This window comes from Kogia breviceps, chromosome 7 (genome assembly GCF_026419965.1).
Source record: "Kogia breviceps isolate mKogBre1 chromosome 7, mKogBre1 haplotype 1, whole genome shotgun sequence".
In the NCBI taxonomy this organism is placed as follows: Eukaryota; Metazoa; Chordata; class Mammalia; order Artiodactyla; family Physeteridae; genus Kogia; species Kogia breviceps.
This window is the reverse complement of record NC_081316.1, coordinates 21,925,387-22,057,554: the sequence shown is the minus strand read 5'-3', so window position 1 is coordinate 22,057,554 and position 132,168 is coordinate 21,925,387. Positions and strand designations below refer to the sequence as shown.

The 132,168-nt window shown below is 59.2% G+C and overlaps 2 protein-coding genes across 2 annotated transcripts; both read left to right on the top strand.

Moving 5' to 3' along the window:
- Positions 1-44,056: 44,056 nt before the first annotated feature.
- On the top strand, positions 44,057-77,856 carry MUC5AC (mucin 5AC, oligomeric mucus/gel-forming). Its single transcript, XM_067039396.1, has 60 exons — positions 44,057-44,129; positions 45,711-45,785; positions 46,766-46,825; positions 47,006-47,261; positions 47,581-47,695; positions 48,064-48,154; positions 48,904-49,013; positions 49,136-49,349; positions 49,447-49,572; positions 49,797-49,914; positions 50,208-50,346; positions 50,579-50,689; positions 51,088-51,157; positions 51,252-51,389; positions 51,470-51,634; positions 52,025-52,119; positions 52,657-52,783; positions 52,959-53,214; positions 53,284-53,336; positions 53,599-53,699; positions 53,872-54,023; positions 54,171-54,309; positions 54,433-54,546; positions 54,695-54,874; positions 55,641-55,880; positions 56,097-56,253; positions 56,648-56,776; positions 57,025-57,187; positions 57,645-57,688; positions 57,781-57,969; positions 58,626-59,680; positions 59,734-59,912; positions 59,961-60,056; positions 60,249-60,488; positions 60,633-60,803; positions 60,849-61,015; positions 61,070-61,364; positions 61,408-62,024; positions 62,241-63,679; positions 64,406-68,027; positions 68,313-68,521; positions 69,039-69,213; positions 69,600-69,850; positions 69,955-70,138; positions 70,569-70,776; positions 71,243-71,421; positions 71,778-71,865; positions 71,975-72,078; positions 72,261-72,292; positions 72,672-72,843; positions 73,197-73,298; positions 73,456-73,493; positions 73,879-74,001; positions 74,083-74,181; positions 74,496-74,615; positions 74,747-74,810; positions 74,916-75,030; positions 75,411-75,686; positions 75,848-75,976; positions 77,721-77,856. The coding sequence occupies exons 1-60, from the start codon at positions 44,057-44,059 to the stop codon at positions 77,854-77,856; spliced, it is 14,685 nt and encodes a 4,894-aa protein (XP_066895497.1).
- Positions 77,857-98,708: 20,852 nt separating this feature from the next.
- MUC5B (mucin 5B, oligomeric mucus/gel-forming) lies at positions 98,709-129,863 on the top strand. Its single transcript, XM_067039395.1, has 48 exons — positions 98,709-98,800; positions 99,348-99,398; positions 99,732-99,993; positions 100,098-100,212; positions 100,334-100,424; positions 100,644-100,750; positions 101,426-101,627; positions 102,064-102,189; positions 102,316-102,433; positions 102,532-102,670; positions 102,968-103,078; positions 103,179-103,248; positions 103,622-103,759; positions 104,102-104,266; positions 104,629-104,723; positions 105,706-105,832; positions 106,060-106,315; positions 106,862-106,914; positions 107,037-107,137; positions 107,265-107,416; positions 107,993-108,131; positions 108,252-108,365; positions 109,273-109,452; positions 110,084-110,323; positions 111,240-111,396; positions 111,691-111,819; positions 112,101-112,248; positions 112,362-112,405; positions 112,480-112,677; positions 112,900-121,686; positions 121,819-121,994; positions 122,273-122,444; positions 123,203-123,450; positions 123,840-124,026; positions 124,290-124,515; positions 124,598-124,785; positions 124,856-124,925; positions 125,159-125,259; positions 125,551-125,582; positions 125,855-126,035; positions 126,434-126,538; positions 126,629-126,666; positions 127,070-127,186; positions 127,569-127,655; positions 127,767-127,889; positions 128,050-128,095; positions 128,255-128,363; positions 129,034-129,863. The coding sequence occupies exons 1-48, from the start codon at positions 98,794-98,796 to the stop codon at positions 129,254-129,256; spliced, it is 15,051 nt and encodes a 5,016-aa protein (XP_066895496.1). The 5' UTR covers positions 98,709-98,793; the 3' UTR covers positions 129,257-129,863.
- Positions 129,864-132,168: the final 2,305 nt, after the last annotated feature.

Here is a 132,168-nt window from a genome sequence, read left to right as displayed (position 1 = left end):
CTGTGTGCGTGCGTGTGTCCACGTGTCCACATGCCCGCGTGTGTCTGGGGAGCTGCTTTGTGTGCTGGCTGAGATACCAGAATGGGAATTCTAGGGAGGGACCCTCTGGTCCTTTTACGGTAGAGTGAGGCTGGCGGCCGTGGAGACCCACGAGGTTGGGAGGGGAGCAGTTGCTTCTCTCTAACTAGGTGGTGAGGGAGGGGGAGCCCTGGGCTCCTGGGCTGAGGACCCCCAGGTGTAGTAATCCAACCTGTGAGCGTCCTTGGAGACCTAAGAGGAGGGCACTCTACCTCCAGGGCCCAGGTACAGTCTGCTGTCACATTTACACCTGATACTTGTCTGCCACATTTACACCTGGCTGATGGGTGCTGGATGAAGCTGCCTAGGGCCCAGCCGGGCTTGCACAGGCCGGACCCAGGCCCCCTACATCCCCTCCACCCGCTGCCTCCTGCCAAGCTGGGCTGAGGCCACTGCCCTCCCCTCAGCCACCTGACTCCCCTCCCCCACCTGACCCTCACCTGATACCAGGTCAGGACACCCCAGCACAGCAGTACCACCCTGGATCCCGGGCTCCTGGTGACTTCAGGAGCTCACATTGCCCCCGGCCCAGCCCGTGGACTCCTCAGTGGTCAGTTGGCCTGGGCTGACCTTGGAGTCACCTAGTCCCCTCCTAAAGCAGAAGGTTTGTTAAGGGGACAGAGGGGTTGCCCACCCCTGCTTTGTGGCCACGTGGGGTCCTGGGTACATCAGAACCAGCTCTGCCGGTAAGCGGTCACTGAGCCCACCCCAGGCTCTCAGTTGTTCCTCTGTCCCGCCTGGGCCATGAAGGCTGTGAGCTCCATTCGCTCAGTGTGTGGCCTGTTGCCTGGACCTGGACCCGAACCCCAGGCCCAGCAGCTCCAGCCCCGGCTGTGGAACCTGTAGGACAGGACCCGAGGGAGGGCGCTGGGGCCGGCGCCGGGTCAGGGGGAGGTTTCAGGCTCTGGCCAGCATCCTCGTCGTTCTCCCAGGTCCACATCTGTGAAACGGGGGCTCCCGGGTGACCAGGGGTGTGCAAGGGTGGGTTGCGCCCCCAGGCCCGCTGATTAAGCAGAACAGCCCTGGCTTTTTTCTCTTGGACACAGGGTTTCCATGAGGTTTTGCTTGGAAAGAGGTTTCTGGCTTAAAAATAGTTTGACAGAGACTTCCCTGGTGGTCCAGTGGTGGCTAAGACTCTTGCGTTCCCAGTGCAGGGGGCCCGGGTCCCATCCCTGGTCAGGGAACTAGATCCGGCACACCGCAGCTGAGTCCGACTGTTGCAACTAAGACCCGGTGTGGCCAAATAAGTAAATAAATAAATATTTAAAAAATAGTTTGACAAATCATCGGCAGACGGCGGGAGGCCGCGGCCCTGTCCCCCAAGAGGAACCCGCAGGCGCCTCCCGCCCACCCCGCACGTCTAGCGATCGCGGACGAATGAACCAGGGAGTGCGTGAGCGGAGGAACAATCCGCATGTCGGCCTCCGCGCGCGACCCCAGGCCCACGAAGACCCAGGCGGGGCGGGGGTGGGGGGAGGTACTGATTCATTGTTTTGCTTCCGCCAGGCCAACCGTTCCTGCCCCACCCCACTTTTTAGATGCGGGCTCTGAGGGCTCTGCTGTCCGCCGGGACACCTGTACGGTGCGGAGCAACCCAGCCCTCTGCTCTGAGAGCAACCGCCTGGGCCCTGCCCCTCTCTCCGCGCTCCCAGCCCAGCCCCTCTCCCACTTCAGCCTTCCGATCCTGTGGAGCCCCCCAGGCCCTGGGGCTGCTCCACAGGTGTTCCTCGCCTGCCCCAGACCTGGTTTCTAGCTGGGGACGGGTCCCCATGGAGACCCCAGGCCGGGTCCGCACCGCCGATGGATGCAAAGCCCGGATGACAGGCGGTTTCCTGCTCCCCAGTCCGGGGCCCCTCCCCTGGTCTGGGTCTCTGGGCTGAGCTCCCCTTCCCACTGACGCCTCTGGGGCCGATCTCTCCTCTGACCAGAGGCAGAGAGGCCTCCACCTGCCTCCACCTCTGCCCCCCCAGGCTCTCAGGCACAGCTGTGCAAGGGCAGAGGCAGCAGATGTTCCCAACCAGCTGGGGGCCCGGGGGACACCTTCTGTAAATGGGGACTTGGCAGAACAGGTGCATCCCTGTCCAGACAGCCCGCCCCCCTCCCCCTGCACATGGCCCACCCAGGCGGCAGAGGTGTTGGAGGGCAGGGTGGGGGGGCGGGCGGCCTGCAGCCCCCTCCTCTCTCCAGCTGCTTCCTCTTCTTCCTCACCTGGCTCACCACCCAGAGCTGTGTCCTCCTAGGGCCCCCTAGGGGCTCCCACCTGGCGCCACGGCCACATCTGCTTCTCCCACGGCCCATGGTGGGCTGTCCCCTGTCTGGGGTGCCCCCAGGGCACAGGAGACAAGGACCAGGTCAGCCAGGTGGGCGGCCCTGCACCCGGGACATGGAAGCTGGCCAACAAGGTCTCCGCCACCGCCTTGGGTGCCGTGGGAACAGGGCCAGGCTTGGGACGAAGCAACTGCCCCTCTCCATGCTGCTCCTGTGACCCCCACCAGCCCTGGGTCATCACAGCTCCTCCCCGCTTCCCCCAGCCTGCCCACCTCTGCCCCTGGCCAGGAGGCTACGTAAGAATAAAACCCCTCACTGGTGGCTAAGTGCCTGTTTCTCCTGCTGCCCCCATGGACCCTCACCCTACAAGGGCCCTGACACAGGGCTCACTCCAACCCCATTTTTCAGTGGGAAAGCTGAGGCCTGGAGGGCAAGGGGCTCCCAAGGCCACCAAGTGGGCCCCGGGGCAGCGTTGGCCAGGCTGTGGGTCCTTCTGCAGCACATGCTGCCTTCTCCCCCCACCCCCGCCACAGCAGGTGCCCCCCGCCATTCCCTGGAGCTCACTGCTGCTGGACCTGCCCCAGGGCAGGGCCCACGAGTTCCCACCTGGCCTCACAGTACTGCAGCTCAGCTACGCTTGACCCAAGGGGGTGCCGGTTGGCCACGCCGTCCGGGGAGGTGGGCCTGCAGCGTGGCCTTCAGGGGCGTCCGTGGCCGTGGTGCCCACTCAGGCTCCAGCTGTGCAGGCTGCCTCCGTGCCTGCTGTGCCCCTCCAGGCCTTCACTTCGCAGCGGGATTATGACCGTAACAGCCAACAGATAGTGCTTGGCTGGCTGCCGCCCAGGCCTTCCAGAGGCCACGCTCACCCCCAGACGCTTACCCCCCACCACAGGGGAAGGCGGCAGAGCCAAGACCCCTGCCTGGGCCCCGGAAGGGATGGGGTCTCCCAGGCACCCTGCAGGGTTGCAGGCCATCAACTCTGGTGCAGCACTTCTCGGGCTCTGAGGGGCTCCACTGGCGAGGGGAGCCCTGGGCCCACAGCCTGGCCCTCGATCGCAGGGCTGCGGTGGAGACCCCAGTGGTGAGAATGCAGCCTCATTCTGAGACGCTGCCCGGGCCTCGCACGGTGTGATAGCCCTGCCCACACCCAGAGCCTGGACATTAGATAAGGACCGGGCTTAGGGTTCCTATCACGGGTCCCCACCTTGCTTTTCCCGGGGCACCTTTTATTTTATTTATTTATTTATTTCAATTAATTAATTAATTAATTAATCTCTCTAACATCACCTCTTTATCACAACAACGCTAGCTGAATCAAATATCACAAAGTAAACCCCAAAGGCTTCTCAAAAATCATATTTACACAATATTTTACAATATACGGAAATGCTTATTCTACAGTAAGTTTTTAAATACTAAATTTGATCTGACGTCATATGCAAAAAAGTATGCATAGAAAAAAAATGTTAACATATGTATATATGTGCATAGAAGAAAAACAGAAGAAAATACACCGAAATGCTAGCAGTGGTTGTTTGCGTGGTGGGATGCCGCCAGGCAGGCGGGCAGCCTCTACCTGGGAGCTGCATGGAGGGCTCCCTGTCACATCCTGCCCTGGATTTCTCTGCACAATCCGAGTGTTCTACCATGAGCATGCATTCTAACAGCAGAAATTCTTTTCAAAAATCACTGAAGATATGGGAATTCCCTGGCGGTCCAGCGGTTAGGACTCCTTGCTTTCACTGCCGGGGGCCCGGGTTCAGTCCCTGGCTGGGGAACTAAGATCTCACAAGCTGCACAGTGCGACCGAAAAAAAAAAAAAAATCACTGAAGGTAGAAATCTTTTATCTTCACCTCTGCCTTGGTTGGGATGGTTACACGTGTGTTGACATTGGTCATGACCCCTCAAACCACACACTTAAAGTCTGTGCATTTATTATGTCAAGTATGCCTCAATTTTAAACTGCAGCAGGACAAAACCAGTCGCCGTGGAGCAGGGCTGCTCCGCATCCACTCACTTCTGGAGCAGAAGCCGTCCCCAACTGCGCCTGTTTCCCCTCCATCCCGACTTCAGGAAGCATCCTTGTTCTGAACAGGATTCCAGGTAACGTAGGAAACTGCTCTCTATACCAGTATTTTAAAGTTGAAGAAATTGACAGGAAAGGAAATCTGTGGGAATATCGAGGTAGTCATGGGATAAGTTAGCACACAGAGGAGGCACAGTCATGTCACCACGGCCAAAGTGGGGGCAGGGCAGGGGCCTCGTGGCCACAGGCCACCACAGGGCTGTGTGTCCCTTTCGGGCTCCAGGCACAGGGTCACAGTACCTTGGGGAGGCGCAGCCCAGCCTTCTCTGTCCTCCCCGACAGGTGTCTGGGGTGCAGAGATTCTGGCCCCTGAGCTGTCCCGAGTTGGAAGTTCACTGGGGCCCTGGGTGGGCATGGCAGGGGCTGTACTGGCAGGAGTGGGGTTCTCCTTAGACAAGGTTCATGGAATGAAGGAAGTGAGCAAACGAACCAAGGTGCTTTGCGCCAGACACGTGGGCCTTGTCCCAGGCAGAGCCATTGCCTTTGAGAAGCCATCAAGGCCACCTGCCAACAGCCAAGAGCTGAGTCTCCTGGCTGACTCTGGCCCTCTCCAGGCCTCCCTGCTCATTCCGGGGCACCTTTTAAAACGACCGCTCAGAGCTGAGCCTTTGAAAGTTAGCGACCTCTGCCCCAACAGCCTTATAAGTACTAGATGCTCCACTGTGACCCGGGACAGACGACCCTACGCAGCAGCCGCCCCTTGTTTCTGGGCTCTGTGGGTGATAAACCTGGTGACTTTACTTCCTTTGTGGGAGTGTGTTGGAACTGCACCGGCAATCGAAATGGCCCGGGGGTCTTCCCTTCCCCAAAGCGGGAGTTCAATGCTGAGGGGCCGGGGTGGCCCCCACTTCAGCAGATAGTGCTCTGCATATCCCTAATATACCGGTTCCTGGCTTTCCAGCTGGAACTCCAGAAAAGAACCTTCTCTGAGAAGCAGCTCTGGGCAGGTAGGAAGGGGGTCCGGGGAGGGCTGCTCCCTTCTCAGGGGACCCCAAGCCCCTCCATGGCTGTCTCTTCCCTTCTCTTTCCAGGTAAGCACTTCCCGGTGTCTTAAATTGGAAACGAGCCTGATTGACGTAGAACATTCCACCTGACACAGCAGAAAGCACATTCTTTTTAAGTGCACATGGACCGTTCACAAAGATGGGCCACACTCCAGCAACAAAACAGAAGGAAACATGTTTAAAACAGTAAAAATCATACAAAGTATGTTACACACATGGAACACATGGAATTAAACTAAAAATCAACAACAGAGAGATAGATATCTGGAAAATTCCAAATATTTAGAAATTAAGACACACTTCTAACTAATTCATGAACGACAGAGGAGACCACAAGAAATCAGGAAATATTTTAAATAGAATACAGATGAAAACAAAACCTATCAAAAATTGTGAAATGTAGCTAAAGCATGTCTTAGATGGACTTTTATACATTTAATGTTTGTATTTAGTGAAAAGGAAGCTCAAAGCAAATAGAAAGAAGCAAATAATAAAGAGCATAAATAAATAAAATTTAAAACAACAAAACCAAAAATCCAATGGAGATTGTCAATGAAAAAAAAAACCTGGCTCTTTGAAGAGATTAAAAATAAAACTGACAAATCTCTAGTGGATCATGAAAAAAAGAGCAAAGACATGAATGATTAATATCAAGATAAAAAAAGGGACATAACTACAAATCCTACAGACATTAAAAGGATAGTAAGGGAATATTATGAACTACTTTATGCTAATGCATTTGATAATTTAGATTAAGTAGACAAATGTCTTGAAGGAAACAAGTTAACAAAGTTTGTTCAAGGAGAAATTGAAAACTTGAACAGCCCTATGTTGATTCTAGAAACCTAAAGCTCAAAAACTTTTCCACAAAGTTCAGGTTCAGGTGGTTTCACTGGTGAGTTCTATCAGATATTTAAAGAAAAAGCAATATTGATCTTACATAAATTCTTTCAGGAAATAAAGAAGGAGGGGACACTTCTCAACTCATTTTATGGGGCTAGTATTTATGTTGATTCCAGAACCAAAGATATCATAAGTAAAGCGAATCACAGATCAATTCTTCTCATGAAAATAGGTGCAAAAATCCTAACAAAATATTAGCAAGTCAAATCCAACAATACATACACAGGATAATACCAAGTGAGGTTTACCCCAAGAATGCAAGATTGGTATAACATATGAAAATCAATCAGTGTAGTTCCCCATGTTCATAAAATAAAGGAGAAAAACAAATGATCATATTATATGCAGAAAAAGTGTTTGAAAAAAATCACAACACTTTAATGATAAAAACTCTCAGAGAGCTAGGAAAAAAAGAGAACATTTTCAACCTGATTGGGGACATTTACAAAAATCTGAAGCTAACATCACACTCAGAGATTAAAGCCTATTTCAAGATCAGGTAGGAGAGTAGGCTGTGTGCTCTCACCACTTCTGTTTAACATTGTACTAGAGGCCCTTGCCAGTGCAACAAGACAAGTAAAAGAAATGAAAGATGTTCAAGTTGGAAAGATCTGAATGGTATATTTTATAAAGATGTCTATATTTGCAGATGATATACTTATGTATGGCGATAACCATAAGGAACCTACAAAATATCTACTAGAAAGAATAAATGAATTTATCAACATTGCAGGATATAAGGCAATGTACAAAAACCAATGGCATTTCTATATAGTATAAATGCACAATTAGAAGTGTAATTAAAGAAACCAGCTCAATTTACAATAGCATCATAAATAAAATACTTAGGAATAGATTTAACAAAAGTTGTACAAGATGTGTACAGTAAAAAGTACAAAATAGTACAAAGCAAAAGATAAAGGCTGAAGTAAATGGAAAACTATACCATGCTCATGGTGGAGGATTTAATATTGGGAACATGGCTGCCCTTCCCAAATTTATCTAAAGATTCAATGCAATACCAATCAATTCCCTAATAGGCCTTGTCGAAGAAATTGACAAGATGATTTAAAATTCATATGGAAAGGCAATCTGGTATTGTCAAAACAATTCTGAAGAACAAAGTTGGAGGGCTAGCATTACCTGATTGCAGGAAAATGTTATATAAATATAGTTTTATATTATTTATTATTTATATTATATTAATTATATTATTATAAAGATATAGCCTATATAATTAATAGGGTTCTATTGGCATAAAGATAGACATATAGGTCAATGCAGCAAGACAGAGAGTCCAAGAATACATAAAGGTAATTAATAGGATAAAGGTAGTCTTTTTTTAACAAATAATGCCAAATGTCTGTGTGGAAAAGAAATAAACCTTGACCCTTAGCTAATACCATATACAGATACAACCTAAGTGCAAGAGCAAGAACTATTAAAGTTATAGAAGAAATACAGAAGAAAATATTTATGACATTGGAATAGGCAAAGACTTCTCAAACCAGACATAAAAAACACAAAATATAGAAGAAAAAACCAATAAAATAGACTTTATTAAGATTAAAAACTTCTGCTTTTTGAAAGACATGGTTACCAAATTTTTGCAAAACATATGTCTGAAAAGGAACTTACATCCAGAATATATAAAAAAAACTCTTACAACTCAATAAAAATAAGTTAACGCAATTAAAAATAGGCAAAAGATTTATAGGATCCTTCACAAAATATGATATAGGATTGGCCAGTAGGCATATGAAAGGATGTTCAACGTTACTCGTCCTCCAATAAATGCACAAACTACAAAGATGTGTCGGTCTCCACACACGGACAATACAAAATGTTGGCAAGAACATGGAGTAACTGGAACTCTCAGATGTTGCTGGAAGGAACGTGAAATTGTACAGCCTTTTGGAAAACAAAACGTTACCAAGTTAAATGTATACTTACTATGTGACTCAGCAGTTCCACTCGTAGATGTTTACTCAGGACAAGAGAAACCACATGGTCGCAAGAAGACGTATGTGAATGTCTGAGACACCATCATTCAAGATTTCTGAAGATGAGAAGTGATGTACTTGCCTGTCCACTGGTGAATGGATAGACAAATGGAAATATTGGATTGGCCAGAAAGTTCGCTCGGGCTTTTCTATAACATGAAAAACTCTACGAACTTTTTGGCCAACCCAATATATCCATATGTTGAGATACTGCTCTCCAATAAAAATGGACAAATATCACTGTATGCAACTGGGATAACTATCAAAAGCTCTGTGTTAATTGAAAGTAGTCAGGTATAAAAGACTGCCGGATTTTGTACCACGGAATTCTAAAACTGACAAAACTGGGGGAATGGAAAGCACAGCGGTGGTTTTCTGGGGCCAAGGATGTGGAAAGGGACCAGCCGCAAAATGGCACAAATAAGCTTTTTGAGTTCCTCCATCTTGATTTTGGTGGTGGGTACATGATTGCACAGAGTTATTAAAAGTTATCAGGCTGCTTGTCACGTGTCTGCTGTCAGCTGGTGGGTCTGCAGGACTGGACATGGCCGGAGTAGCTTGGGTCACTGGCGCCTGTATCCATAAGTCCCTCCTTCTCCAGAAGAAGGTGGCTATTCCCATGGCGGTCACTGTTCTCAAGAGCCACAAGAGGCCCCAGGGCACAAGCTCTTTTCATGCCTCCACATGTGTCGGATTTACTGCTGTTCCAGTGGCCAAAACTATCCACGGACACAGCAAGCCCAGATCAGTGAGGATGGGATACAGGGGTGTGAACAGCTGGGCCTTTGACCACACCTTGTCACACAGACTTTCCCAGAAGGCAGAAAAAGTGGGAAGCTTAGGCCTCTCATTTCTGAAACTAGGATAACGGTGATACCAAAATCTCTCAAAAGCGGCCCAAGGAAAGGAAATTGCAGACACCCTGAATAATGTATTAGTCCTTGTGGGGCTTGCCTTTTTCTCGGCGGCCACATCTCTTTCCACGAGGAGCTGGTCCTCCTGTCCCCGCCCCTTTGTCCTTTACGCCCTCCATCTCAGGGAGAGCACAGTGGCGAAAAGGCTTAATCCATACCCGAAAAGAGAAACAGGGCGTGGGCATCCCTCCTCTCTTCTCTACCTTCCTCCCGGGCCTGACCCGTGCTCTCCTTTGCTTCTCCAAGGAGGGGGCTTGTCTGGGCCAGCACTGCCGCCCATTGGAGGTTTGTCTGTTTAATCCGAGGGGTCAGAGTCAGGAAGCCCACAAGCGCGACCCATGGTCTCCGGCCAAGAAGTTATAATTTACGCAACTAGGCTTTGTCCTGCACGCGCCAGCTCCCCTTCCTTACTTTTCAATTGGTTCAAGCCTTCAGGTGGCGAGGGCTGTGTATGAAGCTCCCCTAAGATCCCCAAAACCGTGAGCAAGGAGGCTTATCCAGCAAGTCAAGTATTGTTCAACACCAGAAAATCTACTAACGCAATGTCTCAGTCAGAATAGCTCTGCTGTGTTGCAGTAACAAGAGACCCCAGATCTTGGTGGCCTGTGACAACAGAGGTTTCCAGGCACCCTGGACTGGTGCTCTGCTCCCATTTTCTCTCCAGGACCTCGAGTGATGGAGCAGCTGTCATCTCAGAGATCACATCTGTCACATAGAGCATCCTGCCCGGTGTCTAAAACCCTCAGAACAAAGGGTCACCTGGTTGCTGGCAGCTGCCAGGGCTGGGATGTGAGACATGACTTTGCCAACAGGAGGGGTGCCAGTGACGTTTGGTGATCTCCATGGACAGATTAAAGGAGAAAAACCCATAAGAGATGCAGAAAAACACCCCATGAAAGTAAACAGCTTGTCTTCATTTTTTTTTAAAGCAAACTAAGACTAGAAGGAAACATTCCTCATCTGTTAGTGGGTATCAGTTAAAAAATGGCAGCAAACATCTGATTTAGTACTAGAGCTTTAGAATCATTCCATGAAAGTCAGGGAACATGGAGGTTGTCTACAATGACTACTTTATTTTTTTTTAAAAAATTTTATTGATGTATAGTTGATTTACAATGTTGTGTTAATTTATGCTATATAGTAAAGTGACCCAGTTATACATATATATTATTTTTCCATCAATCTATGGGGTCTAGAAGTTCTTGCCAAAGCAACAAAACAAGAAAAAAAAAGTATCAGGATTGGAAAAAAATAAAGCTGTCCTGATTTAAAGATACGGTGATTATCAAGATGGAAAAGCCAATTAGAACTCAGTAACATTGTTGGATACAAGGTTAATGAAAACAAATACACAAAACCAGTGGCATTTATTTATGCCAGTAAAAACCAAGTAGAAAAAAATAATAATTAACACAGCCACAAACCCACACAGATTCCTAAGAATAAATCAAAGAGAATATGTCCCAGGCTATTAAGAGAAAATTACTATAGTTACTGGAAGGTAAATAGGAAGACTTTATTAAATGGAGAGAGATGCCCTGCTCATGAATGATAAGATTCAATTTTGAAAAATAAAACCAATTCTTGGCAAACAGCTGTATAAACCTAACAAAATGCCTTTCACAATCCCAGCAGAGTTTGTCATGGACTTGTCAGGCTTTTCAAACAGCCCACACGAGAGCAAAGAGCCAAGAAGAGCCGAGCATTTTCAAAGAAGCACGAGGTGGGAGGGCTGGTCTTTTCTCACGAAGCAGCGTGGGCTCGCACAGGGATTGGCAAATGGACAGGTGGAACAGACCACATGCCAGGACGATGACTCTTCATATGCAGGGAGGAGGACCTTCAGTAGAAGCTGCTGGGACAGCGTTCTCTCAGTGGGGAAGCAGGAATGAGGTCTCCACCTCATGCCCCAAACTAAGATCAGATAGCAAGTGGCTTAAATAGCTAGATGTGGAAAGCAAAACTTTTAAACTTTCAGGAGAAATTAAAGGCGTAATGTTTATGACCTCAGGGGAGGGGAGGATTTCTTAACCAAGTCAGTAAAATCACAAGCCATCGATGCTGCAACGGAGATACTTGACAATCCTGTTTGAAAAAGGACAACCTAACAAAGTGAAAATACAGGCCAAAGAGTGAAGGAAGCTTCCATGAGGATGACTCACGAGGACCATTGTCCAAAGAGCTAAGGAATGTCCGTGATGTCCACCACCTGCAGGACCCTCAGGGAGTGAGGGGAGGAGGAAGAAAGGGGGAGGGGAGGATGGGGGGGGAGAAGAAGGGGGAGAAGAAGGAAGGGGGAGGGGGAGGAGGGGGAGGCTGAGCCCACCCACGGCCTAGACGGAGAGTCCAGGGCGCCCACTTGCTGCCTTGGGGCAGAGGGCAGCTCACCTCCTTTCAGGCACAGATGACAAAAATAAGCAACAAGCAAAGAAGCTTGACCGCAGGGATCCAGGAAACGCAAGAGAAACCCCCCTTGGGACCCGCATTAGCCCACCGGCGCTTCTGCCTGGGCCGTCCTGCCACTAGCTGAGCCGGGTGTGCACAGCCCTCTCGCAGGAGTGAGACCCCCACCCTTCCCCGGAACGCAACATGGCAGTTAAACCTGCAGGAACCGGAACCACAGCAGACTCATGCAGACCCTGATTCCATCACTGGGGATTCACGCGTTATCCCTGCTTTATAACGTGCACATTTACAAACGTGGTAAAACTATAAAAACCTTTGAGAATCATGGAATTCAGGATTGTGGCCACTTCTGGGGAGGGGGTAGGTGGAGAGAGGCACCCGGTTCTATCCGTAATATTTTATTTCTCGACGGAAAGCATATCTGAAGCACAAAGGTCAAGGAGCTAATGTTAGTTGAAGCTGGATGGAGGGTATGCGGTGCCCACGTGTCAGTCTGTTCTCCATGGTATGTTTGAAATCTTTCCTGGCGAGGAGGATGGGAGCTGGTGAGTGGGCCCTGCAACGTCCAGCGCAACCCCTGGGCCCATGGTGAGGGGAGGGCGTCCCAGGTCTCAGGCAGCTGAGGGCGTCAGCGGTGTGGTCAGTCCCTCCCTGCCCAAGCCAGCCAGGCTCAGCCCACAGCCTGCGACCAGGAGGCCAGAGCAGGGCCCCATGGACGTCACCAGGCTCTGAGAACCTCATGACATCCTCGGACCCTCAGGAGAAGCTCCGCCAGGGTTTGCTGATGGCATCAAATCAGAGCCTGTCTGTTTAGGGTTTTGCTGGCCGCTCCCTGCACCCCACCTGCTTGCTGGTCCCTGAAAGGAGCCGGGGATTTTCTCCCTGTGCAGTGAGTTTTGACTCACTCTCTCCCTTTTTGTTCATATAGGTCGTCTTGGGCTGAACTGTGTCCCCCAAATTCATACATGGGGGTCCTGACCCCCAGCACCCCAGAATGTGACTATTTGGAGATGAGGTCTTTAAAGAGGTGGAAAGTAAAATGAGGTCACGAGGGTGGGCCCTGGCCCAGTGTGACTGGGGCCCTCATAAGAAGAGGAGGTCAGGACACAGCCACACACAGAGGGACAGTCATGTGAGGAAACAGGGAGGAGACGGCCGTCTACACGCCAAGGAGAGAGGCCTCAGGAGGACCCAGCGCTGCCCACACCTGGATCTGGAATTCCAGCCTCCAGGACTGGAGACAAAAAACAACAAACAATGTTTCTCCACCCAGGAAACACACCCTGATCAACCCTGCGGCTACACGGAGGGAGGACCCAGGTGGACAGGATGGGCGCTCAGAGAGGACATAGGGCTTTGGGGCCATCACCTGTTGGCATTCCCCCTGAGAGTCCACCCCCTGCCAAGCTGGGGGAGTGACAGGGGAGGTGCCGTTGGCTCAGTGCTCCCGGCCGAGGGCGAAGCAGCTTCATCTAGGGGACAATCTTGGTGGGGGGGGGGGTTGACTATCACTTCATTTAACAGACGGCAAAGCCGGCCGAGGTGGGCCAGCAACGTTGGGGGTCACGCAGCACCTCACCACGCTGATACCCCGGAGACCCTGGTCGGGCTGGGCGAGGGAGGGGGCCCTGGGGACAAGGCCAGGGCCTCCCTAGCTCCCCTCCCGGCCCGGTCATGCCGCAGAAAGCGCCTGCTCTGTCCTGGCTGGAAGTGCTTCCGAGCCCCGAATTCCCGCTCTTCCCGTGGTCAGGGTGCCACCCGCCCACCACAGAGCTGGGACCCGCGGCCACCCTGGCACCACGTGGCTGAGAAACGGGTACCCGGGCCCTGCAGCCAGGCCACCTCCTCCTGCGCTGTGGGGTGGGGGGTAGCTGGGCATTTTCCATCCCCAACATCCTCGGCATCAACGGGCCTGTTAACAAGGCCCCAGGGAGATCGGGGACGTAGCCACCTGGCATCGGACGTTTGCCCCCCACCGGTGGCATGGCGCCAGCGGTGTCCTCTCTTCTCGGCTCTCCCTGGGCTGCCCTGAGGACCAGGAAGTGGCCGTTCCCTGTGACTCACAAATTCCAGGGCAGTGAGTGAGCCGGTCATCTTCCCGCTTCCTGCTCCGGGGACAGCGGCTCTGGGCCAGGCTGCAGGGCAGGCTGTGGCTCCAGTGCCCGGCCAGATCCCACCCCAGGGAGCCTGGACGCCGCCCGCCCCCCAGCACTGGCTGGGCTGCCCTTTACCACCTCTGCTTGAAGATGGGGCCCCACATGGAGAACTTGCAGGGGGAACCCCACAACATGGGCCCCGGGCGCTCCCTTCTCAGTGTCAGCTTTCAGGACCCTTCCTACGAACGATGCCTGGACAGGGGTCTCGGGGGAGGCATCCTGGAAGGACAGCAGCGTTCACAGTGGCCTCCTGTCTGTGAAATCAGGGCTCACACAAGCCCAGCCCCCACACAGCAGGTCTTGGCCAGACCTCAGGCATCTCAGAGCCCTTTGGCCTGTTGGTCAGAGATGGACCAAGAGCCAGGCCACGGAAGTTTACCTTGGAGTGGGGAGTCTTCTGCCCTTCCTCTGTGGTGAAGCGTGGCCGTACTTTACTGATAGGTCCAACAGAGGCTCGCCGGGAGGGCCGGTGCTGACGGCACCTTTGAACCTGAGGGCCGGCGCTCGGTTGGATGGGGGACGGCTGTCTCCTCTGTCGCTTCCCCTGGGTGGCTGTGCCGGGGGCAGCTCCAGCCACTCCCCAGAGCCAGTCGGGTGTCCAGGGATGGTGATGGGTGAGGGCCCCTATAGGACAGCACAGCCCGGCCACGGGTGGAGGTGCCCTAAGCGGCCCGCTGGCCACGAAGCTCAAGTGTCTGGAGTTGCAATCGCAGCTCACGTGGGTCTAGCTCTTCCTTGCATTTGGCTGCGGTGTCCAGGACGTGGTGAGCACTTCTGGGGTGTCACAACCCCCACCCCTCACCCTGGCTCTCAGCACCCACACGTCTGCGGCGAGCTCTCCCAGGACCCCCGAACCAGAGGGTCCTTTAATGCCCTCGAGTTGGAGCAACAATTTTGGCTCAAATATCAAATAAAGTTCAGAGTTCTTTTCTTTCAGTATTTAAATGTATCACTCCTTGGTCCCGCAGCCAGTGCGCATGAAGAAGTTCAAGGTCGACCCCATCTCTCTCAGAATCCTACCATCTTCTACCCCCGCACCCTGGTAGTTGGACGGAGGCATGGTAACAAGAGGCCTGAGGAATTTGCCGTCCCCCGACCCAGGACCCAGAGCCCCTCGGGCGCGCTGCAGGGTCCTTCTGGGTTCTCTCACTGTCTCCCCTGTTCTTATGATTCACGCCGACAGATTGTAAGTAAGTACCCTTTGTCCATGAGATTTATGCGTGTTGTGAGTAAGCAGGAACTCATTCTTTTTATTACTGAGTGGTGCTGTGTTGCAGCTTTACCACAATTTTTTATTTTATTTTATTTTTTAACATCTTTATTGGAGTATAGTTGCTTTACAATGGTGTGTTAGTTTCTGCTGTACAACAAAGTGAATCAGCTATACATATACATATATCCCCATATCCCCTCCCTCTTGCGTCTCCCTCCCTCCCTCCCACCCTCCCTACCCCACCCCTCTAGGTGGTCACAAAGCACCGAGGAGCGGATCTCCCTGTGCTATGCGGCTGCTTCCCACTAGCTATGCACCCTACATTTGGTAGTGTATAGAAGTCCATGTCACTCTCTCACTGCGTCACAGCTTACCCTTCCCCCTCCCCGTGTCCTCAAGTCCATGCTCTAGTAGGTCTGTGTTTTATTCCCATCCTACCCCTAGGCTCTTCATGACATTTTTTTTTCTTAGATTCCATATATACGTGTTAGCATACAGTATTTGTTTTTCTCCTTCTGACTTACTTCACTCTGTATGACAGACTCCGGGTCCACCCACCTCACTACAAATAACTCAGTTTCATTTCTTTTTATGGCTGAGTAATATTCCATTGTATGTATGTGCCACATCTTCTTTATCCATTCTTCTGTCGATGGACACTTAGGTTGCTTCCATGTCCTGGCTATCGTAAATAGAGCTACAACGAACATTTTGGTACATGACTCTTTTTGAACCATGGTTTTTTCAGGGTATATGCCCAGGAGTGGGATTGCTGGGTCATATGGTAGCTCTATTTTTAGTTTTTTAAGGAACCTCCATACTGTTCTCCATAGTGGCTTTATCAATTTACATTCCCACCAGCAGTGCAAAAGGGTTCCCTTTTCTCCACACCCTCTCCAGCATTTATTATTTCTAGATTTTTTGATGATGGCCATTCTGACCGGTTACCACAATTATTTATTCATCTTCCTATTGGTGGACATCTGGTGACCCCCAGTGCCATGGGGTCACTGTATCCCCCCGCAAATTCATATGTCAGCTTCCGAACACCAGGTACCTTGGAATGTGACTTGTTTGGAAATAGGGTCTTTCTGGAGGTGATTGAGTTAAAATGAGGTCATTTGGCTGGACCCTAATCCTGTGTGGTTGGTGTTTATTAAAAGGGGAGGGCTTCCCTGGTGGCGCGGTGGTTGAGAGTCCGCCTGCCAATGCAGGGGACACGGGTTCGTGCCCCGGTCTGGGAAGGTCCCACATGCCGCGGAGCGGCTGGGCCCATGAGCCATGGCCGCTGAGCCCATGTGTCCGGAGCCTGTGCTCCGCAACGGGAGAGGCCACAACAGTGAGAGGCCCACGTACCGTAAAAAAAAATAAAAAAATAAATAAAAATAAAAGGGGAGATTTGTAGACAGACACATACCAGGGAGGATGGATGCCACGTGAAGTTGAAGGCAGAGATCGTGGTGATGCTTCCAAACGCCAAGCACACCAAAGGTGTGAATATTTCTGTCCACCTGCTGCCCACCGGGGTGTTCGGCCGTGGGCATGGCCATTGTCCGTCCATGTCCACCCTCCATCCTTGATGCTTGGGCGGGAACGTGTTCAGGGCCACTGGGAGCAATGTGCCTCACCCTGACCTTGATCTGTCCCTGCACGTCTCCTTCTCTCCCGGAGATGGGCCGGGCGGGGCCCACCTCACCACATTTCAGGGGCCGCTCAGCCCCATGTCTTGCTGGGAAGGGCCGGGAGCCAGGAGGAAGGGTCACAGTGCCACGTCACCGCGTCGGCTGACATGCAGAGCCCTCCTGCAAGGCCGCAAGGAGGGGAGGGTGCAGACAGGAGGGGCCGTTCCTCTGAGGGGACCTCCCGGCCTCAGCAGGTCTGCTCGCACCCCCTCCCCTGGGACCCCGAGGAGGTGACCTGACCTCAGAGGGCACGCAGCTTTTGGACCTGCCGTGACCCACGGTGTTCCCAGTGGGGCGCAGACACAACCGGCTGGGCGTACAAAGCCCTCCCTCAGCCCTCTTGCAAACCACACACCCCGATCTTGCAACCTCCGTCCTCCCTGTCTCCGGCTGTCCCGCCAACGCTGCATCCTTGAAGGTGATGGGGGGCCGGAGAGGTCCTGCCCTCTGAGGCCCTACCTGCGGGCCTTGCCATAGGAGGCCCTGGAGGACAGGCATGTTGCCTGTGGGGTGGACTGACGGCCACCCTCCAGCTGCCCCACGGGAGCCTCGGAGGCAAAGGGGGAGCAAAGCCGCGGGGGGCCGATCCCCCGTTCACAGGCACCCACTCCGGGTGGGCCAGCCAGGCGGCTGTTGGAAGTGCTTGGGGGCTGCAGGACCACTACCCTTAGCCCAGTGTCCCACCAGCACAGGGCGGCTGTAATCTGAGACTCTGCGCCGACTGCTCTGCTCAGCACCTGTTTGCCGCGAGGTCTGGGAGGGCAGGCCGTGCCCATCTCATGGCCCCCGAGCCGCCCCCCTCAGGCATGTGCTGTGGGACAAGAAGAGGTGTCCCCATGGGGCAGCGGGCCAGGCATGGAGTCTCTGAAGCCCTCAGAAGTGGGGGCCTCAGGCAGCTGGAGGAGGCCGCGTCCTCAGCTTGCCGGTGGCTGCCACCCTGTCCTCTGGTGCCCGGGCCGGCATTGCTAACTGATCGGGTTCCCTCCTGCCCACACAGGCCCGGAAGTGGCCTGGGAGCCCCGATGAGCACCCTGCGCCGGGCAGCACCGTGCCCAGGGCTGGTGCGTAAAGAGCATCCCCACCGTCCGGGAAGCCTGGCCTCCTCACCTGACGCGGGAGCTGCTGCCCAGAGAGCCTGGTTTGCCAGGAGGGGTCTTTAAGAGCGGGGCACTTAGAGGCCCCCAACCCCGTTGTTCCTCCCCCTCCCACCACCAGCATCCCCTTACAGGACAGGAGCAGTGGCTGCAGAGACATCTGGTTGACCCGCAGGCGGCCTGGTGCTTGGCCGTGTTCTGACCTGTGTTTCCCTCCTTCTTCTCCTGCCTGAGGACTTTGATTTACCGGGGATGAGGGGACCCGAATGGATCTCTTCCTTTCCTGTGAATAGACTGCCCTTTCACTGCCACCGAGCCAAGTGCATGGCTCCCTGGCCCACGAACCCCACGGGAGGCTGCCTGACTCAGGCTCCCCAGACGGGAACTGCCGCCCCTGGGCTGAGAGATCCTTGATTCGTCCCAGAGGGCAGGCAGCTGCCTTTGTCAGGGCTGTTCTCAAATTCTCCTTCAGGGAAGCAACACCCCACTAATCCCCGAGGCAGGTCCTCTCCTCCCGTAGTGCCCGCCTGGGCCCCTCCCTGTGCGGCCCTGGGTTGGTCAGCAGGTTTCTGGCAGACAGCGGTATCCTGCACACAGTGGGACTTAATAAATGTTTGCTGCCGGAGAAAAGGAAAGAATGGTTCCACCCCCGGTCAGCTTGACGCGTGTCCACTGCAGCCCCAGGAAGGCTTCAGTCCTCCTGGTCTAGAGCTGCACGGTCAAGTCCTTCGGTGTGGAAGGGGCAAGGTCTGTGCCAGGAGCAGGGCGTCGGGATACAGTTCCTTCCTTCCCTCCCTCCCTCCTTCCCTGCGGGATCTTAGTTCCCCAACCAGGGACTGAATCTGGCTGCCGCGGTGAAAGCGCAGAGTCCTAACCACTGGACCGCCAGGGAAGTCCCCGCTTTCTATAGGTTATGCTGCTTGTGGAGGGGGGTGGGGTGGGTGGGTTGATTTATTTATTTATTTATTTTAAAATTTATTTAGTTTTTTGTGGTACGCGGGCCTCTCACCGCTGTGGCCTCTCCCGTTGCGGAGCGCAGGCTCCGGACGCGCAGGCTCAGAGGCCACGGCTCACGGCCCAGCCGCTCCGCGGCACGTGGGATCCTCCCAGACCGGGGCACGAACCCGCGTCCCCTGCATCGGCAGGCGGACTCTCAACCACTGTGCCACCAGGGAAGCCTTGATTTATTTTTTAAATGATTTTTTTTTGAATTGTGGCAAAATACACACAACATAAAACTTACCACCTTAACCACTTGTAAGTGAGACTTCAGCAGCTCTAAGCACATTCGCATTGTTGTGTGACCATCAACCCCATCCACCTCCAGAACTTCCTCATCCTCCCAAACGGACGCTCTGTCCCCGTGAAACACTCACTCCCCTCCCCTCCCCCAGCCCCTGCCCCACCGTCTACTTCCTGTCTCTATGGATGGGAGTCCTCTAGGGACCTCACGGGAGTGGAATGCAGGGTCCCTGCTGCCCCTCCGTTCTGACCCCGCATCTCCCCTTCACACTGCTGTGTTAAGACCTGTGAACGGTCAGTCCCCCAAATCGCAGTGTGCTCTGCAGGGAGGGGCCCCATAAACACTGTGCAGTAAATGGGTGAGAGAAGGTGAACAAGTGAAGGTGAGTACAGGTGAGCGCGGGGGAGCGAGTGGTGTCTGATGAGCGGTGAAGCAGCCGCACGCACACGGCCCTGGCTTTCCTGCAGAGCCTCCATGTTCCAGTGGGCCTGTCGGCCACGGAAGCTATGGCAGGAGTGTCTACCGGCCAGGTCTGCCCGCCTGGGTGATGGGGCCCCCCCAGCACTGACCTGTGGTAGCACGGGCTGGCGGAGGTGATGGGGGACAGCAAGGGGGTTAGACCGTGGCCAGCTCCCTTGCTGTGTGGCCTTCCGTGGCCTGTCCCCCGTTAGGGTGCCTGCAGCTGCTTTGCATGGGACCAGCCCCTCCCGGCCCGTGCACCTGGAGGACGATGTGTATCCCTGAGGGTCCTGGGCCTGGGAGAGCCCGTGGAGGCCCTCAGGGTCAGAGGTCAGGGAGCTGGAGCCCCCGGGGATGTCGCTCCAGGCCTCTCTCCCAGGCCTGGGGGCTCCGGCGCTGCTGGGCTCATGGCCTCATTCCTCCCGTCTCTGCTCCCGACTTCATGGCCATGTCCCCTGCGTGGTCTCTGTTTCTCACATCTCACTGGGACCCTTGACATTGGAGTTGGAGCCCAGGATGAAGGCCCCTCAAGGTCCTTAACTTAATTACACCTGTGAAGATCCTTTTCCCAAATACACATACAGCTTCTGGGGGCTGGGGTGTGGGGCATGTATTTTGGGGGCCACCATTCACCTGGCTTCACCTCAGGACCCACAGCCCAGACAGCACGGTCCCCGGCGCGGGCAGGGCAGATAGTCCATCCAATCCAACCACCAGGCAGGATGGGAGGGAAACCCACCCTGGGGGCTCGGCCCCTCGGGCAGTGAGGCTTCACACTCTGAGGACCTGCAGGCTCTGCTCCGAGCAGCTCAGGGTATCGCCCACCGGTGCCCTGGCCCATGCATGCCCCTGAGCCCGGGCCAGGCAGGGTGCACCTGACTCCCACGTGGGGTATCCTGGCAGCTCCCCGAGGCTGGCACGTGGTGAGCACAGAGATCTACCCCAAGCCGGCCCCTGAGCCAGGTCTGACTCAGGAGGATCCACCCTCTAGGAGAACATGCCACACAGCCTGGTGTGAATAGAGGCCCCCGCTGCCCCAAGGCCTGACCCTGCCAGGTCACCGTCACAGCCCTCCCGGGACGCTGGGCACTTCCCGCAAAGTCCCCAGGCCCCGCCCCTTTGGGACAAAGACCCTGGGCCGTGGAGCTGTGACAGGTCTCTAAGGTCCTTCAAGCACTGGAGACGGAGCCACGTCCCCCGCTCAGCCCCGGCCCCCCTTCACTTCTGCATCTGCAGAGTAAATCCCTGATGGACATACCCACAGCCTCTGGGAGCCGGCAGGCCCTGCTCTGGAGAGGGAAGAAGCACGGTCCCCGGAGACCCTCAGATGCCCGTTCTCCAGCCCCCTCTCCATCCCCCAGACCAGACCCAGGGGCTGAGCATCCCTGGGACTTCCTGGCCATCTGGGGAGGGCACTGTCCATGCCTGGTGGCTCTGCCTGTCTAAGCCCTCCCAGCCAGGTGTCTCAGGCCCCGCAGTGCAACAAAGGCTCTGTGCACGGCCCACCTTCCCACCCGGCCCGCGTGCTGACCCGGCGCCACCACTGCCTGCCCTGTCAGCTGTGCTGGGGGGAGGGGCGTCTCCAGCGCTCATGCCTGGCACCTGCCCTCTGAGCACGTGTCCCATCCCAGAGGCCCTGTGACTGTGCTTCTGAAATCGCCCACCTGCCCCACACCACCCCGGTCCAAATTCTTCGTAGAGTTTGTCACTGGCCGACATAGTCCTGTGCGATCACCGGTTTGTGGGCTGCCCCCTGCCCCCAGCATCAGAGCCACGAGGGCGAGGTCTGCTTTGCTCTGTGCTGTGTCCCCAGTGCGGGAACACGCCGGGCCCAGAGCAGGCCCTTGGCTGAAACCCTGAAAGAAGGAAGCAGAGACTCTTCCACACGCCCTCCCCACTTAGCCTCGAAGTAGCCCGCAGGGGCGGCCGTCGGTGTCCTCACAATGTAGGACAGAGTCTGCCCCCACGGGCAGCCCTGAGCGGGGCTGACCGCTAGCACCCCCAGTCCTGCATCCTGCCATCTGAGGAAACCTCGGCTGCGCTCGGAGCACCTCTGTGGGCCATCTGTGCCCGGGGTGGGGGTGTTTTGGACTTGGGCTGGGAGGATCTCTGGGGGGGCGGTTCCCGGGGACGAATGGCCGAGTCCTTGCAGCCAGCACTCCTGGTGGCCAGGGGCAGGGGGAGAGGGCGTGGTCTTTGAGGGGCCCAGGTGGCACCCCGCAGGCCGCCACGCAGGCCTACTGCGGCCGCGGGGGTCCAGCCTCTCAGGACCTCTATCCACTTGCACTTAGCCCCCAAGTGCGGCCCTGCTGCCCCCTCGACAGCTGCCCCCAGGACCCTTCCAGCTACCCTTTCAAACCACTTCCGGCCCACCATCCTGCTGGTCCCCACGGGAGGGGCTGGCCCTCAGTCTCCCAGCACCCCCCACGTGGCAGGCAGCCCTCACTCCTCTGCCTCTGGGTACCCAGTGCCCGTGCCAGCCGGACCTGGCCCTGGGGTGTGGGTGCTTCAGGTGCACCTGCCCCGATGCTCTGTGTGCACCCGGGCCCTGAGGCCAAGTCACCCGTGAGCACGCCCTGCCCAGAGCTGCCCAATGGGGAGGGGCACAAGCCCGGGCTGTGCGGACACCGTCCAGCCATACAGGAGGGGGTTAGGACGTCCCGAGCCTTCCCTCCCACAAACAGGCACTGCCTGGCCCGGGTTCTGGCCACTACCATGGACGGCGGTCACTTCCTGGCCCAGCTGTCCTGCAGGTGGACATGGCTGCAGGTGTGGGGCACAGGGAAAGGGGGAGGGGAACATGCTGGACCCTCGGCTCTGGCCTCTGCTGGACAGGATAGCCAGGCTGGGGCAGCGGAGAGAGCCCCTCCCCTTCCCCTATCAGGCCCAGGGGGCCCCCCTCAGGTGTGGCCGGGCGGCCCACAGATAAGCAGCTTAGCGCTGTGTGCGCCAGTGGTGACATCAGTGAAGTCAGCCTTATCAAGCGGGGATGTTGTCTCAGGTGGAGCTGGACAGGCCCAGGTGAGGAGGGTGTTCCCTGCCCCACCCCATGGCTGGGAGGTGGCGGGGGTCAGGAGCCTGCACCAGGGTCCGGGAGGGCCAGGCTGTGGAGGACAGTAGGGGGCCTGCTGCTTGGTGTTCCGCCCTGGTCTCCAACGGGCCTGCCCTTCCCTGATCGCCCTCACAGAACATCCACTCACGCGTCTCCTGAGCTTCTGTGTCAGGGGCACCGACAAAGAGACTGGGAGGGCGAGGCTGGGGTTTGGGGGGCCCGGCCTGCTCAGGGCACCCGGTGGGGAGGGGCCTCGGGCGTCAGCTGGGCAGTGTCTGCAGTGGTGTTGGGGGCACCTGGGGGGACCAAGAGCACCCACATGCCATCTGGATGGATTCTCAAGAGGGGACCACCACCAGCAAAGGAGGAAGCAGTCTCGGGAATTCGGCTGTCGAGCTGGGAAAATATAATAAACCCAGTGGGGCAACTGGGGAAAGAAACGCAGACGCCGGGACTTGGAGGGAGCCAGGTCGGCGGCCGGAGAGTTGGTGCTCCTCAGGTGGGCCCTGCTCGCAAGCGGCAGGGTGTCGGCGCCCAGCCTTCCTGTCGTTCCTGGCTGGATGGGAGGAGAAAGGCCATGGGGAGGGAGGGGGCAGCCAGGGTGGCTTGGGGGGCCTGGGGGAGGGGCCGAGCCCTGGGGGGTGTTTGCAGAGGACGCTGGTGTGGGCACAGACCCGTAGCCGTTGGGGCCCTCCCTGTCTGCCCACCCCGGCCAGGCTGAGCCCCGTCCCCCACTTCTTCACTCCCTGAAAGTCCTGTTCTGGATCTGCCCCCAGGACCCCTGCCCGCTCCCAGCCCCACATCCACCGAGTGACGTCTCAGCCCGCAACCAAGCCTTGCCGGACGCACCCTCCACGAAGCCCTTCCATGTCCTCTGTCCGTCCTCACCCCACCCGCCCCTCGTCCAGAGATGGGCAACAGGCTCTGAGGACAAGCTCCCCGGCCAGGTCCTCAGCCGAGCCCCGCATCTGCGTGTGCATCCCGGGAGACTGCCGCAGCCCTGTATCACTCTGGGAGGGGGTGCCGAGGAGCCTGCAGTCTAGACCGCCCACCCACAGGGGAGGGCAGAGACGCAGAGGCTGTGGGAGCCTGGAACCCACCGAGGGGCCAGTGGAGGGAGAGCCGAGACCGTGGTTCCACCCTGCCACCCTCCTCCTGCCCCTGCTTGGCTCTTCCTTCTCTCACGGTCACCTCCTCCAGGAAGCCAGCAGGATGCAGCCCCCCTCCTGTCTCTCCCCACCCCCCACTAGCCTCAGAGCTCCTCCAGGGGGGCCACGATGGGGGAGCCGTCTGCGGGGCCTGCTAAGGGCTTGTGAGGTGATGCAGCCACCCGGCGCCTGGCTGCCATCCGCTGTGCTCCAGTGGTGCCCAGCCTCTGCCACAGGCAATTCAGACCCTCTGGTATGGCAACCGGCGCGCACCACACCAGCTCTGATCTCTCCCCCTCGCATGCCCTCACTTCCTCACTGCAACCCAGCCCACCTGGTCCTCACCGTGCCGGGGTCTGCCTGGCGTTGCACAAGGAACTCCTTCCATGTGCTCCTCGCCCAGCTGTGCACGCACCGTTGGAAATTCTCTGCGGCCCTCCGGGCCAGGTCTGCCTTTCCCACAGAACATCGTTTCCCTCGCATCTCAACCGTGCTGGCTACGCACCTCTAGACTTTCTGGAGACCCCACGTCATTATCGCCCACATTCTTGCTCCATCTGGTCCCACCTCAGCCCCCTCAGGGTTTAACCCTTCGAGGGCCATTTCCTCCCTGGCACCCGAGCCTTCTCATTCATGCACAGATCTCCACTTATTCAGGATTACTTTACCGCTCCGGGCAACAAAGATATGGAAGAAGGAACATCTTTAGCAAAACTGTTGGACCAGGCTTTGTCCTCTGCCACAGCACGTGGCAATGCTCCACCAGCCTGGGTCCTGCAGCAAGGACAGTGAGCCCACGACAGACATGCCCCATGGGTCCCGAGTGAAGCTTGGCTAGTTTAAGCCTCAGACTTTTAAGTAACCGACTGATACACTAACCAACTGGTGAGCCCAGAGACCAGTAGAACCTGCGGTCCCCTCAACCAGAAAGTACCAGAGGCCTGGAGAAGCCACTTCATAGCAAGCAAACAACAAACAAATAAAACCAACGGAAGTGGGGCCCTTGGAAAGAGTCATTAGCTAGAATGAAAGAAACATTTCTGCTGAGAGACAGGAGAGACACATAGTTTTGTAAGAAAAAAATTACGACAGGGAAATAAAGTATATTTTAGAAAGTATCTATTAATTCAAGAAACCATTGACTCTGAAACAGGAAGGGAAAGACGGACGATTAAAGACGGCTAAAAAGGGGACTCCCCTGGTGGCGGAGTGGTTAAGAATCCACCTGCCAATGCACGGGACACGGGTTCGAGCGCTGGTCCGGGAAGATCCCACATGCCGTGGAGCAACTAAGCCCGTGCGCCACAACTACAGAGCCTGTGCTCTACAGCACGTGAGCTACAACTACTGAGCCCGTGTGCCACAACTACTGAAGCCCGCGCGCCTATAGCCTGTACTCCGCAACAAGAGAAGCCACCACAATGAGAAGCCCATGCACTGCAACGAAGAGTAGCCCCCGCTCACCGCAACTAGAGAAAGCCAGCGCTCAGCAGCAAAGACCCAAAGCAGCCAAAAGCAAATAAATAAATAAATTTATTTAAAAAAAAAAAAAAAAAGACGGCTAAAAAGAATCCTCCTAAAGATCAAGTGATCCACCAGTGGTTTAACTCCTTGCTGACCCGGAACAGAACTGTCTCCTGGGGACGAGAACAGAATCTAGATTCTCAGCCATGTGTCTTTTGCACAAGTTTCCATGTGCAATAAAAGCCACAGGGCCTGATAACGTGACCTCCACCCAGAGGAAGAAGACAGCCAAAGAATTGCACTCACAGAGACCCATGGGATGGAATTAGCACAGAAACATTTTTTAAAAATTTCCTTCTCTGTGGTATGCGGGCCTCTCACTGCTGTGGCCTCTCCCGTTGCGGAGCACAGGCTCTGGACGTGCAGGCTCAGCGGCCATGGCTCACAGGCCCAGCCACTCCGCAGCATGTGGGATCTTCCCAGACCGGGGCACAAACCCGTGTCCCCTGCATCGGCAGGCGGACTCTCAACCACTGCGCCACCAGGGAAGCCCAGCACAGAAACATTTTAAAGTAACCATTAGAGGGACTTCTCTGGTGGTCCAGTGGTTAAAACTTTGCCTTCCAATGCAGGGGGTGTGGGTTTGATGCCTGGCCGGGGAACTAAGATCCCACATGCCATGGGGCAAATAAGCCTGCACACTACAACTAGAGAGAAGCCTGAGCGCCACAAGGAAGAGATTGCGTGCCATAACAAAAAGATCCTGTGTGCCGCAACTAAGACCCAATGCAGCCAAAAAAAAAAAAAAAAAGGAAAATAAATAAATAAAACTAAAACTAAAAAAAAAAGCTCTGCATTAAGAAAACACAATGAGTTAAAAATCTATTTGAAAAAAGTATGTCTACAAAAAGGCTTGCACAAAAATGTTAATGGCAGCATTATTGATAATTATAAAAGACTGGAAATGATGAAAATATTCATCAAGAAGTGGGTGAAATAAACAGATTGTAATTTATCTGTGCAACGTGATATCACGCAAGACTGAAAAGAGGGCTTCCCTGGTTGCGCAGTGGTTAGGAATCTGTCTGTCAATGCAGGGGACATGGGTTCAAGCCCTGGTCCGGGAAGATCCCATGTGTCGCGGAGCAACCAAGCTCGTGCGTCACTACTACTGAGCCTGCGCTCTAGAGCCCACGAGCCACAACTAGTGAGCCCACGTGCCACAACTACTGAAGCCTGTGCGCCTACAGCCCGTGCTCCACAACAAGAGAAGCTACCGCAGAGAGAAGCCCATATACTGCAACAAAGAGTAGCCCCCCGCTCAACGCAACTAAAGAAAGCCCACGTGCAGCAGTGGAGACCCAATGCAGCCAAAAATAAATAAATAAATAAATAAATAAGTTTAAAAAAAAAGACTGAAAAGAACTATGGGTACACACCACAGCACAGGTGAATCTCAGAAATATCCAGAAACAAGGAGCTAATCCTTATGATTCCATCTGTATGACATTCCAGAACAGACATGAATAAGGTACAGGGACAAAACTCAGACCAGCGGTTGCCTGCATCAGGAATAAGGGTGGAGTTGACTGGAAAGGGGCACGAAGTAATTTTTTGAGGTTATGGAAATGTATCTTGATTGTGATGTTGGTTCTGTGAGTGTAAACATTTGCTAAAACTCACTGACTATTGACTTGAAGTGAATTAATCTTATGGTGAGTGAATTATATCTCAATAAAGTTTACTCTAAAAGAGAAGAAAAAACTGATTAACTGAAAAGAAATCAGGAAGAGGAACAAAGAACAGGTGGGTAAAACACAAAACAAATTTCAAGATGATAGACTTAAACCCAACCGTGCCAATCACATAACTGGATTGAAGGTATGATAAAAGAAAACATTTTTGAGCTGAAGCAAGACGTCAGTTTTGCTCATTTATTTAGCTATTTGAGAACCTCTCCTTTTCATTGGACAAAGGTCACAAAGACAGGCAAAATCCTTGCTCTCATGGGAATTAAAGTTTAGCAGGATCATCATTTTCTGGTTCTATAGTCTCATTAATCAGTGTATAATTGCAAAAGGCACATAATTCTGTGGGAATATTCATCCTGGGGAGGTGAGCCTGCCTGGAGCAGAGAACAGCCAGAGACAGTGCCCCTAAACAGGTGATGGAGGTCAGCGGAGAATGGATGGGGGTCCAGAAACAGGCATCAGACACAGGTGTTCAGAAGCGTGTGCAGCCTGGAGTGGGAGGGAACAGGCCTTCTGAACACTGTTAAGTCTAAGGATTAGAAAGAATATTTCCCACATACTTTTCCTGGAAACTAAAAGGACTTGAAGACATACTTTGAGATCATACAATCAAGATACAATCTCAGTAGCATGCTCAAGAACGGGAAAGTCTTGACCTAAGAAGCCTGGTGAGAGCCCTGGAACTGTCTGGTTTAGGGGCTGCTCCAGGTGACTGCGTGCTGTGGCAATAGCCCTGAGTGCAAAGATCAGAAGTAACTCTTGCAGGACAGACACAGGGGTGAAATTGTTATTACAATCCAGAATGAACATTCCAGAACAAGTCCTGGAAGAATGGAAGGGCGGTGGTTTCTTTGCCATCCACAGTGGTGATTCAGTATTGCTGATAGAAAAAGATAGTCTCTATGGTAACATTACTCAGTGAATATCCATGGGGCAAAAAAGGCAAAGTAAACATGAGCCAAATGGCATGAGAAGGGCAGGCCAACGAAAGAGGCAGAGGGATGCATCCAACAGGGTGGCTGGAGAGCCGACACTTACTTATGGGAATAAAGGCACATCCAACTTCCCCTGAACACAAAGCTGTAGGTGGAGTGAAAAAGGAAGAAAAATACTTACAGACTGACTACATGTTTATAAGAGACATATCTAAAAATCATGCCACAGAAGAGTCAGAGGGGAAAGGCAACACCTTCCCCCAGAGTGTCAGTGGAGATTGTGCAGGGGAGCACTAATGAGGAACACCTGTCCCCCGGCCAGGGAGGCCTCATGGGGAACCAGGACTCCCACCTCACCCAGCAGTAATGAGAAGGCCTCTTGGGTGTCAACAGAGGGATGGACCCCCATCTGGTGCTCCCCTTCCCTTGGTAAATCTGCGCTAGAGAAAGCCAACTAAACAGGCTTAAATAAGGTCCAGAATCTCATGACAAAACCCAAAATGTCCAAGTTTCAATAAAAATATTGCTCATCATGACAAGAAGCAGGAAGATCTCGAACTGAATGAAAAAGGACAATCAACAGAGGCCAACACTGATGACACAGATGTTAGATTATCCAGCAAAGAGTTTAAAGCAGCTGCCAAAAAATGTTTCAGTTATGAACACATTGAAATGAATAAAAAATATAAAGAGCCAGCAAAGAAAGAGAAAATATAAAGGAGAACCCATGGAAACTTTGGAACTGAAAATTACAATAAATGAACTAAAAACCAAACCAACAAAGAAAAACCTCTCAATGGATGTGCTCACCAGCAAAATGGAGGGAAAGGATCACTGTACTGGATTGTAGAACAATGGAAATTATCCGATCTGATAAACAGAAAATAAATGGGGAAAAAAATGAACAGAGACTCAGAAACCTGTGGGATTATAACAAAATATCTAACATCTGTGCCACTGGGGACCTGGAAAAAGTACTCAAAGAAATAATGTTTTAAAACGTCCCAAATTTGGCAAAAGACCCACAGATTGAAAAAGCTGAGTGAATCCTAAACAGGTTTAAAGCCAGAGAAAGCCATATCAAGACATATCATAGTCAAACTTCTGAAACCTAAAGGGAAGAAAATTTTAAAAATGAAAGCAGTGAGAGAAACAGCACTTTACCTTTAGGGGTAAACCAATTTGAATGACAGCTGATTTCTCATTAGAAATCATGAAGGTCAAAAAAGCATGATATCTTCCACATGTTGAAAGAAAAGGACTGCCAGCCCAGAATGCTTAACCCAGTGGACATATCCTCCAGAAAGGAAGGGGAAGACAAGCCATTCTCAGATGAAGGAAAAGTTAGAGAATCTGTCACCATAAGATATACCCTAAAAGCTGCAAAATATGTGAACTGAAAACTGATATAACTGAAAGGGGAAATATATAAATTTACAATTATAGCTGGAGATGTCAACCCCTGTCTCTCAACAACTGATAAAACAACTAGACAGAAAATCAACAAGGATGTAGAAGAACTTAATACCATCAACCAACAGGGTGTAATCAATACTTACAGAACACTCCACCCAACAGTAGCAGAATAAACACACTTTTCAAGTGCCCACAGAAAATATACCAAGACGGACCATATCCTGGGACATAAAACAAATCTCAACAGATTTAACATAACTGAAACCACACAGAGTTTGTTCTCTGACAACAATAGAATCAAATTAGAAACTAGTAACTGAAAGTTAACAAGAAGATCTCCAAATACTCAGAAACATATTTCTAAATAATCCATGGACCAGTGAGGGAGTCTTGAGGGAAACACAAAGATACACTGAACTGAACAGAAATGAAAACTCAACATATCAAAAATTGAGGGACAAAGCTAAAGCAGTGCTGGGGAAATTTTATATCAGTAAAGGCATATTCTAGGGAAGAGGAAAAGTCTCATATCAGTACACTAAGCTCCCACCTCAAGAACCTAGGAAAAGAAGAGAAAAATGGACTCAAAGCAGAAGGAAGGAAAAAGCAAAGACAACAGCAGAAACCAGCGAAATTGAAAACAAGAAAATGGGAAAGAAATGAATGAATTTTAACTCATTCAAATGAAAGAAATGAAATGAAAGACAGAAAAATATCAATAAAATTGACAAAACACTAGAAAGGCTGAAAAGAAAAAAGAGAGAAGACCCAAGTTACCAATATCACGAATGAAACAGGGGATATCACTACAGAACCCACAGTTGTCAAAAGGGTAATGAGCAAATGCTAGGAACAACTCTACACACAGAAACTTGACAACTTAGATGAAATAAAACAATTCCTCAAAAAGCACAAACTACCACAACTCACTCAATATAGATAATTTGTGTAGCCTTATAACTATTAAGGAAATTAGATTCATAATTTTAAACTCCAAAAAGAGAATCCAGGCTCAGATGGTTTCAGTGAAGAATTCTATCAAACTTTTAAAGAAGAATTAACACCAAGTCTGCACAGTTTCTTCCAGAAAGGAGAAGAGGAGGGGACACGTCCCAATTCATTTTATGACGCTAGTATTACCCAGTTATGTTACCATAATTATAGAGACAGTACAAAAAAATTAAAAGCCAAAACCAACAACTACAGGTTAACATCTTTCGTAAATATAGATACAAAAATGTTTTACAAAGTAACGGCACACAGAGTTCATCAGTACATAAAAATAGGGCTTCCCTGGTGGCGCAGTGGTTGAGAATCCGCCTGCCGATGCAGGAGACATGGGTTCGTGCCCTGGTCCGGGAGGATCCCACATGCCGCGGAGCGACTGAGCCCGTGAGCCATGGCCGCTGAGCCTGTGCGTCCGGGGCCTGTGCTCCGCAACGGGAGAGGCCACAACAGTGAGAGGCCCGCATACCGCAAAAAAAAAAAAAAAAAAAAAAAAAAAATTATACATTTTCACCAAGAGGGGTCCATTCCAGGGATGCAGCCTGCTTCAATATTCAAAAATTAACGAAATCAGGGCTTCCCTGGTGGCGCAGTGGTTGAGAGTCCGCCTGCCAAGGCAGGGGACACGGGTTCGTGCCCCGGTCCAGGAAGATACCACATGCCGCGGAGCGGCTGGGCCCGTGAGCCATGGCCGCTGAGCCTGCACGTCCGGAGCCTGTGCTCCGCAACGGGAGGGGCCACAACAGTGAAAGGCCCGTGTACCGCAAAAAAAAAAAAAAAATTAATGAAATCAACTATATTAACAGGCCAAAGAGGAAAAATCACATGAGCATATCAATTAATGCAGAAAAAGCACTTCACATGACAAAGTTCAACATCCATTCATGATAAAAGCTCTCAGAGAAACAGGAATAGAGGGAGTTCCTCAGTTGGATGAAGACCATCTACAAAAAACCCTACGGCTAACATTGAAGTTCTTGGGGAGAGATGAGTGCTGGAAACCAGGCAAGGATGTCCACTCTCACCACTCTTATCCAACAGGTCTAGAAGTTCTAGTCAGTGCAGTAAGGTAAGAAAAGGAAATAAAGAGCGTCCAGTTTAGAAGAAATGAAGCTGTCCCTATCTGCAAATGACACAATTGTCTACACAGAAAATTCCAAATAATCTATTAAAAAAATCTAAGAATAAGCCAATTCTGCAAGCTTCAAGGATACAAGATAAACATACACCCATGAGCTGTATTTATATATCTTACCAATCACCACGTGGTCACTGACCATTGTATTAAGAATATAATACTATTTGCAATTGCTCAAATAAATTGAAAAACTTAGGTATAGATCTAACAAGGCATATATAGGACTTGTGTGCCCAAAACTGCAAAACACTGATGAAAGGAATCAAAGAGGACCTGAACAGATGGAAGTGTCACCGACCTCGGGTTTGGCTGCTCGTCAGCTCAAGAATCCAATACTGAGAGACAAGTGTTGGCTAAAAGGAAGGTAGCTTTATTGAGGAAGCCAGCAATCCTGGGGAGAATGTGGACTCGTGTCCCAAAGAACCAACTCCTCAGCTGCTGATCAGAGGGCAAGAGCTTTTAAAGGGGAGTTTCGGGGTTGTATAGGCAGAGGGAGGGGCTAAATGCAGAAACAGCAGAGTCAGCTCTGGCAGTCATTTTGAAACTGGTCTGCAGTGGTCTGGTCAGCATCATCTTGATTGTTTTAAGTACAGTTAATCTTCAACTCCAGGGTCGGTTTGTTCCCATTTCCTTGAGGCCAGTTCTTGGAATTGTGCAAGATGGAGCAGCTTATGTCATGGCTACAGTCTGGTCACCATGCAGTCAGCTTTTTCCATTCAGTGCCAGTTTCTGTATCTGCAAAACAGCTCAAGGGATATGGCTCAGGATATTATCTATAGACCTGGAGGAGGAACTAAATGTCCTTGACTTTGTTTAATGGCTAAACTAATATTATTTCATCTTGTTTGACTGTTTTCCTTTGTTTTTTCATTTTCTCACTTCTCTGATTAAATTTATTATTTGGAACTCAGGGAAGGCCTAGGAAGCTAGTTTTCTATAAACAAGAGGCAGACAGAGGACAGGGCAGGGTCTGTCCCAGGAAGGCCCCACAGGGTCCCACTCGCTTAAAGACATACCATGCTCATGCACTGGAGGATTTGACATAGTAAAAATGTCAATTCTCCTCAAATTAACATACAAGTGCAATACAATTCCTATCAAAATCCCAGCAAGAATTTTTGTAGATATAGACAAGATTATTCTAAAATTCATATGGAAACATGAAGGAACTAGAGTAGGCAAAGCAACTGTGAATAAGAAGAAATTGGGAGACATCAATGTACCTGATTCCGGGTCTTCTTTTGTAGCTGGATAACCAAGACTATGTGGTACAGGTAGAGGGTAGAGGTAGGTCAGTGGGACAGAAAAGAGGCCCCAGAAACAGACCCACACAAATGTGCCCAAAGGTGCCAAAGCAATTCAGTGGATGAAGGGTTGTTTTTTCCACTAGTTGCTGGAGGCATTGGACATCCACAGAGAAAAAAAAAAAGGAGAAAAAAAAAAAAGAATATGGACCTAACTCACACGTTATGCAAAAATTAGCTCAAGATAGATCACACACTTAAAGGGAAAATGCAAAACTCTAAAATTTTTAGGAAAAATGGGAGAAAATCTTCAGGATTTAGGATTAGGCAAAGAGTTCTTAGTCTTGACACTAAAAGCATGATCCATAGAAGGAAATAAAAGGTAAATTTGACTTTATCAAAATTAAAAACTTCTGCTCTGTGAAAGACCCTGTTGTGGAATAAACAGAGAAGGTACTGACTGGGAGAACATATTTGCAAACCACACATTCACCAAAGGATTAGTATCTAGAATATATAACAAACTCTCAACATAGCAACATTAAAAACCAAACAATCCAATTAGAAAATGGGTAAAAGACACGAAGAGTCACTTCTCTGAAGAAGACATAGAGAAGGCAAATAAGCACAGGAGAAGACGCTCGACATCATTAGCCTGGAGGGAAATGTAAATTAAAACCACAAGGAGATATCATGACATACTTGTCAGGATGGCTAAGAAAACCACAATACCAGACGTTGGTGAGGATGTGGAGAAAGTGGCTCACTCATTCAGTGCTGATGGGAACGCAAAATAATACAACCACTCTAATAATAATAACAGGTTGTCGAGTTCTTAAAAATCTAAACACGCAACTATTGCGCGGCGCAGCAATTGCACGAAGGCATTTATTTATCCCGGAGAAATAAGAACTTATGTTTACACCAAAGCCCGTGTACACAGCTTCACAACAGCATCATTCGTAACAGCCAAAACCTGGACACAACCCAGATGTCGTTCAACAGGTGAACAGTTGAACAAGCTGTGGTCCATCCGCGCCCTGGGATCTCACTCGGCAGTAAAAAGCAGTGAACACGAAACAATCCGAGCGAATCCCCAGAGAATTACGCGGAGTGAAAAAAGTCAGTCCCCAAAGGTTACACACAGTCCCTGAAACAACACAATTGTAGAGCTAGAGGACAGATTTGTGGTTGTCAGGGGTTAACAAGGTGGTGAGAGTGAGAGAAAAGGCAAGAGGCAGGATCCTGGTGGGGCTGGAAATGCTCTGTGTCTCGGCTGTATCAATGCCAACATCCTGGTTGAGATGTCCCACTATTGTTTTGTAAGATGTCACCATTGGGGGATGCTGGGTAAAGGGTACCTGGAATCTTTCTGGATTATTTCTTAGAGCTTCATGAGAATCTACAATTATCTCAAAATAAAAAGCTTCATTGAAAAAAAACCCCATAGCATCAAAATATGTTAAACTGTCTTTTCAGCAAATGGTGCTGAAGTAATTGAACATCCACATGCAAAAAAATGAAAGAAAGAAACCCAATCCATACATCACACCTCACGCACAAATTAACTCAAAATGGATGAGGATCTAAATGTAGAACCTAAAATTATAAGACTTCCAGAGGAAAACAAGAGAAAATCTTGGTGACACCGGTGTAGGCAAAATTTCTTAGCTATGACACCAAAAGCAAGACCCATAAGAGAAGAAATTGATAAATTGGGACTCATCACAATTAAAAACTTTTGCTCTTTGAAAGACCCTCTGAAAAGTGAAAAGATCAGCCATATGGACTGGGAGAAAATGTTGACAAATCATATGTCTGATAAAGGAATTGTATTCAGAATACACAAAGGTTTTTCAAGACTCAACAATAAGAAAGCAAACAATTCAATTTAAAAATTGGCAAAAGTGTTGATGGTCACCTCAGCTAAGAAGACACATGCATGAAAGGCAAAGAAGGACATAAAATATCCTCAACATCAAAAGCTGTTAGAGAAATTCAAATTAAAGCTACAAGGAGACTCACTATGAATCTGTCAGAATGGAGAGGGTACAGAGTGGCCAGGCTACCACACGGCCGGCAGAATCAGGTCGGCACAGCTGTGCTGGAATATGGTCCAGGAGTTTATTGTAAGTTAGACGTACTCTTACCGTAGGGTCCAGTCACACATGCCTGGGTGGTGGTTGTTAGACATAACAGTATGTGTTCATCAGAACTCCCAGAACTCTGAACCAACAAGAGAGAATTTTACTGTGTATAAATTACACCTTAATAAAAAATACACAGAGAGTTGATGTCAAAAAGAGCACAGAGGAATTGCGAAGACGTGGTTGTTGTCTCCCACCCCGTGACAGGTGCAAGATGGACGGACAGACAGACATAGAGGCAAGATTTGAATTATGTGATCCATAAGATTTATTTCTTCATACATTTCTAACTTTATTCCCTAATACAGATGACATTCATTCATTTCTAGAGTCCAGAAGATAGTCACAAAAATTAATCTATATTAGTCTCCAGGGGAAACTGCAACTCCTTCCATAGATAATAAATGTTACTTGTTTATGAAATGTTAGCCATGGTCCAGCAAAAATTCAAGCAAAGCAAAACAGTGTAATTGGCGAGTTAACGGTGTGGTTAGCCCCCAGCCCCTCTCCCCTCCTTCTCTTTCCCATCCTCCCCCTCCCCCCTCCCCTCCCCCTTCCATCAACTGGGCAGAATGGGGAGCCCAGGAAGAGACCCACACATGTGGCTACTTGGCTAATGACGAACACACCATGAACAGCAGTGCTCAGGCCCTTGGACATCGGATGGAAAAACATGAACCCGACCAGGCCACACCACACACAGACAGGATTCCAGCTGGATCACGGTCCTTTTTGTGGAATGGGGAACAAGAAAACTTCCGGGAGAAAACATGGGAGCATGTCTTCAGGACTGTGAGTTAGATGAAAATTACTTAGAACACGAAAACATCAACTAAGAAAGAAAGAAAAGGATAATGGTGTTCCATCAAAATTAAGAACTTGATCAAAACACACTTAAAAAAGGTACTCACAGTACGAGCTTCTGACAAAGAACTTGTATCAGGTATATATAAAGTACTCTTACAAATCAATAAGAAAAGAAAAACAAACCAACTTGGAAAAAATGGGCATTTGAAATGCCACTATTTACTTGTTTATTTTACTGTATGTGGGGACATTGGGTTGTTTCCATTTGTTGACTATTATGGATGGTGATGCCTTGAAATGTATGATTGTAAATTTCCTAAATTTTTTCTTTTAAGTTTCTTCTATTGCTTTTATGCTTCTTACGTTTTTCTCTATTTGAGAATTATAAACAGATTCACCTATATTTTTCTAGTTACCAGAATAATTTTATCTTAAATATTCAAATATTAAATACCTGTGATGGAATTAGTTTAGTGAGTCATATCTTATGGGTACAACTATTTTTTTTTTCATCCAAATAGTTAAATAATTGAACCTTTAAATGATTAATTGATTTTTGAACATTTGACCTTTCTGCAAACTTTGTGATCTGATAAATTATTAACAGATGCAAGTGTTTACATGTGATTGCTCTATTTTGACATCCCCAGTGACTTCAAACCAAAGACTTAAGGTTTAAATAAAAGACTAAAAAGATTCATTGAAAAAACAAAAACAGAAATAGGCAAAGTCTTGCTGCGCTGCAGCAGAGGGGGCTCCAAGAGTCATAGCACGTGTGGGAAGAAGCTCAGCTTGGCGGTCCTGGGCCCCACCCTGCTCCCAGCAGAATGGCCCACGTTGGGGTCACTGACGGGAACACTCCCAGAGCAGGCTCTGTGGGTCAGCCAGCCATGACCAGTGGCTGCTCCGGGTCAGTCCTGGCCTGGCCACGTGCAGGACAGAGGGCTCTTCTTGTACCCTGCTACCCCCCAAGACCCCCAACCCCCGCCTGCTCCCGCCCCATGGCTTTCCGAGTGGTCAGGGGGAGTCCTGCCGGCAGGGCGAGGGTGACCAGCTATCCTGGTCCCCGGGGACTGAAGGGTTTCTTGGGATGTGGGATTTTTAGCTTTAAAACCAGAATGGTCTGGGCAGACCGGGACTGTTGGTCATCCTGAGTGGAGCAGATATCCTGGGGGAGAGGGTGCTGGGGTCTGGCCCAGGCTGTCTGCAGAGCAGGAATGTCTGCTGGATCCAGTTTCTAGCTGGGACACCTCCTTCCCCGAGGGGGCCCTTCCGCTCCTTCACTGGGGGTTGCTTGTCATCCCACAGGAAAGCCAGGGGCAGGGCTGAGGGGTCGTGGACGGAAAGAGGGGTCTTGTGACAGAGGCACGTGGCACGTGGAAGAGGAGAGGGGCCTGAGCAGGGAGTGAGGTCGCCCGGTGGGAAGCAGATTGGGGTCGCTTCCCAAGGGACTGTGGCCCATGGGTGAGGGGGCGGGGGCTCTAAGAGGCTCCCAGTCTGCACGCTGAACTGCCTCAGCTCCGGGGCGTGTGGTCCCGGGTGACTGCCACACCCCTGGCCGTGGGGCCTGGCCCGAGCTCCTGGCCCGGCCCTTGGGGGCCCCAGAATCTGCGCTGCCTCAGACTCCGGCCCAGGGCTCGGAGGGGGTGTCCAGCCTTGGGAGTGGAGCCTGGATGCACCGGGCTTGGGAGGGGCCTGTGTTGCCCCTGGGGCTCCCGAGAGCTCTCTGCCAGGGTCTGTCCAGGGAGGATGTCAGGGGTCCCTCTGCACGCCCCGGCTCTGCAGAGCAGATGAGGGGAGAGAGGCGGCCTGGGCTGTGGGGACCGCGTCACTGAGGAGCCCTGCTCACTGCCTCCCCTGCCCTCTGTGTGTGCCTGTGTGCGTGTGCATTTGCACACGTGCTCCTGCCTGTTTGGTTGGGGTGTGTGACTGTTTGGACAGCTACCGAGACAATGTTTCAGTTCCAGCTACAATGTTTCAGCTCTATTGTTTGTGCACTTGTTTTCAGAAGGAACACCCGCCCACAGCCCCACCGACCACACCAGAGCAGTCACTGCAGTGATTTCCTTCCGCATCTTCCTGGTCTTATCTTTGCAAATCTGGGGTAGTGCAGGCACCAGTGTGATGCTCGGGTGAGCATTTCTCTCCAGATCACTGCCTGGCTGCTTGGGCCCCTGGCGTTCACGTCCCTGGTCCCTCTGGGTGCAGACAGCATTGTCGCTGTCCCCCTCTGGGCCAAGCGTGTTGGGGCCTTGGACCCTCCACCATTCCCAGGGGCCTGGCCCAGGGAGGTGGGGCGGTGGAGTCCAGGCTGCATCAGTGCTGGAGGCTCGAGGCACCCCCGCAGCTGGGCCTGGGGGGCAGTGATTCACAGCAGGTGCGCCCGGGTCAGCGGTGGCTATTTGCCTGCACATTCCTCAGAGATCCCAGGTGTGAGGGAGTGGACGCTCCCGGCTGCTGTTTGCCAAGTGGGAGCTCCAGGTAGGGCGGTTCCCCAGCATCTCTGGGCTTCCAGCCCCAGAAGTGGGTGCCAGGCACGTGTGCTCTTAGAGGTGGAATCCCGCCAGCCGTGGGAAGGCTCAGCTCCACCAGTATTTCAAGGGTGCTGGCCTGGCCCCGCTGTGGGTCAGCTCCCCTCCAAGCCATGACTTTAATGAATGTTCCTGGAGATGTGTCTGATCTCCTTGTATTTATATGAGCCAGGAAAAGGGAGAGGAAGCGGTCCCTTGGAGGGAGGAGGGGGCTGGCCCGCCACCCACGGAGGCTCAGAAGAGTATGCTGTGAAAAGCCTGCTTTCAAGATCTGCACACGCGGACACCAGATTATTTACAGGTATTTTCTCAAGCTGAGAGTGGCAACTTTTGCTTCACGTTTTTTCCCATTAGAAAACTGTGTTAACAAAATGTACCATCTTAACCATGTCTAAGTGTACAGTTCAGAGGCAATAAGCACATTCATATCGTTGTGCAAACTTCACTACCATCCACTGCAGAACTTTCCACCTTCCCAAACGGACACTCTGTTCCCATGAAGCACTCACTCCCCTCCCCTCCCCCAGCCCCTGATCCCCACCGTCTACTTTCTGTCTCTGTGGATGTGACTCCTCCAGGTACCTCCTGTGATTGAATCATGCAGGACTTGTCCTGCGTCGGGCTTATTTCCCTAAGCATCTTGTCCCCAAGATTCATCCTGTGTAGCCTGAGTCAGATTTCCTTCCTTGTTAAGGCTGACGAATAGCTCACTGTGTGGACGGACCATGTGTACCCCTTCATCCATCGATGGACACTTGGGTGGCCGCTACCTCTTGGCTGCTGTGAGCACAGGTGTGTGTGTGTGCAAATATCTCTTGGAAGCCCTGCTTTCACTTCTTTTGGGCTACAGCCAGAAGTGGTGCTTTAATTTTTATGAGTGTGATTTCACACTGTGAAAAATACCTTTTAAACGTGCTGATGGTATTAGACAACCCCCAGCCCCCCGAGTGCTGACGTCCTTTTGTCCTGGGGTCAGAGGCACCCGCTCCACGTCAGGACCCTGGGGGGCCACAGTCAGTGTTGTTTGGACGGTATCTCACGTTGGTTCCATCCTCCCCTCACCCTAGAGGCTGACAGGACAGTCAAGGGTGACTTTTCCTTGTCCTAATGCAGGCAGGAGGGCCGGGCAGTTCCCTGCCTGCAGATGGCGGTGTTTGGGGGAGGGGCTGGCACAGGGCTCCTAGGGCAGAGGAGGGGGATTCTAGTAGTGTTGGCTGCTACCTGACCCCTGGGTGCCCAGGCTGCCTGGGAAGCTATGAGGGACACAGGTGCCGTTGCCTCCAGGGAACAACCTCAAGGGACAGTCCCCTCCGGCCCCCCAGGGAGGCTGAGGAGGAAGGCATGGTGGGGAGGGGCTGAGGGCCTTTGTGTTTCCTGGGGCAGGAGGAGGCGGGGGCGGGGGGGGGCTCCCAGGAGCTGAGCTGGGCCCAGGGAGGTGAGGGACTCTGGGGGCCAGCACTGCCCCTCCCAGGCCTGGGCGGAGAGGGGCTCAGCTGTGGGGGGAGGGGGGGAGCCACTGTCAGCAGCAAAGGGGGGTCTCACTGCCCTTCATCTGCAGCCGTGGATCTGGGGGACCAGGTCAGATCTCGGGAGGAATTCTGTTGGCCCAGTGATGCAGATAAACAAACACGTGCAGGAAGCCTCCAAATCAGGGCAGCCCTGCCCATAAAACCCAATTTACTCTCCACTCCCTTCTCCCGCCGCTCAGAGAGCGTCCCCCATGCCCCGCCGCCCCTGCCGCCGGTCCCGGGAGGGTCTTGGCCCCTCGGCCGGGGAGGCTGACCCCACACATGGGCATCTTGCAGATGGCTCTCTCCCCCTCGGGCCCCGTAGCCAAGCAGGAGGGATTCCGGCTTGGAGCAACTCTGAAGCCACCGTGCCCTTTCCGTCAACAGCATGATAGTTCCTGCAAGCTATCAGAGGTTCCCAGCGCCTCCCTGGCAAGGTGGAGCCCACTTCCTCCTCGCGGGTCAGGAGGGTTCCATCTGCCTTTGTCCTGAAATCATTCTCTGTCACGCGAGATACGTGGTAAACTTTCCCCAAACTGCTGGTTTCCGCATCTACGACATCAGGCCGCACCCTCGGCCTCACGGTGCCCCCTGCGTCAGGAGTGACTGTGGGTCACGGATGCTAAGCCAACATTGATGGGAAACTGTGCTGTGATTTTAGGGGCAGCCAAGAGAGGAAGGTGCTGCCTGTTTGACTGTCATGGTGCAGGTTAGGCTGACAATGCCCTGAGATGCCAGATGTGTTAAAATGTGCAGAAAGTCGAAGGGGTGACCCAGCGCGGCCTCATCGCCCCGTTTCAGGAAGAGAAAGCAGATCTTCATGAGGTCCCTCAGCTGGCCTGAAGTCTCCTGGAGGTGACCGCTGTGAGGGCGGCAGGGGCTCTTCCGGGGGACAAGACGCAGCTCAGAGGATGCTTCCCAGAGGCACCAGTTGGTTTTGTCCTTGGGGCAACGGTCCTCTGATCAACATTTTCCAGATGAGACGCCCGAGGCCCAGAGAGGGTGATGTGCTGGCCCAGGGCCACACAGCTGAAGGGTTTCAGGGCCAGGATACCACCTCCTCCCAGTGTCTGGAGCCCCAGGCCCTGGGTTCGAATGCCAGTTGGTCCCTCTGAGGTCAAGTGCCTCCCATCTGTGTCATCCAAAAAGCAGGGATAACCACAGTTCCTACCACTCAGGAGTTTTTGGTTTTCTATGGACTGAATTATACAGTGAAGCCTCCAAGAAGTGTACCCGGCCCACCAGGGCTGCCACCAGGCTGGCGCCCGAGGCGGGGCTGGCAAAGTGTCCAGAGGGGCCTGGAGACAGCCGTCCACTCTGCAGTCTCGGCAGAAAACGGGAGCCACAGCTGACTGTCTGCTTTAAGACATGTGGCTGGTCCAGGCCAGGCTCTTTTCCCAGGGCAGGGGGTGGGAGGGACCTGGCGTTTGGGGTGTGGGTGTTGACCTCCGGATTGGAGATGTGCCCCAGGCGGAAGGGTGGAGGTCAAGTCTCCACCCACTGCAGCCCCTCGAGGGCACCGGGCTATAGGGGAGGGAGGTCTGGGTGCGGCTGCCTGGCCACCCCAGCCGGACTGTCTGCGCATCCAGTCAGACCCCGCTGTGCTCGCCTCCTCGCCCTGGAGGGGGGGAGGCCAACCCCACAGAGTCCCACGTGGGAAGGGCCGTGAAGCTGCCCCCCTTTTCTGCCCCTAAGCTGTGCCTGTGCCCCAGGACAGAGCCTCTGCCCTGCAGCCTGCATGGGCGGAGGCAGGTGGGAGAGTCGGGCCCGGAGAAGGCTACGGGGACGGCACAGCCCCCAGGTCCTGCGGCTGCAGCAGAGTGACCCAACAGCCCTGCAGGTCACCTGCGTCGGGACCTCAGCCATGCCCAGAAACTGGAAAGGAAGGGACAGGCGTGGGGGAGGAGTGCCAGCCCTGGGCAGGCAATGCTGAAGCCAGCGCCCCCTGCCTTGGTCACCTGGGCCAGGAACAGCTGGGCTGGGCTAGGCCAGGGTCAGGGTCAGGCAGCCCAGGGTCCTGAGGGTCGTGGGGGTCGCTTCTCCACCATGTCATGCGTCGAGGAGAGAGCCGTGAGGAACATGCTGCCCCCGGGGGTCCCAGGACACCACCTGCCCCAAGAGGAAAGCGCTGGACTCCCACCTCCCACCCATAGGCTCCTTGCCCAGCCGTGGGACCCTGTTCTTGGCCGGATCCGGGCTGGTGGGCGTTTCATCCTCAGCTGGGTCCGTCCCTCATACAGATAGGAGCTATCTGATGTCGCTTCCAGTCCCAAATCAGAGCTGCCAGAGTGAGTCAGCGGCTTGGCCTGCATCTTATCCCCACGTCCGTCCCTCCACCGTCCTCCTGTTGCCATGGCAATGCTTGGGCGATCCGGTCAGCGCCCAAGAGGACGCTGAGACCCCAGCCCTCTGTCCAAACAAGCACTGCCTTGCTCTCCAGTAAACCCGCTAGTTTATCAGGTCCGGGTGGGGGGCTGGCAGCAGTCAGCGCTGGGCTGCACCTGGGGCTGGCAGCAGCCCAGGTGCAGGCTGTGTGGCTCCCCGGGAATTCGGGGGAGCAAAGGCTTCTGGGGCCACCGCCCTGGGCGAGCCACATCCCCATGTGTGGCACCCGCTTCCCACACACAGCACCCTACTGTGAACCCCTGGACATGAACCCTCTTCCTGCAGGGGTTTTCGTAGACCCCCTTTTTAGATAAAGAAACTGAGGGTGGCGAAGTCTCACCCCAGCCGTGCCCCTTCCCCTGTGCTGTCCTCACTAAGCGTGAAGGCCTCTGAGAGCAGGAGGGTGGAATCACTGCTCCACTGCTTTAAGGGACCCCTTCCAGCCCCCCACCCCTTCACAGCCCCCACTGGGCTCGGGGAGGTCACAGGGAAGAAGGCCCCTGGTTTTCAAGGCTGGGTCACTGGTCCCCACACCTGCCCCGACTCCAGACCCCCTCTCCATGGGTCCCTCTTATGGGGTTCCCCCACCCCAGGAAGGGATACTAACCCCGGCGCAGGGCGTGCCTGGTGACTCAGATGGGTCGGGGGTGATGTGATCACCCACCCACCCACCCGCTCACTCACTCGTTCATCACTCACTAACTCATTCATTCACTCTCTCACTCATTCACTCACTCATTCATTCACTCACTCATTCATTCACTCATTCACTCTCTCACTCATTCATTCACTCATTCATTCGCTCATTCACTCATTCATTCGCTCACTCATTCATTCACTCCCTTACTAATTCACTCTCTCATTCCCTGACTCATTCATTCACTCTCTCACTCATTCACTCTCACTCATTCACTCATTCATTCACTCACTCATTCATTCACTCACTCACCCACCATGTCCCTCCCCCACTCTCCTGTTATGTGTGAGGCATTCTTTCTACCAGGTACCAGGGCCAATTTGGGGCATGAAGAGGGAATGGCTCAGGGATCAAAACCAAGGTGACCAGAAGGAGCTTGGGACAGGCCCCAAGTGAGCCAGAAGCAAATGCTCAGATCAGCCCCTGGGTGCCCCCTGAGCCCAGACCCCTCCCCAGGATGGTGGGGACCCAGCCCAGTCTCTCCTGCCCACTTTGCTGCTGCTGTGCCCCACATAGAGCCTCCTGGCTGGGCCCACCTGTGGCAGTGGAGCCGCCAGCCTTGGTGGGGGTGAGTGGACCCCTGGGACAGAAGTCCAGCCGCAGCGCCTGGCTCCCTGATAGGCTCAGGGCTCGCACACCCACTGTCTGAGGCCGGGTGTCCCTCACACCAGGGTGCTTTCTCAAGCAGAGCCCATCGGGCCAAGACCACTGGGCCAGTTTCTGGGCTCGTTCAGTCGGCACCTGTCCAGCTCAGTGGCCTCAGCCACCCCTGACCCTCAAGGCCACAGGCCCACTTGTGACAGGAGCTGGCCTGGGGTCACCCGCCCAGCTGGAGCACAGCCAGGCTCCCAGGCAGTGCCGGGCGGGGGGCTGCACTGTGGGGCGGGGTCCTGTCACAGGGGAGCCATGCCCTGAGCCCTTCTCCAGTGAGGGTGGGGCTGGCCCCAGCAGCCCCGGCAGCAGGGAAGAGGCCAGTGACCACTCCAGGTGCCAGGAGCTCAGGGGTCCGGCTGCACGGGAGAGTACCCAGGGAAGGTCCAGGGGCAGGGGCGTGGTGGAGGATGCCTGAGCCCAGGACCGGGGGACCCTCAGGGACCACATCCCCCATGGCAGACACACCCATCACGGACTGTCTTCAGCTGCCGGCCAGCCCGTAGCCAGTGCTCACTGTTTACCTGGGTGAGGGGAACCACAGGCCCTGCCCCACCCTCCCACGTGAGGCCAGTGGGGCTGGAGCCAGCTCTGGGACTACAAAAGGCTCCTGCAGACTCACAGCCCTCCTCAGAGGCTGCCCTGGGGACTTCTCCCCGCACACACCATGGGTGTCGGCCGCAGGAAGCTGGCCCTGCTCTGGGCCCTGGGCCTCACTCTGGCCTGTGCCCAGCACACAGGTAAGGCTCGTGCTGGCTTTCCCAGGCTGGCCCTGACCGTGGCCTGGGACGCCGGTGGCCCCCCCAAATCCTAGGGTGGCCCCGGCCCCCAGCGGGCAGCAGGCAGCTCTGAGGCCTCATCCTGGGCTCTGGTCAAGCTGAGTGCATCCGTGAGCAGCTCTTCCAGCTTGTGGGGTTGGGGGTGGGTTCTTGGGGGCTGCGGGGTCCATGTGGGGGTTAGGGAGTGGGAGCAGCCCAGCATCTATGAGCCCCCGGCTGCAGGATCTCAGCCACACATGCGTCTCTGCTGCCCTCTGCCCTCTGCCCCCTGCCAAGCCTGGTCTGAGCAGACTCTCGAACTCCTGCCCAGCTGCCCGGGACCCCCCCCCCCCGCACCCCCGTTTCACCAGCTCACTTTCCCTGTCTGGTCGTCTATGGCGGGCTCAGTCCCGGGTGGGCGGTGTGATGAGGGAGGCTCACAGTCCCCATGGTCCTCGGAGGCCCCTTCCCATCTGGGCCTGCACCTCCCTCCTCTGCTTCCCAGGAGGCAGCAGGGCCCTGGGTGGGTGAGGGGTGGCTCCCAGGCTCCTGGAACGGCAGCTTGGGGAACGTGCCATGTTAGCCAAGGTCCCCACTGCCCCAGGCGGCCCGCACATCCCGGTCCCCAGTTTCCTGCTGCCGCCAGACAGTCCCAGAACTGGAAGCTCTCCCTCGAGTCCTCCGGGCAGGGCTGCCCCACTGGGTGTTCCCGGGACACACGGTGAGGATGAGTCCAGGTTGTCCCGGGTGATCTGAGAAGTGGGGCCAGAACACCAGTGAATGAAGCTGTGCGCTCCCTGGGTCGGCCCCCGATCCAGAGGAGGGCTGGGCCTACCCTTCTGGGTGGGGTGCTGGGCACCCTCCTGCCATGCCAGCTCTGTGCAGGGTCATGGCAAGCCTGTGTCTGGTGACATTCTGCACCTTTGGAGCAGCCTCTGAGGACCCCAGAAGTGAGGTTCTTGGGGCGGCCTCCGGGCCGACACCGCCCGTCCCTGGGCCCTGCCTGCCTGGCCTCCACGGCGCCGGGCCCTTACCTGTGCAGTGGCCCTGAGCACCCAGTTTGGGGTGCAGCGCTGTCCCCACTCTTGGCTCCAGATCCCCAGCAGGCTCTGAACTTTCCTCCAGAGCTCTGGTTGCCTTTGGACCAGCTGCAGCAGACCCACGACTTTCCTGTCTGCTCCCTCGGTAGATGGGAGGCTCCCGGCCGGGGGCTGCCTGCCTGTCCCACTACGTCCTGAGCAGGGCACCAGCGGCTGGGCCCTGGTGGATACTTGGCGGGCATGAATGAACAGTGAACGAAGGAATGGCCCCTGGAGAGACCAGCCGGGGTCACCCCTACATGCTCATGGGGCCACCTGAGGGGGAGGTCAAGGGAGTGGCGGCCCGGCCGTGGGCCCGGGTGACCTCAGAGGCTCGGCAGCCTGGAAGGGATTCTCCCAATGCCCCCCTCCGCACAGAGAACCCCGCCATCCGGACCCCCCGCCCCTCCCTCTGTGCATCCTCTGAGGGGACGTGCCTGTCCTTCGGCCGGCTCAGGCCCCGCGCCCTCTCCTCTTCCCAAAGGCCAGGCCCGGGACAGCGCTGCAGAGCTCGGCTATGAGTACCCGGACCTCCCTCCCGCCCCCCAGGGGCCTGGCGGTGAGTGGACCCCCCACCTGTCAGAGCCCCCGCCCCGCCCCAGCAGTTAAAGGGCCCTTGAGGGGCCACGGGCCAGTCGCCTTGGGCCTTGCAGGCCGCTTGCCATCCCCATCCGGCTGAGACGGGGTGACAGGCTGGCTGGGAGCTCACAGAATATCCCTCTCTCCCTGGGGTTAACACCTGATACTCCAGTGGCGGCAGGGCGGGTGAGGGTCAGCCCCCAGCGCGGCCAGATGCCCCAGAGTAAGGGGAGGCTCGGGGACAGACCCAGCCACCTCAGTTTGCATGTCCCCAAAAGGGGCTCCCAGGGAGGCGCACCTGTGCCTGATGTCAGCACCCAGGGGATTGTCGTTAGCTGCTGATGTGTTTGTTTGTTTTTTTAATCGGGGTACAGTTTTACAAGGTTGTGTTAGTTTCTACCGTACAGCAAAGCGAAGTTGAGTTCCGTGTGCTATCCAGCAGGTTCTCAGTTGTTACCTATTTTATACATATTAGTGTATATATGTTAATCCCAATCTCCCAATTCATACGACCCCCCTTTCCCTACTTGGTGTCCATACATTTGTCCTCTACGTCTGTGTCTCTATTTCTGCCTTGCAAACCGGTTCATCTGTACCATTTTTCTAGATTCCATGAATATGCATTAATATACGATATTTGTTTTTCTCTTTCTGACTTACTTCGCTCTGCATGACAGTCTCCAGGTATTGATTCAGGCATTTTTGAGATTCTGGGAGCAAGGAAGCCCCAGTGCAAACAGCATTCTGGGCCCCTGGGGTGCTCTGCTCTCAGCCCACAGTGGTCCCCGCTGGCCTTGGTGTTCACAACGGCCAGGAGGCTGTATACAGGGCAGAACCCGGAGCGGGATCTGGAGTCCGCCAGATCCGAGCAGTCGCGGAGCCGCCAGAGCCTCTCGTGGGGCTGAGCTGTGCCTGGGCGGTGGGGGTGAGGGCTGTGCGTCACCCGCCCTGTTTCCACAGGCAACTCCCTCCGTGGGGTGACCATCCACCCGCCTCTGAGGAACACCCCCCTCGTGCGAGGTGAGACCCCGAGAGGGCAGGCGGGGGACTGTGTTGGCCGAGCTCTGCCTCGTCAGACCTAGTGGGGGCGGGCGGGCAGGGAGACCGCAGCTTCCCAGGTGGACAAGGGCCGGGTTTCGGGACGTCCGGGTGTCCCAGACTCGGCGCCCTCGGAAAGGCCCTGCTCCATTCGGCCCGCAGCCCTGAACGCGGCGCACGGCGGGCGGGTGTGCAGCACGTGGGGCGACTTCCACTACAAGACCTTCGACGGCGACGTCTTCCGCTTCCCCGGGCTGTGCAACTACGTCTTCTCCGCGCACTGCGGTGCCGCCTACGAGGACTTCAACCTCCAGCTCCGCCGCGGCCCCAACGCCACCGCGCCCAGCAGCCTCACCATGAAGCTTGTCGGCATGGTCGTCAAGCTGACCAAGAGCTCCGTCCTGGTCGACGGCCGCCCGTGAGTCTGGGCCCCGGGCGGCGAGGAAGCTTTTGGGCTGTCGCGGGAGGGAAGTGCAGTTGTCCCAAGAGTGGGGCCCGGTGCGGTGCCCCCCAGGCCGCTGTGCTCGGCCCTCTGCCCCACCCAGGGGCTCAGGCTCTCTCTCTGCCCCTGGAAGTGGCCCCTTCCTCGTTCTTCTGATGCCAGAGCTGCAGGCTCCTGTGGGCATGTTGACCTTGTCACACGTGTGACTGAAGGGACCCTCCCTGCCTGAGGTCCAGACCTATGTTGCCCGTCCCCTCGTGCCCTGTGGCGCCTCAGCTGGGCCCTCTCTCCGCAGAATTCAGCTGCCCTTCAGCCACTCCGGAGTCCTCATTGAGCAGAGCGGCAGCTACGTGAAGGTGGTGGCCAGGCTGGGCCTGGTCTTCATGTGGAACCAGGATGACAGCCTCCTGGTGAGGCGGGGGGCCGGGGTCGGGGGACCAGGCACAGGCCTCCAGCCTGACAGCCTCCCCAGGGAGGGAGGAAGGTGCTCTGGGCGAAAGAGGGTGGGAAAGCCAGACTTCCCCGGCCCCGTGGCAGTGAGGATGGGGGCCCAGATGCTAACAGGGCCCCAGGGTCCACACCCCTGATGGAAACCCTGCGTGTGGGGGTAGTTTCCTCCAGGACAGACCCCCTGCTCCAGGTCCCAACTGAGTGGAGCTAATGGGGGAGGGTCCTCTGTGAGGAGGCCCAGCTGCTCCAGCCTTGGGAACCTCGTCTGTCCTTCTGGTCCGGGGGTGTCCCTGGCACGGCTGGAGTCTGATGTGTCCTCTCATTGCAGCTGGAGCTGGACGCCAAGTACGCCAACCAGACCTGCGGGCTCTGCGGAGACTTCAACGGCGTCCCCGTCTTCAACGAGTTCTTCGTCCACAGTAAGCCCCGGGGCGCGAGCCCCGCTCCCTGCCACCTGCTCCATCTCTGTGCTCCCTGGAAGCCTGCCTTCCAGGGTCTCAAGTCAGAGGTCTCAGTCTTAACACATGTGCACGCAGACCCACACACTCGAGGTCCGGCACGCACGCGCACCTACACCACACACATGTGCACAGACTCTGGCACGCCCCAGCACACACAGACGCACGGCGAGCGCTCACGTGCACTCCCACCCCATCCCACCCAGCACACGCTCTCAGCGGGGCAGCCCCCGCTGAGCCCTCCTGTTCTCAGTGCCCGTCACACACCCTCCTCTGAAATCGAAGACCTGCCTCCATCCAGACCCTGTCCCTGCTTCTTGGTCCTTGAGACTTTGCCGAGCAGTGGCCTTTTATGTGACCCACACCCACTGCAGCCCCGATCCCAGGGTCCCCACTGTCAGGCCCGTGAAGGCCCACACAGAGCCCATACGTAAGGGACGCCCTCAGGGGAAGCCTACCCGAGTGCCCAGCAGGGGCCCAGGGTCACTCTCCAGCCCTGGGCCAGCGCATCGTCGGTTAACGGACCTCAACCCGCTGCCCTGCAGCCCCAAGTGCCCGGGAGTTCCTCGTTTCATCTCCAGACTCCCCGAAAGTCCTGCGTAGCCGCCACTTAAACTGGCAGGGTGGAAGGGGAAGGCAGGCGTAGCCCGGTAGCCCCGAGCGCGGGACGCTGGGAGCCTGCAAAGAGCCCGGTGCTGTGCTTCCGGCAGACATCAAGCTGACCCCCACCGAGTTTGGGAATCTGCAGAAGATGGACGGCCCCACGGAGCAGTGCCAGGACCCTGCCCCTGAGCCCCCTGTGAACTGCTTGACCGGTTTTGTAAGTCCCAAAGTGAACGGGGGTGGCGTCCTGCTCCCACGGCCCCGGGGACAAGCCGAGGAGGGGGCCGTGAGCCAGGGGATGTTCCGGAGCCTGGAATGAGTGCCCCGGCTCTGCCCCAGGGCATCTGCGAGGAGATACTGAGCAGCAAGCTGTTCTCGGACTGTGCCGCCCTGGTGGACGCCAGCAGCTACCTGGAGGCCTGCCGCCAAGACCTCTGCCACTGCGACCAGGCCAACGTCAGCAGCTGCCTCTGCCACACCCTTGCCGAGTACTCCCGCCAGTGCGCCCACGCCGGGGGGCTGCCCCTGGACTGGCGGGGCCCCCAGCTCTGCCGTGAGCGCCCTGCATGGCCCCGACCCTGCCCTGCTGTCCCTTCTCGGGCCGGAGGCAGGGGCAGGGCATGACATGGGCCCCGTCTTCCTCCCCGCAGCCCAGACGTGCCCCTTCAACATGCAGTACCGCGAGTGTGGGTCGCCCTGCGTGGACACCTGCTCCAACCTGGAGCACTCCCAGCTCTGCGAGGACCACTGCGTGGCTGGCTGCTTCTGCCCCGAGGGTGAGATGGACCCCCACCCCCTCTGGCCCCCCCAGAATCACACAGATGCATTGTGGGTGCTCAGGAAGGAAGGTCCCTCTGACGTGGCCCGAGGCGTCCCTGGACCCCTGGGTCTGAGGAACCCTCTAGGGCAGGGCCACTGTGGGCAGAGGGCCTGTGCCCTCCACACACCCACGTGGTAGACCCAGTCTGGCACCCGCCACGTGGCCTGCCTGCCTCTGCAGGGACGGTGCTGGATGACATCGGCCACACTGGCTGCGTCCTGGTGCCCCAGTGCTCCTGTGTGTACAACGGGGCCACCTACACTCCAGGGACCGGCTACTCCACAGACTGCACCAACTGGTAGGACCCTGGGCCCTGCCCTCCCCTCCCCCTGGAGATGCCCAGGGACAGCCCCTGCCCTCTGGTCCCCCTAGATGCTCCCGGGCCGGCCCCTCTGGGGGCTGTGGCCCCGGGGCTGCTTGTCCTCTCCCACGCGGGTCTCCAGGCAGAGGCCAGTGGCTGTCTGGGCAGGCGCTGATGGGCTCCGGTCTATGTGGTGAGGCAGGCAGGCCTGGGCAAGTCTACCTGCCATCTTGGGGGGGGGCGGGCTGCTCCCGGGGGCCAGCACCCACATGGTCACTCCCTGCTCTCAGCACCTGCTCTGGAGGCCAGTGGAGATGCCAGGAGGTGCAGTGCCCGGGCACCTGCTCGGTGCTGGGCGGTGCCCACTTCTCCACGTTCGACGAGAGGCAGTACACGGTACACGGGGACTGCAGCTATGTGCTGGCCAAGGTACATGGCCCCAGGGTCCTCCCTGGACAGAGCGGCTTTCAGGCCGTGGGTCCACGTGTCCTTCCCCAGCCTGGGCTGCATGTAGGTGCTGCATTTGGGGCCACCTTGGGATCCCCGATGCCGAGTCCTCCAGGAAACCACCCCAGCTCTGGGCGGGCGGGCGGGTGGTGGGGAGGGGAGGATGAGGCGGGCTGGGGGTCACTGAGCTTTGTGTGAGGACCTGTGTTTCCAGCCCTGTGACAGCAGCGCCTTCACCGTGCTGGCCGAGCTGCGCAGGTGTGGACTGACCGACAGTGAGACCTGCCTGAAGAGCCTGACACTGATCCTGGGTGGGGGGCACATGGTGAGTGCAGACCCTGGGGCTGGGGGTGTCCTTCACAGCAAGGGACCTCCGCCCGAGCCCTTGATCCCACATGGGCGGCAGGTGGCCGAGGCACGGCCCGAGGACCCTCCCGCTGACTCCCTGCTTCCACCTCTTGTGGCTCTTTTGAGTGACCGTCCCCAAAGGGAACAGCTCAGAGACTGGCATGGCGCCTCCACACCTCCCCCATGAGGCCAGGAAGCTTCTCTGCTGAAGTCGACTTTTTTACTTTAGTAAATCCCTTTGGTTTTCATGTCGTCAAAAAAAGGTCCGGTCGTCGCGGAAAGCTTAGCGGAGCAGGCTGGGGGATGGGGGCCCGGGTCATCAGCCCTCCTCTGCCCTGGGGAGGCCATTGTGAGCCCTGTCATGTGCTTCTCCAGGTCTTCGTGGTAAAGGCCAGCGGGGAGGTGTTTGTGAACCAGATCTACACCCAGCTGCCCCTCTCAGCAGGTGAGGGCGCCTGCTCCGCCCCGCCCCTGCCAGCCCCGCCCCCTGCTGGCCCCTCCCCTCGCGCCCACTGAGACCTGGTTCCCTGTGTCTGCAGCCAACGTCACGCTCTTCAGACCCTCCACCTTCTTCATCATCGCCCAGACCCAGCTGGGCCTGCAGCTGGACATCCAGCTGGTGCCTATCATGCAGGTGTTCGTGAGGCTGGCGCCCCAGCTCCGGGGGCAGACCTGCGGTAAGAGGGTTGCCACCCAGCACCCGAGCCCACCCTCCGCAGCCCAGCACACAGGGGCCTCACGCCACCCCCGCCCCCAGGCCTGTGCGGGAACTTCAACCAGAACCAAGCCGACGACTTCCGGACCATCAGCGGCATGGTGGAGGGCACGGCCGCCGCCTTCACCAACACCTGGAAGACCCAGGCCGCCTGCCCCAATGTCAAGAACAGCTTCGAGGACCCCTGCTCCCTCAGCGTGGAGAACGGTATGTGTGTCCAGCAGCCCCGCGGGCCAACCTGGTGCTGGGGCCCCTGGGCCAGAGGTCTGAGCATGGGCTCCTTGGGGGCCCGGCCTGAAGGGGGAGTCAGGTGGTGGGTAAACAGGCAGACTCAACGTGCGTTGTTCTGGCCGGGTGAGCCCCGGGAGGAGAGCATCAGGGTGCTGGGGTGAGTGGAGGCCCACCCTCCTTGCCTCCTCTCCTGGGGGGACCAGGCTGGTGGGGCGCTCGGGAGGTAGCCTAGGTCTGCTCACACCTGGCACTCCTTTATACGGAGCATAAGGAATTCCGGCTAAAAGGAAAGCTGCTCACCTCCATGTAGCTCCCGCCTGACGTGACCGTCCAGCCTCACTGACTGCTCCCCTCCTCTGTCCACAGAGAAGTACGCTCAGCACTGGTGCTCGCGGCTGACAGACCCCCACGGCCCCTTCACCCGGTGTCACACTGCTGTGGACCCCAGTGCCTACTACTCGGTAATGCCACCCACCTGCCTCTGCCCTTGGACCACTCGGCCACCTCCAGGGTCCCAAGGGCTGTGGCTGGCAGCAGTGTCTGGGCCCAGCTGCTCTCTTACCCTCCAGTTTCTCCCATCCCCATCCACTCACTCACCCACTCACTCATTCGTCCACTCACTCATTCATCTGCTCACTCACTCATTCACTCACCCACCTACTGCAGTTCTGAGTCTGTCCTGTCCTCCTGCTCCACGCTAGGCACGGGGCTACACCCAGCGAGTGAGTGGCCCGCTGGCCCCGGGTGCAAATGAGAAACTGGTGTCTAAGGCTGACTACACAGGGCTGGACCGCTGGGTCACAGAGATGAGGGGCTGTGGTCCTTCCAGCACCCCCGCCCCCCAGCCCAGGGGCGTGACTGCAAGATGCTCTGTGCACGTTAGTGGGACCCCTGTGAGGCTCGGGGAGGGGTCCTGGGGAGGCAGGGGCTCTGGCAGCAGCGTGGGGGAAGCTCACCGTGTGTGGCCTGGGGTCTCTGACGTCCCGATGCCCCCGCAGAACTGCATGTTTGACACGTGCAGCTGTGAGAAGAGCGAAGACTGCATGTGTGCGGCCCTGTCCTCCTACGCGCGGGCCTGCGCTGCCCGGGGCGTGCTGCTCGGCGGCTGGCGGGACGGCGTGTGCAGTGAGTGTCCCAGGGTGGATGTCCCATGGCCCCCGTCCCCCCACCAGGCTCAGAGGCCAAGGAGCGCCCAGGCCAGCGCCCCGGGACCCCATCAAAGACGAAGGGCCTGGCGGGAACAGGGGAGCCAGGGAGGCCGGCCCTGTCCTGAGTGCTACCCCCTCCTGGCATCCTGCAGCAAAGCCCATGACCACCTGCCCCAAGTCGCTGACCTATCTCTACAACATCAGCACCTGCCAGCCCACCTGCCGGGCCCGGAGTGACGCAGACGTCACCTGCAGCGTCAGCTTCGTCCCCGTGGACGGCTGCACCTGCCCCGACGGCACCTTCCTGGATGATATGGGCAAGTGTGTGCCGGCCACCAGCTGCCCCTGCTACCATGGGGGCTCCGTGGTCCCCAATGGGGAGTCGACGCATGAGCAGGGGGTCGTCTGGTAAGAGCCCCTGCTGAGTGGGTGGGGTGGGCGAGGCTGGGGGGCTCTCTGACCACTCTCTCCTTGCAGCACCTGCACCCAGGGCACACTGACCTGCATCGGAGGCCACGCCCCAGCTCCAGGTGAGCCCCGAGTGGGGGAGGGGGAGGGAGGGGGCCCACGGTTATCTCTGCATAAAGTTACCTACGTACGGGGTTAAATGCCCACAAGTCAGCGAGGCTGGTGGGTGTCAATCAGCGTCTCTGGGCTCAGCAGTGTGGGTACCCTGCCCACACACTCACACGCTCACCCCGGGGCGGCCAAACTCTGCCGTCGGGAAACACGTCCCTCAAGCGAGCCTGGCAGGTGGCGTCAGGGTCCCCTGAACGGCCCCTCCCTCCCCAGTCTGTACCCCACCCATGGTCTACTTTGACTGCCGCAATACCACGCCTGGGGCCGCCGGGGCCGGCTGTCAGAAGAGCTGCCACACGCTGGACATGGACTGTGTAAGTGTCCCCAGCGACTCCCCCTCCGGCAGCCCCACACCTCACGGGCTCCTGTGGAGAGGCCCACTCACCGGCTCCAGGGACCCCCGCCCGCAGGCTGCTGGTCCTCTATCCCCGTGGCCCCGCTGCAGGCCCTGGGGGTCAACTAAGCTGTGTCTGCTCCCCCCCCCAGTACAGCTCCCAGTGTGTGCCTGGCTGTGTGTGTCCCCACGGGCTGGTGGCCACTGGCGACGGCGGCTGCATCCCTGTGTCCGACTGCCCCTGTATGCACAACGAGGCCAGCTACCAGCCGGGCCAGACCATCCGGGTGGGCTGCAACACCTGGTACGGGGAGGGGCTCGGGCCCCACCTGGGGGAGGGCTCCCTGCGGCGGGGGGCACAGCCCAGCCGGCAAGCCCTGCCACCGCCCAGGCAGGCAGCTGGGCCTCTGGGAGGGAGACTTGGGCCTGATGCCCGCCGCCCCTGCCCCAGCACCTGTAAGAGCAGGATGTGGCAGTGCACAGACCGGCCCTGCCCAGCCACCTGCGCGGTGTACGGCGACGGCCACTACCTCACCTTCGACGGGCGGCGCTACAGTTTCAGCGGAGACTGCGAGTACACACTGCTTCAGGTGTGTGGCCGCCGAGCTCTCTCGCCGCCGGCCCCGCAGGCCTGCCCGGAGTGGGGGAGGGGAGGGAGCGCTGGGCGGGGCTGCCCCGGGGTGCACGCTCAGTCCCGTCCGGGCCTCCCCCAGGACCGCTGTGGGGGCAATGGCAGCGCCCAGGACGCCTTCCGTGTCATCACCGAGAACGTCCCCTGTGGCACCACCGGGACCACCTGCTCCAAGGCCATCAAGATCTTCCTGGGGGTGAGCAGCGGGCGGGGGGCTTGGTGGGGAGCCCCCAGGAAGGCCGCGTCCCCACGGCCGAGCCGGGACAGGGGCCGCAGGGCCATGGACCTGTTCGACAGGTAGCCGGGGTCCTCACCCAGACACTCACTGGCCCTGCCCCGCGCAGAGCTACGAGCTGAAGCTGAGCGACGGGAACGTGGAGGTGATCGAGAAGGAACAGGGGCAGCTGCCACCCTTCTCCATCCGCCAGATGGGCACCTACCTGGTGGTAGACACGGACGTCAGCCTGGTGTTGCTGTGGGACAAGGGGACCAGCATCTTCCTCAGACTCAGCCCTGAGTTCAAGGTGAGACCCTGCCCAGGAAGGACGCTGCCCTCACCCCAGACCAAGGGCCGGCCGGAGACGGGGGTGCGGGTGGGGGAGAGAGAGAGAGAGAGAGATTGAGAGACACAGCGACAGCGTGAGAGACACAGAGAGAGACAGAAAAACAGAGAGACACAGAGAGACAGACAGAGAGAAACAGAGAGGCAGAGAGAGAGAGAGGAGGTGACAGTAGGAGACCCTCGGCCGTGTCCGGGTCCTGCAGCTGCTGGAAGAAATGATCCCTAACTGGTGGCCCTTCTCTCACAGTCTGGACACTAAGTCCAACCAGGTGCCCCAGGCCCGTGTTCCCTCCAGAGGCTCGAGGGGAGGATCCTTCCCGCCTCCTCCAGCTTCCGTGGCCCCAGGCTCCCCATCGGCCCAACCTCTGCCTACGATGTCCCTTTACTGTCTTCACTCTGGGTGTGTCCCTCGTCCTGTAAGGACACAGGCCACTGGATCAGCACCCCCGGTCCAGGGTGCCCTCATGCTAACTTGATCGCATCTGCAGAGACCCTACTTCCACTTTGGGCCACACTCGTGGGTCCCGGGTCGGGACCTGAGCCTGTCTTTGGGGGACACTCCGTAGCCACTAGCCTGCTTCTCCTGTGCCCTCCCCTCCTGGAGACTTCAGAGCCCAGTGGGGCTCCTCCTGAGGGCCCCGGGGTTGCGGGGGGGAGCGAGTGAGGTCACAGGGCCCCTCCTGCCCTTGCCCTGAGCCTGTGCCGTCTCTGCGTCCGTCCGTCCGCAGGGAAGGGTCTGCGGGCTGTGCGGGAACTTTGACGACAACGCCCTCAACGACTTCACCACGCGGAGCCAGTCCATGGTGGGCGACGCGCTGGAGTTCGGCAACAGCTGGAAATTCTCCCCGTCCTGCCCGGACGCCCAGGCCCCCAAGGACCCCTGCACCGCCAACCCGTACCGCAAGCCCTGGGCCCAGAAGCAATGCAGCATCATCAACAGCGCCACCTTCAGCGCCTGCCACGCCCACGTACGCGGGGTGCTCCTCCAGGCACCTGGGGAAGAAGGGACAGAAATGGGGGCAGTGGCTCTCTGCCACCCTGTGGCCACGAGGACCCGTCTGGCCGGCCTCGTGGGACAACAAGCTCCAGGGGAAACCGGCCAGGCCGACACCAAGCCGCACTGATTCCCCGGAGCCCACAGGGATGGCGGGCCCCCCGGCGTCTGACGCCTCCCTCTCCCGTAGGTGGAGGCAGCCAGGTACTACGAGGCCTGCGTGAGCGACGCGTGCGCCTGCGACTCGGGGGGCGACTGCGAGTGTTTCTGCACGGCCGTGGCCGCCTACGCCCAGGCCTGCCGCGACGCGGGCGTGTGCGTGTCCTGGCGGAGCCCGGACATCTGCCGTGAGTACCCACGGATGCGGCCGTCAGGGTGGGGCGGAGACACGGGCAGTGACAAGAGTGGTATTGAACGTGCGAGGGGAGGAAGGGCTTGAAGGGGATCAGCAGAGCACCGCCCCCCGCATGGAACCTGGCTGCAGTGGGTGGGCATCCCTGACAAGCCAGCCAGCCTCCCTCCCCGCTGCCCCGTCTTGCCTGCGGGCATCCTAGGCCCATGTCCTCTGAGGCTGCGTCCGGGAGGCACAGAGGAGGGATGTGTCTTCAGAACAGCTCGTGGGACTTGGTCAAGGATCGGGGTACAGGGCCGCCCCCCGGGGCTGTCCTTGCGAGGGCGGCACTCCACCCGGGCGCCGCTGGGCCAAGCGCCCGGCCCTGAGCCCGCCCCCGTCATCCGCAGCCCTCTTCTGCGACTACTACAACCCTCAAGGCGAGTGCGCATGGCACTACCAGCCCTGCGGGGCCCCCTGCCTGAAGACCTGCCGGAACCCCCGCGGCCAGTACCTGCACAACGTCGGCGGCCTGGAAGGTGCGCTGCTGCCCTGCTGGTCTGGGCGGGGCCGTGCTGGGGAGCCGGTGGCTGGGGCCGAGGTTTGTCCTGGGGATCCTGGGGCCCTTGGCCAGGCTGGGCTCCTCCTGACCCCCTGTGGTGCCTTTGCGGCCATAGCCTCAAGTTCCCCACGGCGTGGTGGGGTCCAGGGCTGGGGACTGAGTCGAGGGGGGGATGAGGCGGTGGGCAGTTGGTGTGGCATGGACTCAGGCCTCTCTGGTCCACAGGCTGCTACCCCAAGTGCCCGTCAGAGGCCCCCATCTTCGATGAGGACCAGATGCGATGTGTAGCTTCATGCCCAACCCCGACCCCAAGTAATCCCTGCCTCGTCCAGGGCAAGACCTACACGCAGGGCTCCACAGTGCCCTCGGAAAAGAACTGCCACCACTGGTGAGTTGCTTGGCGGGAACTGCGAGGACCCTGGAGCACGTGGGGGATTTGCCCAGCCCTCCGCCGCTGGGGAGAAGCCCCACCCGGCCACCCTCCTTCAGGGCCAGAGGGTCCCCCAGCCTGGGTTTTCTGTGGGGCCCAACAGGGAGCTTCCTTTATGCAGGATGAGGGTGGGGGGTCTGGGGGTGAAGGAAGGGGCCAGAGGGGAAGCTGAGCCGTGACACGGCCCAAGGACCTCTGGGAAGACAGCCTGGAGAGGGAGTGGCCTTCAGAAGGTCCAGGGGGCTCGGTGGCCATGCTCGAACTGCCTTCTCTGGTCATTGATAGGCAGGGCTCCCTAAGAGGGCGTGACCTCTGGGGCTGAGGCATGGCCCCCAGGGACCCCACTGGGGCTTCCCCTGCCTGCCTGCCCCTGGGTGAGTCTCCACCCCCAGACTCATCTCCCTTCTGTCACCAGTGTTTGCACCGAGAGCGGCGTGCAGTGCACCTACGACTCTGAGGGTGAGCAGTGGGTGGCCCTCCTTGAGCCCGGGGTCTCGGGTCCCCACCTGTGCCCCGACCCCCTAACCGCCTGGCTGCTGTCCTCCCCACAGCCTGTGTCTGCACCTACGATGGGAGGCGTTTCCATCCCGGGGAAGTCATCTACCACACGATGGATGGCACGGGGGGCTGCATCATCGCCCGCTGTGGGGCTAATGGCACCATCGAGAGGAGGGTCGAAGCCTGCACCCCCACCCCCCCCACCCCCCAAACCACCTTCTCCTTCTCTACATCCCTGCTCGGTAAGGCAGACACGTGGGGTGCCGACCGGGCGGGGCCGTCCCCCCATCCCTGGCCCCGAGAGGCAGGAAGGAGCCAGGACGGGGCAGAGGGCATGACCCTGTGTGCCAGTCAGCCTGCAGCCAGGAAAGGGCCTGCCTCCTTGAAGCTGGCAGGACTCATGTCCCCAGTCATGCTCTCAGGGCTGAGGCACCCAGCACGGGGCAGGGGCTGTGAGCAAAGGTATCCCAGGTCAGTTCCTGGGAAGAGGACCACGGGAAGCCCAGCTGGGGAGTCCCTGCCTGGATCCACTGCTCTCCGATCTCCTTGCGTTGCACCAGGGCCAGGCACCTTCGCATCTTTACCTCTCCTAAGGGCGCCTTAGGGCCTTATTAGAGCTTCTCCCAAGGGTGAAGAGCCCCTGTAACTCTGGTTTTAGATTCCGGGGAGCAGGCTTCCCTTACCCAAGCTTAATTCACCCCCTGACTCAGCTGTGGTGAGCTTTACCACTGCCAGGTTCGGGCACATCCTGGACACTTGGCAGCTGCCCTCTCTCCCAAATTCCCGTCATGGGAGGAGACAGACAGGCAGCTGAGACTGACAGAGGGGGCGGGGGGTGTCCTCAAGGAGTGTGGGGGGCCCTGGCCCCTGACGCCCGCCCTTTCTCTCCTGTCCTCAGTCGTGAGCTCGACGCTTCCACCCAGCGCACGCCCCAGCCCTTCCGAAAGCACAGCGTACACTCCAAGCTCGGCCCCTGCCACCACCCTGGGCACGTCCCCCGGATCAACGCCTCCCACAGCCTCCGCCCTGCCCTCGTCCCGGCCCCCCTGTGGGGAGGAGTGCCATTGGTCGCCATGGCTGGATGTCAGCCATCCGGGACGGGGCATAGACAGCGGTGACTTCGACACGCTGGACAACCTCCGTGCCTATGGGTACCGGGTTTGCCGAGTGCCGCGCGCGGTGGAGTGCCGAGCCGAGCGCGCTCCCGAGGTGCCGCTGGAAGTCCTGGGGCAGCGCGTGGAGTGCAGCCTGACGGTGGGGCTGACCTGCTACAACAGGGACCAGGCCTCTGGGCACTGTGACAACTACCAGATCAGGATCCTGTGCTGCTTGCCCCGGGCCTGCCCCACAAGCAGTACAGAGAGCACCCCTCCTACAACCTTCAGCACAACTGAAACTGGGCCCACGACAGGAACCAGCAAGGTTACACCTGTGCCGACAGGGAGCACAGATTCCTCAGCCCCTGTCACCACACCTGGCCCAACCCCTGCCTCGACGACTAGCAAAGGGCCTGGCCCAGGTACCTCTACAACAACTGGGAAAACAGCCCTCGTGACCCCCAGCCCACCAGTTTCAGCAACAGCCGTGTCAGCCACAACCTCTGTGTCAGCCACAACCGCAACGCCCTCGAAGGGAACCTCACCTGAGCCAACACAGGACACCTGTTTACAAGAATCATGCACCTGGACCAAGTGGATTGACGGCAGCTACCCGGGGGCAGGGAGGGACAGTGGAGATTTTGACACTTTTCAGAATCTGAGATCCAAAGGTTACAAATTCTGTGCAAAGCCCAAGAATGTGCAATGCCGGGCAAAAGACTTTCCCAACACCCCACTGCTGGAACTGGGGCAGAACCTGATCTGTGACAAAAACGTGGGGCTGATTTGCTGGAACAAAGACCAGCTGCCCCCCATCTGCTACAACTACCAAATCCGTATCCTGTGCTGTGAGATGGTGGATGATTGCATAAAAACGACCAGTCACCCACCCACAGTTCCTACAACCAGCACCAGAACTGTGGAGACAACGAGCCCAACCACAGCTCCTACAACCAGTTCCAGAACTGTGGAGACAACCAGCACAACCTCAGCACCTACAAGAAGCACAATCTCTGTGCAGACATCCAGCCGAACGTCAACTCCTACAACCAGCACCCACACTGTGGAGACAACCAGCCCAACAATAGGTCCTACAATCAGCACCACAACTGAGAAGACAACCAGCCCAATCTCAGCTCCTACAACCAGCACCCGCACTGTGGAGACAACCAGCCCAACCTCAGCTCCTACAACCAGCACCCGCACTGTGGAGACAACAGGCCCAACTACAGGTCCTACAATCAGCACCACAACTGAGAAGACAGCCAGCCCAACCTCAGCTCCTACAACCAGCACCACCACTGTGGAGACAACCATCCCAACTACAGGTCCTACAACCAGCACCACCACTGTGGAGACAAACAGCCCAACAACAGGCCCTACAATCAGCACCACAACTGAGAAGACAACCAGCCCAACCTCAGCTCCTACAACCAGCACCCGCACTGTGGAGACAACCAGCCCAACCTCAGCTCCTACAACAAGCACCACCACTGTGGAGACAACCAGCCCAACCTCAGCTCCTACAACCAGCACCCACACTGGGGAGACAACCAGCCCAACCACAGGCCCTACAATCAGCACCCACACTGTGGAGACAACTGGCCCAACATCAGCTCCTACAACCAGCACCCACACTGTGGAGACAACCAGCCCAACAACAGGCCCTACAATCAGCACCACAACTGAGAAGACAGCCAGCCCAACCTCAGCTCCTACAACCAGGACCCGCACTGTGGAGACAACCAGCCCAACAGCAGGCCCTACAGTCAGCACCACAACTGAAAAGACAACCAGCCCAACCTCAGCTCCTACAACCAGAACCCACACTGTGGAGACAACTGGCCCAACATCAGCTCCTACAACCAGCACCCGCACTGTGGAGACAACCAGCCCAACCTCAGCTCCTACAGTCAGCACCACCACTGTGGAGACAACCAGCACCACCGCTGTGGAGACAACCAGCCCAACCAGAGTTCGTAGAACCAGCACCCACAATGTGGAGACAACCAGCCCAACCTCAGCTCCTACAACCAGCACCCGCACTGTGGAGACCACCAGCCCAACCACAGCTTCTACAACCAGCACCACCACTGTGGAGACAACCAGCCCAATTACAGGCCCTACAATCAGCACCACCACTGTGGAGACAACCAGCCCAACCTCAGCTCCTACAACCAGCACCACCACTGTGGAGACAACCAGCCGAACTACAGTTCCTAGAACCAGCACCACCACTGTGGAGACAACCAGAACCGCCACTGTGGAGACAACCAGCCCAACCTCAGCTCCTACAAGAAGCACCAACACTGTGGAGACAACCAGCCCAACCTCAGCTCCTACAACCAGCACAACCTCTGTGGAGACAACCAGCACAACCTCAGCTCCTACAAGAAGCACAATCTCTGTGCAGACATCCAGCCGAACCTCAGCTCCTACAACCAGCACCCGCACTGTGGAGACAACCATCCCAACCTCAGCTGTTACCACCAGCACCAGAACTGTGCAGACAACCAGCCCAACTGCAGCTCCTACAAGAAGCACAATCTCTATGGAGACAACAGGCCCATCCACAGCTCCTAGAACGAGCACCACCACTGTGGAGACAACCAGCCCAACCTCAGCTCCTAGAACCAGCACCCGCACTGTGGAGACAACCAGCACCACCGCTGTGGAGACATCCAGCCCAACCACAGGCCCTACAATCAGCACCACCGCTGTGGAGACAACCAGCACCACCGCTGTGGAGACAACCAGCCCAACCACAGGTCCTACAGTCAGCACCACCACTGTGGAGACAACCAGCCCAACCACAGGCCCTACAATCAGCACCACCACTGTGGAGACAACTGGCCCAACCGCAGCTCCTACAACCAGCACCCGCACTGTGGAGACAACTGGCCCAACCTCAGCTCCTACAACCAGGACCCGCACTGTGGAGACAACCAGCCCAACAACAGGCCCTACAATCAGCACCACAACTGAGAAGACAGCCAGCCCAACCTCAGCTCCTACAACCAGGACCCGCACTGTGGAGACAACCAGCCCAACAACAGGCCCTACAGTCAGCACCACAACTGAAAAGACAACCAGCCCAACCTCAGCTCCTACAACCAGCACCCACACTGTGGAGACAACTGGCCCAACATCAGCTCCTACAACCAGCACCCGCACTGTGGAGACAACCAGCCCAACCACAGGTCCTACAGTCAGCACCACCACTGTGGAGACAACCAGCACCACCGCTGTGGAGACAACCAGCCCAACCAGAGTTCGTAGAACCAGCACCCACAATGTGAAGACAACCAGCCCAACCTCAGCTCCTACAACCAGCACCCGCACTGTGGAGACCACCAGCCCAACCACAGCTTCTACAACCAGCACCACCACTGTGGAGACAACCAGCCCAATTACAGGCCCTACAATCAGTACCACCACTGTGGAGACAACCAGCCCAACCTCAGCTCCTACAACCAGCACCACCACTGTGGAGACAACCAGCCGAACTACAGTTCCTAGAACCAGCACCACCACTGTGGAGACAACCAGCCCAACCTCAGCTCCTACAAGAAGCACCAACACTGTGGAGACAACCAGCCCAACCTCAGCTCCTACAACCAGCACAACCTCTGTGGAGACAACCAGCACAACCTCAGCTCCTACAAGAAGCACAATCTCTGTGCAGACATCCAGCCGAACCTCAGCTCCTACAACCAGCACCCGCACTGTGGAGACAACCATCCCAACCTCAGCTGTTACCACCAGCACCAGAACTGTGCAGACAACCAGCCCAACTGCAGCTCCTACAAGAAGCACAATCTCTATGGAGACAACAGGCCCATCCACAGCTCCTAGAACGAGCACCACCACTGTGGAGACAACCAGCCCAACCTCAGCTCCTAGAACCAGCACCCGCACTGTGGAGACAACCAGCACCACTGCTGTGGAGACATCCAGCCCAACCACAGGCCCTACAATCAGCACCACCGCTGTGGAGACAACCAGCACCACCGCTGTGGAGACAACCAGCCCAACCACAGGTCCTACAGTCAGCACCACCACTATGGAGACAACCAGCCCAACCACAGGCCCTACAATCAGCACCACCAATGTGGAGACAACTGGCCCAACCTCAGCTCCTACAACCAGCACCCGCACTGTGGAGACAACTGGCCCAACCTCAGCTCCTACAACCAGGACCCGCACTGTGGAGACAACCAGCCCAACAACAGGCCCTACAGTCAGCACCACAACTGAAAAGACAACCAGCCCAACCTCAGCTCCTACAACCAGCACCCACACTGTGGAGACAACTGGCCCAACATCAGCTCCTACAACCAGCACCCGCACTGTGGAGACAACCAGCCCAACCACAGGTCCTACAGTCAGCACCACCACTGTAGAGACAACCAGCACCACCGCTGTGGAGACAACCAGCCCAACCAGAGTTCGTAGAACCAGCACCCACAATGTGGAGACAACCAGCCCAACCTCAGCTCCTACAACCAGCACCCGCACTGTGGAGACAACCAGCCCAACCTCAGCTCCTACAACAAGCACCACCACTGTGGAGACCACCAGCCCAACCACAGCTTCTACAACCAGCACCACCACTGTGGAGACAACCAGCCCAATTACAGGCCCTACAATCAGCACCACCACTGTGGAGACAACCAGCCCAACCTCAGCTCCTACAACCAGCACCACCACTGTGTTGACAACCAACCGAACTACAGTTCCTAGAACCAGCACCACCACTGTGGAGACAACCAGAACAACCACTGTGGAGACAACCAGCCCAACCTCAGCTCCTACAAGAAGCACCACCACTGTGGAGACAACCAGCCCAACCTCAGCTCCTACAAGAAGCACCAACACTGTGGAGACAACCAGCCCAACCTCAGCTCCTACAACCAGCACAACCTCTGTGGAGACAACCAGCACAACCTCAGCTCCTACAAGAAGCACAGTCTCTGTGCAGACATCCAGCCGAACCTCAGCTCCTACAACCAGCACCCACACTGTGGAGACAACCATCCCAACCTCAGCTGTTACCACCAGCACCAGAACTGTGCAGACAACCAGCTCAACTGCAGCTCCTACAAGAAGCACAATCTCTATGGAGACAACAGGCCCATCCACAGCTCCTAGAACGAGCACCACCACTGTGGAGACAACCAGCCCAACCTCAGCTCCTAGAACCAGCACCCGCACTGTGGAGACAACCAGCACCACCGCTGTGGAGACATCCAGCCAAACCACAGGTCCTACAGTCAGCACCACCGCTGTGGAGACAACCAGCACCACCGCTGTGGAGACAACCAGCCCAACCACAGGCCCTACAATCAGCACCACCACTGTGGAGACAACTGGCCCAACCGCAGCTCCTACAACCAGCACCCGCACTGTGGAGACAACTGGCCCAACATCAGCTCCTACAACCAGCACCCGCACTGTGGAGACAACCAGCCCAACCACAGGTCCTACAGTCAGCACCACCACTGTGGAGACAACCAGCACCACCGCTGTGGAGACAACCAGCCCAACCAGAGTTCGTAGAACCAGCACCCACAATGTGGAGACAACCAGCCCAACCTCAGCTCCTACAACCAGCACCCGCACTGTGGAGACAACCAGCCCAACCTCAGCTCCTACAACAAGCACCACCACTGTGGAGACCACCAGCCCAACCACAGCTTCTACAACCAGCACCACGACTGTGGAGACAACCAGCCGAACTACAGTTCCTAGAACCAGCACCACCACTGTGGAGACAACCAGAACCACCACTGTGGAGACAACCAGCCCAACCTCAGCTCCTACAAGAAGCACCACCACTGTGGAGACAACCAGCCCAACCTCAGCTCCTACAAGAAGCACCAACACTGTGGAGACAACCAGCCCAACCTCAGCTCCTACAACCAGCACAACCTCTGTGGAGACAACCAGCACAACCTCAGCTCCTACAAGAAGCACAATCTCTGTGCAGACGTCCAGCCGAACCTCAGCTCCTACAACCAGTACCCGCACTGTGGAGACAACCATCCCAACCTCAGCTGTTACCACCAGCACCAGAACTGTGCAGACAACCAGCCCAACTGCAGCTCCTACAAGAAGCACAATCTCTATGGAGACAACAGGCCCATCCACAGCTCCTAGAACGAGCACCACCACTGTGGAGACAACCAGCCCAACCTCAGCTCCTAGAACCAGCACCCGCACTGTGGAGACAACCAGCACCACCGCTGTGGAGACATCCAGCCCAACCACAGGCCCTACAATCAGCACCACCGCTGTGGAGACAACCAGCACCACCGCTGTGGAGACAACCAGCCCAACCACAGGTCCTACAGTCAGCACCACCACTGTGGAGACAACCAGCCCAACCACAGGCCCTACAATCAGCACCACCACTGTGGAGACAACTGGCCCAACCGCAGCTCCTACAACCAGCACCCGCACTGTGGAGACAACTGGCCCAACCTCAGCTCCTATAACCAGGACCCGCACTGTGGAGACAACCAGCCCAACAACAGGCCCTACAATCAGCACCACAACTGAGAAGACAGCCAGCCCAACCTCAGCTCCTACAACCAGGACCCGCACTGTGGAGACAACCAGCCCAACAACAGGCCCTACAGTCAGCACCACAACTGAAAAGACAACCAGCCTAACCTCAGCTCCTACAACCAGCACCCACACTGTGGAGACAACTGGCCCAACATCAGCTCCTACAACCAGCACCCGCACTGTGGAGACAACCAGCCCAACCACAGGTCCTACAGTCAGCACCACCACTGTGGAGACAACCAGCACCACCGCTGTGGAGACAACCAGCCCAACCAGAGTTCGTAGAACCAGCACCCACAATGTGGAGACAACCAGCCCAACCTCAGCTCCTACAACCAGCACCCGCACTGTGGAGACAACCAGCCCAACCTCAGCTCCTACAACAAGCACCACCACTGTGGAGACAACCAGCCCAACCTCAGCTCCTAGAACCAGCACCCGCACTGTGGAGACAACCAGCACCACCGCTGTGGAGACATCCAGCCCAACCACAGGCCCTACAATCAGCACCACCACTGTGGAGACAACCAGCACCACCGCTGTGGAGACAACCAGCCCAACCACAGGTCCTACAGTCAGCACCACCACTGTGGAGACAACCAGCACCACCGCTGTGGAGACAACCAGCCCAACCACAGGTCCTACAATCAGCACCACTACTGTGGAGACAACCAGCCCAACCTCAGCTCCTAGAACCAGCACCCGCACTGTGGAGACAACCAGCACCACCGCTGTGGAGACATCCAGCCCAACCACAGGCCCTACAATCAGCACCACCGCTGTGGAGATAACCAGCACCACCGCTGTGGAGACAACCAGCCCAACCACAGGTCCTACAGTCAACACCACCACTGTGGAGACAACCAGCACCACCACTGTGGAGACATCCAGCCCAACCACAGGCCCTACAATCAGCACCACCACAGTGGAGACAACCAGCACAACCGCTGTGGAGACAACCAGCCCAATCACAGCTCCTACAACCAGCACCACCACTGTGCAGACCACCGGCCCAACCACAGGTCCTACATTCAGCACCACTGCTGTGGAGACAACCAGCCCAACCACAGGCCCTACAATCAGCACCACCACTGTGGAGACAACCAGTACCACCACTGTGGAGACAACCAGCCCAACCACAGGTCCTACAATCAGCACCACCACTGTGGAGACAACCAGCCCAACAATCAGCACCACCACTGTGGAGACAACCAGCACCACCACTGTGGAGACAACCAGCCGAACCACAGGCCCTACAATCAGTACCACCGCTGTGCAGACAACCAGCACAACCGCTGTGGAGACAACCAGCCCAACCACAGGTCCTACAATCAGCACCACCACTGTGGAGACATCCAGCCCAACCACAGGCCCTACAATCAGCATCACTACTGTGCAGACAACCAGCACAACCGCTGTGGAGACAACCAGCCCAACCACAGGTCCTACAATCAGCACCACCACTGTGGAGACAACCAGCCCAACCACAGGTCCTACAGTCAGCACCACCACTGTGGAGACAACCAGCACCACTGCTGTGGAGACAACCAGCCCAACCACAGGCCCTACAATCAGCACCACCACTGTGGAGACAACCAGCACCACCGCTGTGGAGACATCCAGCCCAACCACAGGCCCTACAATCAGCACCACTGCTGTGGAGACAACCAGTCCAACCACAGGTCCTACAATCAGCACCACCACTGTGGAGACAACCAGCCCAACCACAGGCCCTACAATCAGCACCACTACTGTGGAGACAACCAGTACCACCGCTGTGGAGACAACCAGCCCAACCACAGGTCCTACAATCAGCACCACCACTGTGGAGACAACCAGCACCACTGCTGTGGAGACAACCAGCCCAACCATAGGCCCTACAATTAGCACCACCACTGTGGAGACAACCAGCACCACCGCTGTGGAGACAACCAGCCCAACCACAGGTCCTACAATCAGCACCACTACTGTGGAGACAACCAGCCCAACCATAGGCCCTACAATTAGCACCACCACTGTGGAGACAACCAGCCCAACCACAGGCCCTACAATCAGCACCACCACTGTGGAGACAACCGGCCCAACCTCAGCTCCTACAACCAGCACAACTTTTGTCTCTATATCTGAAACAACCCACTTCCAACCCCCGACCACCTCCTGCCCGCCACAGTGCCTGTGGACCAAGTGGTTCGATGCAGACTTACCATCTCCTGGGCCCCACGGAGGAGACTTTGAAACCTACAGCAACATCATCAGAAGAGGAGAGAAGATCTGCCACAGACCCGAATACATCAGCGCCCTGGAGTGCCGAGCCGAGAACCACCCTGATGTCAGCATCCAGACGCTGGACCAGGTGGTGCAGTGCAGCCCGGAAGTGGGTTTGGTGTGTCGGAACCGGGACCAGAACGGCAAGTTCAGGATGTGCCTCAACTACGAGGTGCGCGTGCTGTGCTGTGAGCCCCAGAAACACTGCTCTGTCACGTCTGTGACTCACTTTGTGACTTCAAGTCCCCAGTCCTCACTCTCTCCCAAGTCCACCCCCACCATGGTTTCCCTGGTGACCTCCCCCAGCTCCGCACCGCCCTCCGTCACCATGTGCTACTGCAGTGTGGCCCGCAGGTTCTACCCGGCAGGTATGTGTACTCTACCTGGGTGTGTGGTGTGTGCTGACCCTGGTCACTGTTGCCTGTTCACAGAACCGCGGTGTTAAGGGGAGGGAGCGGTGTCTGGTCTTTGCGAAAGGGGCCAGGTCTTGTGTATAGGAAGGCAGTAAGCTGTGTCTGAGGACACGCCACGTGCATCTGGGAAGGAAGGCCACCCGCCAGACCAGCACCCAGGTGGACCACCAGCCTGGTTAGGGTCCCTCCCGGTGGTCGCGTCTCGGCTCTGCTAGTGCCCTCCTGTTCCTTTTCTTGCAGGATCCATCATTTACCAACAGACGGACCTCTCCGGGCACTGCTATTATGCTGTTTGCAGCCTGGACTGCCACGTGGTCAGGCGGGCCGACCACACCTGTCCCACCAGCACACCGCCTCCCACCCCGGCCACCTCCACGTCAGCGTCCTCTCCTCCTGCCTCTGTGACCGTTCCTCAGCGAGGATGCCCAAATGCATTCACCCCGAGAATGGTAATCTCACCTTTTCTGCCCTTCACGGGGGCTCGGGGGGGGGCAGGGCAGGGACCCTCAGCATCATTCAAAGTAGGCTGTGGCATCAAGTGTGCATGACAGTTGTTGACCCCTTGGCTGATGTAGGCTGACCATGGCAAGTGGCCATTTCTGCTCCTCCAGAATTTCTGGAAGGGGGTGCCAGGAGCGTGGGGCCCGAGGTTGAGACTCTGTTGCCTATAAAGGGGGCTAGAGCAGGTGACTGATGCTCTGGAAGGGGCCAAAAGGCCAAGGGGTGGCAACAGTGGGTGGGGAACAGGGTGGAAATGGGCAGAGGGGGAAGGGGGCAACCTTCAACACCCGGAGCCCCTCCTAGTCAGCCGTGCGCTCGGCGGGGGCTGGGGGAGGAGAGACCTGGTGAGAGTGTGGGTCCCAATCCCCGTGGCTCTTCTCTCCCTGGAGACCCGGGCCAGCTCTGAGCCCCGAGGGGTGGGCGCCGGGTCAGGGCAAGGCCCTGCAGCAGTCTTGGCTTCCGCAGAAAGGCGAGACCTGGCCCATGCCCAACTGCACTGAGGCCACTTGTGAGGGCAATGAGGTCATCACCGTGAGGTCGCGCCAGTGTCCAAAGGTGCCGGAGCTCACCTGCGCCAACGGCTACCCCGCTGTGAAGGCGGCCAGCCAGGAAGACTGCTGCCCACACTACGAGTGCCAGTGTGAGTGGGCGGGGCCTGGGGTGGCAGCCTTGGCAGAGAAGGAGGGATGGGATCGGTGAGACCCAGGAAGGGCTTCCCAAGATCAGGGCAGCGGTGGTGGCGCCCAGCCTCCTCCCCAGGTGCCCAGCGGAACCCTGCCCAAGCCCAGAGCAGCCGGGCCACGCAGGCGCGGGGGGGGTGGGGGTGGCGTCCGGAGTCTGGTCCCCCCTCTCGGCCGCTTCAGGCACCTACTGGACAGAGTTCCGTGCGCTGCTGGCGCGTGGGTCCCGACAACAGAGCAGTCGCCCGCTCCCCTTGGTGCGGGGCACACTCGCCCCTGGGGTAGCCCCGGGGCGGCGGGAGGAGGCCCGAAGTGCGGCCAGGTAAGGCGGCTCCTCCACCCGCAGGCGTGTGTAGCGGCTGGGGCGACCCCCACTACATCACTTTTGATGGCACATACTACACGTTTCTGGACAACTGCACGTACGTGCTGGTGCAGCAGATCGTGCCCGTGTTCGGACACTTCCGGGTGCTGATCGACAACTACTTCTGTGATGCTGAGGATGGGCTGTCCTGCCCGCAGTCCATTGTCATCGAGTACCGGCAGGACCGCGTCGTGCTGACCCGCAGGCCCGTCGGAGGGGTCATGACCAATGAGGTGGAGACGCTCTCCGGGCAGCCCCCACCTGTGCCGGGCGGGCTGGGGCGCCGCCACTGGCTGATCACCACCCGGTTCTCTTTCTCTCGCTGGTCACCGTCTAGATCATCTTCAACGGTGGGCTGGTCAGACCCGGCTTCCAGAAAGATGGCATCATCGTCTCCCAAATCGGCATCAAGATGTATGTGACCATCCCCGCCCTCGGTGTCCAGGTCATGTTCAGCGGCCTCATCTTCTCCGTGGAGCTGCCTTTCAGCAAATTCGCCAACAATACAGAGGGGCAGTGCGGTAAGTGCCCGGCCCCAGCCCTGCTCTGGCCCTCCGGGCTCTGGGCCCTTCCTCTGTGGCTGGGAGCATCTGGTGTGAGAAGGGTCGGCCTCGGGTGTGTCCCTCCAGGAACCGCATTCTTGGCTGGGGGTGAGGCCGCCCGTGTGTCGTGGAGCCTTCAGCTGATTCTGCTTTCCAGGTGCACCAAGAATGTGTGTCCACATGGCCCAGGGTCCTGGCCACGTGGTCCATAGCTGAGGCCTCTTTGGGAACTGCCTCAGGGTGTGGCTTCTTGGAGGCAAAAGAAAGCCCAGGGAGGTTAGGGGACAGGTCCCACAGCAACCCATCGAGTGCTGCACGGAGACGCTGCGGCCCAGCCCCCAGCGCCCCAAGGGAGGGTGAGGGTGCCTCCGTTTTCCCCGGCTGACCGACCGCTGCTTCCACGGCCCAGGCACCTGTACCAATGACCAGAAGGACGAGTGCCGCCTGCCTGGGGGGGCGGTGGTACCCTCCTGCTCCGACATGTCCGGCCACTGGAATGTGACGTACCCCGGCGAGCCACCCTGCCACAAGCCTCCCCGGACACCCACCACAGTTGAGCCCAAAACATCACCCACCTCGTGCCCACCTTCGCCAATCTGCGAGCTAATTCTGAGCAAGTGAGATTCCCTGGCAGTGCTGGGGTGGGGGTGGTGTCGAGTAGCCCTGCTAATCCCACTCTGCCTGGGAGATGGGAAGAAGTGGGCGGGCCTGCCGGGGGCTCCGAGGGAGAGGAGGTCACAGCTGCTGGAACGCCAGGCACAGAACCCTGCGGGGCTCGTGGCGGGTCGGCCTCTGAGGCTCTGAGGCAGCTCATGGTGGCTCCGGGCGTAAGTCCTCAGCCAGCGGCAGTGCCCGGGCGTGCAGGGCAGGGGGGGAGCCCAGAAGAGAATTTGCAGAAAGGAAAGCTGTGTTGCAGCCAGACACCCTCCCCGCCGCACACAGATGGCCCCAGAGGCTGGGGTCCCTCGGCACACAGGTCAGCCCAGTGACGCCTCTCCCTCGGGGCCCTTAGTTAGGGAAAGACTAGAGCCTGGCAACGCCACCATGGAGCTGCCCCGTGACCCGGGTGTCTGCACGCCGCAGGGTCTTCAAGCCGTGTCACTCGGTGATCCCCCCGTGGCCGTACTACCATGGCTGCAACTTTGACCAGTGCCACATGCCCAGGGCAGACGTGGTGTGCTCCAGCCTGGAGCTGTACGCTGCCCTCTGTGCGTCCCTCAGCGTGTGCATTGACTGGCGGGGCCTGACCAACCACACATGCCGTGAGTAGCCCCCCCACCGCCCCGGAGTGCCCCGTCCCGCTGGGCGGTGGCAATCAGCACGTTCGAGGGGACAGACACACTGGGCAATCCTTGGGTGGACTTGGGTGGTCAGGGTGGGCTTCCGGGAGGAGGAGGGCTGAGCCCAGGATGGAGTGCATGTGTTTCCTGGAGGGACAATAGGGGGTATCCAGGTCAGAGCACTGGGGCCCAGGGTGCAGGGGTCCAGGGCTCGGACAGGCTGGGCGGTGCAGGGCACACAGCAGGTGCCTGGGCCAAGAGCTCCAGCCAGCGGGGCCCAGGCCAGGGCTCGCGGCTCGTGCCCTCCGGCCTCAGGTGTGGCCTCACCCTCCGCACAGTTTTCACCTGCCCTGCTGACAAGGTGTACCGGCCCTGCGGCCCGTCCAATCCTTCCTACTGTTACACGAACGACAGTGCCGATACCCTGTAAGCACCTGCCCTCTCCCTCTGGGACACCCCCAGCCCGCCCCGTGCCCCCAGGCCGCCTCTCCCCACCCTGGAGGCCACAGCCCTGCTCCCCCTCTGCTTCCCGCAGGGCCCTCCTGGAAGCCATTCCCATCACGGAAGGCTGCTTCTGCCGGGAGGACATGGTGCTTTTCAGCTCGAGCACGGAGGTCTGCGTGCCAGCCAGCTGCAGCAGTATGTCCCTGGGGCTGGGCTGGGGGCTTCCACGCACTGGCCCCTCGGGGTCTGCACTTCTCAGCCAGACCCCAGGGCTTTCCACCACAGCCTAGGTTTCCCCCAGCCCCCCACACCGGGTCTGCCCATGACGGGCTGGGGGCCGTGGAGGCCCAGCGATGATGTCCTCTCTTTCCCTCCAGGTTGTCTGGGGCCCCACGGGGAGCCTGTGGAGGTGAGTGCGGCGCCCTCGGGGGACTCAGAGGAGGGGAAGGGAGGGGCTGGTGTTTCCTGAGCAAAGACTCAGGAGGCCTCCTTGCAGTGCCCTGGAGGAGGGTGGGTGCCGGCCCCAAGGCTGGCCGTGTCCTGCCCTCCCTGGAGACCCCCTCCCGCCCTGATCCCACACAGTGAAGGTGGGATGGTGGGGAGGGAGGCCGCTCGCCCGCACAAGCCCCTCCCACCCTGCCTCCTGGCCCCCAGGGCCCTCCCAGAGCCCCACCCACACTGTTGAAGACCCCTTGCAGGCCCTCAGCCGCGGGCTCCTGCTCCTCCCACCGTGCCACGGGACAGGCAGGTGACCAGCGGCCCGGGGCCCCATGTCCCTCCCCTGACAGCCTGGCCACACGGTCAGCGTGGACTGCCAGGAGTGCACCTGCAAGGGCAGCACCCGGAAGCTGAGCTGCCAGACTCGGCCCTGCCCCCCGCCCCCCGCCTGCCCCGAGCCCGGCTCGGTGCCAGTGCCCGTGGCCCTGCAGACCAGCCAGTGCTGTCCCCAGTACACCTGCGGTGAGCCCCAGGCCGGGCGGGGGGTGCACACGCACGGGCTCAGGGCTGGCCAGCTTTGCCCGTGAAGGGTCCCGAGGTGCTGGCACCTGGGGACACAGCCCAGGAGGGTGGTGGGCACACCCTCCCTTTAGGTGGCTTCAGCTGCTGACCCCCAGCAGGAAGGCTCGAGAGTAAGGGGTACCGTGGAGGTCAGGGCCGACCAGCAGCCTCATCCCCCGTGGCGGTGGGCACCCCCCGGGGAGCCCACCACCTGTCCGCTGGGTAGTCAGTACTCCTGGAGACCCCCAGGGAGAGGCGGCACTCGGGCTTGGGAGGGAGGCAGGTCCCCTGACGCCCCCTTCCGTCTGCCGTAGCCTGCAACACCACATACTGCCCCGCGCCCGTGGACTGTCCGGAAGGCTCCCGCTCCATCCTGACCTATAAGGAAGGGGCTTGCTGCCCGAGCCAAAACTGCAGTGAGTGTCCTGGCTCAGCGGCGGCCAGGTTGGGGAGGAACATGGGCCGTCGCCCGGGGCTGGGGTGCTATAGTGGTGGGCGCGGGCAGCTGCTCCTCGGGAGGCGGGCGGGACAAGGGGATGGCGGGTCTGCAGGTCTGCTTTCTCCCCTGGGCAGGCTGGACCGTCTGCAGCATCAACGGAACCTTGTACCAGGTAAGAACCAGCCGAAGGTCAGGCCCCCTGGTGCACAGGGACCGGAGTCCCCCCGTCCTGCCAGCTTCTCCCCGAGGCTGCGTCCCTGAGGGCCTGGGTGGCCTTTGGAGCAGCAGTGGGTTCTTCTGGGACCACAACCCCTGTCCTGAACTTGCATAGGCCCCCAGCCTCGCTCTCCCCATGCCGGGCCCTCCAGAGCACGTGACCTCGCTGGTGGAGCAGCCTTGGGGCTCTGTCCCTAAGACCGGGACCCCAACCAGGAGGCACTACTGAGGCTCACCTCAGGGGAAGAGTCTGCCTGGCGGGGTCAGGCCTGGAGGGGACGTCCGGGAGGGCAGGGGCACCAGGCCCGGCTGGGCAGACGCTGTCACCTCTACTCCCCCAGCCTGGTGCCATCGTTTCCTCGAACCTGTGCGAAAAGTGTTGGTGTGAGCTGCCCGGTGGCCCCCAGTCGGACACGTTCGTGATCAGCTGTGAGACCCAGATCTGCAGCACCCTTTGCCCCGTGGTGAGTGCCCCCCGCTTCACACTCCCACCCCCACGCAGCGCCCAGCCGGGGCTCAGGCCACACATCCTGCCCCCTTCCCAGGGCTTCGAGTACCAGACACAGAGCGGGCAGTGCTGTGGCGAGTGCGTGCAGGTGGCCTGTGTCATGAACACCAGCGACAGCTCTGCTCACCTCTTCTACGTGAGTAGCGGTCACGGGGCCTTGGGGTGAGTTCTGGGCGGGGCCGGCCACGGGCTCCAGGGGGGCCAGCCCCACCCCTGCACAGGGTGGCCACCGGGAGCACCCAGCGACAGCGGGGGCGCTGGGTGGATGGCTTCCTGGTGCACCGGGGCCCCTGGGGAGCCGTCAGTGCAAGGTGGGCGCGGGGTGGAGCCCGCGGGAGCCTCTGGAAGCCCGTGGGCTGGGGGCTGACAGACAGACGGATGCAGCGCCCTCCCCCGTTGGAGGGGGGCCTGGGGGAGGGCCACTCACTTGCCGGCTGGGCCTCGCTGCAGCCCGGCGAGTCCTGGCCAGACCCTGCGAGCCGCTGCGTGACACATAAGTGTGAGAAGTACCGGAATGGGTTCATGGTGGTGACCACGAAGAAGGCGTGTCCCCCCCTCAGCTGTCCTGCGGTGAGTCCTGGGAGCCCGCCTGCCCTGCCCAGGGGGGCCGACCGTGGCCACGGGAGGGTCAGGCCCCAGATGGGGGTGGGCGCCACCGTCTTGCGTCCCTGGCCTCGCTAACGGCGTCTCTGTCCTCGCAGGACGAGGCTCGGCTGAGCGAGGACGGCTGCTGCCGCTCCTGCCCCTACCCCACACCCATGAACGGTGAGCGGGCGTGCCTGCCAGGGGAGGGAGACGCAGGAGGCGGTGGGGGGCGGGGGGCACCCGGCCAGGGCTGACCTCTGCGCCGCCTCCCGCGTCCCTCTCCAGGGTCAACCTGCGCCGTGTACCACAAGCTCCAGGTCCTCCAGCAGTCAGGCTGCAGCTCCGTGGGGCCCGTGCGCCTTGCCTACTGCCAGGGCAACTGCGGGGACACCACCTCCATGTACGTGAGCCCCTGACTCGCCCAGGGCAGACCCACAACCCCCCCCAACCCCTGCCCACAGAGGGCTCCTGCAGGGCAGGGCTTGGGGCGGGCAGACAGGGGCAGGATGGGGGGTTGGGGGCCGGCAGGGGGCTGGGCCGGGGTCCAAGGACGGCTCGTGGCCTGTCTGGACTCACACTCTTCTCGACTGAGACCCCAGACTCGGGGTCCCCGTTGGTGACCTGCTGGTCAAGTGGCTGGTGAGAGGCTGCTGAGCCCCTCCCTAGCCTTTGGGGGGCTCAGAAGGAGCCACACGGCACCTCAGCTGCCGTGACTGGCACGCGGGAGCCGCTGTTAAACGCCACCTGCGAGCCGCGAGCTCAGGCAGCCCCTACCCACAGGTACTCCCTGGAGGCCCACACTGTGAAGCACAGGTGCAGGTGCTGCCGTGAGCTGCGGGCCTCTCTGCGGAACGTGACCCTGCACTGCGAGGACGGCTCCAGCCAGGCCTTCAGCTACACGGAGGTGGAGGAGTGCGGCTGTGTGGGCCTGCGCTGCGACCCCCACGGGGGCCTCGGCCACTCAGGGGAGGTGCAGGTGGCGCAGGGGGCCGGGCGGAGCCAGGAGACGGGGCCCAGGCGCTGGAGGAGAGGGGCCCCGGCTCCCCGGCCTCTTCAGTAGGCGGGCCGCAGCCCCGCCCTGTCCCTCCAGGACAGGCCCACAAGAACGTTTGTATTCGCTGCAGTCTCAGCCTCCAAGGCCAGTGGAACCTGAGCCCCGGTCCAGGTGACCCAAGCCTAGGATGCGCGGTCCACCCCTCATCCCTCTCCGGGTCCAGCGGCCCCGGGTGTGCAGTGGCCCTGATGGGCTTGCAGCTGCCTGCTCAGGACCAGCGCGGGTGGGCAGGGGGTGGGGGAGGCTCCTCTGGCTGCGGGTCCAGCCTGCTCGTCCCCGCCTTCAGCATCACGTAAGGGCCTGATCCACAACGGTCCCTCAGAGGCAGCAGTTGACTGCTCGGCTGGCCACTGGGAGGCAGAGCCTCACCCCTGCCTCGGCCCTGGGCCTCAGGAAAGCGCCATCGGTTTCGGAAATACACTTGCAGCATTTGCAATTCGTGGGCTCTGTGTGATTTTTAAGCTTGTCCATAAAAGCCGGGAGCAGGTCGGAGGGCAGACATGGGCCCGGGGCAGGGCAGGCCAGCTGCCTGGTCTTCTGTGCATTTGGCCGGACAGAGGGCGGGAGTCCCGCGGGTCCACCCAGCTGAGCCGTCAGACTGGGAAGGCTCCATCTTCACTCTGCAAATCTCTGGACTCTCCCATCACACCAAAGTCAAGCTTGGTGTGCAGTGCCCCTGGGTCTGTGCATGTGTGTGCACCTGTGTGCACACGTGTGTGTGCACGCAGGCCCAAGGGAGACCGATCCCCCAGGAGTGCTGTTGCCCTCCTGTCTGTGACCCCTGCCCCCTGCCCTGGGAACCTCCAAGTTTTGAAAACCCAGCCCCCTCTTCCTTGGAGGCCCCAGGGGAGTCCCCGACACCCCTGGTGACACACTGGCCTCAGGCTGGACCCAGCCCCACAGCAGCACTGGGAGGGTGGGCAAGGGCCGTGCGGATGTCCCTCTCCAGGCGTGGAGGGAGCCTGCTGCCCAGACAGGGCAGCGGAGAGGGGCAGGGGGCAGGGTCCAGCACAGGAATGCACAGGGTGCCCCGAGCTCCCCAAGCCTGAGTGCCAGGAAGGGACGACCAGAGCAGACAAGCCCACGGGGCCAGGTGCCCGCCAGCTGACCCTGGCCATTGCTGAGAGGCCAGCCTGGCCTGGACACTGACGGGGCGGGGGGCTGCCAGGCTGGACAGTGCTGGCCACCAGGGTCGCCCTGGGGCTCAGTCCCGCCGAGCTTCCCACAGCCCCATGCATCTTGGGGCCCCTTTGCTGGGCTAGAGAAGGCCTCAGGGACCTGTGGATGCGGGGCAGTAGGCTTGCGCAGCCAGGCCTGGATGCAGGGCAGGGGCGGATGCCTCACCACTGTCCTCCACAACATGGATGGGGGTGGGAGCAGGCTCTCAGTCCTGCTGGAACCTAGACCCGGGGAGGGCAGCTTGCTGGAGGTCAACTGTGAAACACAGGAAGCTGGACTCATGTCCTCATGTCCCTGCTGCGGCTCCTGGAATTAGATGCCCACTGCGTCTACCTCACGCTGCCTTGGTCACAAGAACCAGGGCCAGGCTGAGTTGGGTCTGGGGGCCGGGTGGGTCCAGGGCTGGTGGCACCAAAAGTCCCACCTCCGGGACCTGGCTGCAGTCCCTGCACTGCCACAAGGTGGCAGCACAGTGGTCCTGGCGCCTCCGGCTGGGCCAGGGTCTCAGGAAGCAGAGTCAGGGGTCTCAGGGGTCCAGGGAGGTGGCGTATGTCCTCTGCGGCTGGGCCGCCCCTGAGGGCCGCAGGGCCGCGAGGACCCTGGATGAGGGTGAGGACTGCCCTTTACAGTTCACACCCCTCTGGCCGGCATTGCCCACTCCCACCCGTCTGCCCCGTCCTGAGCACCAAGTGCCCGGTGCCCTGGTCCAGCCCCCCACGGCCCACCTGACCCAGCTGTTTGCTCCGGCCGGCCGTGTGGGCCGTGGAGCTGACCTCACAGCCTGACCTCTCCTGTCAGAGACCAGGTAGGGGCCGAGGGGCTCCCGCAGCCATGACCCCACGACCCCTTGGGCCCAGGAGACGGCCTGAGTGGGAGGTGGACGGACGTGGCAATGAGGTCCGGGCAGGGAAGTCACTGCCACCCCCATGGGACGCCCTCCTTGGGAGCAGGAAGTTCCCGGCCCTCTGGCTCTGGGAGCTGCTGCCCCAGTGACTGGCTGGCCGTGTAGCTGCAGGTGGCACCCTAGTCAGCGCCACTGCTCCCGGAGAGGATCGGGTGTCGGAGGGAGCCCGCTCTTCCTCTCTGGCTGGGACGGACGCCAACACAGTGATTAACCTTCCCCTGCCTGGAAGTGGGACCAGGCAGCAAGAGTAACCAGATAACGGGTCCCCGCTGCCACCCCAGACCCGCAGCCCTGGCCAGGCGGTGCCACGAAGAGCAACAGAACTGGGTCCGGCCCACCGAGCCGTCCATGGCTCTGCCTGCAGGGCGGCTCCTCCAGGCTGTACTTGGGGCCCCCACCTGCTGGATGCTGGGAGGGGACGGGGGATGATTTGTCACCACGGGGGTGGAGACACATGGCCAGAAGAGGTCCCGGGGCCAGGGCCGGCCTCTGCGGCTCACACCCCACCTCCTTTGGCCCCCGTGGAGTCTGGCCTTGGCAGGGCCACCCTTCATTTCTGGTCCTGTCCCAGGCAGATGGGGAAGGGGCGTCCACCCTCATGCTGGAGGGACCTGATCGGGGGGAGCTTCTGCCCAGATAAAGGGTGCTGGGGGCTCCTGGATATGGGGAAGCAGACGGACAGGGACACAGGACACGGGGGAGCCTGTGACCATGGTGTGCAGGTTGGGTTGCAGCCCTCTCCTGACCACTGCCCCCAGCACGCCCACCCCATCCAGGGTCATTTGGACTCCCACCCAGGCCCGAACCACTGGAGAGGGCTGCCTGGTCTGAGGCCAGAGCTGGGGTGCCAGCGGCCAGCCTGGTCCTGGGCACATGCAGGTCACAGCTCTGACCTATTTGACCTGGGCCCTGGGCAGCGGGTTGGCGATTAGCAGCCAATCCCGTGGGGACACGTGGGGCCCGGGCCATCACACAGGCATCTCCGTGAGCATGGCCCAGACAGCCTCGCGGCCCGGTCTCCAGAGGAAGTCGGCAAACTCACTGCAGAATCTGCATGGACGTCAAAGGTCCTCAGATATCCGGATCAACTGACAAAGAGCGTAGGGCACTGCCCGCCGGTGCAGGAAGTACTGCGGCGATCTCGGAGCCAGGGCTGCGCCAGGAGCTGTACCACGTGGCAGCCCGGGACCCAGGGCGAGCCGCGCTCAGGGACCGGGCCACGCGCGGAGCCACACACAGCGCGAGCCTGGCGTTGGCAGGAAGCGTGGACAGATCACTGGGAATGAGGCCACGCGTTAGTGCCGCGGGGGAGTAAAGTAGAGAACCCCTTTCTGCTGGTGGGGTCCCACTCAGTGGCCGACATGGGAGGGAGGGAGAAAGGGAAGGAGGGAGCCTGGGCACGTCTGGGGGAGGTGCCCGGCAGGGCCTGGCAGGGTCGGAGGTCGGAGCTGCAGGGACACGGGTGTGCCCGAGGTGGGTGGGGAGAGGGGACTGGAGGGCAGCCGGGCCAGGTGGAGTGGGCCTCAGGGTCAGCCAGAACCAGGCCTTAGCACGGAGTGAAGGGGCACTGGGGGACTGGGCAGAGGTTGTAGAACTCTGCCTTGTCCTTCAGGCCCCACTGCAGGGTGAGGACAGACACACGGGCTGAGGCAAGAAGCAGGAGTCTAGGTGGGGTCTGAGCTGGGGGGTAGGTCAGTGGTGAAGGTGACTGTCCAGCGATGGACCAGCTGTGGAGTGTGGGTGAATAGATAGCACCCTCCATCGGGGGCCGGGGGAGGGTGGGGTGGCTGGGGAAGGGCATGGGGGTGGGTAGGAGCTTGGTGGGGTCACACTGTGTTTGACCGTTAGATGCCCGGTGGAGAGGTCAGGGTGGTAGGTGGACATGTGAGTCGGGGGGGCCAGGGCTGGAGCCTGCCCTCACGGGGAGGCAAAGATGGGAGAAGTCGGAGCTTCAGCGCTTCAGCTTGGGAGATTGTCAAGGGAGTGAGTGCAGATAGAAAAGAAAGGGAGGGGAGGGGAGGGGAGGGAGGCGGGAGCTATGTCTCCTCTGCTCTGGACTCCAGGAGGCTCAAGACCTCGCAGGTGAGGACCCTGCAGCCCCAGGAAAGCTGTGGGAGATGGTTCTGTGATGGGAAGTGGGGAGGGAGCCCTTCCGCGAGATGTAAAACGCCAGATGCTGGCAACAGCCCTGGGCTTTGCTGCTATAAACTCCGTGGTTCCCCTTCACCGCGGTCCGTGGACAGGGTGACACACCTGGGGCCTCTGTCTGCATCCGTGGCTTTCTCGCGGCTCATAGAACCCACCTATAGAGAGGCACACCAGGGCTTTATTTCTTTACAGAATAGAATAAAAATAAAACATCATCGTGTTACCACTGTGAAGCCCCTGTGTCCTGGCTTCCAGAAGAAAATGTGTTTACGACTGAGGTTCCAAAGAGCATGGTTCCCGGAGCCAAGCAAGGACAGACGGGGGGCGTGGAAGACGCCTAGAGCTGCAAACAAACACGCAGATGGGAAACCAGCCCAGAACTCGGATGATGGGCACGATTAGGTGGGTTTCTGACAACAGCGGGGGGCTCTGCGCGGTCAGTGATCAGCCTGGGACCGAGGACCCCCCCCCGCAACCCAGCATCCACCCCGGGGGTGTCCAGCTGCCGAGCAGGGGGCTGCCCGGGGGGCTGGGCGGGAGGGTCGCTGGGGCCGGTCAGATCTGACGCAGCTGCATGGGAACCGCCCTCCACCAAGTCAAACAGCCTGGGCGCCCCCAGCCCCCACAGGGCTCAGGGAACGCGGTGCCCTCACTCCCAGGTTGACAGGCCCTGAGGGGACCCCAGCAGCCACGCCAAGCTCAGGGCCACCCTGTCCTGTGAGTGCCACAGTCCCCCACCCCCGTGAAAAGAAGGAGCAGGTAGGGTGCCCTCTGGTGACACAGCCTGGCAGCAGGTGCTGCCCACTTCAGGAGACTTCTCTGAGCAAGGCACCCAGCCCACTGGAGGCCGTGAGCGGCAAGAAATCCCCGGGGCCATAAGGTGGCCCCCCTTCCCGCCCAGCCCCTCCTGGGGGCCCCTCCCGGCCCTGGGCCCCGGCCCTTCCTGCTTCCACCAGGGAAGCCAGCCCCGGGGGCACACAGCGTCCACAGAGCCAGCGGCCCCATGGCAGCCTGGGTGTCTGGAGACTGTCCCCCAGGTGGGAGGGGTGGCCTGGCCTCGTGGACCCTAGACTCAACCTTGCAGGCCACAGGCTGAGCCCTAGGGTGGAGGGACTTCACTCCCTGTCTCCAGACCCGTCCTTTCCTGGACCCCCTCCCAGCCATTAGCCTCCAGCCTCAGGAAGTGGGGCCTGGAGTTCCGTCCCTGGGGTGGGGTCTTTGTTTCCTGCTGGCTGCACCCACACTCTGTCCTCGGCTGACAGCCGAGCCTCCACGGTTCCACGAGGGGACGGTTCAGTATGTGGGAAACCACCAGGAGCTTTCCCCCGGCCCCTGTCTCCTCCCAGGGCCCCTGCAGAAGCTGCCCCTGGGGCGGCGGCCACACCTCCAACCCTAGGCATCAGGGAGATGGCGTCTCTCCAGCCACGGCACCTACGTCTCTGCTCACGTTGCACCCGGTGTGCGTGTCACTCACATAGTCCCTGGCCAGACCTGCAGACGTGGACACCAGAGCCCTGGGGACGGAGGGCAGGGACTGCTGTGCTGGCAGAAACCCCTCTTGCAGAGGCCAGGCAGCCTCCTGGGGAAGGGGGCTGGGGGAGGGGGCTGTGGGCAAGGCGCTCCGGCCGCTGCCGCCCCCCGTGGGTCCCACCGTCCTGCTGGCCAGCAAGGTCCATCCCGAGCGGGCCTGAGTTCTGAGGGGCCTGGCAGCAGCTCTGCTGGGCAGACGTGGGGCAGACATGGCGAGGCAGCTCTAGCACCTCCTCCCGCGGGCTGGTGCTCTCAAGAAGCCTCCATCCAACCCTCCCCCCAGCCCGCTAGTCCAGCTCGCGCCTCGAGGCCTTTCCTGGCCACCAGGACTGCTGCTGTTAGCCGTCCTCCCCGCCCTCCTGCTACAGTCCAGAGTTCAAACTCACCCATCGCTGGGGTGCACTCCACGTGCTTCATCGGCCCCATCCCCGACGTGGGGGGTGGCGGGGGTCCTGACAGAACACGAACAAGATACCCAGACATGAGGGAACCCCTTCAGCCTCCCCAAGAAAACGCAGCAGAGTGAAGTCGGGGCCCCCAGACGTCAGAGATCAGGCCTGGGACTGTGACCCCCAGGAGGGCTGGGCCTCCCCCACCCCAGGGCCTGAGCCCAGACGAGGGCGGCGTGGCCCAGGACGGTGCTGTGTCCCCCAGCTGCCCTCTCTGGTCACTGGTCACTGCTGGGGCCTTGAGGCCAGTGAGAGAGGGCAGCAGGCGGGGCTTGGATGTGGATGACCGGCCTGTGTAGCCTCAGGGCCAGGCGCCCCTCAGCACTGGCTGGGGGGTGTGGCCCCGGGCTGTGTGGGGCTGCGACGGGCCCCTCTGCCAGGCTGTGGTGCTGAGTCAACACTGGGGTTCCTGGAGGGAGGAGGGCACACTGCACACTGACACCTAGTCACCTCTGCTGGTGGCCAGGACACCCCACCGGCTACTGTTTATTCTCCCTCATGCTGTCTTAATCCTGAGCAAACGTGGGCCCAGGGGCCCAACCTTCTCTGTCCACATCTACCTGCCCACGCTGGGCCATGCCTGCCCCTTCGCCCAGGCTTTGCCCCCTCAGGGGGTCCTGTGACCCTCCCCAAGACCTTGGCCCTGTATGGGGGTGCTGCTTCTCCAGGGGATTCACAAGAGGGCTGGGGAAGAGGAGGGGGGAGGGGGTGGAGAGGGGGGGGGAGAAGGGGACAGGGAGGCACCTCTTGCACCTGCCTGGGGACCTGCCACGTCACGGGGCCCCTGCTCAGGCTAGCTCTGCCCAGAAGATAGGGCGCCTGCCCCTTCTCCGCTCTCCCTTATTTCCTCCCTCTCCCCCTCCCCCTTTCCCTTTGGCCCTCCCCCACATCACTACTGTGTCCCTGCCCTGTACAGGTGCAGTGATCCCCCAATGGCCTCCCTCTAGTCCATTCCCCAAATCACAGCCAGCATGGAGCTTTCTGGAGAACTTTTGGATACAATTTCCAATTTATGGATAAGTTGCAGAAATAGTATAAAGAGCTCCTGTCTGCCTTTAGCCCAGATTCTCCAGGGTTTGTATTTTGCTCCCTTTGCTGTACTGTTTGCTCTTGGGCTGTGCTGTGCCTGCCCTCCCCTCTCTCTGTGTCTACATATTTTCTCTGTATCACTGGAGTTTAAGAAGATTGCCCCTTCACCCTAAATAGATGGGGGTGTGTCTCCCAGAAGTAGGGTGGGGTCTGTGAAGATGAAGCACCACCTGCCGTCCTCAGGCCGCTACACCCCTCGCTTGTCCTGCTGGTGTCCATTCCTTCCAGTCTGGGGTCTGACCCAGGACTGCATATCCCGTGAGTGCAGCCTCCCTGGTCATCTTTAACCTGGAATCCGTCCCCAGCCTTTATCTGGGCTTCTTGACCATGCCCTTTTTGAGTAGTGTGGGCCAGTTACGTGGTGCAGCACCCCCAAATCTGGGTCTGTCTGTGGCTTCTTTGTGTCGTGGTTGGAGTACACACTTAGCAGGAGTGAAGCTGTGTCCTTCTCAGTTCCTTATACCTGGAGGCACATGATATCAGTTGGATCCACCAATGGGAGTTCACTTTGGCTCAGGGTGGGTCTGACAGGTTTTCCACTGGAAAGTAGCCACTTCCCTCCTTGGAATTAATAAGGGACTTGTGGGAGAGGCTTGGGACCATGTAAGGATCCCACTCCCTTTAGCGTTAGCACCCACTGATGCTTTTCTAATCACATCCACTCTTTTTACCTGCATTCTGCAGTAGGAAGAGCCTTCTCTTTTCTCCCATTTATTTATTTTTCATTTATTCATTTATATCCATTTAGCCTCACGAACTTGTATTTTCAGAATGGCTCTGTGGTGGGCTGGGAAGCTCTAAGGTCTCGTTTTCCACAGAAACATTGAAAAGGACAAGGAGAAACAGTCTGGAATAACTGTCTTCAGAGATCTAGAAGATAGTAAGAGGTTTACAGCAACGAAGCTAATGTCCAATCCAGAAAAGGCCATCTTTAGAAGGATAGGAAAGTTTTGTGGCATTTTCACTCACCCTTGCCCATCCTCAGTACAGTGGCAGTTTTGGTTTTGAGTTGCCAGCCCAGTTCCATTCCCCTCCCCCACCCCAAGCCAGAAGGAGCAGAGAATACCATATTTGCAAATTACTGGGAACATCTGGTGGATTCACGAAGGAATGATGCAAGGGATGCATCTTTGTTTTGCTTAACCTGGAATTCAAGTGGCAAAAGTGGCAGACACTGCTCATAAAAGCTGTGAAGTGACTACAGACCCACAGACTCCTGGGGCAAGAGATTACCGTTGGAGACATATAATGGACCATCTAAGGCCTGGAGGGGTTGGAGTAGGACTCTTTGAGAAATTTGGGCATTCAAAAGCAGTCATGCACATGCAGGAATTTAGAAAGACACACTCATGCCCAGGCAAGATTTCATCTTGGGCTGGTCCCCAGGCTCAGAGCAAGCCTGCCTAAGTGCTGAAGGACAGAGCCAGGCTGTGAAGACTGGGAAAGCTCCTGCTACTCAAGGAAACTCTGCCCAAACACCAGCTGAACACAAGCTAAACCAGCAAAGATTCAGTGGTCACACACAACAAAGAATAGTCTTTGTAAAAATTAAGACTTTGGAAAAGTCTCAAAACAAATGGACCGCTACATCCTTCAACAACAAAAAAAAGAAAGAAAGAAAAGAAAAAGAATAGCAAACACTGGGAAGGGGAGAATCTGATTTCCAGAGTTACCTCCCAATTTTCAACAAAAAATCACAAGGCTTACAAAGAACAAGAAAATATGGCCCATTCAAAGGAGCAAAATAAATTTACAGAAATCATCCACAAGGAGGTCGAGACATCAGTCTTACTAGACAAAGACTTTAAAACTACTGCCTTAGGTGTGCTCAAAGAGCTAAAGTAAAACATGGACAAAAACCAAAGGAAATCAGGGAAATGATGCATGTACAAAATAAGAATATTAACACAAAGATTGAAATTACTTAAAAAAATAGAAATTCTGGAGCTGAAAAATACAGTGCCTGAAATGGCAAATTCACTAGAGGGGCTCAATAGCAGACTTGAGCAAGCAGAAGAAAGACTCAACGAACTTGAAGACAGAACAATTGAAATAAACAAATTTGGGGAGCAGGAAAAAAAAGAATGAAGAAAAGTGCATAGAGCCTAAAGGACTTATCAGGCATCATCAAGTGGGCCAACATATGCATAATGAGAGTCCGTGCAGAGAAGAGAAAGGGGCAAAAATATTATGTGAAGAAATAATGGCTGAAAACTTCTAAGAAGCTCAACAAACTCCAGGTAGGATAAACTCAAAGAGGTCCACATTGACATACATTATAACTAAACTGTTGAAAGTCAAAGAAGAAAATCTCAAAAGTACCAAGAGAAAAGAGAATTCATTCTCAATAAGATTATCAGCTGATTTATCATCAGAAACCCTGGAAGCCATTAAGGCACTGAATGATACATCTGAAGTGGTGAAAGAAAAAACAATCAACTAAGAATTCTTTACCTGGCAAAGCTGCCCTTCGAAAGTGAGAGCAAAATTAAGACATTTCCAGATAAACAAAAACTAAACCTACTCTATAAGAAATGCTAAAAGAAGCCCTTCAGGTTGAAATGAAAAGACACTAGACAGCAAATCAAAGCTCTAAAAGAAAATAAAGATATCCAATAAAGCTAAATATGTGGGCAAATATAAAAGCCAGTATTGTAATTTTTGTTTGTAACTCTACATTTCATTTTATATGATTTAAAAGATAAATTCATGAAAATAATTGCAAATCTATGTTATTGGCACACAAGGCATAAAGATTTAATCTGTTACAACAATAACATTAGGAGGGGAAGGAATTATATGGGATTAGAGGTTTGTATGCAATTGAAACTAAACTGGTGTCAATTCAAATTAGATGGTTTTAACTTTAGGGTGTTATATGTAATCCCATGATAACCACAAAGAAAATATCTACATAATATATACAAAAGGAAATGAGAAAGGAATAAAAACTTTTCACTACAAAAAATCAACTAAACACAAAAGAAGGCAGTAATGGAGGAAATGAGGAACAAAAGAGCTAGAAGACATACAGAAAACAAATAGCAAAATGGCAGAAGTAAGTCCTTCCTTATCAGTAATCACTTTAAATGTAAATCAACTTAACCTTTCCATTCACTAGGCAGAATTGATTTAGAACAACAACAATCCAACTATATGCTGTCCACAAGAGATTCACTTTAGAACTAAAGATACAAATAGGTTGAAAGTGAAAGCATGGAAAAAGATATTTCATGCAAATAGCAACCAAAAGAGCTGGGGTGGCTACACTGATATCAGACAAAATAGACTTTAAGTTTTTAACAGACAAAGAAGGATATTATTTATTGATAAAAGAAAAAAGTTCAACAATATATAACAATCGTAAAGTTATATGCACCAAACAGTATAGTCCCAAAATATATGATGCAAACATTGGCCAACTTGAAAGGAGAGCTAGATAATAAAACTACTAATAATAGTTGGATAATTCAATACCACACTTTCAATAATGTATAGAACAACAAGACAGAAGATCAATAATGGAACAGAGGACTTGAACAAGACTATAAACCAACTAAGCCTTACATACATATACAGAACACTCCGCCTATCAACTGCAGAATACACATTTTCTCAAGTGCACGTGGGATATTCTCCAGAATAAACTAATTGTTATGCTCTAAAACAAGCTTTAGTAAATGTTAAAAGATTAATATCATATAAAGTATCTTTTCTAACCATAAAGGAATGAAGCTACAAATCAATAATGGAAGGAAAATTGTAAAATTCACAAATACATGGAATGTAAACAACACACTCTTAAACAACTAATAGGTCAAAGAAGAAATGAGAAAATCCTTAGAGATGAATGAAAACAAAAACACAACATACCAAAACAGGAGATTCAGCAAAGGCAGTGCTAAGAAGAAAATTTATAGCTGTAAAACCTACATTAAAAAAGAAAAAATATCTCAAACCAATAACTTAACTTTATACCTTAAAGAACTAGAAAAAGAAGAGAAAACTAAACTCAAATCTAGCAGAAGGAAGGAAAAAATAAAGGTTAGAACAGAGATAAATAAAATAGAGAATAGAAAAACAACAAAGAGAGCCAACAAAACCAAAAGGTGGTTCTTTGACAAGATTAACAAAATTGATAAACCTTTAATTAAATGGACTAAGAAAAAAAAGGAAGGAGAAACAAATTTTAAAATCAGAAATGAAAGGGGCATTACTGTCAATTTTATAGAAATAAATGTGATTAAAGGTTTGCAACAACATGGATGGAATTGGAAGGTATTATACTAAGTGAAATAAGTCAGACAGAGACAGACAAATACTGTATGATATCACTTACATGTGGAATCCAAAAAATACAACAAACTAGTGAATACAACAACAACACACTCATAGTTGTAGAGAAAAGACTGTGGTTACCAGTGGGGAGTAGGAAGTGGGGAGGGCAACATAGGGTTAGGGGATTAAGAGGTACAAACTATTATGTATAAAACAAATAAGCTATGAGGATATATTGTACAACATGGGGAATATGGCCAATATTTTATAATAACTATAAATGAAGCATAACCTTTAAAAATTGTAAATCACTATTTGTACACCTGTAAATTGTATAATATTGTGAATCAACTATATTTACATAAAAATTAAAATAATAGAAAGAAATAAAATATAATACCATGTATGGTTGCTCAAAACAGTTGAAAAAAAAAGGCTTCAGGATCTTTTGTACCACAATATTATTATTACTGGCATTAGTTTATATTGTTCTATGAATATGAAGGTGTAATCTAATGAGGGCAATATAATATATTAAAAAACTAAAATCACAAGTGCTTAGAATCACAAAGAAATAAATATAATACAAATAATACTAAAAACTATGATGAAAGGGAATAGTATGAACAATTGCATGCCAATAAATTTGATAATCTAGAAGAAATGGACAAATGCCTAGAAACATAGTCTAACAAAACTTACTCATGAAGAAACAGACAAACTGAATAGACCTTTAACTAGGAAGGAGATCATCAGTAATTAAAAACCTCAAAAAAACCAACAAAAAAAACTATGTTTGGTCCAAATAAAGAAAACTATGTACCAATATCCTGTATGAATACTTATGCAAAAATCCTCAACAAAACACTAGCAAACAAATTCAGAAGTATATTAAAAGGTTTCTACACCATGATCAAGTGAGTTTTATTCCAGGAATGCAAGGATGCTCAACATACAAAAATCAACCAATCACCACATTAATAGATTGAAAAGGGAAAAAACCCACATCTCAATTAATGCAGAAAAAGAATCTGCCAAATTTCAATATCTTTTCATGATTAGGAACTCAACTAAGACTAGAAGGACACTATCTCAATATAATAAAGGCCATACATGAAAAGCCCACAGCTAATGTCATACTTAATGGTGAAAGATAAAAGCTTTTCCTTTAAAATCAGGAACAAGACAATGATGTGTATGTTCATCACTTCTATTCAACACAGTATTAGAAGTTCTAGCCAAAGCAATTAGGCAAGAAAAAGAAGCAAAAGTCATCTAGATTGGAAAATAAACTATCCCTAGTCACAAATGACATAATCTTATATGTAGAAATTTCTGAATATTCTACCAAAAACTATTCAAGCTTGCTATGGTGTGTTTCCCTCCAAAGTCCATATGTTGATATTCTAACCCTCAAAGGTGACGGTATTAGGAGGTGGGGTATTTGGGAGATGCTTAAGTCATGAGAGTGGAGCTCTCATGAATGGGATTAGTGCCTTATAAAGGCAGTTTCAGAGAGATCACTAGCCCCTGCTGACTTTGCAAGAAGTGGGTAGTCCGAAACCAGGAAGAGGGCTTTCACCAGAACCTGATCATGCTGGCTGCATTCCAGTCTCCAGAACTGTGAGAAATAAATTTCTGTTGTTCATAAGCAACCTAGTCTGTGGCATTTTGTTATAGCAGCCCAAATGGACTAAGACAGAGCTAATAAATGAATTCAGCAAGTTGCTATACACTAGTGAGGAACAACCCAAAGAGGAAATAAGAAAATAATTCCATTCACAGTAGCATCAAAATTAATAAAATACTTAGGATTACAGTTAAGTAAGGAGGCAAAAGACTTGTACAATGAAAATTACAAAACATTGGGACTTCCCTCATGGCGCAGTGGTTAAGAATCCTCCTGCTGATGCAGGGGACCCAGGTTCGAGCCCTGGTCTGGGAAGATCCCATATGCCGTGCAGCAATTAAGCCCGTGTGCCACAACTACTGAGCCTTCACTCTAGAACCTGAGAGCCACAACTACTGAAACCCATGTGCCTAGAGCCTGTGCTCCACAACAAGAGAAGCCACTGCAATGAGAAGCCTGCACACTGCAGCGAAGAGTAGCCCCCGCTCGCTGCAACTAGAGAAAGCTCATGCACAGCAACAAAGACCCAATGTAGCCAAAAATAAATAAATTAAATAAATAAATTTATTTTTAAAAATTACAAAACATTGCTGAAGGAAATTAAAGAATACATAAATAAGTAGAAAGATATCTCATATCCATGGATTTGAAGACTTAATTCTGATAAGATAACAATATTACCCAAAGAGATATACAGATTTTATGTAATCCTTATCAAAATCCCAATAGTGTTTTTGCAGAAATAGAAAAATCCATACAGAAATTCATGTGGAATCTCAAGGGAATAGTCAAATTACTTTTGAAAAAGAAGAATAAAGTTGGAAGACTCATTCTTCCTGATTTCAAAACTTATTACAAAGTTGCAGTACTCAAAACACTGTGGTACTGCCATAAAGACAGGCATGTAGACTAATGGAATAGAACAGATAGTGCAGAAATAAGCCCTGGCACACACAGTCAATTGGTTTTTGACAAGTGTGCTAAGACCATTCAATAGGGGAAAGGAGCCTTTTCAACAAATGGTGCTGGGAAAACTTGATATCCACAAGCAAGAGAGTGAAGTTGGACTCTTATCTGACACCATATATGAAAATTAGCTTGAAATAGATCAAAGACCTAAATGTAAGAACTAAAACTATGAAACTCTTAGAAGAAAATTAGGGAAAAATCCTTGTGATGTTGTGTTTGGCAATGATTTTTTGATATGACCCTAAAAGCACAGGCAACAAAAGAAAATTGATAAATTGGACTACATCAAAACTAAAATCTTTCTGCATCAAAGGACATTATCAAGAGAGTGAGAAGACAAACACAGAATGGAGAAAATATTTGTAAATCATATATCTGATTAGGGATTAATATTCAGGATATTAAGAACTCCTTCCACCTGCCAATGCAGGGGACACAGGTTCGTGCCCTGGTCTGGGAAGATCCCACATGACGCGGAGCAACTGGGCCCTTGAGCCACAAGTACTGAGCCTGCGTGTCTGGAGCCTGTGCTCCGCAACAAGAGAGGCCGCGACAGTGAGAGACCCACGCACCACGATGAAGAGTGGCCCCCTCTCACCGCAACTAAAGAAAGCCCTCACACAGAAACAAAGACACAACGTAGCCAATTAAATAAATTAATTAATTAATTAGTTAAATTTAACAAAAAAAGAACTCCTAAAACTCAACAACAAAAAAACCAAACAACCCAATTCAAAAATGAGCAAAGGACTTGAATAGACATTTTTCCAAAGAAGATATGCAAACAGCTAATTAGCACGGGAGCAGATGCTCAACATCAATAGCCATTAGAGAAATGCAAATCAAGACCATGGTGAGATAACACTTCATACCTGTTAGGATGGCTATTATTTAAAAAGAGGGGATATAAGAAGTACTGGCAAGGATGTGGAAAAATTGGAAACTTTGTGCACTCTTGCTGGGAATGTAAAATGCTTCTGTTGTTTGGTGATTCCTCAAAAAGTTAAACATAGACTTATGATATGATCTAGTGATTCTACTCCTAGGTATGTACCCAAAGGAATTGAAAGCAGGGACTCAGATATTTACACCCAAAGGAATTGAAAGCAGGGACTCAGATATTTACACAGTCATGTTGATGACGTCATGGCCTTATTCACAATAGCCAAAAGGTGAAAGCAACCTAAATGTCCGTCAAATGATGAATGGATAAACAAAACGTAGTATATTCATACAATGGAGTATTATTCAGCCTTAAAAAAAGGAAATTCTGGGGCTTCCCTGGTGGTGCAGTGGTTGAGAGTCCGCCTGCCGATGCAGGGGACGCGGGTTCGTACCCCGGTCCGGGAAGATCCCACATGCCGCGGAGCGGCTGGGCCCGTGAGCCATGGCCGCTGAGCCTGCGCGTCCGGAGCCTGTGCTCCACAATGGGGAGAGGCCACAGCAGTGAGAGGCCCGTGTACCGCGAAAAAAAAAAAAAAAAGGAAATTCTGACACAGGCTACCATGTAGATGAACCTTACAGACATTGTGCAGAGTGAATAATCCAGTCACAAGAGAACAAACACCGCATGATTCCACTTACACGAGGACCTAGAAGAGTCAAATTCACAGAGACAGAAAGTAGGAAGGACTGGGCCAGGGCCTGGGGGAGGGGGAGGGGGAGTTGTTTAATGGGTAGAGTCTCTTTGGGATGATAAAAAACCTTCTAGAGGGGCTTCCCTGGTGGCGCAATGGTTGAGAGTCCGCCTGCCGATGCAGGGGACACGGGTTCGTGCCCCGGTCCGGGAAGATCCCACATGCCGTGGAGCAGCTGGGCCCATGAGCCATGGCCGCTGAGCCTGCGCGTCCGGATCCTGTGCTCCGCAGCGGAAGAGGCCACAACAGTGAGAGGCCCGCGTACCACAAAAAAAAAAAAAAAAAAAAAACCTTCTAGAGATGATAATGGTGATGGTTGCACAACACCGTGAATGTACTTAATGCCAGTTAATGTACACTTAAAATGGTAAATTTTAAGTTATGTACATTTCTCTCTCTACACAGATCAAAAAAAAAAAAAATTCCCTATGGTTTCCCTACTTTAAATGCTCCAGTAAACTGTACCCCCCAAATTCAGAGTAAACCCTGACTCCTCCCCTGGTCCAACCTTGCCCATGCTACAGCCAGCTCCCTTCTTGCAGGTGCCCCAGTACCAACCACACCAGGTGCCTTCAGACCCTCCCAGGAGCCATGTTGATCCCTGCCCCAGGCCCTTTGCACCTGCTGTTCCCTAATTTGCTAAAGGCTGCCTCTTCCCCTTCCTTCAGCTCAATGTCACCCTAGCCCCACAGAGAGCTTTGGTTCCTTCAAAGCCCTCACTGCTCCCTTATATGGCCAGTGAGCTGTGAGCTCCAAAGGGGACCTCTCTTCTCCTTTGCCACATCAAATCCCCAGGGCTTGGGGCTCATCAGAATTTGCTAGAGGCAGAAAGGAAGGAGGGAAGGAGGGTGAGAGGGAGGAAGAGAGGAAACGGGAAAGGAAAGGGGTTGTGTGAAGACCAGGAAAAAGAAGATGCTGGGTGGGGGTGGGGGATCTTGGTCTTCACACAGGGCAGGGGCTTCCTGGGGGAGGGTCTCCACATTCTTGCAGCCCTGGGGCAGGGTTAGGGGATTGGGCACAGCCTTTCTCACCACGGCAGCCGCTCTGGGGACGAGGATGCCCCGGGGGAGCCTGATCCCCCCTGCCCCCCACTCCCCGGGTATAGACCAGGGCGGGGGGCACTCCATCTGCCAAGTGGAGGTTTCCACTCCCCTCAGAGGCAGCAGGTGCAGAAGGCCTGCATCCCCAGACGGCCAGGGGCTGGGCTCTGAGCAGGCCTAGAGCCAGCCAGGCCTTTGACGTCCCCAGGGCCATACCCTCATACTCCTGAACGCTCCATGGTGTCCAGTGTGGAGCTGGGCAAACAGCCAGCACTCAGTAAATGCCTGAGGCTTGATGCACCCCAGTGCCCCCGGCTCTGACTCCGCACTGCTGTGGTGAGAGGCCGGGGGGCAGGGAGGGGCGAGCTGAGAAGGGCGCCCAGCACCCCGTGATGACCCCTCCAGGGGCTTCCAGCAGGGCCGAGGGACTGGCCGGGGCAGCCCAGCTCCGGGATCTGGGGTGGGGGGTCTTTTCTGAGGGGGTGGGATCACATCCGCCCGCGGGTTCTGCAGACTGAGCACAGGACAGGGTGCGCCCCAGGCGGGGCAGGTCCCTGGCACGTCCCCGCGGCCTCCCTCCCCGAGCCCCGGGAGGCCTGGCCCGGGCCCTCCTTCCCAGCAGCCTGGTGCTTCGCTTCCTTCTTCCTTCTGTCCTCAGCGCCCTCAACTGTGAAGGGGTAAACTCGCTGAGCAAACAGGCTGGGCTTGGCGGTCCACATCCGGGATGTCTCAATCCTGCGACCCTGGCGGCCCCCACGGCCAGCCCTGCCCGAGGATGGTGCCCTGGCAGGGAAAGGGCAGCATCGGGCCACGGCGCAGCCGTCCTCCCCCTCAGCCTTCCGGTGCGTTGCCTGAGTGCCTACTGTGTGCCAGCTGTGAACAGATGGGCCAGGACCCTGCTGCATGGAGCTCTCCTTCTGGGGTGCTAGTTTGGGGGGGGTGGCAGACGATAACCTTGAAGCTTGAAGAGATAACGTCCTCGAGGGCCGAGGCGCCCAGGCTGCTCCTACATGGTGCTGGGGGGTGCAGAGCAAGGGGCTGACCTTCGTGGGGACTGGGGCTGGCGGGGCCCCTCTGATGGCTGTGCGGTGCTGGCCACCCAGGGTGGGTGGAGGGACGTGCCAGCCTCGAAGGCGCCCAGCTCGTCTCTGGACCAGGGGCACAGATTGAGAGCTGAGTCTTCGGGGAGCAGGGAGAAGGCGGGCATGGGGGCTCAGGCTGGGGGGCCAGATTCCTTGCTTCCTTCCTTCCTTCAGGTGGATTCAGGGGTCTGGGCTGTGTGCACTCCCCACCCACCCGAGGGCCCAGGTGTCAGGGCCTCGAGCACCAGCTGTTGGCCTGGAGCAAGGGCAGGAAGGCCAGGCACAGCCACAGCCTGAGAGCTCGGGAGGGCGGGGCAGCAGGGCTGTGGAGGGAGGGATTCCAGTGCACCCTCCAGGCCTGTTCTGCAAGGGGCCCCACCCAGCCCTCCCCCAGAGGCCCCTCCAGCTGTGCCCTCTGCAGAGGGGACAACTGGGTTGGCTGTGAAAGAGAACTTTGGAGATCACGTACCCCAGCCCTGGAGGTGACAGTGAGGATGGGGGAGGGGCAGCTGGAGGGCCGCCTGAGAGCCTGCCCTGGGGCCCCAGAAGCGGGCAGTGAGTGGGGTCTGAGCCCGAGCTGAGACCCAGGGCCCAGGTCTGCAGGAGCCCCCGTGCTGGTGCCGGTGCCGGAAACGCCCCAAAGACACCAGGAACCAAAAGGAGACGCAGGACCTGTGGGGCCATTGGCCAAACTGGGGGGATGACGCCGGTAAAAGACGTTTAGAGCTTTAAGATGGGTTTTCCCTTTGCCCCAGAAATTCCACTTCAGCAGACTTATCAGAAAGACAAAGGCGGAGGGCAGGGCGCGGGGAGTGGGTACCAGGTGCTCCGGAAGCTGCCCACCGTCCAGCTGGTGGATCACAGCCCCGTCCGGTGCACCCCGCCCCCAGCCGTCCTGTGCTCAGACACTGCAGGTTTGGGGTGAGGACGCCCAGTGGCTACGAGAGCCAGAGCCAGAGGAGGGAATGGCCGGGCGGGAGTGTGGCTGGGGGGGCTGCACCGACCGGGCCCCCCAGAACCTGCCATACCAGTCGGGGGAGCAGGCCTTCAGTCGGGGGAGCAGGCCTTCATGGCTCCCGCTTGGGGCAGGTGCTGGGGTTTAGAGATCCCTGGGCCCCCAGCGGGGGGCCCCAGGGGCTCACCACTGTGTACACGGGTCCCTGCTCAGCCTGCCGTTGGTCGGGGACCCCAGGTGGCTCTGGGAACCCTCTGTGCCCCTTCCCTGGGGTTAACCAGCCGGCCTTGGGCATGAGGCGGGAGTCAAACGGGACCCAGGCTGGAAGCCCCTGGCCCTGCCTTGGCCAGCCCTGGCGTGCGTGCCGGGGCGTCCATCCTCAGGGCCTCGGCTTCCCCTTGAGTTTGAACTTGGTGACAGAGAGGAGCCCAGAGGCCTGGCAGGGTCCTGCTGGCACAGCTGGGAGCTCTGGGAGCCCCAGGAGCCTGCAGACCGGTACCCTGCGCCATACAGGGCATGCATACCCCGCGGAGAGCAGGAGTCCCGTTCCCCCCGCCACCCTGGCCAGACTGAGCGATGGCCTCGCAGCCCCCTGCTCACCCCTTGGGGACGGGGGTGGTAAGCACCTCTGGGCAGCTCCCCCACGGCCGCCTCTTCCCCTCCAATCCCCCTTGACAGCCTCAGCCGGGCTCCCGGGAGGCGCTGCCCCGGGGTCTGAGCCCGCCTGCTGCCCACACACCGCACCCCACCCCGGCCCCATCATATGGAGAGCGGGGGGCTGCAGCAAGGCGGGACCCAGGCAGGCCGAGGTGGCCCTGCTTTGTGGGGGCTTTGCCAGCACCCCCCTCCGGCCGCGTCCACGCTTTCTCTCTTGACTCTCAGCAGCGGGCTGGGGCGTGGGGGAGGGGTCCTGCACCTCTGGGGCCCAGAGCTGCAGATCCTTCCTCCTCTAGGCTCCTTTGTGCCACGGCCCCTCCCCAAGAGCAAACACATGTGGCTGCCGTGGGGAGAGGACAGCACCCTGCGTGGCCCAGGAGCTGGGCACGGGGCCAAGGCTTGCTGCTATATAAGCCCCAGGGCCCCCGGGGGACGGAGCATCGTGCCCCACTCGGTCCTCGCCGCCTGCCCGCCGCCGTGCCGGCCCTCAGGATGGGTGCCCAGCGCGGGTGCCGGGCCCTGGCGTGGGCCCTTGTGATCCTGCCCTTGGTGCAGAAGGCAGGTAAGGCCTCAGCCCCTCACTGCACCTCGTCGGTCCCCGCAGGCCGCTCGCCTGTGTGTCTCCCGCCGAGAGCGCATAGCGTGTCCTCCGTGGGGCCCTGCACTCCCCAGGCTCCTGCCCCCCCTGAGCGCCCAGCCTGCGTTGGGAGAAGTGAGGTCCCCCTGGGGAAACTGAGGGTTTCAGCCTCCGGGATGGGACGGGGGCACTCTGGGTGAGGAGCCTGGGCTGGGGGTTCTCTCCGGTTCCCGTGAGGCCCCCAGAGCAGAGCAGAGCAGGCAGGGGACGACACAGGGGCCTGATGGCAGAGGGCCAGCAGCAGGGCTGCATCTTCCACACTCCACCCTCCAGGGCTGGCGCGGGGTCACGGCCCTCACGGCAGCCCCGTCCAATGCTGGCCCTGCTCCTGGAGCCGTAACTGCCCTGCGGCCTTTCTCATCCTCCTCACCTGACTGCCGTCTGTCTGGCCCTGTGGCACTCCAAGCGGGGAAGCACCGTGAGCCCTAACACTGTCAACACGAAAGATGCTGCCTGGGGTGGCCCGTGACACCCAGCGGGGCTGGCCTGGAGCCCTGGCTGCCGGGGGGCACCCCTCCCGTCCCCGGGCCCCACAACGTACGGCACCTCACCCCAAGCTCGGGGGTCTGGGCAGGTGGGCACCAGCCCGAGGCTCTCTCCATCTGTGAAAGGGAGGTGGGGAAGGGGAGGGGGGTGTCTCCCAGAGCCCCCGCCCCAAGCCGCCTTTCTTGGAGGGCGAGCGGGGCTGGGTGCCAGGGCATTCCCGTAGGAGCTCCCGGTGGGGGTCCCGCACGGTTTGGGTGTCCGGCCAGCCTGCCTGGCCCAGCCCTGGCCCCGCTCAGCCCCAGGGCAGCAGGCCTGCGGTCAGCCCACTCCGCCTCCTCTGGCCGGGGGGCAAATCCCTGGGATGGGTCTGTGCTCCTGGCCGGCGGGGCCTGGGAGAGGGAGCCGTGAGCCGGGCTTGACGCAAGACCTTAGTTCCCTGCCCAGGAAGCGGACCTGGGCAGCCTGGAAGAAAACCAGGAATCCTAGCCGCTAGTCCACCAGGGGCTCGAGGCTAGAAGCAAGGTTCCCCTGGCCCTTGCCCCCACTGAAAAATGCATTTCTCAAGGAGGCGAAACTGTAAGAACAGGTACAAAGTTTATTACTAGAGACACAGCACAACCTGTGGGACAGCTCACAGAGAAACAGTCTGTTTAGTTAAGACAGAAGCAAGGCAGAGATGCCCTAATCCTAACCACCCCCCTCCCCCAGAGAGAAAGGGTGTGGGCGTCCCCCCTAATAAGGAGGAGTGGGAAAGAGGCGGTGAAGTCATTCAAATAGGGCAGTTCTTCTGAGTCTTTGTTTACCTCTGGCCAATTATCTGGTTTCCCTTTCCACACCCTTAACCACCTTAGGACCCTCCCCAACATGTGCGCACAACCTTTAGCCAAGATGGATCCCAGCCCGGAGGCCTATGGGAGGCCTTGGCATCACCTATTAGGGGGTGGCGCCCCCTCCATTTTGACCCCCAAGGCCCTTTCTGTGCGCAGTGCGGTGTTTCCCTTGCCCCAGGGACAGGAAATATATGACCTCTTGATCTTTCCTCAAACAAGGGTTAGCCCCTCTCTGTTCCTGCCATGACTGCTATCTTAAGGCATCTGCCAGAAACAAAGTCCAGCTATTTACCCTGTTCCTGTTATCTCCACGTGCAGAAGGGAGGCTGGTTGTAAATATCTCACCTGGAGCCCACCTGCCTTCTGCCTGGGGAAATGTAAACTGGAGGCTGGTTGTAAATGTCTAGCTTGGAGCCTATCTATCTCCTGCCTCCAATGGGTGTCCCTGGGCTGGAGACCCCTTAGGGGTGGGTGAGGTTGGGCCCTGCGAGGAGGGGCTTCCCATCATGGGCATGTGCACCCAGACCCCTGCGTGTCGGGGTGGCCAACAGTGGGCATTTCTCTGGCCAAGCGCTGGACCCAGGTTCACGGGTGGCCACCTGGCCCAAGGAGGGCATGCCACGTGAGCCTGTCCACGTGAACCCCCCGATTTCTCGACCACGGGGTGGGTGCAACAGCGGGCGCACGCGGGAGGGGCCACAGGTCTGGGGTCCGGGGTCCGGGGTGGGGACGGGGGAGCAGCCACACTTCTGGGAAACGCAGTCAACTAGGGCCCTTAAGAGGAGAGAGAAATTCCAGGCCAATCCCTGTGGTCCCCATGTCGGTGTCCCAGACGGGAAAGTCGCACAGAGAGTGAAGCCCGGCATGGTAGCTGCGGAGCCGAGCCCCAGAGCCACCGGGGACATAGGGACCTCTGGGGCTGCACCTCCCACTCCCGAAGAGGCGCAGGCTTGGGCTGAGCACGGAGACCCCCACAGACGTCATGAAGGAATTCCGAGGCGCCAGCCCGAGAACGGGGTGCCCCAGCCTGAGCCTGGGAGAGAGGGGCCTGGAGGGGGGCACAGTCCTGTCCATCAAGATTGTGGGGCACCTGGACACTGGAGGGGTGTGCCTGGTGGCAGGGGACACACAGGTGACCTGGGGAGCCGTGCCGGCACCGGGGCCCCCAGGCCTCCCACCTGCTACGGCTGGTAGCTCTAAAGTGGAGCTGGCTGTGGTCTTTGGTTTCTGCTGAGTCATGGCCAGGAGCCTCTCCAGCTGTGTGTGTCCTCCTCCCCAACAAAGCCAGGCTTTGTCCTTCTCTGAGGGATGTGTGGATGGGGCCGAATGCTCCACCTGGGGTGGCCTGGGGTCAGTGAGGCCAACAGCTTTTCCTGATTCCATTCTACCCTGAGCCACAGTGAGATGCGGTGCAGACGGGGAGGGTGGCTCAGCTCCCTGCCGAAGCGCCCGTGCCGGCATCGGGTGCTGTGCACGTGGCCACCATCCTGCAGCCCTTGGAGACCAAGGGACAGGTGGCCGGTGTCAGGCTTCTCGTGGACTCCGGTTCCCTTTTCCCACAGAGACCCAGGGCAGCGCGGGGCAGAGCTGGATGAGTCAGGAGGCCACCATGAACGGTGAGAGGGTGCACAGCGGTAGGAAGGGCCCCACACGGGGCCGGAAGGGGATCCGGGCAGGGGTGGGGGTGGACCCTCTGCCACATTAGCTACGTGTCACATAGAGACCCTCCTGGATCCCATCTGCCCCCAGGACGGGACAGCGGAGGGGGCCTAAGAAAACAAAGGCACGGAGCACACGGGCTCAAACGCTCACACGCACTCACACGTGTGCTCACACACATGTTCACACCCACACGCCTGTGCTTATATGAATGCCCACTGCCCACCCACTCGCTCGCAGGCGTGGACACACTCACATGCTCACACACACACACACACACACAATCGGGGAAACACGCAGGCCTGGGCAAGAGCGTGTCCTGGGCAGATGAGTAGGGTCCTGGAGGGGACAGCATTCGTCCTGGGCTCCCTCGCCGGCTCGGGGTTGGCCTGCGGCTCCCTGCAGCCCCAGGCTAGCCAGTGAGGAGGACGGGGGTCCTGGGAAGGGGTGTCCCGGCTGGTCCCTGGCCGGCCATGCTCAGGTGTGACCTGGCTCCCTCTGCAGCCCAGCTTGTGACCTTCAGCCCGCCCATCACTGGCTTCCCCACCATGAGCTGTAAGTGGTCGCCGCCCACTGCCCACAGGGGCGGGGGTGTCTGCCAGCCTCAGGGGGTGGTCACAGACCTGGGGATAAAGCTGGGACGGTGTGGGCAGCCGGGAAGCTGGAGCTTGGCTGGAGCCGGGACTTGGGCGTAGCTGGGAGCCATCCCTGTAGATGGTTCTCCTGGGGGCTGTGACGCGAGTGCCGGTGTCAGGGGTCCCAGGGAGAATCCGGAGCAGAGGGGAGTGAGGAAGGGGGCGGCAGCTCCCCAACCCGAAACCGGGGGCCTGGTCCCAGGGAAGGCTGCCCTCCCCCACCGTGCACTCCCCCACCGCGCACTCCCCGCAGCCCTGAACGCGGCGCACGGCGGGCGGGTGTGCAGCACGTGGGGCGACTTCCACTACAAGACCTTCGACGGTGACGTCTTCCGCTTCCCCGGGCTGTGCAACTACGTCTTCTCCGCGCACTGTGGTGCCGCCTACGAGGACTTCAACCTCCAACTGCGCCGCAGCCTGGTGGGCTCCAGGCCCACGGTCACCCACATCATCCTCAAGACGCAGGGGCTGGTGCTGGAGGTCTCCAACGGGTCCATCCTGGTCAACGGGCGGCGGTGAGCCTGCCCGGGCGTGGAGGGGCCAGGCCCCAGGGTGGGCTGGGGTCAGAGCTGGCGGGGAGGGCGCTGGACCCGTGGGAGCACGGAACTCTCTGCCCCAGGGAGGACCTGCCCTACAGCCGCGCGGGCGTCCTGGTGGAGGAGAGCAGTGCCTACGTCAGGGTCAACATCCGGCTGATGCTGGCCTTCACGTGGAACGGAGAGGACAGCGTCCTGGTGAGGCTGCCCACCCCGACGCCCTCCCCACCCAGGGGGAGCCCTGCGGGAGCTGGGCGAATAAGGGCCGGGGGCCCTGCCGGGCCCGCAGAAGCTGGAGCTGCCCCTCTCCCGCCCCCAGCTGGAGTTGGACCCCAGGTACGCCAACCAGACCTGCGGCCTGTGCGGGGACTTCAACGGACTCCCGGCCATCAGCGAGTTCTATGCCCACAGTGAGTGTGCAGCAGGTGGCCGAGCCCGGGCTGGACAGCCCCAGGGAGGCTGGGGGTGCAGGGTGGGGGCCTCGCCGGGACGCTGGGCAGGGAGCAAATCGGGGGGTGGTGACGCGTCCGGTGATGCCCCAGGGGGAAGTTTCGGGGGTCCTGAGCCGGGCGGGAGCTCTGCCCCCAGGGCCCCTTGGGGCCGCTGCATGGAGTGCCTCCTCTGTGCAGATGCCAGGCTGACCCCTCTACAGTTTGGGAACCTGCAGAAGCTGGACGGGCCCACGGAGCAGTGCCAGGACGCCCTACCCTCCCCAGCTGACAACTGCACAGATGGGGTGAGTGCCTGCCCGCAACCCCTGCAAATACGTGCCCCACCAAACCCAGTCTCACCAAGACAGGGGCGCTCAGGAAGCCCAGAGCAAAAGCCCTTCCGATGCGCTGGGAGGACCCCTCCTTTGGAAGTGGCCTAGCATCTCCAGGATCCCCGAAACCAGCAGAATCCACGAGGCTTAAATGAGGACCTGAAGCTGGTCAGGGGTGGGGGCTGAACAAGGGGGACGGTCATCGACAGGTCGGCACTGACCCTGCTGGGGCTGGCTGACGGTGGGCACCTATGCCTCCCCCTTCTCTGAGCCGCCTCCAGCATGGGGTCTGCACCCATCCTGGGCACGCGCACGGTGGGCAGGTGGGTCCTGGAGCCCGGGGTGGCGCAGGGAGTCCAGGGCCGTGGGTCACCAAGCAGAGCTCTGCACAGAGCGGTAGCAGTTCTCAGTAGTTGAGCTGAAGGGTTGGGGCGGGCGGGGGGGGCTGGCCGGCTGGCTGCAGGGCTGGATGGGTGGGTGGGGGGAGGGAGGGATGAGAAGATGGATGCCTGATGGATGATGGGCAAAAGCGGGTGGCTGGCTGACACCTCAGGGGAAGGAGGCTTCCTGGCCTGGGGAAAGGCCACAGGGCTGGGGTCCCCTCCGATACCGCACAGAGGACAGAGCCTCCAGCCTCTGTCTCACCAGGAGGGCGTCTGTCGCCACACCCTGCTGGGCCCAGCCTTTGCTCAGTGCCACAGGCTGGTGGACGCCGAGGTGTACGTGGCCACCTGCACCCAAGACCTGTGCCGCTGCCCCTCCTGCCCATGTGCCACCTTCGCGGAGTACTCCCGCCAGTGTGCCCACGCCGGGGGACAGCCGCAGAGCTGGAGGGGCCCTGACCTCTGCCGTGAGTGGCCCCATGCGCTGGGCAGGAGCCCAAGGCCCTGCACCCACACCGGGTCCCTGGGGAGAGTGTGAGGGAGGTGACCCTCAGGCGGGACACCTGGCACCTGGCTGGGGATCTGGGCAGGTGGAACCCCTTGGGGGGCCCACGGTGAGAGGATGGGCAGGAGATCAGAGGGGAATATGAAAGGCCTGCGGGCCCCCAGGGGCCCAGAGGGAGGACCTGGCTTGGGCGCATTGAGCTGGGCTCACCCCTGAACCCAGGTGGGGGCGGGAGGGCTGCCCCCGGAGGCTCGGGGCCCCACGCTCCTCTCCCCTCCCGCCTCACCCAGAAGATGGCTAGACGGGGCAAGAGGCGCCCCTCTGGGGACCCTTGGTGGCACATGGAAGGCGGGAGCAGGGTGGCTTCCTGGGGCCAAGCCCTGTCCTCCTCCCCACAGCCCAGACGTGCCCCCTGAACATGCAACACCAGGAGTGCGGCTCGCCCTGCGCGGACACCTGCTCCAACCCTGAGCGCTCCCAGCTCTGTGAGGACCACTGCGTCGACGGCTGCTTCTGCCCCCTAGGCAGGTCCTCCGGGCCCTTGGGGACCGCCCCCCACCTGGGCCTTTGCCCCCATCTGGTCACTGTGTTTCCAACACCTGAGCCCAGCCTCCGCTGACCGCTTGTGCCCCACCCCCGCTGCTCCCCAGGCATGGTGCTGGACGACATCACCCACTCGGGCTGCCTGCCCCTGCGGCAGTGCCCCTGCATGCACGGCGGCCGCCCCTACGCCCCGGGGGCCTCCTTCACCACCAGCTGCAGCTCCTGGTAGGTTCCCCCGGCCGGTCCTGCCCCTGCCCTGCCCCTGCCCCGCATGGGGCTCACCTCCCCCTCACCACGGCCCCTCTGTCACGCCCCCCCCGCAGCACCTGCTCCGGGGGACTATGGCAGTGCCAGGACCTCCCGTGCCCGGGCATCTGCTCCATCCAGGGCGGGTCCCACATCTCCACCTATGATGAGAAGCTCTATGATGTGCACGGGGACTGCAGCTACATCCTAACCAAGGTGAGCCCTGCCTGCTGCGCCCTCCCGGGACCCTCAGGCCTCCTCCGCCCCAGGAAGGGTTCCACGATGGCCATCCGAGCGGTGAAGTCCCCTGGGGTTCCACTCCGAGAGGAAGCTCACACTCACGGAGGCCGAGGGGCTCCTAGGTCTGGACAAGCTGCCCAGAGGTGACCAGATGCCAGAGGCCCCCTACCCTGCAGGGGCTTCCTGGGCGCAGGGCACCACATGCACACAGCCCCTCCCTGCTGGGGCTGGGGGCTGGTCGACCCAGGACATGGGTGGGCTCTGTCCTGTCAGATATGTGCAGGCAACGCCCTCACCGTGCTGGCCGAGCTGCGGAAATGCGGCCTGACAGACAACGAGAACTGCCTCAGAACAGTGATGCTGAGCTTGAACGGAGGGGACACGGTGAGGGCCCGGCTGGGAGGGGGTGGTGGCAGCAGCCCTCCGCGGGATGGCCGGCCGGCCTCTTCCCCGGGCTGACCGCGGCCCCTACTCCTCTCGCCAGACCATCCAGATCCAGGCCAACGGCGAGGTGTTCGTGAACTCCATCTACACGCAGCTGCCCGTGTCAGTGGGTACGTGGCCCCCAGGGAACGGATCCTGCAGTGGCCAGGCGGGGCCTCCCGGTGGCGGCACCGAGCCAGCAGAGTCCCTCGCTAGTTCTTTGTGGCCTTGGGAGTCCCGGAAAGGCCCAGGGCTGGGTTCCCACCTGCAAGGTGGGGCTGTCACGGGCCTCACCTATGACCCTGTGGGGACCCGTGTGGCACACACTCGGTGCCCAGCCTCATGGTAGCGTCAGCGGTCACGGCCCGAGCGCACATGCGAGTTCCCGCCCAGCCCCCGGGCCCTGGAGGGGCGGCCGGGGTTCCTGCCGGGCAGCCCCCGAGCCCTCAGCTCAGGCTCGGCTGGTCAGCATGGCGGCCTCTGACCGTCCCCCACAACCCGCAGCCAACATCACCGTCTTCAGGCCGTCCTCCTTCTTCATCCTGGTGCAGACGGGCCTCGGGCTGCAGCTGCAGGTGCAGCTGGTGCCCCTCATGCAGGTGTTCCTCAGGCTGGACCCCTCCTACCAGGGCCAGATGTGTGGTGAGACCAGCGGTGGGCTTGGGGGGCTGGGGGCGGGGCAGTGGGGGGAGCGGGGGGTGGGCAGTCAGGCCAGAGGCGGGGACTGGGGAGTCAGCGGCTCCCCAGGCACAGCAGGGACCCTGGCACGGGAAGGCGGGCCGGGAGGATGGAGAGCAGGGCACGCTGCCCTCACAGCGGGCTTCATGTGGGGGCTGCCCGCCCCCCCACCAGGGCTTATCTGCAGATGGTTTGGGAACCAACATCCTGGGATGGGGCTCTCTGGCGGGGCCGCGGTGTGGTGTTGCCTGTAGGACCGGCAGGCGCCCGGGAGCCTGATGCCCGCTCCCCGCCCCCCGCCCCCAGGCCTGTGTGGGAACTTCAACCACAATCAGGCCGACGACTTCCGGACCATCAGCGGCGTGGTGGAGGGCACGGCCGCCGCCTTTGCCAACACCTGGAAGACCCAGGCCGCCTGCCCCAACGTCAAGAACAGCTTCGAGGACCCCTGCTCCCTCAGCGTGGAGAACGGTATCCCCAGCCTGGGGGTGGGGGGGCCTCCGGTTACCCTGCGGCCGGGCCTGGGAGCTGCACGTCTGTCTTACCCGGGCTCCAGGGCGGCCGGGGCTGGGGGTGAGCAGGGCGGGGTGCGGGGTCACCGACAGGCTGCAGGCCTGCCCCCGGGAAGGCGCCCGCTGCCCTGTGAGCAGCGTCCACGCGGCGTGGCTGGCGAGCCCCAGTTCTAATTCGGTTTCCCCAGCGGAGGGGCCCCCACCGGGCCTGCGTATGCTGAGCAAAGGCTGGGCGGGCGGGCGCCGGGGAGGAGGTGTGGGAGGAACGCCGGTGACCGCCGAGCCGCGCCCGTGACGGCCTGCCGCACCTGCCCTCCGCAGAGAACTATGCTCTGCATTGGTGCTCCCTGCTGACCGACCCTGCCGGGGCCTTCTCATCCTGCCACTCTGTCATCAGCCCTGGCCCCTTCCACTCGGTGAGACACCCGGCCAGCCCCTGGTGGGGGGGTGGGGTGCTGGGGGCAGGACGTGCCCCACGCCGGCTCCCTCTCTCGGCCACGCCCACACCTCCATGGCCGAGGGTCACCCCACTCTAGGGACACGGCCAGTGCTGCTGTGCTCGTTGCCCGGGGCGGCTGTAACCAAGGGCCACAGACTGGGGGGCTGACAGCCAGAGGCATCTACCCACTGCCCAGGCCCTGGAGCTAGAGGGGTAAAATCACGGTGCTGGGAGGGTCCCCTGGGGGTCCTTCCTGCCTCTCCAGCTTCTGGGGGCCACGAGGCTGCATCACCCCAGCCTCTGCCTTGTGGCCTCCTCCTTGTGTGTCCGGGTCCAAAGCTCTCCCGTAAGGACACCAAGTGTGTTGGTCCAGGCCCACCCTAATGACTTCATCTAACTCTGTCACATCTGCAAAGACCCCGTTTCCAACAGGGCCATGTTCACTGGCCCTGGGGTCCTGACGTGGACACATCCTTTGGGGGGCACAACTAGACCCGACAGTTGGCTCACAGGCCGCTTCTCTGGAAGCCAAGGCCCTAACGCGCATGTGACTCCAGCCCCCCGGGAGTGCGTGTCCACAGCTGGAAGACCCAGGCCCACTTTGGGGGGCTGCACCCCCTGCCAGCACCCTCCTGGCCAACTCACCTCCAGACACCTCCTGCCTTCAGTCTCCCCCCACATGCAGCTCAGCCTGTGACGGATCTAGAACTCAAGCCGAGCCCTGTCCTGGTCCCGCAGAGACCCCTCCCTTGGACCCCATCCTCAGCCTGGCCTGGCCTCTCCCATCCCTCAGAGCAGCACGTTCCCGCCCGCCCCCCACCGTGGCCTTACGCCAAGCTCCCTGCGGGAGGCCCCGCTGCCCTCTGTCTCCCAGCCCAGACGGGGGTCCCAGGAAGGATGGACATGGAGAGAAGGGTCCCTGGTGGCCTGGGGTCCCTGACGTCCCACTGCCCCCCCAGAACTGCATGTTTGACACGTGCAACTGTGAGAAGAGCGAAGACTGCATGTGTGCGGCCCTGTCCTCCTACGTGTGGGCCTGCGCCGCCCGGGGCGTGCTGCTCAGTGGCTGGCGGGACGGCGTGTGCAGTGAGTGTCCGCCGGCCGGCTTGACGGCGGTGGGGGGAGGATGTGGGGGGACCGGAGACGCTGGGGCGCACCCCCACCACCTGTCCTCGGCGAGAGCCTTAGTCTTCCCCACCCCGTCCAGAGGGGAAGCCAAGTCTTGGGCCGCTCCAGCCCCAGCTCGGACGTGGTCAGGCGGGGCTGGACGGGCTGCCCGGCCCCTGACCTGTATGTCACCTGCCTGCCCCCAGACAAGTACGTGAGCAGCTGCCCCAAGACCCAGAGCTACGCCTATGTGGTGGACAGCTGCCAGCCCACCTGCCGCTCCCTAAGCCAGGCCGACGTCACCTGCGACGTGGCCTTCGTGCCCGTGGACGGCTGCACCTGCCCCTCGGGCACCTTCCTGGACGACACCGGTGACTGCGTGCCCATCGAGGCCTGCCCCTGCTACGCCCGTGGCTCCGTGCTGGCTCCAGGGGAGGTCCTGCACGACAATGGTGTGATGTGGTAAGAGGCCCCCTCCCTGCTGTCACCCCCTCCCTGATGTCATGCCCCCCACCCCACCTGTTCCACACACGAAGATCTCCGTGCCTCCCCGAGGGGACTTTAAAACACAGGGGACTCCCTGGGGAGGGAAGTTCACCCCGTGCACCCCTCAGCGCTTCTGAGAGGGACCCCTCCTCTGGCCCGGGAAGGTGTTCCGAGGGTCTGGGGCCCGTGGGGGGCACGGTGTGTGCCCTGGAGGGCCCACCTGGGCGCACCCCTGTCCTGGCCTCCTCCGTCCCTCCCCCCCTCCGCCCTCCCCCCTCCCCCTCCCCCTCTCCCCCTCCGCCTCCTCCCCCTCCCCCTCCCACCTGACTCCAGGCACCTTCCTGGCACCTCTGCTCATTCACTCAGTGCGTTCGCGGGGATTTGGGGTCCTCACCGCACCCCGGAGCAGGCGCCTCCCTCCCCTCATGACAAGGCCCAGGGGCCCAGCTGGCCGAGACCTGGGTGAGGTCTGTGGGGCAGCGGGCAGCTGCCCAGACCGGCCATCATTCTCATCTCTTGTAGTTCATGTGCGGGCGGGAAGCTGAGCTGCCTGGGAGCCGTGGAGCAGAGCACAGGTTCTACCCCACCCCCCCCGACCCGGGCCTCCCCCTGTCAGGGCCCCACGCCACCCCCCCACGACCAAGGGGAGGGGCTGCTGCCGGGCTGGGCGGCGCACCCAGCGTGGTCTCCTCCTCAGCGTGCGTGGCCCCCATGCTGTTCCTGGACTGTAGCAACACCTCCGTGGACACGCCCGGGGCCGAGTGTGTGCGGAGCTGCCACGTGCCAGACGTGGACTGTGTGAGTCAGCTGGGAGGGGGCGGCAGCGCTGCCCGGGGCCGGGGGCGGGGGGGGGCAGCGTCCCCTGCCCCTTGGTGTCCCCGAGCCGAGCCGGACGAGCCGCTGACGGGCGTCTGCCTGTCCACAGCTCAGCACGCACTGTGTGTCGGGCTGCGTCTGCCCCGCGGGGCTGTTGGCCGATGGGAGCGGGGGCTGTGTGGCCGAGGAGGACTGCCCCTGCCTGCACAACGAGGCCGCCTACAAGCCCGGGGAGACCATCAGGGTCGACTGTAACACCTGGTGTGTGGAGGGGCCGCGGAGGGGGCGGTGTGGGCGGAGGCCACGGGGAGAGCGGCCCGAGCGGGCCTCGGCCGGGATGTCCTTGGCAGGAGGCCAGAGAGGAGCTGAGGCCTGGAAAGCCCCGGGTGGCCCGTTCGTCCTCTGGAAGGTGCCCAGGGACTGGCCTTCTCTGCCCAGCAGAGGGCAGGGCTGGTTGAAGCTGCCCCCAGGGCCGTGGGCCCTGCACCCCAGGCGCCAAGGGTTAGGGGAGCCTGCAGACAGGAGCCCAACCGGGGGGTGGGGTGTCAGACCCCGCGTGCCCTGAGCTCCCTGCTCCATTTAACCCCTCCAGCCTGGGGAGGGAGGGGCACCACTGCGTTCCTGTTTTATGGAAGAGGCGCTGTGCCCTCGTCCTGTCACAGTCGTGAGGGGCTCGGCCGCCACTGCCTGGTGAGGTGGTCTCCTGGTCCACCCCCCTGAGCAGGGCATCACCTCCCCTCCCCTGCAGAACCTGCAGGGGCCTGAGCAGGGCATCACCTCCCCTCCCCTGCAGCACCTGCAGGGGCCTAAGCAGGGCATCACCTCCCCTCCCCTCAGCACCTGCAGGGGCCGCAGGTGGGAGTGCAGCCACCGGCCCTGCCTGGGCACCTGCGTGGCCTACGGGGATGGCCACTTCATCACCTTTGACGGCGAGCGCTACAGCTTTGAGGGGAGCTGTGAATACACGCTGGCCCAGGTACGTGGCCCCGCTCCCTCGGCCAGCACACGTTGGCCCAGGTACACGGCCCCTCGCCCACCCCCCGGCCAGCGAGCTGGCACTGGGGCCGTGACCACGTCCCTCTCCTCCCCTTCCCAGGACTACTGTGCGGGCAACAACGGCAGCAATGGCAACTTCCGCATCGTCACCGAGAACGTCCCCTGCGGGACCACAGGCGTCACCTGCTCCAAGGCCATCAAGATCTTCCTGGAGGTGGGGGCACCTGGGAACCGTCTCCCGCCCTCTACAGCCCTGTTGGAGCCCCAGACGGGGCCCCTGGACCTCCAGCTGTGGCCTCGGCTCTCAGGGCCACAGTAACAGCCACAGCCCGGGGACTTGCAACCCGAGAAATTAATTCTCTCGTGGTTCTGAGACCAGGTTCCTGCCACAGGCTCCAGGCGAGGGTCCTTCCTGCCTCATCCAGATTCTGGGGGCTCCTGGCTTGTGGCCGTGTCCCCCCCGGTCTCCGCTCTGTCCTCACACGGCCCCTTCTCTGTGTCCTTTTCCCTTGTCTGACCTGGTAGGAACCCCTGTCCCTGGATCTGGGCCCCTCCCTAAATCCAGGATGGTCTCACCTCCAGATCCTTCACTTCATCACATCTGCAAAGACCCTTTTTCCAAATCGGCACATTCGCGGATTCTGGGGGTTAGAGCTCAACGTGTCTTTTGGGGGGGGGCCTTCATTCAGCCCCCCACACCTGGGGATGACCACTTCTAGCAGAGGGTGGTCGGCGTTCACAGCGCAGAGAGCAGAACTGCTGACTGGGGGCCGTTTCCCACCCGTCCCTAAGGTGGGGAGAGGCGTGAGGAGGGCAGCAGAAGAGTGGGGGGCAGGCCCGAGATGGGGCTGGGTGGTCTCCTGCAGCTCCTGTGCCCTCTGTCCCACTCTACTTGCCCACAGCTCCCAGCCTGACACACAGCCTCTGCGGGCTCCCAGCCTCTCACCTCAAGTTCACAGATAGTGTCAGGAGTCCGGCTCATTCCTAAAGCCAACGCCATGCATTGGGCCCCTGGGCACCCACAGAGCGCCTGTCCTGGGCCACGGGGGGAAGGGGGCTCTGGCCACAAAGCTGGCCCCTCAGTTCCCTGCAGCCGCCGCCTCCCCTGTGCCCCTCCTCAGAACTTTGAGCTGATCCTCCACGAGGGCGCCTACAAGGTGGTGCAGAGGGGGCCAGGCGGAGAGCCGCCCTACAAGATCCGTTACATGGGCATCTACCTGGCCATCGAGACCCGTGATGGCGTGGTTGTGTCCTGGGACCGGAAGACCAGCGTGTTTATTCGGCTGCACCAGGAGTACAAGGTGGGGGTGGGCAGGCTGCGGGACCCCCTCGGGGAGGGACAGAGCTCTTACTCCTAGACCTGGCCCAGCAGTGCAATCTGGCAGCTGATGGACTGCTGAGGGCTGGGGAGGCCGTGCACAGTGTCCGGTTCCCAAAGGGGCGTGTTGAGACCAAACCGACCAGTGGGCGTGTCAGTCCTGGTTGGAAAGCGCTCTTGGCTCCCTGGTCTCTGCGCTCAGCTGTTCCATGCCCGCTGGGCTAAGGTTCTATAGGGGAGCAGGGGCCTGCGCGCCTGTCTGCCTGCCTTTCTGTCCACCTGTCTTCCTGCCCACGTGCCTGTCTACCTGCCCACGTGCCTGCCTACCTGCTTACCTGTCCACCTGCCTACCTGCCTGTCCACTTGCCTACCTTTCTACCTGTCTAGCTGCCCACCTATCCTCCTGTCCGCCTGCCTATCCACCTGCCCCCCTGCCTTCCTGCTCACTGCAGGACGCCTCGTGCACCCCCGCCTTCCTGAAAGTTCACTGGGTGCTGCCTTGGGGGAATAGGGTGGCCTGCAGTCACGCCTCCCAGGCCAGGCTCTGTGCTGCTCCCTCAGGCCACCCCATGCAGCCCCACCCTGTGCCCGTCTCTGTGTCTGTCCGTCCGCAGGGGAGGGTCTGCGGGCTGTGCGGGAACTTTGACGACAACGCCCTCAACGACTTCACCACGCGGAGCCAGTCCGTGGTGGGCGACGCGCTGGAGTTCGGCAACAGCTGGAAATTCTCCCCATCCTGCCCGGACGCCCAGGCCCCCAAGGACCCCTGCGCCGCCAACCCGTACCGCAAGTCCTGGGCCCAGAAGCAATGCAGCATCATCAACAGCGCCACCTTCAGCGCCTGCCGTTCTCAGGTGGGCCAAGGGGGTGCTGGGGCTGCCTCCTTCCCTCCTGGCGGGACCTGGGTCTGGCCCAGGCTGGTCCTCTGAAGACGGCCTTGACCCTGACCATTGTACCGGCACACTGTGTGGACCTCCCACCAGGCAGGTGCCCGCGTCCCCAGTCCTGCTCTGCTTTCCCTGAGGGCACTCAGCCTCATCCCCTGGAAACGGGGCTGCGAGCCACCCAGGAAGGACCTCAGTGTCACCTCCTGGTTCTCCTCCACATTCCCTGAGCCGCCAGCCCCCAGCATGGACAGAAACCTCGGGGGGCCTCCAGCCCAGCCGGGCCCCACGGAAGCGGAGGATCGCCACGGCCGGAGACCCCTGCCCGAAGCCCTTCCTGCTACTTAGCGAGGACCGCGGGGCCCACTCACCAGCACAGTCTTGTGACCCGGGGCTCCCAGGTGCTGCGGAGGCGGCGTAGTGGGACCGGTCCGCAGCTGATGCTGGCTGGCCCGTTTGAGGCCTCGCGTCCCGCCTGGCTCGCAGCCCCCGCCCGCACCCCGGGTGTCCTGCCCGTCGGCTCAGAAAGTCCTTTGTGAACCTGACACAGCAGTCTCCACCTCGGATGGTGCCGCCCGTGGTGGCAGATGCGAGACACGGTTGCCCTGGGCCCTGCTGCCTGGGAGGGGGGAGCGGGGGGCACCCCCCCACCCTGAGGAGACAGCACCCCGTTTGGCAGGACAGGTCACAGCACGGTCACAGGGAGGGCTAGCCTACAGCTAAGTGGGGTGGCCGAGCAGAGGCGAGGGAGGAGTGGCAGGGGTGGGTGCCCGGGTGGGCGCGTTGCAGATGGCAGATAGGGGCTTGCCGTGCAAATGGGGAGCCGGCTGCCCAGGGGCCGGGGGTTGGCTCTTCTCGCTGAGCAGACCACCCCCCGCCCACCCAGGTCGACTCCACCAGGTACTACGAGGCCTGCGTGAGCGACGCGTGCGCCTGCGACTCGGGGGGCGACTGCGAGTGTTTCTGCACGGCCGTGGCTGCCTACGCCCAGGCCTGCCGCGATGCAGGCGTGTGCGTGTCCTGGCGGAGCCCGGACACCTGCCGTGAGTCGGGCTCTGTCCACGGTGGAGGCATGAGGTGCAGCTGTACCAGCTCTGGGGCCTGACGGGCACGCGTGACGCGCGCGTACGACACGCATGTGCTCGCGTTTGTGTGTGTACAAACCAGACAGACAGGTCGCCCCCAGACGGGATGGCTCGGCGGGGGACAGGCGTTCCGAGCGCAGGGCTGAGAAGTGAAGCTGGAATTCGGGGGGCGGGCCCCGAGGCCTCTCGGATGTGGGAGGAGGGAGGTGACGGGCCCGGCGGGCACCCACGGCCCCTCTCCCCCTTGCTCAGCCCTCTTCTGCGACTACTACAACCCGCACGGCGAGTGCGAATGGCACTACCAGCCCTGCGGGGCCCCCTGCCTGAGGACCTGCCGGAACCCCCGCGGGCACTGCCTGACGGAGCTGCCAGGCCTGGAAGGTGAGCGCGGGCATCGGGGGGGGGCCGCGCCCCGTCACCCCAGCACAGTGTGCAGGGGTGACGGGGCGAGCGGGCCCTGCCTCGCCCTGTGCCCGCCCCCGGGACAGGGGGACAGAGACGGGTGGCGGCTGCGGCAGCCCTGCCGCCCAGCCTGAGAGGGGGGTCTTCCCCCCGCCCTGTGCCTGCCCTCGGGACAGGGGGACAGAGACGGGTGGCGGCCGCGGCAGCCCCGCTGCCCGGCCTGAGAGAGGAGTCTTCCCCCCGCCCTGTGCCTGCCCCAGGCTGCTACCCACAGTGCCCGCCCAGCAAGCCATTCTTCAATGAGGACCAGATGAAGTGCGTGGCCCAGTGTGGGGGCTGCTACGACGAGGACGGAAACTACTATGACGTGGGCACCAGGGTCCCCACGGCGGAGAACTGCCAGAGCTGGTGAGCCAGTGGCGGAGCGGGGGTGGGGTCTGGGCGGACACGGAGCGGGGCCAGGCGGGCACAGTAAGGCCCGAGCCCCGTCGGCCCTCAGCTCTTCTCTCTCCCCCTCCCAGTGACTGCACCCCCAGAGGCCTCCAGTGTACATACAGCCCCGCGGGTAAGTGGGGGCCTGTTGGTTTGAGGGCTGGGGGCCGGGGGCTCGGAATGAGCCCTGTGCCCATCCGTCTCCAGCCTGTACGTGCACCTACGAGGGCAGAACCTACAGCTACGGGGACGTCATCTACAACACGACCGACGGGCTGGGCGCCTGCCTGATTGCCACCTGCAGAGACAATGGAACCATCGTCCGAAAGGCTGAGGAGTGTCCCAGAACCCTGCCCACGATGCCCTTCACCTTCACCAGCACTGCGGCTCCGCTGTCCACCATGGGTAAGCCTGGCACACACACCACTGGTCCTGCCTCACTCACCAGAGCCCTTGGCCCCGGTGATGGTCTGGGTGCCAAGGGAGAACCCAGTGGGCACCTGGTACAGGTGTCCTGGGTGCAAGGGATGGCCTGGGGCCAACGCTGGGGCAAGGGGACATGAGTCACCCCTCCTCTGGGCATGGCTGGCGAGGAGGCTGATGGGGACCCCGGCATTCCACCCACAGGCTCGGTCCCCACACCCTCCACCGTGTGCGTGCAGGAGCACTGCCGCTGGTCCGACTGGTACGACAGTGGGCGTCCAGAGCTGGGCGCGGGAGGAGGAGACTTTGAGACATTCGAGAACCTGCGGCAGAGGGGCTACCAGTTCTGCCCGGCCCCAGTGCACGTCGAGTGCCGGGCCCAGGAGTTCCCAGATATACCTTTGGAGAAGCTGGGCCAGAAGGTGGAGTGTGGCCAGGCCTGGGGGCTGACCTGCCTCAACAGAGAGCAGAACCCCCCGCCCTGCCACAACTACGAGCTGAGGGTCCTCTGCTGCGACTACGTGCCCTGCGGCACCAGCCCAGCCCCGGGCACCAGCCAGCAGCCATCCTCCCAGCCCCTGCCCACCTCCACCCAGACCACACCCACCAGAGGAACCTCCCTCCTGTCCATGGCGGCCTCCACCTCACAGACCCCATCTGCCAACTCCACCTCAACCGTGACCCGAGTGGGCAGCAGCTCTGTGCTCCCAGCCACCACCACCTGTGAGCCCCGCTGTCAGTGGACAGAGTGGTTTGACGAGGACTACCCCAAGTCCGAGGAGGCTGGGGGGGACGTCGAGTCCTACGACAAGATCAGGCGTGCGGGAGGGGCCGTGTGCGAGCAGCCCCAGGGCATAGAGTGTCAGGCCGAAAACTTCCCTGACGTGAGGCTGGAGGAGCTGAATCAGCGCGTGCACTGTGACGTCAGCTTCGGCCTGGTCTGCAGGAACAACGAGCAGGTGGGCCTGTTCAAGATGTGCTACAACTACAAAATCCGCGTGCTGTGCTGTGGGTACAGCCACTGTGGGGAGCCCACATCCCCCACCACCACTGCCACCACATCCACTGCCACAGTCCCCACTGCCACCACCTCCACTGCCACAGCGCTCACTGCCACCGCCCCCACTTCTACCGCATCCACTTCCACCGCATCCACTGCTACAGTCACCACTGTGGCCACCTCTACAGCCCCCACTGCCACAACCAACACTGCCACAGCCCCCACTGCCACTGCATCCACTGCCACAGCACCCACTGCCACCACATCCACTGCTACACTCACCACTGTGGCCACCTCTACAGCCCCCACGGCCACCGCATCCACTGCCACCACATCCACTGCCACAGCCCCCACTTCCACCGCATCCACTGCTACAGTCACCACTGCGGCCACAGCTACAGCCCCCACTGCCACAACCTCCACTGCCATAGCCCCTACTGCCACTGCATCCACTGCCACAGCCCAGAGTGCCACCGCCTCCACTGCTACACTCACCACTGTGGCCACCTCTACAGCCCCCACAGCCACCGCATCCACTGCCACAGCCCACACTGCCACCGCATCCACTGCCACAGCCCTCACTGCCACCACCTCCACTGCCACAGCCACCGCATCCACTGCCACAGCCCCCACCTCCACTGCCACAGCCTTCACTGCCCCCACCTCCACTGCCACAGCCTTCACTGCCACCACCTCCACTGCCACAGCCTTCACTGCCACCACCTCCACTGCCACAGCCTTCACTACCACCACCTCCACTGCCACAGCCCCCACTGCCACCACCTCCACTGCCACAGCCTTCACTGCCACAGCACCCACTGCCACAACATCCACTGCCACAGCCCCCACTGCCACCACATCCACTGCTACACTCACCACTGTGGCCACCTCTACAGCCCCCACGGCCATCGCCCCCACTGCCACCGCATCCGCTGCCACAGCCCCCACTGCCACCACATCCACTGCCATAGCCCCCACTACCACCACCTCCACTGCCACAGCCCACACTGCCACCACCTCCACTGCCACAGCCCCCACTACCACCACCTCCACTGCCACAGCCCCCACTGCCACCACCTCCACTGCCACAGCCCCCACTTCCACCGCATCCACTGCTACAGTCACCACTGTGGCCACAGCTACAGCACCCACTGCCACAACCTCCACTGCCATAGCCCCCACTGCCACTGCATCCACTGCCACAGCCCCCAGTGCCACCGCATCCACTGCTACACTCACCACTGTGGCCACAGCTACAGCACCCACGGCCACCGCATCCACTGCCACAGCCCATACAGCCACCGCATCCACTGCCACAGCCCCCACCTCCACTGCCCCCACCTCCACTGCCACCACCTCCACTGCCACACCCTTCACTGCCACAACCTCCACTGCCACAGCCCCCACTGCCACCACCTCCACTGCCACAGCCCCCACTGCCACCACCTCCACTGCCAAAGCCCCCACTGCCACCACATCCACTGCCACAGCCCCCACCTCCACTGCCACACCCCCCACTGCCACGACATCCACTGCCACAGCCCCCACTGCCACCACCTCCACTGCCACAGCCCCCACTGCCACCACCTCCACTGCCACAGCCCCCACTGCCACCACCTCCACTGCCACAGCCTTCACTGCCACAGCCCCCACTTCCACAACATCCACTGCCACAGCCGCCACTGCCACCACATCCACTGCTACACTCACCACTGTGGCCACCTCTATAGCCCCCACGGCCATCGCCCTCACTGCCACCGCATCCACTGCCACAGCCCCCACTGCCACCACCTCCACTACCACAGTCCCCACCTCCACTGCCACACCCCCCACTGCCACGACATCCACTGCCACACCCCTCACTGCCACCACCTCCACTGCCACAGCCCCCACTGCCACCACCTCCACTGCCACAGCCCCCACTGCCACCACCTCCACTGCCACAGCCTTCACTACCACCACCTCCACTGCCATAGCCCCCACTGCCACCACCTCCACTGCCACAGCCTTCACTGCCACAGCACCCACTGCCACAACATCCACTGCCACAGCCCCCACTGCCACCACATCCACTGCTACACTCACCACTGTGGCCACCTCTACAGCCCCCACGGCCATCGCCCCCACTGCCACCGCATCCGCTGCCACAGCCCCCACTGCCACCACCTCCACTGCCATAGCCCCCACTGCCACAGCCCCCACTGCCACAGCCCCCACTGCCACCACCTCCACTGCCACACCCCCCACTGCCACGACATCCACTGCCACAGCCCCCACTACCACCACCTCCACTGCCACAGCCCCCACTGCCACCGCATCCACTGCCACAGCCCCCACTACCACCACCTCCACTGCCACAGCCCTCACTGCCACCACCTCCACTGCCACAGCCCCCACTTCCACCGCATCCACTGCTACACTCACCACTGTGGCCACAGCTACAGCACCCATGGCCACCGCATCCACTGCCACAGCCCATACAGCCACCGCATCCACTGCCACAGCCCCCACCTCCACTGCCCCCACCTCCACTGCCACCACCTCCACTGCCACACCCTTCACTGCCACAGCCCCCACTGCCACCACCTCCACTGCCACAGCCCCCACTGCCACCACCTCCACTGCCAAAGCCCCCACTGCCACAGCTCCCACTGCCACCACCTCCACTGCCAAAGCCCCCACTGCCACAGCTCCCACTGCCACCACCTCCACTGCCACAGCCTTCACTGCCACCACCTCCACTGCCAAAGCCCCCACTGCCACCACATCCACTGCCACAGCCCCCACCTCCACTGCCACACCCCCCACTGCCACGACATCCACTGCCACAGCCCTCACTGCCACCACCTCCACTGCCACAGCCCCCACTGCCACCACCTCCACTGCCACAGCCCCCACTGCCACCACCTCCACTGCCACAGCCTTCACTGCCACAGCCCCCACTTCCACAACATCCACTGCCACAGCCCCCACTGCCACCACATCCACTGCTACACTCACCACTGTGGCCACCTCTATAGCCCCCACGGCCATCGCCCTCACTGCCACCGCATCCACTGCCACAGTCCCCACCTCCACTGCCACACCCCCCACTGCCACGACATCCACTGCCACACCCCCCACTGCCACGACATCCACTGCCACAGCCCCCACTACCACCACCTCCACTGCCACAGCCCCCACTGCCACCACCTCCACTGCCACAGCCTTCACTACCACCACCTCCACTGCCATAGCCCCCACTGCCACCACCTCCACTGCCACAGCCTTCACTGCCACAGCACCCACTGCCACAACATCCACTGCCACAGCCCCCACTGCCACCACATCCACTGCTACACTCACCACTGTGGCCACCTCTACAGCCCCCACGGCCATCGCCCCCACTGCCACCGCATCCGCTGCCACAGCCCCCACTGCCACCACCTCCACTGCCATAGCCCCCACTGCCACCGCATCCACTGCCACAGCCCCCACTGCCACCACCTCCACTGCCACACCCCCCACTGCCACGACATCCACTGCCACAGCCCCCACTACCACCACCTCCACTGCCACAGCCCACACTGCCACCACCTCCACTGCCACAGCCCCCACTACCACCACCTCCACTGCCACAGCCCTCACTGCCACCACCTCCACTGCCACAGCCCCCACTTCCACCGCATCCACTGCTACAGTCACCACTGTGGCCACAGCTACAGCACCCACTGCCACAACCTCCACTGCCACAGCCCACACTGCCACCACCTCCACTGCCACAGCCCCCACTACCACCACCTCCACTGCCACAGCCCTCACTGCCACCACCTCCACTGCCACAGCCCCCACTTCCACCGCATCCACTGCTACAGTCACCACTGTGGCCACAGCTACAGCACCCACTGCCACAACCTCCACTGCCATAGCCCCCACTGCCACTGCATCCACTGCCACAGCCCCCAGTGCCACCGCATCCACTGCTACACTCACCACTGTGGCCACAGCTACAGCACCCACGGCCACCGCATCCACTGCCACAGCCCCCACCTCCACTGCCACAGCCTTCACTGCCCCCACCTCCACTGCCACCACCTCCACTGCCACAGCCCCCACTGCCACCACCTCCACTGCCACAGCCCCCACTGCCACCACCTCCACTGCCACAGCCCCCACTGCCACCACCTCCACTGCCAAAGCCCCCACTGCCACAGCCCCCACTGCCACCACCTCCACTGCCACAGCCCCCACTGCCACCACCTCCACTGCCAAAGCCCCCACTGCCACAGCCCCCACTGCCACCACCTCCACTGCCACAGCCTTCACTGCCACCACCTCCACTGCCAAAGCCCCCACTGCCACCACATCCACTGCCACAGCCCCCACCTCCACTGCCACACCCCCCACTGCCACGACATCCACTGCCACAGCCCTCACTGCCACCACCTCCACTGCCACAGCCCCCACTGCCACCACCTCCACTGCCACAGCCCCCACTGCCACCACCTCCACTGCCACAGCCTTCACTGCCACAGCCCCCACTTCCACAACATCCACTGCCACAGCCCCCACTGCCACCACATCCACTGCTACACTCACCACTGTGGCCACCTCTATAGCCCCCACGGCCATCACCCCCACTGCCACCGCATCCACTGCCACAGCCCCCACTGCCACCACCTCCACTACCACAGTCCCCACTGCCACCACCTCCACTGCCACAGCCTTCACTGCCACCACCTCCACTACCACAGTCCCCACTGCCACCACCTCCACTACCACAGCCCCCACTGCCACCACCTCCACTGCCACACCCCCCACTGCCACGACATCCACTGCCACAGCCCTCACTGCCACCACCTCCACTGCCACAGCCCCCACTGCCACCGCATCCACTGCCACTGTCACCATTGCCACCACATCCACTGCTACAGTCACCACTGTGACCACCTCTATGGAAGCCACCTCCACTGCCACAGCCCCCACTCCTATAGCCCCCATGTCCCCCACCGCCACTGCCACAGCTACCACTGCCATAACCTCCACTGCTACAGTCACCACTGCAGCCACCTCCACTGCTGCCACTGCTACAGCGGCCACCTCTGCTGCCACAGCCCCCATGTCCCCCAATGCCTCCAGCACCACCACTGCTATGTCACCAGCTACGCAGCCCAGGACATGGCCAGGGAGCACAGGGGTGACCAGGTCCCCCGCCAGCAGTGCCACACCATCACCTTCCCTTTCCACGGGACTGACCGCCCAAGTGACATCCTTGAGGCCCAGCCACACAGGCACACTCCCAGGATCTGCCACGTCGGTCCTCCCAACTCACACAGCCTCAAGGGGGCCCCCCCCAATGTTGGTGACGACGCAGACCTCCACGTCTCAGCTGCTGACGGGAACAGCAGTGGACACAATGGGCACCACCTCCATGGGCCCGCTGTCCACCTCACACCCTAAGACCAGCACGCCGGGAACCTGGGTGTCGACGGCCACCACTGGGGCCACCACCAGCCAGGGCACAACCGGCTGTCAACCCAAGTGCCAATGGACAGAGTGGTTTGATGTGGACTTCCCCACCTCGGAGTTCAGGGGTGGAGACATGGAGACCTATGACAACATCCGGGCCGCGGGCGGCAAGATGTGTCAGCAGCCGCAGAAGATTGAATGCCGGGCGGAGAGCTACCCCGAGGTGAGCATCGATCAGATCGGGCAGGTGCTCAGCTGCAGCCTGGAGGCCGGGCTGGTCTGCAGGAACGAAGACCAGAGGGGGAAGTTCACCATGTGCTTCAACTACAACATCCGCGTGTACTGCTGCAATGACTTCCGGCACTGCTCCACCATGGCTACCACCCCACTCACCTCCACCGCACCGCCCGCCACCGGCAGCTCCACGGCCACAGTGCCAAGTCCCTCGACCTCTGCCACGACCCAGACCCAACCCACCTCCACCGCACCACCCGCCACCGGCAGCTCCACGGCCACGCTGCCATGGCCCTTGACCTCTGCCATGACCCAGACCCAACCCGCCTCCACCGCACCGCCCGCCACCGGCAGCTCCATGGCCACAGTGCCAAGTCCCTCGACCTCTGCCACGACCCAGACCCAACCCACCTCCACCGCACCACCCGCCACTGGCAGCTCCATGGCCACGCTGCCATGGCCCTCGACCTCTGCCACGACCCAGACCCAACCCGCCTCCACCGCACCACCCGCCACTGGCAGCTCCACGGCCACCTTGCCATGGCCCTCGACCTCTGCCACGACCCAGACCCAACCCACCTCCACCGCACCGCCCGCCACTGGCAGCTCCACGGCCACGCTGCCATGGCCCTCGACCTCTACCACGACCCAGACCCAACCCACCTCCACCGCACCACCCGCCACCGGAAGTTCCACGGCCACGCTGCCATGGCCCTCAACCTCTGCCACGACCCAGACCCAACCCACCTCCACTGCACCGCCCGCCACCGGCAGCTCCACGGCCACACAGCCAAGTCCCTCAACCTCTGCCACGACCCAGACGGGTGCCCCCACCACGGCCCCTGCAACTGCGCGCGTGCACAAGACCACCATTGGGACCACCCTGCTCTCCACCCCCGTGACCTCCCACACTAGGGCTACCATCTACACCCACTCCCTGCACCCCACGGCCTCTCCTCAGGTCACAGAGCTCCCCACCAGGCCCTTCAAGACCACACCTGGACCCCCCATCACCACACCCAGCACAGGGCCCGGCACCAGAGCCTCCCTCTCCACCCCTACGCCTGAGCCCAGCACCTCCTCACTGGGCACCACCCTCAGTTCCTCTATGGCCACCTCCACAGCCATGGTGTCCTCACAGAAGACCCATATCTCCAGCCCCACGTCGGTCACCACATCCCCAGAGACTTGGTCCACGGCCTGTCAGCCTCGCTGTGCCTGGACAGACTGGCTGGACCAGAGCTACCCGACGCCAGGGGCCTCTGGGGGGGACTTCGAGACCTATGCTAATATCCAGGCGGCCGGTAGGGCCATCTGCCAGCAGCCTCTGAAGCTGCAGTGTCGGGCCGAGGACCTGCCTGAGGTGGCCCTGCAGGATCTGGGCCAGGTGGTGCAGTGCCGGCTGGAGGAGGGCCTGGTGTGCTGGAACCGAGACCAGAGTAGCCTGATGTGCCTCAACTACCAGATCCGCATGTTCTGCTGCGACCAAAGCCACTGCCCCAGCCCCGCCGGTCCCACGTCCACCACGCCAGCACCCTCACCCTCCACCATCAGCACCAGCACTGGCAGGCTGTCATCGGAGGTCACCACCCAGACGCACCTCTCCTCCCCAGGGACGATCAAGAGAGTCTCCACCCCCACCACTCTGACAGGCCCCTCCTCCACGGGGACCCCCAAGGGGGTCTCCACACTCACCCATGTGACAGGTCCCTCGTCCACAGGGACCACCCAGAGGGTCTCCACCCCTACCCGTGTGACAGGTCCCTCCTCCACGAAGACCACCCAGAGGGTCTACACCTCCACCAGTGTGACAGGCCCTTTCTCCATGGGGACCACCGAGAGGATCTCTACCGCCACCCGTGTGACAGGTCCCTTCTCCACGGAGACCACCGGGAGGGTCTCTACCTCCACCCGTGTGACAGGTCCTTCCTCCACGGTGACCACCCAGAGGGTCTCCACCTCCACCAGTGTGACAGGTCCCTTCTCCCCTTGGACCACCCAGAGGATCTCTATCCCCACCCGTGTGACAGGCCCCTCCTCCCCTGGGACCACCAAGAGCATCTCCACCCCTAGTTCTTCTGCCTTCCCGGGGTCCCCACCCATGACCACCAAGCCAGGCTTGCCCAGTGTCTCTCCAACGGGTCCCCTTTTGACTTCCCCCATATCGACCTCCCCCGGGGCCCCACCCACCACCCCTTCCTGGTCCGGGGTGACCTCTGGCAGCCCAGGGACCTTTCCCATCTCCACTGCCTCTCCCAGCCCCACCACAGCCTGCCTTTGCCATGCCTTCGGAAAGTTCTTCCTACCAGGTGAGTGCAGGAGCCCGCCCCCTCCCTGCAGCCTGGACGCTGGGTCCCTCAGGCCGTGTCCATGTGTCTGCCTGTCTGGGGATGCCCTCCTGTCCCCCCTCCCTGGCTGACCCAGTGTCTCTGTATTCGTAGGGGACATTGTCTACAACAAGACTGACGGAGCAGGATGCCCCTTCTTAGCCGTCTGCAACCAGCGCTGTGACATCGACCGCTTCCAGGGCACCTGCCCGACCTCCTCACCCTCGGGGACCTCGGCCTCTGTTCCCCCAGTAGTTCCCGGCTGCAATCACACTGTCCCTCCCCGACAGGTGTGCCTCCCGCCTCCTCCCTGAAGCGCCAGGCCCTGCTGCGTGAACAGGGTCTCGGGCGTCCGTCAGGGTGACGGCACAACCCCCAGCCCCTTGGTGACCACTCCACAGCTGGCTTGGCCGGAGGGAGGCACGCGGGGTCTGGGCCTGCTTAGCACCAGCCCGGCCAGGAGGCGGGGGCAGCCCTACCCAGGCCGAGGGCGTCCTGAGGCTGTGGCAGCAGCGGTGAGGGTGGGTCTCGCAAGCCCACCTGGTGAGCGCTCCGCCCTTCTCTCCAGGTGAATGAGTCCTGGACCCTGGAGGACTGCACGGTGGCTCTGTGCGAGGGTGACAACCGTATCGTCCTGCTGGGGCCGAAGCCGATGGGCGATGTCGTCTGCGTGAACGGGCACCTGCCCGTGAGAGTGCAGAGCGGGGATGGGCCCTGTGATTACAGCTACGAGTGCGAGTGTGAGAGAGCCTGCCGCTGGGGGTGGGGGTGGGGAGGGGAGGCGCCGCCAGGCATTTGGGACCCGCACATGTCCCCCATGCCCGATGCCCGGGATTGCCGAGCCCACCCCCATCAGGCTTGGCGGTTTGAAGGGAAGCCAGGGGCTTCTGAGATCAGGGAGAGGAGGGGATCGTAACCTGAGGGGTCCTGAGCAGACTTCCCTGTGGAGCAGCACGTAGGAGGGGGTGATCTTATGACCCCCGGGGGCAGCTTAAACGCAGGACCACAAACTGGGTGGTTCAAAACAACAGAAAGTGATTCTCTCCCAGTCCTGGAGACCAGAAATCCAAGATCAAGGTGTTTGCAGGACCGAACTCCCCCCAAAACTTTAAAGGAGGGTCCTGTCTGCCCCTTCCAGACTTGGGGCCTCAGGGGCCCTGGGCTGTGACCGCATTCCTCCAACCCCTGCCCCAGTCACCACACAGCTTCCTCTCTCTGTCTCTTCTGTCTCTTAGAAGGACACCTATCATGGGATTTAGGGCCACCCTGGTAACTCAGGATGACCTCACCGCAGGATCCTTAACTTAATCACAGTTGCAAAGACCCTTTTCCCAAAGGAGGTCACATTCGCAGGCTCTGGGTGGACGCGTCTTCGGGGCCCCCATCCAACCTGCCATACCCATGTCATAAACGAGAGGACTGAGGCCCTGGGGGCTGAGTGACTCCCCAGGGTGGCAGCTCTGGGTGGCACTGGGTGAGGCCCGTCCACACCCCCCAGGCTCCTGCAGCGGCTGGGGGGACACCCACTACGAGACCTTCGACGGCACCTCCTACTCTTTCCTGGACAATTGCACCCACGTCCTCATGCGGGAGATCCAGCCGCGCCACGGGAACCTCCGCATCCTCCTGCACAACCACTACTGTGAGGCCGCCGCCAGCTGCCCCCGCGCCCTCAGCGTCCACTATGAGTCCATGGACGTCGTCCTCACCACCACCCCTGGTGCCGACGGGCAGGAGGAGAGCCTGGTGAGTGCAGACATCAGAGAGGCACTGGCCTGTCCCAGCCTGGTTCGGGAAGGCAGGGGCCGGCAGAGGCCCGGGAGCCCGGTGCACATAGGGCGCATTTCCCCTGCGGAGAGGGCAGCTCCCATGGGGCCTCAGTGGAGGCAAAGGGCCCCCTGCGACCTGGGGCCCCAAGCACAGTGACTCCTGAGCAGGGAAGGAGCGTGGGAGCTGCCCGCGGCCAAGAGCACCCTGGCACCCAAATGCGCCGACCGCGACCCCAGGCCCGAGGGGGCATCTGCGCTTCGGGGCGCAGATGCTGAGGAGGGGGCCCAGCGTCTGGCAGGCAAAGCCCCAAAGGCCAGCCCGCTGCCCCTCAGCCCAAATCACGGGTTCCCCGGTCACGTCCCCAGATCCTGTTTGGCCACATGCGGGTGAGGCAGAGCTTCAGCAAGAATGGCCTGACCGTGACGGTGACGGGGGCCACGGAGATGAGCATCGAGATTCCTGCCATCGGCGTGAGCGTCATGTTCAACGGGCGGGTCTTCCAGGCCCAGCTGTCCTACAGCCACTTCAGCTACAACACCGAGGGCCAGTGTGGTGAGCAGGGACCCACAGGGCGCCTGCTGGGGGAGCGAGGGGCCGGGCACCGCCACTGCGGGCACACGCCTCCAGGCGCCCTGGCTCTTGACCGCCTGCCCCCGCCAGAGTCCCACCTGCTTCCCCTGCCACCCGCCCCGGGCAGGAAGCAGTGTTTCACAGCTGACGGGCTGCCAGGGAAGTCGGGGCGATGGAAGGGGAGGAGAGGATGGTCCAGAGCCACACACACCCCCACAGCGATGTGCCTGCCCCGCCCTCCCCAGGCACCTGCACCAACAGCCGCTGGGACGACTGTCGCCTGCCCGACGGCACCACGGCCCCCACCTGCCAGGACATGGCCCGGTTCTGGCTAGTCCCCAGCAGCAGCGGGGAGGGCTGCTGGGCACCCACCGGCCTGCCCCCGGCCACCAGCCCCCCGTCGCCGGCCCCCAGCACACCCACCTCCACTCCGTGCCCCCCGGATCCCCTCTGCGAGCTGATGCTGAGCCCGTGAGTCCTCTGCGTGGGCTGGGCGGTCAGGGGCCGCCACCCTGGGGCACCCGCCCTGGCCTCTGACCGGCCCTGCCTGCAGGGTCTTCGCCGGGTGCCACGGCCTCATCCCCCCCGGCCCGTTCTTCAGCACCTGCGTCAGCGACAGCTGCGGGCCCAGCCGCCCCGGCCGCCCTGAAGCGCTCTGCCAGAGCCTGGAGGCCTACTCAGCGCTCTGCCGCGCCCGGGGCGTGTGCCCCGATTGGCGCAACGCCTCCAGCGGACTGTGTGGTGAGTTGGGTGTGGCCGCCGGCGGCCCTGGCCTCCTCGGCCCTCCTGACACCTGTCCGTGTGCCCGCAGACCTCACCTGCCCACCCACCAAGGTGTATAAGTCGTGTGGCCCCGTGCAGCCCGAGTCCTGTGACTCCAGGTGAGCCCAGCAGACGGGGGCGGGATAGGACGGTGGGGACAGCAGGCCTCCCAGGCCCGCCCGAAGGGTCTGGGGGGACCCAGGAGGAGACCCGCAGAGGGTCCGGGACCCCGAGCCCCAGATTTCAGGGTGCCCTTCCCCGGCCCTGACCTCCAACCCTGGACTTCAGGAGTGACCCCAGACCCCCGCCACGCCCCTGCACTCCTCCTCGGACTGCCCTGGTCGCCTTGCAGGACCCAGAGCCCGGCGAGCAGGGGGCTGGCAGAGGGCTGCTTCTGTCCCGACGGCCACATCCTGTTCAACTCACACACAGACGTCTGCGTGCCCGAGTGCCGTAAGCCACCCCACACCTGGGCCCCCCCAGCCCCGCAGAGCAGGATGCGGAGGGCCACGGGGAGGGCAGGCCCCGGCCTGGGCCCATCCCACCCAGTTCTGCCGGCGGTGCAGGGTGGGCTTGAGCCTTCCTGAGCCCCCTCTTAAGTGACCACCCTCCTCGATTTCTCCGGGGGCTTCTGTCCGCAGCAGGAAGAAGAGGCCTCTGTTGGGGGGAGGGGGGCCGGGCCCGCCGGGGGCCCCAAGCCCAGCACTCCCAGTAACCCCTTTTCTCTGCGTTCTTCCCTCCCAGCCTGCGTGGGACCAGATGGGTTTCCCAAATTCGTGAGTGCTCTGCCCACAGCTGCCTGACCCCTTGCTTGGGCAGGAGGGACGGGGTCCCCATCTCAGGGCGGCAGCTCTGCCCGGGCCAGGGAGGGGTGGTGTGGGCACCCCGGTGTGGGCTGCATCACCGTCGCACGCCTGCTCCAGAGACGGGGAGGCTGAGGGCTGAGTCCACATGCTGAGGGCTGGGGCCTGATCCGCTGCTGGACGCAGCCCCAGCGGCCGGGGCCCCGCCCAGGAGCCCTGGGGGACCCCGACCTGGTCTGTTCCAGCCCGGAGAGCGGTGGGTCAGCAACTGCCAGTCCTGTGTGTGTGATGAAGGCTCCGTGTCGGTGCAGTGCACCCCTGTGCAGTGCGAGGCCCAGGACCAGCCACAGGAATGTGGCCAGGCCGGCTTCGTGGCCCAGACCAGGCCCCTGGCCGACAACCCTTGCTGCATGGAAACTCTGTGTGGTGAGGCCTGCACCCCAGGGGGCCGGCTGGGGCTGAGAGACAGCAGAGGGCAGTGCTGGGCACGGGCCACCTGGCCGGCAGGCCTGCAGGGCGGAGGAGGGTTGCAGGGTCCTAGCTGGACCTGGCTGGACCACGAGGTGGGGAGGCCTCTTGGGCCTTCATTTTTCCACCTAGAAACGAAGCTGATGACCTCTGGTGTGCCCTGGTACCACCCAGGGTCTTGGGCAAGACCGGGGAGGTGACAAAGCATGGGGACCCAGAAGGGCAACAGAGAGCCGTCAGCTCTCGTGGAAGGGGGATCTCTTTGGTCCAGTGTGGGTAGATGTTACCCTGGGAACCGGAGTAGCCAGAGGACAGAGGGCAGGGACACCCCAGGCAGCCCCCCAACTCTCCCGCAGTCTGCAACACAAACGCGTGCCCCTCGAGTCCACCCAAATGTGGGCCGGGAGAGGAGCTGGCTTGCACCCAGGAGGAGGACAGCTGCTGCCCTACCTTCAGCTGCCATGAGTTTCTGGGGTGGGGGTGGGACCGGGGGGTTCTGAACACTTCCTTCCGCTGCCTGGGCAGGTCCTCAGCCTTCTCTTTCCTTCCAGAGCCTCAGCTGTGCACCTACAATGGCACCGTCTACGGGGTAAGGGCTCAGCTAGGCGGTCGGGGTAGGGCGGAGAGTGGGTCCGGGGCTGGGCACGTCCGCCGAGGGATGCCCCGTGTCCACTCCTTGTCTCCCCACGCCCAGCCCTATCCAGCCCCTCCCGCCGTGACAGCAGGTGAGTCGAGGCTCTGGGCGCTTTACAGGCACCTTCTGTAGAGAGCGTCCGGGAGCTGAGCTCTCCCAGCAAGAGCTTCGGGGCAGGACTGCACCCTCCCACCCCTCCTGCCTGCCCTGGTGTGTGCTCAGCCAGGGGCCACATCCGTAATCCCACGTGAAGAGGAGAGAGACTGCTTTGTGGGCCTCACCGACACGGGCAGAGGTCCTGGCCCTGGTGCCCCCCCAGGGCCCTCAGTGTCACCTCCCCTCACCCCGTCCACTGCAGGTCGGTGCAACCTTCCCATCGGTCACTCCCTGCCACACGTGTACCTGCCTGTCCGAGGACACCCATGACCCGACCGTGCAGTGTGAGGAGGATGCCTGTGACACCACTTGTCCCCGGGTGAGGCCACTGGGGCAGCCCCCAATCACCACACCGTAGGGTCCAGGAAGGGTCTCCAGCTCAGGCTTCACTGGGGTTTTTTTCTTCCCAAAGGGAGGGAGTGAAGCAGGAGGATGGTGGAAGGGGTCTTGGGCGTGGGGCAGGGCCTGCAGGCTGCTAGGAGCAGGTTCCTGGAGGGCACAAGTGTAGAAGGTGCTGGAAGCAGGGGTGAGGCTAAGAGGGGACACTGGGGCAGGGCAGGGACACTGCCTCACAGAGGAAAGGCGCTGCTAGGGAGGCCCTGGGCCCCTGGGATATGGGCAGGAGAGAAGGAGGGCTGACGAGCCAGGCTGGGGCTGCGGGACGTGACCCTCCCCCCCCCACCCCCCGCCTCTGTCCCCAGGGCTTCCAGTACTCGAGGGTGGCCGGGCAGTGCTGCGGGGAGTGCGTGCAGACGGCTTGCCTCACGTCCGACGGCCGGCTGGTCCAGGTAAGTGGGGCTGAGTCTCAACCCCTGCGCCCCAGAGACCCTCCCCACCAGCTCCTCTCTGCCCACGAGATAATCCTCAACCCGGCCCCCACTCTCCCCCTTTTATTTCAGCCCAATGAGACCTGGATCAACAGCCTCGTGGACAACTGCACGTTGTACCACTGCCAGGCTGAGAACGGGACCTCTATGCTGACCCCGACGCCCGTCGCCTGCCCGGACGTGTCCAGCTGCAGGGTGTGTGTCTGGGGCTCAGGCCCGCCCCGGAGGCCCCGCCCACGCCCAGAGCCACACCCACCTTGGAGCCCCGCCCACACCGCCTGGGGAGGCCCCGCCCACACCCACCCCCGGAAGCCCCGCCTGCCCCAGCTTGCCCTCTGTCCCCCTTCCCCCGCAGGGCATCCTCAGGAAAATCGGCTGCTGCTACTCCTGTGACGAAGTGGGTAAGTCGAGGCCCGCCTTCCCTCTCCCCAGCCCCGCCCACTGACTGCTCCCGAAGCCAACCCCGCCGCCAGAACCCGACCCTGAGCGGGAGGTTACATGGGGGTGCGGCGTGGGCGGGGACCTCAGAGATCCGCCTCCACTGCTTTTCGTCTGCCCAGACTCCTGCCAGGTGCGCACCAGCATGACGGTCCTGCGACACCGGGGCTGCGCCACCCAGGCCGCCGTCAGCGTCCCCTTCTGCGAGGGCTTCTGCCCGGGAGCGTCCCGGTGAGCGGCCCGCGCCTCCCCCGCCGGGACACACGGGGACACCACCCGGTGCCCCACGTGTCCGTGTCCCTGTCCCTGGCCGGACACCTGGCGCTGGGCCGGGGCTGGAAGGCCCAGCTTGCTACAGGAAGGAAAGAAGGGCCACCCCAACAGGGCTGCACCAACCCTGGGGCCTTCCTTGACCCCCAGAGCCCGGCCTGGGAGAGCTTGGCTGGGCCACGTGGGGCAGGGCACCAGGGCTACCACCCAAAGGTCAGAGTCACGTGCAGGACGGGCAGAATCCGGGGGGATCAGACTGTCAGGGCAGAGCTGCTGGCAGAGCCCCGCCCCACCCCCGATGCCCGGGCTGCAGCCAGCTGTGGGCAGACCGGCTGGAAGAGATAGGAGGATGGGTCCAGGCCTGGCTGGAGGGCCCCGGGCAGGTTCCTGGAGGAGGGGTCTGACAGGGTCAGCAAGTCAGAGGAGCTGCTTTGAGAAAGAAAGGGGGCCTGGCTGGGGAAGGTCGGGGTTCAAAGTGACCGAGAGCGCTGCCCGGGCCAGTACAGAGAAGCCCCGAGCGCTCAGGGGACAGGCACAGGGCCGCTGTCTCCCGACCCCTGAGAAACCAGGAGCAGGGCAGTCTGGGCGGTTGTGGCTGGGTGGGCAGGTCCTGAGGGCCGTGCATCTGCAGGTACGCCATGGGGGCCCGGGCCACGCAGTGCCCGTGCATCTGCTGCCAGGAGACCAGGGCCCACCAGGAGGTGGTGACCATGCAGTGTCCCAACGGGACGGCCTTCCAGCATACCTACACCCACGTGGACGAGTGCAGCTGTGGCCCATCCTGCATCTCCTCGGCCCAGGCTCCCGAGGACAGCACCCCCATCTTCCCGATCTATGGGTCCACCACTGTCTGACGCATTCTGCCCCCTCCCACACGCCTGCCCCACCTGCCCCACCTGGAGCCAGAACACACACCATCCAACCACGGAAACTGCGAGCCCACACACACCTTCCGTGGATACCACTGCCCCTGCCCACTTTACATCTGCCCCAGGTGAAACCCAGGCCCTGAAGGGTGACAGCATAGTGAGGGTCGGCTTGAGGAGGACCCCAGATGGGAGCGGGGGCTGCTCTCAGAGCCCCTCCTGCCTGTTTTGGCCACCTGCCTGGCCTTCAGGACCTGACCCTCATCTGGAACACAAGCACCCACTCCACCCAGGCTCACCCCCGTCCTGGTGTCAGAGGGATGCCCCGGAGAAAGCTGCACACCCACCGCCGTGCTGCTCCCACGGCGGGCCTGTGTGCCCTCTGCTGCCCCTCGAAGCCCCGTGGCGCACAGGTGCCCACTGGCTACACCTCCTGCAGCTGAGCGCAGACTGAGGCCTGTCCAGGCAAGGCCGGCTACCTGCCCAAGTCTGGACCCCGGCCTGAGGCTACGAGGGCCAAAGGACGGGCCCCGGCGGGGTTGGCACCCCACAGCACCCCCTCTGCTCACCCAGCCCCAGTCTTTGAAAATAAACACTGAGCATCACATACACTTCCTGGTCCTGGTGGCTCTCTGCTCCATGTGTGGGCCGGGCTGTCCAGAGCCACACCCCTGCTGGACTCCCGGGAGGGACAGGCGGGGCAAGAGGCAAGAGGCCCCCAGGGTCAGTCTTGGGCTGTGGGAGTACTGGCCAGAGTCAGGGGTCATCCGAAGGTTCAAACTTGCGGGTTTTATAAGGAAGTTGGTTCACAGCTGCAGGAAGACCGGACGAGCCAATGTGGGGAGGCCCACGGGGGGACACAGAGGGCATCAGTGTGGAAAGCACTCCCTGCGCCTCTGCGGGGCATCTCCTTCAGGCGCTTGTCACACGTCAACTTGCTGTGTATGACCCTCGCTTCTCTCTCCACCGAGGGCAGGGATGGCTGCCTTTCTCTCTGCTGCCGCATCCAGAGTGGAGAACACTGCCAGCACAGGATGGGGTGGGACGCGCTGGGGGCAAGGGTGGGGTGGTGCCCCAGCTTGAGCGTCCACATGGGCAGGGTCAGCTATGAGGGGGCGGGGCTTCCTCCGGAGAGGCAAAGGCGGTGCTGGCCAGGGCCAAGGAAGCCTGGCAAGCGTGTGCGGGGCGGGGTCTTCTGGGGCCTCCTGCATCACGTGACCTGCCTCTGCGTTCTGTGTGCGCCTGCCCACCCAGGGAATGGCAGCCACAGTGATTTACATTGTCCCCCATGGGCTGGGGTCCTCAGCTCCCGGGGAAGGCGGGGCCTGTGGTCTCTTTAGTGGCCTTTCCTACTCACATCACGGAGGTCTGGTCAGGGCAGGCCACCCTAGGACTGGGCCAGAGATGGTCCAGGAAGGCTGACAAGGTTACAGACATACTGCAGGTGAGTCTGGCTGCCCCCCTCGGTCACCACTGGGGTCAACTGTAAACTTGCCGTGTGTCACAGTCTGATTTCCGGGGGCGGGGGCGGGGGCTGTGGCCAAGTCATGCCCCAGCCTTAGTCTTTGTTAACACCCACGTGTAAAACAACAGCATTTCCTAAACCTCAGTCATTCTCAGGGCACGACTGCTTCCTTAAACCCACGTACCTCTTACAAAACTAAACGTGTTTCCAAGGTACCTGTAAATTGAGTGTCCGTCTCCACAGACCAGAGCTCACGTGTGTGAAGTGTTTTCACCCGTCACAGACTAGAGCTCACTTTGGATACCAATGCCCTGATATGCTCTTTGCAGGCTCGCTCTCTGCCTGGTGTGGAATTAAGGAAACTGAGCTAAAGGTGGAGTCGGGACAGGCCTGCAGGCGAAGCTCTCACGCCCTCAAATGCATCATCAACTACCCCAAACAGGGGTAGTGCAGGGCATGCCCTGCACGCCCCGACAGGAAGACATCTACCTGACCACCCAGCAGGAGGAAGGAAACCTCTCCTCCCACGGCAGCCCAGCCAATCAGAGACTGCAGTGGCCCAGCCCATGGGAAGCCTCCTTACTCCAGGCCCCCAGCCCCTCCAATGGGCTCTGGTTATCAAAGCCCCTCCCAGCTCCCCCTTTTCCCCATAAAAGCAAGATCCCCCTCCTTGTTCTCTGGATTTGCCTGTGGGCCACCATGGTTCACACATTCTGAACTGCAATTCCTCTGCTATTCCCGAATAAACTCACTTTTGCTAGTGAAACAACTGGCTATGTTATTATTGAAGTCGACGCTGGACAAGCTGCACCCCACCTCACTCCAGAGGCCACAACCCCACAGTCACTGAGGGGGGCTGAGATATGGGGCGTCTGCTGCTGGGTCCCTGCCCATGGGACCCTGGGACCAACAGGTGCTGCCTCTCAGCCCAGGGTGGCTCTGTGCCCTCATCCCGCTCCAAGCAAGGCTCACCGCTGGTCAGCCAGGTCCAGCCCTGAGTTCAGGGCCCTGACTGGGGTCCCCCTGTGCCCACTCACCCAGGCCTTGGGCTCCCTGACCCATCAGAGCGGACCCCAGGTGCCCTCATCCTCTGCTTGGTGTCGTGGCCCGCCTGGACCTCACATGGGCTTCTGCAGCTTGGGTGGACCCAGCTCTGCTGCCAGGCTCGTCGGGGGCAGCTCCTGTGCGGTTCGTGAAGGGCCGAGGGCGTGGGGCCTGGGCGGGTCACAGACGCTTCCAGAACTCCGCCGGTGCTCTTTACGAGACAACTCATCCCAGCTCTATCCTAGGAGGGATGTGGAGGGCACCTGGCACGGAGCTTCCTGCTGTCCGGGTACCCTGGGGTCGTGTCCTCACTCGCCCTCCAGTCTGCTCCCTTGTTGAACCCAAGCCATGTTGTTTTCCCAGCCTGTCTGGGGCCTGAGAGCAGAGCTGT

Coding starts and splice junctions, on each gene's coding strand:
- MUC5AC (XM_067039396.1), top strand. CDS start 44,057: ATGGGTGTCGGCCGCAGGAAGCTGGCCCTGCTCTGGGCCCTGGGCCTC. Junction 51,635..52,024: donor CTCCCTCAGCGTGGAGAACG/GTATGTGTGTCC, acceptor CTCTGTCCACAG/AGAAGTACGCTCAGCACTGG. Junction 56,777..57,024: donor CAACGTCGGCGGCCTGGAAG/GTGCGCTGCTGC, acceptor TCTGGTCCACAG/GCTGCTACCCCAAGTGCCCG.
- MUC5B (XM_067039395.1), top strand. Junction 107,417..107,992: donor AGGGTCGACTGTAACACCTG/GTGTGTGGAGGG, acceptor CCCTCCCCTCAG/CACCTGCAGGGGCCGCAGGT. Junction 126,036..126,433: donor CTGCATGGAAACTCTGTGTG/GTGAGGCCTGCA, acceptor ACTCTCCCGCAG/TCTGCAACACAAACGCGTGC.